Here is a 144,179-nt window from a genome sequence, read left to right as displayed (position 1 = left end):
CAATTTGATAACATGCTTTGAAAAACGTATTCAAATAAGTTTATGAAAATGCAGTTTGAATGATACGCCAAGCCTCGGTGCATGCAAGACAAATGAATGATGCAAACATGCAAGCATAAGGTATGCTAATCAAAACGTGTCCTTAATCTAACCATCGAAAGCGATTAACTAAAAGGGAGAAAGATGTGGGGTTGGAAGACATGCACACACATACGCACACTTATTACAACATTGTGCCTTTGCAAAGGAGGGTCCAAATAAATAAGCTAAACTATACTAAGCTAAGCTAATTATTACAAAACGGAACTAATTAACTATTCTAATTAACTAATTATTACAACATAATTGAATAACTAGCTATGCTAAGCTAATTAAAACATTACAAAATGAATTAAGCTAATTAATTATAACACATGTATGAATGAATTAGCTAGCTTATTCTAAGCTAACAAAGAGATTAAATGGCCTCAGGGGCGAGGGACGTATGCATGCTCGGTTGCTCCACCCGAAAATGCCCTTGCCTTGCCATCGAATGTCTCTATTTGTGTGACGTCCCAAAAATCGGGAACATCAGATAATATATTAACCATTAAATACAGGGTTTATCTAAGGTTACAAGAGTAGGAAACGTCACTAATGAGTCATTTGGCTAATAACCAAGCAAGATCCCAGGAAGGTCGGAGGAGTCAAAATAGCCTCACTTCTAAGTCCAACCACCTTAGATAGCAAAGCTTCCTTTTGACAGATCTTGACAAGATATTAACACAAAGCCTACATGAGTTGACGAAGTATAAGGATAGGTTACAAATGTTATATATATACAAATTACAAATCATGTCTTAAATACAATATGGGATCTATCACTTACAATCTCAAAACACGTTTACCATAACTAGTTCCTAACTCTCATAGGATAGCCATATGTCCTCAAATACTTCAGCTTTGACTTCGACCAGCCTAATAGTCTTCAATACCTGGCATGAAACGCCGTGAGCTTTGAATGCCCAGTAAACGCATACACACCCCGCCCTTTTTTCCCAATCCAATACACCATCATATTTATAGTAAGCAAATAATGAAGCATGATATTCAAGTCAATAATAGCAATTTCAATAATAGAGGAAAGAAACATGTCATTCAAATAGATAACAAGGTTATAATGTTAGTGGTTAGTATTCTAGAAATCCCCCAAAGAGATTTCATCCTCCCAACCACAAGAATTGGACACCGAACTATTCAGAACTCCCCCTTTTGTTGCTTTGTTGCAGAACTAACCTCGAATGCCTACCAACGGTTATATACCGCGTAGCACCAACCGCAGGGCCTCAAAAGGGACAGTGAAAAGAAAAAGGTTTTATCTCCTGAATCCAACCTTATCCTTCCAAAATGTTTTATCCGCCTGAATGTCCCATCCAGACCCAACCTTATCTCACCAATCAAACCATCGTAAAGAGTCTGAATACGTCCGTTCTATTCTAGGGTTTACGCGACAACAGCTTGAGCAAGACTTAACCTTCAATTAGGGAGCACGTCCCATCAATCCATACATAACACATAATCATCTCTTCATTATTCAAGTGATCCAAAACCTAATACCATCCCAATTAAGTTTTCTGTTTGGATCAATATTTTTTAGAACAAACTCAACAAGATAGTAATATCCACATAAGCATAAGCATCATTAAAATGAAGAAGATAAGGAACATAACCATAACACATGCAATATCATACAAAGACATGATCATAAACTAATAAGCATATTCATGAACACAAGAGCATAAAACACTCATGCAAAACTAAATTTTTAGATTCAGTACCATTTAAAGATTAAAATCAAAAGGGCTATTTTAGATTTTTACCGAACTCGGCCTTCTTATGGTTCGTAGAGAATTTAATCTAGTTTTCAGAACATGTTTCGGAAATGTGATAACTTTTCTAGATTTTTAGTTATTTAAGAAATGTTCCAGCGCTGTCCAAATTCGTCGACCGTTACGAAAATTGGGGTTTCTCACAAATCGCTCACTCGTTTTTAATGAAACCAATTTTAGTTGGAAGATAAATCCTTAAGGAATATGTTAATAGAAAAATGAGGTCTAGAAGATTTTTCTAAATTTTCCTAGAATTTTCGAAAGTTGGATGTAAAATAGATTTTTCTGGCACAGTTCTTGCAACAAGAAAGTTGGTGAGAAAAGAAGTCAACTAGGGGAAATTTTTACACTTATATTGTGATGAAAACTTGCTAAATAATATGTATTAAACTCAAAAATTTAAGGTGAAGGTGTGCCTTGGAAATTTTGAGAGTTTGATATGGAAAAAGGTAGTCTTATATCGATTAAGAGAAATACAAGAAGGGTAGAATCAAGGCTCAACTTCTTTCATTTTTAACATGAGAATACTATCAAAACACATCTGAAATGAATGTTTAAAACTTCTAAGAGCATGTATCTAGAAAAGGAAAATAAAAGAGAGAGTTGTGTTATGGCTTACTCAAATGTTTATGGAACTAGTTTTGCAAGACTTGCTCACTTTCTCTTCTTTCTCCCACAAGCTCACTCTCCACTCCTCTCCCTCTCTCTATGACATGTGAGTGTGTGGGTGTGGTGTTTGATGTTCAAATAGATGGAGGATGGTGGTGTATTTATAGGAAAAATGGTGTGAATTGTCTAAAATGTCCTTTGGTTGAAATGTAATAGAATTGAGTTGTATTTAGTTCAAATGAAATGGAAAAGTGGATAATTAGAACCTTAATTATGTATTTAATTATGATCTAGTTAGGCTTAAGTCTAACTTAATCCATTCTAGTTACAAGTACATTAGATATATACATGTATATATATAGAATTAGTACCAAGGTCATAATTATTTCCATGATTCAAGGGATTTGTCTTTAAAGTACAATGATTATAGCCTAGGAGGTATGATGGCGGCCATGCGCTCAAGATTTTGGGGGATTTTCCTATTTATTTTGTGTACAAATTACATAGATATTGTGTACAAAAAGATTTGATGAATAAGAGGTACAAATATATATATATACAATGGTACTAACTTGGGGTCAATTTGTGATTTAAGTAAAATATAAGGGCTAAGGCCTTAATTTATGAATTGGAACATTTATTTTAGAGTAGAATTTAACTAAGTTAGGGTTAGAGAATCTAATTCGGTTTGAATTTCTTGTTTCGAATAAAAAGGCTATCAATCGACGAGCGTGATAAAAATCAAAAAAATCTAGGGTTTTCAAGTGGTAATTCTACGTTTATGGAGTTAATTAATTAGTATTAGGGTATTAGAATAATTTCTAAGTTATCAAAATCGATCAGGGTTTGCGAGTTTTCAGTTGGTGCATGTATTTTGATCCTAGGGTTAAAATTGCAATTAATTAAGAAATTGAGCGATTTCAAAGAAATAATTTAAAAGTAAGGGACTTAATAGGGTTTACAAAAGTTAAGGGTCTCACAGTTTGCACTCATTTGATTACTGAAAATTGTACCAACTTCCAAATTGCCTCTGCTCTAACACAGGAACACATTTGTGCAAAAATTCACTGGTGGCTGGTCGACTACAAAACGTGGTTGTCGGCTACCCTAACTGGCCGGTCGGCCACCTCAAGTGGCCGGTCGGCCACCCACCCACTTTTCTAGATTTCTTCTTTTGCTGCAACAGAGAGCAAACAGAGGCAAAGCAATGCATTTTCAAGAAATGTATGTACTGTTACCCTTCTTATCATCTCTCAAGCTCAAAGGAGTGTAGCTCTTGGCTCTCAAGCCATCAACTAAGCATTTTCAATGCATAATGGCTAAGGAACCAAGCTTGTACAAGGTTAATGAATGCACAAACAAGACCAAATAACCACCACCCTATCATGCATGATCAAGGGTGACAATGACCAAGAAAAGTGGCACGTTTCATCACTTTGAGTATGAAACATCCCATTTTTCTTGTGTTCAGATTAACGTCTGATCCGAACACATGCAATGCAACACAAAGATGCTCAATCTTGCTTTGTTTTTTACTTTTTTCATTTTGTTTACTCATTTTAACTTACCAATCCATTCTTTAATTGATTAGTCCAAAAGTGAGTGTCCTCTAATAGAAAGAGGGATTAAACCACAAATACGATGAGCATGAAAGAGGCCTCATGTTGTTGGTAATGAACTCCCAAAGGAATTAAACCATTAGGCATAAGGGTCCCAATTCCACACTCAAGCCAACAAAGGGTTTGAAATCACTTTCAAAACAAATGAAAGAGTGAAAATTAGAGGGAGATTGCAGAGATTTCAGTGCTGAAATGAAGTGCAAAAAGACACTAAAACATGCAAGCAACTCATGCAATACATGCTAAAAGGCCTAACTTGCTAAGCTAGGGAAAGAGATTGCACTACAACCATACAATACAAGCCTCAAAGAGCCAAACCAACTCAAAACATAGTTAAAACCAGTCAAAACAGTGACTAAATCATGCTGAGATTGAGGTACAAAATGCTAGAAAAACATGCTCATATGTTAGCTTGCAAACAAGACTCAAGACATAACTCTCAAAAGCAATGAAAGAGTGAAACAAATGAGCATGTGACAGAGCTATATACACTGAAATGACATGTTAAAAGACACTACAACATGCAATCATTCCAAGCAAAACATGTTTAAAGGCCTAAAATGCCAAGCTAATGAAGCCATTTTCACTACAACTATGCAAAACAAAGCTCACAAGACCAAAGCAGCCCAAAACAGAGTTAAAGCATGCCAAATCAGAGGTAAACACATGCTGGAAATAAGCTAAGTTAAGCCACAAAAACATGCTACCATGTGATGTTAACTAGGCATGGAAGTGAGACACAAGGAGGGGAGGCTAACCCCTCCATTTTTGGACTTCAAAACATGCTTTTTACCACTGAAATAACTCTAAGTTTCAGTGGTTTAAAGGCCCAAAAATTTTGATTTTAATATGCTAAAAGATGGTGCAAAGGCTCACACAAATAAGCAACAAGAAGGGTAGACAACTCCTTAGCACAAAATGGCTTCAAACCAACATGTTAAGGCTAAAAAATCAAAGCTTTTTGTAGTTGAAAAGTAGGCCCAAAACAGTATTAAAAGATAGCCAAGCAAGTGATTAAAACTAAGCCTACAAGGGATCTTAGTGTCACGACCCAAACCTGGCCCTATGGGTTTAGCACCGTAACCGGCCAGTAATCCGAGATTACCAAAGGCCTGCTTAACAGTAGCACAGTAAAACAGAGTATAGGGCCTGGCGGAAGCCAAAATAGTAAAGAAACAATGTCCAATGAGCTGTGACAGTCTGTATGCAAAAAGACTTTTCATACATATATACATGAACGGTACAGAACAGTATGCACAATATATACAATCATTCAAACTAGGGACTCAACCCTTCGCATCACAGTACAATAAGCATTCGGTCTATACAAAACAGTAAGGCAGTACAGAAGGGGGAATTGTAAAACACCCCTAAGCCTTAACATGATAAGCTCGGAACCTCACAGTGAGGCACGGTAGTTGGCTTGACAAAACTGGAGTAACCCTGACGCTCCTAGCCGCGGTCTGGTGCCTGAACACCTACATATATATATGAGCAGTGAGCTAAAGCCCAGTGAATAACATAATGCGTAAAGAGGTTAAGAATGAATGTCCTTACAGTAATGAAAACAGTTCATTAAATCAGTATTTCAGTCGTTCAGTCAGTACAATCATATGTGGTACATCCATTAGCATAACAGTACAGTAAACAGTAGGTCTTAAAAGACCGAACAGTAATGATGGCCATCAGTCAGTAAACAGTAGTGGTTCCAACAAGGGAACCGACAGAGAATTCTGTCACAGTAACAGTAAACAGTAAGTGCTAAGGATGCCACAATACAGTTCAGAATATAGGACATACATTCATTCAATTAACAGCATTCAATTCAGAAACAATACAGTTCAGTTGTTCAGAAACAGTACAGTTCAGTTGTTCAGAAAATAATCATTTTTGAACATATCTTTACACAATCGTTACTCACAGAGTTCTGGGCTACAGTAAGCTAGAGTGTGCCTCCCCAGTCGCCAACCCTACACAGTTAACAGATTGAACACACTAAGCTACACAGCTAGGAAAGATAATAACTTAATCCCTAATTTGCCTCGGTGTGTTCTACATCTATATTCTCAATAAGATGTCTTAAACTAGGCCTAAGAATGCCTAGGATGAGATGAGGATGCAAAGATGTGATCAGAAAACAGTTTCAGGAGTTTTCAGAAAAACAGAGTCCCGCTCGAGCGCGGTTTTCCCCGCTCGAGCGGTCATGTAACAAAGGTACACGCTCGAGCGTCAACTTTCCCGCTCGAGCGTACTGTAAAAGTACTGGATGGGTGAAATCTCCGCTCGACGGACGCTCGACGCCCGCTAGATCGTGAGACACATGCATCCGCTCGAGCGCCCAATCCTCCGCTCGAGCGGACTGTAAAACAGTGCAGAGAAAATACTGGATGCTCGGATTCCACGCTCGAGCGCCACTTTCCACGCTCGAGCGAATGTGCTAAATCTGGAAAACCCAGATTGCACCTTCAAGCCAAAAACCAAGTTTAAATGCATCCAAACCGATCCTCTTGGGCTGAATTTCGAGAAAACACTTGTAAACATATAGAATGACATTTTCAAAACTCAATTTGAGAAATCAAAGCCCAAGGGTGTTTAATTCAAACTCAATTTCAAACCAATTTTCATGAACAAGATGAACATGTAATATGCATGAATTCAAACCATCTCAAAGCTTCAATTTCATGCTCTAGTGAGCCAAATCTTTCAAAAACATGATGAGTTCATGGTCTCTTGTAAAAATATGAGCATGCATGTACAATTTTTATGAAAGACAACTTCAAAACTTCGAAATGAAGGCATGCATGCATGAACTAGGCTCCAATTCAACATACAAGGACCAATTCAAGGCTCAAATCACTAGAGGCTCAAGAACTAAGCATGAACAAGTTTAAATACATTACTAGAAGGTTAAATTCTCTTACCTAAGTCTTGAATTATAGGCAAGGAAGCTCAATTATGCAAATTTATACTTCAATCCTCTTAATTTCCAAGCAAGACCAAGCAAAGTGAGATGAAATCTAACTCTCTCCCTTATCTCTCTCTCTCTGGTCGGCAAAGGCAAGGAATGAGCTGAGCAAATGTTTTGTAATGCATAAGAATGAGTCCTCAAAGTATTAAGTAAGTGACCTACTAGGATGGCAATTTGGTAATTAAGCCTAACTCTTAATTGGCTTGTTTTAAACTAATTTAATCATACCAGATCAATTTTTGGATAACTATACCATAAAATCACATAAATTACAATAATCATAAAACACTAATCGGTTTCCGGTTCAGCCGCCGATAAGACCTTCAATTTGCAGTTTAAACATAAAACGTGAACAGATCCAGTAAACAATCAAACAGATAGAATACAGATTAACACACATACTCAGTCAATTCAGTTCCAGTTTTCAGTCAGTCAGTTCAGTACTTTAATCAGTTCAATTATCAGTCATAATCAGTTCAGTTTGACGATAATCAATGTTTATCGGTAAGCAGTGATGAGGGTTATTACACTCAGCTCCAAGGTGGTCCAATTCGGTTAAGGGCTAGTGTGCAAAGTGTAGAGAAAATCAACTATCAAGCATAAAACAAGAGGAAAGAGAGAGAGAGAGAGAGAGAGAATTCTAGAGAGAGAGAGAGAGAATTTTAATCCAAAGTTTTCTAACCTCTCCAAATAGGGGAGAGCCTCCCCTATACATAGAAAATCAAACTAAAGGCTTGTATTCATCCCTCTATACACGTGTATGGAGATGGCCTTCAATGAACAACAGTTGGCACATCTGGCAAACAAATATCTGAAAAAGGGAACAAATGGCCGTCGGTCACTTTAGATAGCCGACCGGCCACTTCAACTGGTCAACAGGAACAAAAGATGGCTGACAAGGCCAAAAAGTGGCCGACAAGGCCCCTCCCCCTTCCAGGAAAGAGGCACCAAGATTGGGTCCAAAAACAAGCACAAAACAAAAAAGGTTTAGAGGCTCAAAGACAAGGCGTTCCACCGAGAACTTCGGACCCTCAAAACAAGCACAAACAAGCACAATCATCGAGTGCACAAACGATGACGTCTAAGTCTTGAGGCCGGTCAAAAATGTGGTGTCTACACCACCTTTCACCATTTTACTGTGCATGACCATTGAGGTGGGACCTATCAGATAACCAACCAAACGTCCAACTGAATGTCCCCTCGGTCATCCTCTTTCTTGAACAATTCCCACAAAAATAGGCAACACAGAGTGTTAAAAATGGTTTGTGCAACCACGACTTTTGGTTAACTTTGAGCCTAAATTGAGATGGGCTCTAGACATCAATTGAGGTGCGTCTAGGTGGAAACGCATTCTTTGTCGGGTGGTGATTCACTTCGTATATTTGGTTGTTCAAACCATTTTTCGAGTGAATGCAAAATTGACTCCGAAAGAGGGTTCGATAACACGGTAGTTAATCGAATTCAAATTGAATTTGTCTCTGGTTTCTTCATCAACAACGAGTTCACAAGCACCCAAATCTTCAAGGTCAATCTTCATCAATAATGAACTCACACTCTCAAATTCAATCTTCACAACCCCCCTACCCTCATTTCTAATTCTTCATCAACAAAAAAATCAAACAACAATGAGTTCAAAATCACCCAAATCTTTAAGATCTTCAAAAACCCAAAACCAACCTTCAAGATCACTTTCCTCTTCATGGTTGAGCTGAAGTAAAGAATCCTCACTTCTCTCTCTAAGCTCTCTATCAGAGACACCCACCAGATTGCCATTGAAGACTTCGAAAATATCATCAAAAACATCTCTCCTTATGGCGTTTCGATGCTCTTCAATTGCCTTTACGAATCCATCAATGACCGAAAACTCGTTGTGAAGAAAGAGTCGATTTGCCTCATCACCGTCCTCTGCGCTTCCCATGGTGATTCTACGATGACCCATTTGACGAAAATCATTGCCACATTGTGAAGAGGCTCAAGGAATCTAATTCGGGAGTTAGGGATTCATGTCGCGATACGATTGGGGCGCTTTCGTCGCAACATTTGAAGGATGAGGGAAAGAATGAGGGGGTCTTAGGTCAGTGGTTTTTGTCATGACCCAAACCCGCCCCTGTAGGTTTAGCACCGTAATCTCCCAGTAATTCGTAGATTACCAAAGGCCTCTAAAGACATTAGCAAATAATAAGGGGCTGCGGAAGCAATAATACAAAATAGACAAGGTCCAATGAGCTGTGATAACGTACATAGGACAGAACATTTCAAAAGTTATTTATATATGCAGAAACATGCTAGTCCAGATACACAATATTCACAAGGTATTTACAGAATGTACTTCCCAAGACCTGACTTTACAAAGTGTACATAAAGACTAGAATGATTACAAAAAAAACAGTCATGGCTTTAAACTTCATTCGGAACCTCCTCGGGAGGAACAACAGTTGGCCGACAAAAACAAAACAGAAGGTCGTCAACTGTGGCCCTGGTCACATGCCGGCTCATCTACATACATAACATATACTGTGAGCGAAGCCCAGTGAATAATAATAGAGTAAAGGGTTTCAATGAATGAGTTCATACAAATTCAGAAATCATAATTTAGATTTGTATCAAATTCATCATTTGCCCAGATCATATACAAACAGAAATCATAAGTCATGATTAAGTTTACGTGATACAGCCATTAGCGTTAACAGAATAGAACAGAATAGAACGTATACATGTGAGGTTACGACTAACCAGTTCCATAATGAAACCTCCAGATCCGAGTAACAGAACAGAACAAAAGCTGAGCCCCCGTGACAGGGCCTCCGATACGGGTAACAGAGTGCGGACAGAAATAAGTTCCACAAAGGAACCTCCGATACCGGGCAACAGCTAACAGATATCACATGATGCTAAGGACGTCACGAATACATATCAGAAATTAAACAATCATTCATTGTACAGAACATATCATTTCGGAAAACAGATCTTGTTTTATCACACAGAAAATAGATACAGTTGAACATAACTTTACTATGTTATTACTCACAGTTGGTCTTGAAACAGACAGAAGGAGCAGATTGATCACACGATACGCGGCACGTGACCTACATAACACATAACGGACACACACTTGAAACACACATTCTAATTGCACAAAACTTACGTCGTTGGTTCTTAGTGTGTTTCTAACCTTAAATCCGCACTATAGAGTCTTAAACATGGCCTAGGAATGCCTAGGATGGAATGAGGATGCAAAGATACCTTGGAAAATATTTTTCAAAACTTGCTGAAAACAGGGGTCTCGCTCGAGCGTAGCTTCCTTCACTCGAGCGAGCTTGTCAAAATAGAGGGGTCGCTCGAACGTAGACTCCTTCGCTCAAGCGGTCTGTAAAAATGCAAAAGTACTGGTTGTTGAAATTTTACGCTCAATGCCTGCTCGATGCTCGCTCGAGCATGAGACACAGCTCTTCGCTCAAGCATAGGTCTCGTCGCTCGAGCGTGCATCTGCGCGCACCAAAAACCTGACAGCTTGCAATTTACGCTCGAGCTACCATTCCTTTGCTCGAGCGAAGCCCTGAACAAATGATGGTCGCTCGAGCATGGAATCCTTAGCTCGAGCGAGGAAGCCAAATTCTGAAATTTCCAGATTTGCCTCCCAAGCTCAAACCAAGCATTCAACACCTCAAAACTCGGCCTCTTGGCCCCATTTTCTGGAAAACACTTGTAAACTCATAGTATAAGATGTTTCAAAGATCAATTTGTAAAATCAAAGCCCAAAGGTGAGTCAATTAAACACAATTTCAAATAAAACTTCAAGAACAAAACAAGAGCTTAACATGCAAGTGTTCCTTTTAAATCCAATGCTCTAAAACATGACCAAATGTAAGATTGAGCTCAAAATCATGATGAATTCATGGACTAAGGCTAGAATATGGGCTTGCATGCAAGAACTTCCATGAAAACACTTCAAAATGCTAAGATATGAACATGCATGCATGATTTCACTCTCAAATCCAACTCTTTAAACCAATTCTAGACTTTAAACTCTAATCTTCCATGAACCATGTAAGAATTAAACTTAAATGCATAATTGAAAGGGGAATCTCCTACCTTAAGTCTTGAGTTCAAGGTGTGCTAGCTCAATTGTGTATTTCTTCTACAAATCCTCAAATTTCCAAGCCAAATCTCTTGTTGAACTCAAATTCCTACCTCACTCTCTCTCTCTCACGATTTTGGCAAGGAAAAAGGCTGGAAATGGTGTATGAATCAATCTCAAGGTTGCCTTAGGTAATGGGCCACTCAATGGCAATTTGGTAATAAACTTAACTAATGTAATTTAATGTTATTTAATATAATTTAATCATACCAAATCAAATTTTAATTAAACCTACCATAAAATCACATATATTCTAACTAGTCTAAAACACTAATCAATTTCGAATTCGGCCGCCGATAAGGCCTTCAATCCGCAGTTTAAAACATAAAACATGAACAGATCATTTTATGACAAATAGACAAAAACACAAAGATAATGCAATACATATGCAATTTAATTTCGAATTCCTTCTAAATTACTGTTAGGCATAAATAATCATGGTTTAGCATTAATCGGAGGTCGGGGTTATTACAGTCTTCCCCCCTTAAAAGAGTTTGGTCCTCCAAACTCAGATTACCTGCATTCGAAATCAACATTGGGTCCAATGGGAACAAATCTGGATATCTCTTCATCATGTCTTCCTTAGTTTCCCAAGTTGCATAGGTTCCTCCGTGATTTTGTCAATCAACTTTTACCAACGGTATTTCTTTATTCCTCAACTTTTTGATCCGATGATTCACAATCTGGATGGGTCTTTCCTCATAAGTGTAGTCATCTTTCAGAAGCACATGTGTCGGTTCGATGACGTGGAGTGGATCCCTCAAATATTCTCGTAGCTTCGATACATAAAAGACATTATGCATGTGTTCCATTACTGGAGGTAAGGCTACCTGATACGATACCGGATTGATCTTTTCGAGGACTTCATAAGGCCCAACATATCTTGACGCCAATTTTCCCTTAACACCAAACCGAGTTTGACCCTTCATCGGGGTCACCTTTATGAACACGTGGTCCCCAACTTCATATTCCCTCTCTCTTCTTCAAACATCGACATAGCTCTTCTACCGACTATGTGCAGTTTTCAGACGCTGCTGTATCAATTTCACTTTCTCGGTTGTTTCTTGCACAAGTTCCGGTCCCAACAAAGGTCTATCACCTACTTCAGCCCAACATATCAGAGAACGACATTTTCTTTCATACAAAGCTTCATAAGGAGCCATTCCAATGCTTGAATGGTAACTATTGTTATACACAAATTTAGCTAATGGTAGATAGGTCTCCCAATTTCCCTAGAAGTCTAATACACACATTCTGAGCATATCCTCTAAAGTTTGGTTAGTTCGTTCAGTTTGTCCATCTGTCTGTGGGTGATAAGCACTACTCAACCTCAGTTCAGTCCCCAAAGCTTATTGTAAACTCTGCCAAAATCTTGATATAAACTTTTAGTCCCTGTCAAACACAATAGATACTGGCACTCCATGCAATCTCACAATTTCAATCATATAGATATCGGCCAATTTATCAGTGTTATAAATAGTTTTGACAAGCAGAAAATGGGTAGACTTAGTTAAATGGTCAATTATAACCCAGATAGAGTCCATACCTCGAGAAGAACAAGGCAATCCCAAAATGAAGTCCATGGTGATGTGCTCCAATTTCCATTCCGGTATTGGGAGTGGTTATAGCAAACCAACGGGTCGTTGATGTTCAGCCTTAACCTGTTGACAATGTAGGCACCTAGCCACAAAATCAGTAATACTCTTCTTCATTCCAGGCCACCAAAAACTCTGTTTCAAATTATGATACATTTTTGTGTTCCCTGGATGCATAGCAAATTTACTACTGTGAGCTTCGGTCATAACATGTTTCCTCAAATCATAACAATCGGGCACACAAAAACGGTTCTAAAATTTCAGCACATCATTCTCAAACACAAATCCTGGCCTCGGTTTTGAATCAAATTCCTCCGTGATCTTTTTCAAGTATTCATTCTCGCACTGTTTTTGTTTGATCTCGTCAAGAATTGTAGGTTGAGCGGCAACAGCAGTAAATAGCCCATCTTGTTCTAGGTCAATCAACAATTCTTTTCGGTTGGATAGCAAACATGACAAATTCGCGCTGGATTTTCAACTCAAGGCATCTGCTACGGTATTAGCCTTTCCTGGATGATACAAGATTTGCAAATCATAGTCCTTGATTAGTTCTAACCATCGTCTCTGTCTCATGTTCAATTCCTTTTGGGTGAAGAAATTTTTCAAACTTTTATGGTCTGTATACACCTCACAAGTTATCCCATACAAATAGTGACGCCATATTTTCAAAGCAAACACCACAACCGCTAATTCAAGATCATGTGTTGGGTAATTCTTTTCATGAGGTCGAAGTTGTCTAGAAGCATAGGCAATCACCCTTCTGTTTTGCATTAGTACACACCCTAAGCCTTTGTGAGAAGCATCACTGTAGACTTGAAACCCATCAGTACCATTAGGCAAGGTTAAGATTGGTGCAGTCACTAACTTGGTTTTCAACTCTTGAAAAACTGCCTCTCTTTGTTCATTCCAGGCAAATGGCACATTTTTCTGAGTTAACTGAGTCAATGGCATGGCAAGCTTAGAAAAGTCTTTTGCAAATCTCCTATAGTAACCTGCAAGTCCCAGAAAGCTTCAGACTTCTGTCACATTTGTTAGTTTAGGCCAATCCACGATAGCTTCAATTTTCTGAGGGTCAACAGAAACTCCATCCTTGTTGATTACATGACCCAAAAATGTCACACTGTCAAGCCAGAATTCACACTTGGACAATTTAGCATACAATTTCTTTTCTCTCAAAATCTGCAAGGTGGTTCTCAGATGATTCTCATGTTCTTCCTTGTCTTCAAAATAAATCAAAATGTCATCAATAAATACAACAATGAAGTCATCCAGATATGATTTAAACACCCTATTCATAAGATCCATGAAAGCTGCAGGTGCATTGGTCATCCCAAACTTCATTACCAAAAATTCATAATGTCCATATCTAGTTCGGAATGCAGTTTTCTCTATGTCCTCAGCTCTAACCTTTAATTGATGATACCCGGACCTGAGGTCAATTTTGGAAAACACCTGGGCACCCTAAAGTTGGTCAAACAAGTCATCTATTTGAGGCAGAGGGTATTTATTCTTGATAGTCACTTTGTTTAGTTCCCGGTAGTCTATACACAATTTTAAAGATCCATCCTTCTTTTTAACAAACAAAACTGGAGCACCCCAAGGTAAAGTACTCGGACGGATAAATTTCTTATTTGGCATTGGTTTTGGCCACAGAAGCAGATCCCGTTGAACTTGCTGCAGGACGGCTAGTAGTCTCAAACTTGAGCGGGCAATGTTTCACTACATGACCTAGCTGGCTACACCAGAAACAAGCACCGGACACCCAGTAGCACACACCCTTGTGCCTCTTACAACAATCAGAACAGACCATAATAGACCCACTATTCTGACTCGAGCTGCTCGAAGTCCCTGTGTTTTGCTTCTTACTAACAAAGGACTGACCTTTTTTAAAACCAAACCCGGATCTTTTTCCTCACCACTCAGTTGTTGTAATTACTGGGGCTTTACCTTGTTTCATGGCGGCTAGGGTGGCCTCTGCCATTAAGGCTCTGTCTAGAACTTCCACATAAGTAGGTAATTTCAGGATGCCTACCCGATCAAACACCTCTAAATCCAGTTGTAGACACCCCATTTTTGACTGACCTTAAGACTTAAACGTCATCGATTGAGCGCTCGGTGATTGCGCATGTTGTGCTCGTTCTGAGGTTACAGAGTCTCGGCTGAGAGCAAACTTCGGGACTCTTTTGTGCTTTGCCTCGGTTTACAAACCAGGTCTTGTTTTCTCTTCCCGATGGGAGGGAGAGGTCTCGTAGACCATCTCTCAGTGGCCGTAGGCTACTTTTCGTGACCAGTTTCCGATTTTCGAAGCCGTCGGTCGTGCGCCTCAGTTCGGGACCGCTTAACTTTCTTCGTTTGCTCCGGTTTTTGGCACACACCTTGTTTCCTCTCTCTAGAGGGACACTGTGGCCCGGGAGACCACCTTCGTGGTCGCACGCCACTTTTGATGCTTAACACTCAGTTTTCGGGGCACCCGGCTGCGCGTTTTGGCCCTCGAACCCTCGTTTTGCATCGGTGTGGGTTCATTTTTGGCATGGACCTATTTTCTTTGTTGGAAGGTGGTACAAGGGTGGGAGACCACCTTTTCTTCTTGGAGACCACCTTTCTCCTCGCCGATCGATTTTCTTGACAAGAAGCTGGTCTCATTGGTCTTTGGGCCACATTTACTGGTCTCCCACCATACCACTAGCTTGCATTCAGTTGGGAGACCACCAAATGGGGCCGCCGACCACTTTTTATTGAGTTGACCCTTTTGGACTGGCTGGCTGACCACCTAATTTGGCTGGCCGACCACCTGAACTGGTCGGCCCCTTTCCTCCTGTTTTGTCTCTGTGAGTTGTTGCCAGCTGTGCCAGCTAGAAAGCATAGACTGCATCCTCCATACACGTGTATGGAGGATCTTTGGCCTTGGTTTTTAGCTTCTTGGAGAAACTTTGGCCTCCTTGATCTATAAGAGAGGCTCTCTTCTTCCTTAGGGAGGGTTCTGAATTTGGCTGAAGCATACACACATATACCTCCCTCTCTATCTCTATTTTGGCTCCAAAATGCATAGTTCTTGGCCTTTTTACACTACACCTCCTAGCCTAACACTTCCACCATCAACCTAAGCTCCTTGGAGGTCATTCTCAGAGGTTAAAGGTTGAGTTTTGGTCCAGAGGTGTGCTGTTTTGTTGAAGCTACAAGGGTAACACCCTATTCCCTCTTTTGAGCTTTTTTTTTCTTCATCTTTTAGCCATACTTGCAAGCATTTTTGAGCTTTGGTGTAAACTGAAATAAAGTTTTATTTTGAGGTCCTTAACATGTTTGTTTAAGATCATTTTTCTGTTGGGGGTCATATACCCCCTTGCATGCTTCATTTTGCCTTATTTTGAGCCATGCATTAGGGCCCTTGCATTGACCTTTGTTTGGCCTTCTAGCCACTGAAATCCAATGGATTTTCAGTGGCTAGCATGCTGTTTTGAGTGCCAAAATGAGAGAGGGGTGACCCTCTCTCCCCTTGTTTTTTTTCCTAGCATATTTAGCCTAACAAAGGAGCCCTTATTTGCATGCTTTCGAGCCATGTTTCAGGCCATTTTTGGTGAGTTTTAGGACCTGCATAGGCTCTTTCCAGAGCTTGTTTTTCCATATTGGGTGTCCATCTTGCATGTGCAGAATAACCCTCTTCATAGCTTATCAAAGGAGCATGTCATTCTTGCATGCATTGACCATGTTTCAGTGGGTTTTGGGGATTTATTTGGCATTTCATACCTCTGTATTATGCTGGTTTAGTGGCCTCTTGAATGCTTCACATGCTTGTAGTGTAAATCCTCTTCACTAGCTTGTAATGCATGTTGTTTTGGCCTTTGATTCTAGCATATTTTGGCCATACTCCAAACTGATTTTGTGCATGTTTCGGACTTTCTTAGCTCTTTTTGTAGGCATCTTGGTCGAATGAGTCTTGCTATGCATGCTTGTAGTGAAATGCCCATGCCTAGCTTTGAGTTTTGAAGCTTCTTGCATGCTTGAATAGTGGTGTTTTCATGTTTTGGGGTCATTGAGCATGTCATTTTAGAGTCTATATTTGTGCCATATTCCCATGTTTTCCACTCTTTAAATGTGTTTGAGAGTCGTGCTTAAATACCTCATTTATGGGCCATTACATGAGCTTCATTTCCATGCCTTTCGAGCCATCATTTTAGTCCATTTTCCTACTGTTTTAGGCCTTCATAGGGACTGTTTGGGTCAGGTTTGGTCATTTGTGCATTGCTTTGCATACCTCTAGTGTAAGGCACTTCACTAGTTTCGGTATCCGGGCCATCTAGTATGCATTGTGTGAGGTGTTTGCATGATTTGGAGCCACTTTGTATGACATTTCAGAGCTAGAAAATATGTGATTGTATACCATATTTCATGCTTACCATGCTTTGGTGGAGTTGCACTTTGTGCCTTAGGTTTGGTCCCTTGCATTTGTGCATGTTTGCATGTGTGTTGTTGCTTCATTTTCATCATGTTTGGCCACTGATTTGGGTGTGGCTAAGGCTCACCTATCTTGGTTTAAGTCCATCTTGCATTGTATATGCCATTTAGTCCATGTTGTTGCATGATTGACCATTGCATTGTGTATGCCTTGATCATTTCATTGTTAGTCTCCATGTGTGCATTGCGTATGCCATATAGTTTTCATGTGCATTGAGTATGCCATTGATTATTTCATAGCATTGTGTATGCTAGTAGCATGTTTGCATATCATCATTTGCATGTTTGCATCATTTAGTGGCATTATGTTTAGGTTACATGTTAGAGTTGCATTCATGCATGCCATGTATATTGCATTATGTTAGGAATAGGGTTTAGTCCAAACACGGGAAATGAGGGACGTTTCGTACTCCAAGTGACGAAACGTGCCTCGATTCTCGGTCGCCGACATTCTGGATTACCCATGATGGAGTTTAGGCCTTGTTGTGTTCATTTGGGCATCCATTTCACATTGAGTCATGCAATTCGACTCCTCGGCCATCATGCATCGAGATGCGTGATTGGTGGCACGAGGATCGAGGACTACACTCCCTAGAGCTTACGCAATGACGAGGAGAGTGGTCGTGCATACATATGTTGAAAATACTTTGCCATGCTCCTTTCTTGCTCTCTGTTGCAGCAAACCGGAAACCAGCAGCAAAAATTGGTCGATAGTATCCCTACAGCATGGTGGAGTTTTAGCCTTCTGGAGTTTTGTACAGTGTTCAGGGACTAGTTGCAAACAGAGGCAAATCGGGGCATTGCAATGGATTTTCCGGCAAGGCGACTCAAGCATGCATACACTCCTTATCATTCAAGACCGAGCTGAGGCAGTCCATTTCCTATGTTTTGCATGCTAGCTTATTTATTTTAGTTAATTTGTTAATTAATTAGGGTTGTGTAATAATTAGCTATAATTCGTTATTCATTCGGTTTTGTATTATTTATTTGGACCCTCCGAAGAGGGCAATGTTGTAATAAGTGTGTGTGTGTGTGATGTATGTTTTCCAACCCCACGTATTTCTTTATTTTATTTACCAGCTTATGATGGTTAGATTAGGGCATATTTTAATTAGCATCCTTCGTGTTCGCATGTTTGCATCCATTCATCTGTTTTGTATGCACCGGGCTCGGCGCATCATACTAATTGCATCGTATTTCAATTCCAAGTTGAATACATGATTTTTGTAGCATTTCATATGCCATTTTAGAATAGCCGAGCCTATCTTAGTTGCATACCTGTATGTGTTGTATTAAGCATCTCAGTATAGCTAGGATTCATGCATGATTTCTAATTAGCTTCTTTCTTTGGCTCGGAGTACTCGGTAAGTGTTTATGCTTCAGCATCCTTGCATGTGTGTGAGTGACTACCATGATAGCATGCTTACCATGAGGCTAAGTGCTTATGTGATATAACTGTCTGATTGTGGGTGAAGGTTGGATTATCTGAATTGGAACAATTCATTGATTGCGAGTTTTAAGCCCACTTGAGAGTAGCAAATCACCATGTTTTCTAAGCCCACTTGAGGGTGGCAAAATCCGCATTTTAGCCTACTTGCGAGTAGAAAACCGTTTTCAAAAACGAATATGAAATGTTTTGTTCCAACTCAGGCGATCCAGTCTATACTTGTATGTTGCGCGCATCACATAGTAATTCTAGGCTAATAACTGAAATAAGAGCACATAATGTTTTCAAAACTCGATATCATGGTTAGTAGAGGCCGATCTTTGATCGGGTGAGCGGGGGTGCTCACGAAGTGGCCTTCCCCAATCGTACCCAAGTTTCCGAGCCGAGGCAATTTTGGTGATGACGGACACGTGGCCTTAGGCACGAGTCAGGGTTTCCTAAATTCCCCCAAAATAAAATATTTAGGTGGCGACTTTGTATGTGGCAAAGCAGTCCATGTTTGGCACTTCTTTCTAAAAAATCAGTTTTTCAAAACGATTTGTTGGATTTGGAATCTTTGATGATTCATCGGTCTTGCATTGCACTCTGCGAGATTAGATACAGGACCGTGACATTAAGTCCGAACTGTAGTAAGCCCTAATAAACAAAATGGGATTCCCTCCCAGGACGTTCGGAGACGTCCACACCAGTCCACCTTCAAACTTTCGTGCTTTCTTGTAATCAGTGTCCACCATGTGTGGAGCAAACCGTGCCAGTTCGATGAATTTAGCTTCATATTCCGCCACAGAAATTCTTCCCTGTTTGAGTTCTTGAAATTCAGACACTTTCCGATCCTTGAAACATTGGGGAAAATACTTGTCGTAGAAGATAGCATTAAACTGTGCCCATGTCATATTTCCATTGCCACTTCGGATCAGTAACCACCACCTACGAGCTTCATCTTTCAGAGTGTAGGTGGCTAGGAGGACTTTCTGAGTTTCAGAACAAGGAAATACTTCATACAATTTTTCTATCACTAGCAACCATGTCTCAACTTTCAGAGGTTCAATTCCACCATAGAACGTTGGTGGTTTCATTTTCATGAATTTCTGTGTCAGATTGATGATGTCATTATTATTTGCCTCGGCTTGTGCCGGTGGAGGTGGGGGGGCAAAGGTTGTTGTCTATGTTATTGTGTCAAGGTTTCAGTCAATGCTGCTAACATTTGTTCCATTCGGTCCATGCGAGCCTCTGAAGATTCACTTTCACCACTTCCCCTTACATTCTCCATCTTACTATACAGACATCAAATGATAATAAACACAGGCATAATCTTTTTCATTTCCTTCAATTCATTGGATTCAAATGTACATTCAGTTTTCATATTCAGTTGCATTACCACACATTCACACATGCAGATGGAATGCCCCTAACTCTTACTAGGACATCCTAAGCTCATACGGACCTGTGTGTGCGGTAGAACACGTGCTCTGATACCACTCTGTCACGACCCAAACCCGCCCCTGTAGGTTTAGCACCATAACCGGCCAGTAATCCGTGGATTACCAAAGGTCTCTGAAGAGATTAGCAAATAATAAGGGGTTGCAGAAGCAATAATACAAAATAGACAAGGTCCAATGAGCTGTGATAACGTACATGGGATAGAAAATTTCAAAAGTTATTTATATATACAGAAACATGCCAATCCAGATACACAATATTCACAAGGTATTTACAGAATGTACTTCCCAAGACCTGACTTTACAGAGTGTACATAAAGACTAGCATGATTACAAAAAAAACAGTCATGGCTTTAAACTTCGTTCGGAACCTCCTCAGGAGGCACAACAGTTGGCTGACAAAAACAAAACAGAAGGCCGTCAACTCTGGCCCTAGTCACATGCCGACTCACCTACATACATAATATAAACTGTGAGCGAAGCCCAGTGAATAATAATAGAGTAAAGGGTTTCAATGAATGAGTTCATACAGATTCAGAAATCATAATTCAGATTTGTATCAAATTCATCATTTGTCCAGATCATATACAAACAGAACTCATAAGTCATGATTAAGTTTACGTGATACATCCATTAGCATTAACAGAATAGAACAGAACAGAACGTATACACGTGAGATTACGAATAACCAGTTCCATAAAGGAACCTCCGGATCCAAGTAACAAAATAGAACAGAAGCTGAGCCCCCGTGACAGGGCCTCCGATACGGGTAACAAAGTACAGACAGAAATAAGTTCCATAAAGGAACCTCCGATACCAGGTAACAGCTAACAGATATCACATGATGCTAAAGATGTCACGAATACATTTCAGAAACTGAACAATCATTCATTGTACAGAACATATCATTTCGAAAAACAGATCTTGTTTTATCACACAAAAAATAGATACAGTTGAACATAACTTTACTAAGTTATTACTCACAGTTGGCCTTGAAACAGACAGACGGAGCAGATTGATCACACGATACGCGACACGTGACCTACATAACACATAACGGACACACACTTGAAACACACATTTTAATTGCATAAAACTTATGTCGTTGGTTCTTAGTGTGTTTCTAACATTAAATCCTCCCTATAGAGTCTTAAACATGGCCTAGGAATGCCTATGATGGAATAAGGATGCAAAGATGCCTTGGAAAACATTTTTCAAAACTTGCTGAAAACAGGGGTCTCACTCGAGCGTAGCTTCCTTTGCTTGAGCGAGTTTGTCAAAACAGAGGGGTCGCTCGAGTGTAGACTCCTTCGCTCAAGCGTAGACTCCTTCGCTCGAGCGTAGACTCCTTCGCTCGAGCGGTCTGTAAAAATGCAAAAGTACTAGTTGTTGAAATTTTACGCTCGATACCCGCTCAATGCTCGCTCGAGCGTGAGACACAGCTCTTCGCTCAAGCATAGGTCTCGTCGCTCGAGCGTGCGTCTGCGTGCACCAAAAACCTGAGAGCTTGCAATTTATGCTCGAGCTACCATTCCTTCGCGCGAGCGAAGCTCTGAACAAACGATAGTCACTCGAGCGTGGAATCCTTAGCTTGAGCGAGGAAGCCAAATTCTGGAATTTCCATATTTGCCTCCCAAGCTCAAACAAAGCATTCAACACCTCAAAACTCGACCTCCTAGGCCCATTTTCTGAAAAACACTTGTAAACTCATAGTATAAGATGTTTCAAAGATCAATTTGTAAAATCAAAGCCCAAAGGTGAGTCAATTAAACACAATTTCAAATAAAGCTTCAAGAACAAAACAAGAGCTTAACATGCAAGTGTTCCTTTTAAATCCAATGCTCTAAAACATGACCAAATGTAAGATTGAGCTCAAAATCATGATGAATTCATGGACTAAGGCTAGAATATGGGCTTGCATGCAAGAGCTTCCATGAAAACACTTCAAAATGCTAAGATATGAACATGCATGCATGATTTCACTCTCAAATCCAACTCTTTAAACCAATTCTAGACTTTAAACTCTAATCTTCCATGAACCATGTAAGAATTAAGCTTAAATGCACAATTAAAAGGGGAATCTCCTACCTTAAGTCTTGAGTTCAAGGTGTGCTAGCTCAATTGTGTAGTTCTTCTACAAATCCTCAAATTTCCAAGCCAAATCTCTTGTTGAACTCAAATTCCTACCTCGCTCTCTCTCTCGCTCTCACGGTTTTGGCAAGGAAAAAGGCTGAAAATGGTGTATGAATCAATCTTAAGGTTGCCTTAGGTAATAGGCCACTCAATGGCAATTTGGTAATAAACTTAACTAATGTAATTTAACATTATTTAATCTAAGTTAATCATGCAAATCAAATTTTGATTAAACCTACCATAAAATCACATATATTCTAACTAGTCTAAAACACTAATCAATTTCGGATTCAGCCGCCGATAAGGCCTTCAATCCACAATTTAAAACATAAAACATGAACAGATCATTTCATGACAAACAGATAAAAACACAAAGATAATGCAATACATATGCAATTTAATTCTAGATTCCTTCTAAATTACTATTAGGCATAAATAATCATAATTTAGCATTAATCGGAGGTCGGGGTTATTACAGTTTTGCTGTTTCTGAAGCCATTGTTTGAGGCTATGAATGAGCAAATAAAAAAGATAGATTTTCCGAATTACCTTGCCGATCGACCGGCCGATCATCCTCCCAGTCGACCGGCATTTTGCTAATAGCCAAAAATACACCGTTGGAGAGCTGGATATTAGATAGAGAAATTCCTCAAATTTTTACTCAGATTTAGTGAAATATTTTATACACCATTGGAGTTGCCCTTACATTAGATTGTTACATTTGGAATTATATTGATTGGAGTGTTATGTTTGAAAAAAATACACTAAAGAGTTTTTTTTTTAGTGTTACGTAATTACGTTTGAGAAAAGTATACCATGGAGTTTTGTAGTTTGTTACATTAAAGTATTACGTTATTTGAGTGTTACATTAGAGTGTTACATTTTTGTTCGTAATGTGAGATTTGATCCAAAATGAGAAAAAATCCAAAACTTCTATAGCGGCCTCGTTTGGGAAGTGGCTATTTTAGTAGGCTATTTGGCTTTTTGACTATTTTAGTAGGCTATTTTAGTTTTGTGCTTGGGAAGATGAGATGAATTTTTAGTTGAGTTCTTGTATTGGAAAGTGTGTTGAAATGATGTTTAAATTTAAAATGACAAATTTGTCCCTAACTTTTTATTTTTTAAATTGATATAAAGGGGCAAAATGGTAATTTTGCCGTTGATGTACCAATTTCCGACTGTGACACTGTCCAGCGCAGAGCCTATTTTCTTTTTTTTTTGAAAAAACTGTGAACAGTGCCGCTTTTTTGCTTATTTCTCATTTTAGGCTATATTAGCCTCACCCACCTCTTCCCAAACGGCGCCAGTATGGATTGCCCAAATATATAATTTTACATTTTGAGAAACTCACTTTTATTCCTAAAAAATTAAATCTAAACATGTAAGTGACTACCCTTTTATGTAATTTTCACTTTAATGGGACTTTTGGGTGCATAAGAAAAAATAAAAGATTAAATAGTTCACAAGATCACATTTTGGGATTTATTGATGTTTCATCCAATAAAAAAATAAGGGAAATGTTTCGTAGCTCGAAACATTTTGCCCCAAATGGCTCGAGGGAGAAGACGCAGAGAGAAGCAGAGGGAGAGAAAGAGAGAAGCAGAGGGAGAGGGAGAGAAAGAGAGAAGCAGAGGGGAAGAGAGAGAGAGAAGACGATCGTCGCCCCGGCCAGCCGCTGATCTGCCGATCATCGCCCAGCCCAGCCCCGCCGCAGCCTCCGACCGCCGTCGCCCCGCCGCAGCCTCCTCCTCTCCCGAATATTATGCCCCCTCCAGTCCTCCTCCTCCTCTCCCTCCTTCCTCCTCTTCCTCCTCCTCCTCCTCCTCCTCCTCCTCCTCCTTTCTTCCTTCTTCTTCTGGTCTTTGTTCTTCTTCTGCAAAAAAAAAAAAAAAAATTGAGCCATTCGGGCTCCCCGTTTTCGAGCTACGTAGCATGATCGAAAAAATAAAAAATAGTTTAAGGTAATTTTATGGTAATAAATTAGGGAGTTTGGTTTAATTCATGATTTAATTTGTCAAATATATGATTAAGATAGAAAATTATATGTATTAGAGAAGAGAGAAATAGAATATCACATAGGGGTGTTTGGTTTAACAGAGTTAGTTTTACACTTTAGTCCAAAATCATAAAGAGGTTTTCTGTCTATATTTGAATTATAAGAGGGTAAAATGCTCCAAAAACAAACCATAAGGGTGTAAAGTGATTTTGCCCATAAATATAATACATTGTAGGGGAGAGCAGCGGATATACAGATCCGTTCAAATCAGTCGGACCGAACCGAACCGAATCGATCCGTTGCATTTTGGACAGATACGTGATGACGAGTGGACAGTTGCGGATTGATTTTTTTCAATTCGTCTAGTTTGGACGGATAGCGGATTTGAGATTTCTTTAGCCGCAACCGAACCATCAAACCACGAGCACTTCTAATAATTTGTAAGACTTTGTATTTTTAATTTGTTTAGACATTCTGTTTGTGTTTTCAATTGAAAAATAGTTTAAATATTTTGTTGAATATATTCTGTTGAAAAGGAATTTTCACCTTGAATATATTTTTTGAATTGAAAAAATAAATAAATGTATTATTTATCAATATATTTTGGTTTTTAAATCTAACTCTAAAAATAATAAATAAAAAATATAATATATGTTGGTTGGTTTTTGTTTTCAAAAACAAATATAGATGCAACAATGCAGAGGCATACAATCTCTACTACTGCTCTGTTCATGGTTTAGGTGGTTTGAATTATTTTTATATTTTAAGAATCACAGATTAATTGTAATACTTTATGTAGATGAGGCATGCAGTGATTGTAATATTCTAAAATCTCAAACTTTCTTTCTTTGGATGAGGCATGCAGTGATTGTAATACTTTTTTAAGTCATTGACTATAATATTTTTTATTTATTTTTTATTTTTTAGAAAGTGCACATGTTGGATTATGTTGAAAATTTATAAAATTTTAAACCGCCAAATCGATTCGCATCCATCTGTCAATCTGTCAATTCGCTCAATCCACATCTGCCGGATTGGCAGGCGAATGCAGATTGATTTTCTCCAATCCGCCAATCTAACAGACAAATGGCGGATTAGAGGTTTCGTGGCTGCAACCGACCCGCGTCCACCCCTAATACATTGATTTTAAAAGTTATCGTTAATAGCCTCAAATTTACTATCAATCTAAATTGAAAATATTTATAAAAAAATTATCAATATTTTAAAATTATGATTTTATGACTAATTTAATTAATGAATTATATTGATTTCTGGTTTAATGAACAAGTCCGCGTGTATTATTGCCAATCAAATATGGATTTGTTAAAATTAAAATCGCAACTTCACATTAAAATTGACAAATTATGACACTAATTCGGATCATGATAATTTAACCTATTATTTTTTGTAAGAATAATATTTTGACAAGTCTTATAATATTAACAGATCAAATCATCATTAAGATATGAATTTTGTACTGAGTCCAAACAACACCTTCAGTCAGCAAACCTTTCCCAAAATTTGTTATTTTATATAGGTGCCGTTTGATAACACTTACGTTTTCAATTTTCTATTTATATTTATAAAAATATAAAAAACTCAAATAAAAACTTATTTCGTAAAATTTTTGATTTATAAATCAGTGGTCTCGGTTTATAAATTTGGTCAAAAAATAAAAATACAAAAAATGTGTTTCCATTTTGAGTTTTGAATTTTTTTTTTTTTACCACCGAACACTAGTTACCACCCGCCACCATTTTTCACCACCGTCTTCCGCCACCACCCCCCACCACCACCTGCCACCACCACTCATCACCCACCTGCCACCATCACCCACCACCCACCACCCACTCGCCACCACCACCCACCTCTCGCCACCACCACCCACTACCCACCTGCCATCCACCGGCCAACGGCCACTACCATCTACCGCCCGCCACCACCACCCGCCACCTACTTGCCACCACCACTCACCACCCACTTGCCACCACCATCCACCACCAGCCACTTGCCACCCACCCGCCACCACCACCCACTACCACCACCACCATCACCCGCCACCCACCTACCACCACTACCACCACCCACTCACTACCACCCGCCACCCGCCACCGTCACCCACCCACCCACCACCACCACCACCACCACCTGCCACCACCACCCACCCGCCACTACCCACCACCACCCACCATCCGCCACCCACCCGCCACCACCACCACTACCACCCACTCGCTACCACCCACCACCCGCCACCGTCACCCATCCACCCACTACCACCACCACCACCACCCACCCGCCACCACCAGCTACCCACCGTCACCACTTTCCACCACCGTCTTCCGCCACCACTTGTCATTTTTCACCATTTTTTATATTTTTAAAATTTTTTAAACATTTTTTCAATTACCAAACGCGTTTGTAGTTTATGTTTTTTTAAAAATAAATAAAAGATAAACAAAAATCAATTTATAAAATTTTTATAAATATAAACTAAAAATGTAAATGTTACCAAACACACCCATAGTATTTTGTTTAATGAAATGGTGTTAGACAGACACAAGTGGAATGATTTTATTTAACTTTGCAATGAATTAATCATTCCTATATCTAATAGATACAATTTTTAGACAAGAAGTAATTATTAGTTTGAGATGGAACGAATTGAATAAATTATTATTGAGGATCTACGTAAAGGTCATATTAAATAGATTTATTGTTTAATAAGTTCTATGGTAATTAATGATATTTTTTTATTAAATCTTATTAAAAATATTATTAATTGTTAATTTTTAGTGACAGTTTAAAAATTTTATCACAAAAAATTTCACTAATTATAAGTTTTAGCAATAATTTAAAAAGAATCACTTAAAAAAGAGTCACTAATTTTTAACTTTTAGCGATAATTTAAAAAATTCGTCACAAAAAAATTTATTAATTATAAATTTTAGTGACAATTTATAAAAATCGTAATAAAAAAATATTATTAATTTTTAATTTTTAACCACATATATAAAAAATCGAAAATGCTTCCGACCTCTAAAACGTGATCACTAAATCGTCACTAATGACGTGGCTGCCAACGTGGAAAGCTGAGATAAACTCGCCCGTTTCTCCCTCTTTCTTATTCATTTCAAATTTCAAATTCATTTGCACAAAACATTTGAAGACTCTATCTCTCTCTATTCTTCATTCTCTTCTCTTTTCTGCTGTGCCTCTTTGTCGACGAGCTCCCGACGAATGCAGCTTCTACAACCCCGACGAGCGCAGCTTCTCACGAGAACGACAAGCGCAGCTTCTGAAGACGACCGACGACGACCGAGTCTCTCTCCGTCTTCACAGATCTGTCTGCACAGGTCAGCTCTCTCTCTCTCTATATATATATATATATATTTATATATCTATATCTATACGCCCTGATTTGTTGAGATTTTTGACTTTATTTCATACCCTGATTTATATCTATGTATATATCTATATCTATATGCCCTGATTTGTGTCTTTCACTTTGATTTCATCTGTTTAGGACGAATTTGATTTTGATTTTGGACAGATTTTGGACTGGTTTTGGAGTGATTTTGTACAGAAAAAAAATAATTTTAACTTTAATTTTAATTTTTCTTGAATGCTTCAATGAAAAAGAACAGTGAACCTGATTTTCAACTTTAATTTTTTTCCAACATACGCCCTGATTTTTTCAAGATTGGTAAACGAGTTCTTTCAACATACGCCCTGATTTTCAACTTTAATTTTTTTTTGTTTTTTTTGTGCAACTTATTGAGAGAACAGTGACCCTAAGGTTTGTCAAATTCAAAAAAATTTGTGTGGAGGAAAAGAAACATTTCTACACATTTCAACTTTAATTGAAAAAAAAATTCACAACACATTTCAATTGAAGTCAGTTTGTTTAGAGGAAAAAGAACAGTCCAAAGTTTGTTTGTAATGGGTTACCTCGTTTTTTGGATTGATGGGTTACAGTCATTATGTGTTGTATTGAAATCTTTGGGCAATTTAGTTTATTGGAGAGACTGTAATCACAAATCACAAATATTGACTAGTCAGTGATCTTGCAAGATATTGACAAACCACATAATTTCTCCAATTTTTTTACTCTTGGTTTGTGTTTTCTTCCACCTATGTTCAGGAGTTCAAATTTCCAACAAAAACCACGCTCCTTAATTTTACTTTTACATTGTCGTCTTTCATACTTGTTATTTTTAAATTCAATTTTGTAAACATTTCTTAGAATGAGCCAAACTCTTGTTTACCAATCTTGAAGTAGTGGGTTAGAATCAAAGGGACTTGGTGCAATAATGTCAAAGCTAGATCCATACCCAATCTATCATTCTATGGTGACTAAACTAAGCGTGCATTTTTGTTGTTAATTCGCAACTCCGAGATGAAAAAATTGTTTTTAAAAGTCTGCCAAACACCGTCAACTTGGGTATTGTTATTGAAAACTGATTTTTGTTCTAAAAAACAGAGAAAATAAAGAAAACCCATTTGCCAAATTGCTAAAAAAAAAATCTTGAACACATACCTATGTTTAGGTAACCATTTTAATAAGTTTCTAAAGTCTTTGATTCCTTACAAAATGAAGGAATATGATTATGATGAAAATTATAACAAACAAGTCAAATGTCCCAAAGAAAACAAGATTCTATAGAGCATCTGTGTAGTTGTAAATTTCTAATCATGCTTAGCCAAACATATATAATTCAATAAACAATAACTACAAAATTATATTATATTTGTGATTTGTGATTGCTGGAAATGCAAGATCACTGACTATTCATTATGTGTAGTAGCTGAGGAAGAGTGGAAGTGAAGGAGACAAAGAGGAGAGATTATAGAGAGAACCAAGTTGGCTTGGTTCGATGATTGGTTTTACTATTTTCTACTAGTTAATATTTAGAATGCCATAATTAGAACAGTTACTAAAGCTAGACACAGCTTAGTTGGGCCAATTGTAGAAGACTTGCATATTGCTTATCCAGGCCTATTGAATTGAGGAATAAAGACTATTTGCCATGAATGATGCAAGACAACAATGCTGCTATCCTCTTCAAGTCTTTTTTTGGACTTGGTTGGATTCTGTTCCACATATTTTAAAGAAGCTCTTACTTCTGTATAGATTGTACCTTCTTTACTTGAGTAAGATATATGTGTGTGTATATGTACCAAGGCCATAGCTTTGAATGCACTTAAGTTCTCCATTTTCTGAGTTCCCATTTGGGAACATATCAGCTGCATGCTATTTTTCTTTCCGCATTGGACAGTTGAACCTCACCTAATATAAACATTTATTTTCATTTGATTAAGTGTCTAGATAATTTCAACAATTCTCAATATTCTCAAATTATTTATCCCATGCATATGAGATTTTTTTAGATTTGCAAGCATATGGGATTAATGGTTACAATCAAGTAAGTACTTCCTATAATAAACTAAACACCAAATTGATAAAAATCTCATGGATTATAAATCCAATTCCACCCAAATTTATTCAGCAAGCATGAGCCAAGTGTTTGTTTTATTCTTTATCATATATATTAATTAAAAATATGTGTGGGTGAAGAATAAGGTTCTTGGAAATAGTAATATTACAATAATGGTTTTTTCTCTTTTTATAAAAGGGATGAAGGAATTATCATGCATAACTAGTAAACAGAAAATAATAATAAAAGCCATGTATTGTTAATTGTTTCGAGCTTTTAGTATTTAATTTTTTTTTTATTTTGGCAAGATGCTATGCCTTAAACAAGTCTTTAATGTACAAACCAGAGGGACATGCCAACCTATAAACTACTGGAGTCAATAGTCAACATTATTAGTCACATGTACACTTAACCATTAACTTAAAATCCTATTAATCTATTAGAAGGTTTAGCCATACTTCTGTATAGATTGTACCTTCTTTACTTGAGTAAGATATATGTGTGTGTATATGTATATTCAGTTTGGTTTGGGACCTCGAGTAAGCTGACCCTGCAATACATAGCCAAACAGCCTTTTTTTTTTTTTTTTGAAGTCTAAAACTTTGAACTGGGAGCAAAATAGAAGCATTGATGAACAGAACCAAAACAAGCCAATCAGGGTTTGGTTCATATTCTAGGTTTCACCAAGAATATGTAGAATGTGGACCTTGTAGAGGTCAGTACTCTGATTTCTTTGGGTGAACTAACACTTCAACTAATAACTGATATCACATATGACATATCAAGGCCATAGCTTTGAATGCACTTCAGTTGTCCACTTTTTAAAAGTATAGTTAAGTATACCAGTTATGAAAAAACTACTAAACCGTTCTAATAAAATTTTGCTTATTAAAAAAGTATGAGAACAGCAAGAATAGAAGACACTAAACTTAAGAATTTGTAGCATAAACATGATTGTGTTGATTGAATTATTTACATGATTTAAAATTTTCCACAAGTTCTGGAATAAATTCCAACTTACAGCAATAAATTCCATGTCTCTCTGGTTACCTATTTATAGAGTTCTAGTTAACTTTATTGGTAGATGAGGAATAATAATATCTACTAAACCCAACTTCAAGGGAATTTGAGACATATTCCAATAGCTCATCTCACAACCACTACACACAAGACCAATTGCACTTAAAAGAGCATGCCCAGCATGATGTTATAATCATGCTGATTGGCCATAACCTATGGCCCAAACAGTGGCCACCCCTAGCCTTCAAGGAATCACCTTTGTTTCTAGCAAGTTAAATAGTCCTAAGACTAATACACTAACTGATTGAGATTTTGATTCATATTTTTGCAGATGTCAACTTCAAGTGTTAACGCCAGTACATCAGATCAATTGACATTTTGCAACAGAAATTGTCCTCAATGTCGGAAAAAAGAAATTATTCTAATTTCGGAGACGGAATGAAACAAGAACAAGCTTTTTTATTGTTGTCCGGATTGCAGTGGGTTTATTGGATGGTGCTTGCCTACAAATTCACAACGTAGGGAGGAAGGGCAAGTGCGAATGGACAATACACCAACTGTCACCGAACAACTTCAAAGTATGGGCGAACATCTTCGATTTCAAAGCGAACAACTTCAATTTCAGAACGCGCAAATGCAAAACTTGCAAAGAGGCATAAATAGAAATTCGTGTTGTATTAATGGGATCTTCATCTTACTTGTAATTGGTGTTACATTAATTATGAAGATGTAATAATTTTTATAGAAGTTAGAACATGTAATTGGTGTTGTAGTAATTATGAAGATGATATGTATGAAGATTTATGATATATTACAATTATGGATTGAGAAGTATGAATATGTAATCATGTCGATTGTTTGTTATCTGATTGGAACTTTGGAAGTTATTTGTTTGTCTGTTTGAACACATATTATGAACAGATTTTGGACTGATTTTGGGTTGATTTTGGACTGATTTTGGACACTTTTTGTGCTGATTTTGGACACTTTTTGGACAGATTTTGGGTTGATTTTGGACTGATTTTGTACTGATTTTGGACTGCTTTTGGACACATTTTCTGCTGATTTTGGACACATTTTAGACAGTTTTTGGGTTGATTTTGGACTGATTTTGTGCTGATTTTTGACAGATTTTGGACACATTTTGTGCTGATTTTGGACACATTTTGGACAGATTTTGGGTTGATTTTGGACTGATTTTTGACAGATTTTGTGCTGATTTTGGACAGATTTTGGGTTGATTTTGGACAGATTTTGTGCTGATTTTGGACAGATTTTGGACTGCTTTTGGACACATTTTCTGCTGATTTTGGACACATTTTGGACAGATTTTGGGTTGATTTTGGAAAGTTATTTGTTTGTGTGTTTGAACACATATTTTTGACAGATTTTTGACAGATTTTGGGCAGATTTTGGACTGATTGTGGACAGATTTTGGACTGTTTGTCTGTTTTTGAACACATTATGTATGAAGATGTATTTGTCTATTTGAACACAGGTGCTTCACAGATTTGCACACTGGTTTTTGACACAGTTTGAACACTGGTTTTCAACACAGATTTGAACACTGGTTTGAAGACAGATTTTCAACATAGATTTGAACACTGGTTTTTGACACAATTTTAAAGACATTTTTTTCTCACACAGGTTTTTCAAGACAGATTCAAAGACAGGTTTTTTTCACACAGTTTTGAAGACAGATTTTTCCACTCAGGTTTTTCAAGACAGTTTTTTTGAACACTGGTTTTTCACACAGTTTTGAAGACATTTTTTCACACTGATTTTTCAAGACAGATTCGAAGACAGGTTTTTTCCACACATTTTTGAAGATAGATTTTACCACACAGGTTTTTGAAGACAGATATGCAGACATAATTTTAGAACAGATTTGTAACAGATTTTTCACACAGATTTGGAACACATTTATGGGACAGATTTTTTCGAACACAGATTTTGGAACACATTAAATCTGTAACAAACAGAGCACAAATATAACATCAATTGGGAACATTAACTATAACAACAAAGTAGGGAACAACATCAATTTGTTCTTAACCAAAAATACATTAAATAAACTATTCAAAACAAAATAAACTCCAAGTTTAGTCACATAAAAGGCATTACAATTACAACTTTCCAACTAACGAAAACTACCACCATGGTCATTGCGGTCCATTTGTACATTCAAGTCAACAAATGAAGACGGTACGGCTCCATAAATTTGATGCGTAGCAATCATGGATTGTTGAGTTGTCATAAATCCCGGTGTGCCTCCAATACAGTCTGACAGGGTCGGAGATGTGCCAACTCCATAAATTTGAGTTGGGGCATTCATGAAACTTTGTCCTCTCATAATGTCCACACTTGCCGGGGTGAGAGATATGCCTCCAATAGCATTGACCATGTGTCCCTATTCAATTAAAATGAAATGTTAAAACCAGTTTGCTAAACATTATTGAAAAATAGTTTGCTCGATATACACGTACCGGCACACATATACTATTTTCCATGCCAACCATATAAGGATAAAGCTCTCTACGTGCACCACGTTCAGGTTGAGATTGACATTGACCTTCACCTTCACCTTCACCTCCAATCACCTTAGTACCCTATATTGACAAAGGTTAATGAATGGCTCAAATGTATGACATGATTACAATAAAATATGAGTTGAATAGAGAGTAATGATACAAAACGGATGGATATGTATGAAAACAATCAATTTACCTTTGATTTGTTATGTTTTCTTTTGCTTGCCTTTAACCGATTGACTATTTGATCTACTTTGGCGACCTTTCTTTTAGTAACTGGACGACCTTTTCGGCGAGCAACCAAAGGACTAAGCAACTTGGTATGACTGATTGCCTTTCCATTAATACTGCCAATCGGGAAAGATGAGACATTACTAGTAATAGGTGGTACATTACTAGTCGAAGGTGCTACATTACTCCCACCACCTTCATCATCTTTCATCACTTTCGCCTTGATTTCATCCAACCCACAGTCAATAAGTTTTATTTTCCCTTCAAAGTTTCCAGCAAATTGTACAATGCCAATCAATTTTCTATTCATCTTATCATACACCTTTGCATTGAAATCATCCCCAAAGCCAGTGTATGTGGCTTTTATGCATGTGTACCCTCTATCCAAATTTTTTCTCCATCGTGGTAGAATATATTTATTTGGAACCTCATTTATGCATCTTGCAATGAGCACAACGAGTGAGTGAGCACACATGATGCCCCTAAATTCAAACAACCGGCACATACATTGCACATCAAATTCTGTCGAATTAGAATAGACAACAAAGTCCACATGTTTCATCTTCCCAAAAACTACCATGGCTTCCTTCACAAAATATGTACAAATTGAACCCTCTTCTTTGATAAGAAACGGTTGACAATAAACTAGCCTCTTCATCTCAGCTTGAACTTCTTTGAATTTTGCATTGGTGTACGCATCTTGAAATTGTTTCTCAAAACCATACACAGTTAGGCAATCAAAGACTTTGTGCCGAGACTTGAAGTCAGCTTTCTTCTCTTTCTCTACCTTACTTCTCAAGGCATTGTCATATTGTTCAACAAATTATTTTAATGTAGTCTTTGGGTTGACATATCCATCAAAAAAAGCATTCATGCTCTCACTTCGTTGTGTCGTTGACATGCCAGCCCAAAAAATATCTTTGACATAGACAGGAACCCATCGATGTCGCTCATCATATAACACCCCCAACCACTGATTCTCATAAAGATTGAATTTTGCAATCATCTCTTTCCATTTCATCTCAAATTCATCTTTTGTGAAAGTGTCATAGACTACATTTTGCAAATCCATCTTCATGGATTCATATTGGGAATACTCTTTCAACTTCTCTGGAATCTTCTTCATGATATGCCATAAACACAATCGATGTCGAGTATTGGGGAAGACTATTTCTATAGCCTTTTGCATAGCTTTGCACTGATCCGTTATTATAGCTTTTGGAGGATGATCTGACATGCAATTTAACCATGATTTGAATAGCCAAACAAATGTATCAGTGTCTTCACTAGATAATAGACCACAACCAAGCAAAATCGACTGTCCATGGTGGTTAACTCCTACAAACGGAGCAAATGGCATATCATATTTATTAGTGAGGTAAGTTGTGTCAAATGAAACAACATCTCCAAATTCTTCATAAGCCGCCCGACTCATTGCATCGGCCCAAAACAAGTTTCTTATGCGAAAGTCAATATCAACATCAATCATATAATAGAAACTCGAATTTTGTGCTTGCATTCTCAAAAAATACTTTTGAAGTGCATCGGAATTTCCTTCTCCAAGCCTCAATTTTCTAGCTCTCTCAATGTAATTCCTTGCATCTCGCTCATCAAATGTTAAAGACTCATAACCCCCAGCTTCAACAACCATTGAGTTATAATTCCTAGACACCCCAATCCCTGCTTGATCATTAATTTCTAATCTTCTCTTCATAGGACTAAGGATTTTCTTATTCATTGCAAAATGGCGTGAGTCGGTGGGGATCAAGTCATGATTATGTTCAAGGTTAACTGTGGTTAACATAAATCTCCCATCCTTTTGTAGGCTTGCTCGTACCCTTGCTTTGCAATCAATTTTTGTGGACAGAGATGGCTTTAAAGGGTTTACTTCTGATTTTTTAATTCTCTTCCCCAATCGAGAACATTCAACCCCAAAGTATCTTAATTCCCCATCATCGTCGATAACTTGTGTTTTACAAGCTATAGAAAACCCAACATGTTTAGCATATTTGGCATAAAATGTGTACGCTTCTTGTTTTGAGGTGAAACACATACCCCTCTTAGGTTCCTCAACTTCTTCACTCTCATTTAATAAAGGATTCTCAACAGTATTTGAATCAATCTCCATTTCTGCTCATTCAAAAATTAAATTCAAGAATTAATAACAGATTATTTTCAAAAATTAATAACAGATTATTCTGTTTTAATAACAGATTAAAATTTCAATAATGGACTTGAAGTATAAACCAAAATTGAAGTATAACAGCTGAATTATGGACTTCAAGTATAAACCAATGTTTGGACCAAAACTAAAGTATAAACCAAAATTAATAACAGTTGAATAATAGACCTGAAGTATAAACCAATGTTTAGACCAAAACTGATTAACAGATTTATGTTTGGACCTGAAGTATAACAGATTAAACCAAAACTGAATTGTTGTGTTGTGTTGTGTTGTGTTTTTTTTTTTTTTTCATATCTATCTGACCAAATGGAAATGCCATGGTGGTAGTTTGCTTCTACTGATTGGTGGTGGTGTATGTATTCAGTGGTGTGAATGGTACCTAATAGTTAATCAAGTGGTGGGTCTAATAGTTAATCAAGTAAATCAGTGTCAAATGGAAGCAAACAGGATTGAAATCAGTCCCATGGTTGTCTTCAAGGAACCATCATTGGTTTCATTAACTCAAATGTTTCACAAACTTATAAACATCTATCTTCAACTGTTTTTTTAACTGTTATAAACATTTGACTGAGTTCAAACCTGTTTTTTAAACATGGTTATAAACATCGTTCTTGAATTGTTTTTTAAACATCTATCTTGAACTTATAAACAGGGGATTTCTGAACTCTGTTTTTTTTTTTATTTCATATCTATCTTGCTATGTCCAACTCTGTTTGGACCAAACCTATCTTGCTATGTTTGGACCAAAGCTGTTTTTTTTTTTTTTCCATATTTATAAACAAGAGATAGAACTGACCAGATGGAATTCCAACTCCGACAAGGACGTCGGACGGTGGAGGAGGGAGAAGACGTCGGACGGTGGAGGAGACGAATGGTAGAGGACAGATCTACAAATGCCGAATGAGACAGCAAACGCCAAACGGTGGAGGAGAGGGACGACAGAGGAGAGGGTTGACGCCGGACGGTGGAGGAGAGGGCAAACGCCGGACGGTGGAGGCGACGAAACGGTGGAAGACAAGCTCAGATCAAATGTGCAGGAAATTTTTTTTTTCTTCTATATACATGAGCTCGATGGATCAACATTTGCGCGGGATTTAATTTTCTTTTTTTTTTTTTTTTTTTACAGTGCGTGAAACACACGCACTTAATATGCAAATAGCCTTCAGTTTCATGCCTCACATGCCACCTGGTTAGAGCTCGTTTTAGAGCTCGTCTTCTAGTGGTCCGTAGCAGGACTGATAAAAAATTATCATAAAAATTATTTTCAATAACGATTTTATTAAAATTTATTTTTAATAAGATTTGATAAAAATTAAATCTAATTATTTATTATTATATTATCGTTTTTGGGTAAATCAGCACAGCATTAGGAATTTCCATGCTCTAAAAATGGGGGGACTTGCAAAGGGCTTGACTGATGACCGGGAAAGAGTTGAATGTGAAGGCGTGTGTGACCAGAAGAAACGGGGGATGTCCGTATAAACGAAGTGGGAAGGAAATTGGGGGGGAGAGAGAGAGAGAGAGCGCGTGGAAAATCAAATCCCTTTACTCTCTCGCACCTTTCCTTCTGCAGAAACCAGATCTTCATCTTCCTCCGCGACAAAGTAACAGTGCATGTGCCCTCTCTCTACAGGACAAAGGGGAGAGAGAGAGAGACAAAAGAAACAGAGCGTTTGAAAACAATCTTTTCATCGTCAAAATTGTCCTGGATCGTCTTCTCCTTCTTCTTCTTCTTCTTCACAATTCGATAATCATATCTGCTACCGTCGGGCATACGCGCTCTCTCTCTCTCTCTCTCTCTCTCAGATCCCCTTCCTTTGAATGGTGTAATTACATTACAAGTATCAGATTTGAAGTGTCTGTCAGCCGGGTGCCAGTGAGAGAAGATTAAACGACAAGGGAAGGGAAGACAAAAATGGAGGAGGGGAAGAAACCTTCAGCGATATCCGACGTGGGTGCGTGGGCAATGAACGTAATAAGTTCAGTTGGAATCATCATGGCCAACAAGCAGCTCATGTCCCTCAATGGTTATGCTTTCACATTTGGTCGGTATCTCTCTCTCCCTCTCTTCTCCCTCCCTTTCTTCCTTGGATCTGAGAAAAAAAAAAAAAACTTCTCTCATCTCCTTTTTCTTGAACCAAAAATAGATCCCAGCTCGCTCCAACTTAACCTGTTTGTTCTTGGTTTCATGCGGATCTTCCATCTTATTCGCGTTCTCATGTTTTTTTCTTTATTTATTTATTTATTTTTTTGGTCATGCACTCACTTATTTAGGCCTTGCACTTATTAATTAATTAATTAATTTTGTCGCATCGCTTAGCGTATCTCCAAACCTTACTCTCTCTCTTTTTTTCATTAATTTGAGTAAAGATTTGAGTTAAAAAGGATACCGCATTCCAACTTTAAATTTTTAATTTTTATCAAACAACCAGTCGAGAGATGTCCGGCGGTCATCCGACTAGTGTAAATTTTCTTTAAATCTTTTCCAATCTGGTGGTCCACCCTGTTGATCAGCTGGTCATCATCCGGTTGTGCACCAATGGTCACCTGCAGGTTTGATGAAAGGTTAAACCCTAAAAAAAATAGGGCTCCCGAGGAGAAAACTTCCTATACGTTTCTAGGGTATTACTCATCTACACCTATCCCAATGAGCCGTTTATCGAATCGTTGCAATTGATGTTCCATCCCGAAGAGAAGGAAGAGATCTTCGGAAAGGCCCCGTTGAGTTCTTAATAATAATCAGAAATTTTCTCCCCCTGTATAAATGACAAAAAGAAATTTCAAAAAATGGGCTTTCTAGAAAGCCCCCATGACCAATCTTCACATGAATTGATAAGGATCCAATAAGTCCAACATTAATTCCTTGAGATGTATCAATTGGGCAAATACATCTGTAGTGACTAGGATGGATATCGGATACATACCAATTTGTTGAAACGGATTATAGACATGTTTGTTTATAAGGATCCAAAAAAAAACACCGCTGTCAAGAGGTTATGGAAAATGGTGTTTTTTTTGCATCCTTATCAATTGATGATAGACATGCTTATAAATTTGAGCTTATGGCTATTGCAGGGCATTGCTGGGGTTTAAGTTATGGACTTACAGTGGGTTTTTTTTCAAAAAAATTTTTAATTTAATTTATTTATTTTTTAATCCTTTTCGATTTCCATAGAGAGAAGCGGAAAGAGTCCCCTGTCAAGAGGCTTGGGATGTTTTTTGGGTGTGTTGGAATGGGAGGGGGAGTTGAACTCATGATCTCCTAGCGAGTTACATGAGTTCTGGCCACTGTACTAAACTCAGTGATTAGGAAACTTGGGAAATTAAGGGCAAACCCATCCTTTTTGACCGGTTGTTGCTACAACTTGGGAGCTGCCCCAAGAGTGCTTTGGATCAAGGCACTTGGTTTGTTGGTGCATTTACGGAATGAAGGCATTTTTTAAGAGTTAAAGGTGATGAGGCAATGAGGTTCAGGAGTTAGTTTCTATGGGCTAGACTGTTCGTGCTATGCTTTGGCAACAAGATTCTTGCTTTGGTTTCAATTAGAATGGGTTCTTGGAGGTTCGAAGCTTCAATTTGTGTCAAATCAGGGCCTCACATTGAAAACCAATCATTTTCAAGGACATAACGGTGATTGGAGGCAAGAAAGATGATGGGAGACTATAAGCATTTGGTGTTTGCACAGCGGGAGAGCTGGGATGGGAACCAAAGGTTTCATAAGGGGTGGGCCAGTTGGTGTGCTAGAAGAATCTGGAAGCAGGAATTTAATTTTTGAAAATGGTGATTTAGGGAAGGAAGCAAAGTACAAAAGTGGAAATTTGAAATTCCTGTGTTCCTATAGAAACATACCAAAACACTAAAACACTACAAAACATTTTGAAAAATGACTTGTTTTGACGTGTACTAGGAATATGTCGAGAACAAATAAGAATCTTATAGTTATTAGAAAATCTGATGAAGTAGAAAGGAGAGGAGGACATATGGAAAGATGAATGGAAAATGGCCGTGGTTAAGACACTCTTTCTTTGTTGGTGTAGGTACTTTTTTTTTAATAAATATTATCAGTTGTATGTAGTTTTCTTGAATACCTAGTACTTCTAAAAACTAGCTCTTTTTTTATGATCTCTTTTCCTAACTAATCACTGAAAACCTTTTGTTCTCATTGACCTTTATCGAACCTTATGATTGCTTTTGTTATATATATATAATATAAACGCTAAATATGTTTTTGTAAATGACCTCCCACATATTGGGAACTTATTGACCTTTGTTTACCACTAATGTCCTAAGGGTGCTTCTATTAACACCACAAAATTACCTTATTGCTCCCCTACATTAAAATTACCTAAAAGGACATAGCCCCAAAATTTCAATACCCTAATTTCTCTAGCCACCCATCTTCTCCCACCACCTACTACCATCACTTAGCTCCAACGTCAACGTCTACCCCACTTATTGTCATCCCATATCCCTCTTCTTCTTCTTGTTGCTGTCTCTCCTTACCACCCCCAATCCCCTTCCTCTCTTCTTACCCATCCCCCCAGGTCCTTTATCCCATGCACATCCTTTTCTCTTCCTTCCCTCCCTTCCCTTCCCCAATAACCTCCACTTCCTTCTCTCACTTCCCTGATACCTAGCTTTGCCTCGCCTCCCCAACCCCTCCCTCTCCTACAGTTCTCTCTCCCACTCTCAAAACCCTAGCCCCTTTCCAAATCTCCCCTCTCCTACCCTTTAAACCCTAGCCCCTTGTTTGATCTACCCTCCCCTAGCCCTCTCCCCTCTTTCTACCACCCTCAGTTGCCCCTCCTCTCTCCACCTCTGGAAAACCCTATCCCCTATCATTTGAAACCCTAGATTTGGGATAGATAGGGGAACAAGTGAGAGAAAGAGAAGCCGCCCCAGCAACCATTGAACTACCGTCGAACTTCTATCAACGAAGAGAGAGAGAAAGAGAGAGAGGTTAGGAGAGAGGAGAGAGGAAGACGCACAGACACTTCTAAGAAGGTGGTGTATCGTGTTGTTCGTTGGACACTCCTTAACACGTGTTCGACACTCTTCAAAACGTGTCCTATTGTTTGAAAAGATTTTTAGATTCGGACACTCTTCCGACACTGATGTTCATTGCTTAAACATACGTGTCCACCAATTAGATATACATGAAACTAATTATAAGTTTGAACTAAATAATTTAGGATACAATAATAACAAAAAAAATAATGTAAATTTATAAAATGAGTGTTATATTTATTATATATCATATATAAATATATAAATTATTGTTAAAATCCACCTACTCTCCACCTACTTCACCCACTTAAACCTACTCCACTAAACCTAACCCACTACACCACTACCACCTCACCTACTCCACTAAACCTTCACCCACTTAAACCTACTCCACTAAACCTAACCCACTACACCACTACCACCTCACCTACTCCACTAAACCTAACCCACTACACCACTACCACCTCCACTTCACCTACTCCTTACCTACTACACACTCACCCTCTTCTATATATAGGAATCATGAATCATTGTAATAGATATCAATATAAATCAATCAATAATACAATTCTCTATTTCTCTTTATACATTAAATTTCTACATGGTATCAGAGCAAGGTTAAGCACTTAGTATTTTTCGTTTCACCGGCGGGCGGCAACCTCGCCTTGGCCGCCCGCCGGACCTCAACCTATTCCGCTTATTTTCTACACATACCTTCCCATCACTACCTAAATCCTCTCTCTTGAGGCCAATGTGAATTCCTCTTCTTCATAATCTGCACTAACTGTGGCATCTTTTCCTGGAGCAAACTCTGCAACCCAACACTCAATCTATGCTTCTCCTCCATGCTCATTTGCCTCTTGTTAGGATCCTTCGCCTTCGGCTTTGGTTTGGGCTTCGCCACAGCCTTGAGCTTCACTGCAGCTTTCAGCTTCACGGCAGCCTTCGGTTTCACAGCAGCTTTTGGCTTCGCAGCTGGCTTGGCCTTTGCCGCTGGCTTGGGCTTCACAGCGGCTTTAGCTTTTGGCGCAGCAGCTTTTGTCTTAGCCGGAGCCTTCTTTTTCCTTTTTCGCTTTTACAGCCTTCGGCTTTGCAGCAGCCTTCGGCTTTGCTTCCCTCTGGTGGCTCCCCAGGTTCCACCTGAGCTGCATGATTCATTTATAGCTGAAATTGATAAGGGAAGTATTAGAACAATGCCCAATAGAAGTATGCCAGCTGCTCCTTACCCTACTCCTGGAGCACTATTAATAGGTGATGCTTTCAACATGCGTCATCCTTTAACTGGTGGAGGAATGACTGGAGCCCTGTATAAGGTGTTTTGTGCATCTCCTGATCAAGCAAGAAAGGAAATGCGTGAAGCATGTTTTGATTATTTGAGCCTTGGAGGTGTGTGTTCAACAGGACCAGTGGCTTTACTCTCTGGTCTAAATCCTAGCCCATTGAGCTTGATACTCCATTTCTTTGCTATAGCCATATATGGTGTTGGCCGTCTCTTGCTACCATTTCCTTCCCCTAAGCGCCTGTGGATAGCAGCTAGATTATTTTTGGGTGCATCGGCTATCATTTTTCCCCTCTTTCTCTCACATGGGCTTGTCCCCTCTCTCTCCTCCGTTTGATTTCAAAATCCATTATTTTTATTTATTTTCTCCAAACCACTTTCCTTATTTCCCCCATCTTTCATTTTGATTTCAAATATATTTTTATTATTTCTTTCTTTATTTTTCTTGCACATTATTTTTTAATCTTTTTCAAATTCCATTCATACCATATAGCTTTGCACACCAAACCATCTTTTATTCATCTCAGGGATCAACCCCGATCACAATTTTAACCAAAAAAAAAAAAAAAAAAACCAACCACAACAACACAAACCACAAGATTTGTTTTCTTTTCTGCAGACGGCCACCCACCGACCTCACTTTTTCGCCTATTCCGCCGGTCTTTTCTTCTTGCCTCCGTCCTGGGCGGTCCTTGAAGGTGTTGCCTCCGTGTTTCCCACTCCACTAGGCACGATCACTCCTCCCTGCTCCTCCACTACAACATATGGTGGCCCTCCAAATCGGAACATCACAGTGGCCTTCCGCTTCAGCTCCTTGTTTTCCGCCTTTAGCACACTTATCTCTGCTCGCGCATCCTTATACATGCGTTGGAGCAGAGCCAGCTGGGAGTTTAACTGTTGCACCTCATTTGTCCTGCTCTGCAGCCGGTGCGACAAGTTTGTGACCGCAGTCATGGTTTCCACACATGACTTCAGAGTATACTGATTGGCCTCAATATCAGTTTGCACCGCCATTTTTTGCTCCACCGACCGCATCGGAAAGTTCAACGGAGCAAACACAGAGATGTTTGGTTGAGGTTCACTGGCCACCGCACCAGTTCTCTCTCTTGTTGACTCATTGAGGTCTGGAAAGAGAGTGAGCAGACTACGGGACGAAGAGGCCATTTTCTGGGCAACCGAGTATTACAGAGTGTTTCAAGATTTGCAGCTCTTAGAGACACTCTCTCAGCAAAAGGAACTATCTCTCTCAGCAACACGAAGAGTTTTTTTCAGAGTTTTTTAGCGGGTTTTCTGCCTCAGCCTCAGCCTCCGCTTCGATTTATAAAGACCTTGATGAAGAGGCAGACACGCGCATCATGAGCCGCTCGGCGCTCGCCGACAACTTGGCACGCCTTTTGATGGCACGTCTTTTTATGGATTGGGCACGCCTTTTGATGGCACGCCTTTTTATGGATTGGGCACGCCTTTTGATGGCACGCCTTTTGAACAATTGGGCACACCTTTTGAGGGTGCGACTTTTTAAGGGTCTGACAAAACTCTGTAAACTGTCCCGACATTGATTCCGGTTAGCTCCTTCATGGGTCCGACAAGACTCTGTAAACTGTCCCGACATTGATTCCGGTTAGATCCTGTATGGGTCCGACAAGACTCTGTAAACTGTCCCGACATTGATTCCGGTTAGTTTCTACAAGGGTCCGACAAGACTCTGTAAACTGTCCCGAAATTGATTCCGGTTAGTTTCTACAAGGGTCCAGCAAGACTCCGTAAACTGTCACCACAACTGTCACAACATTGTCTGCTACAACGGTCCGACATGACACCGCCATCCAGTGTCCTCTACACCGTTATGACACCACCATACAGTGTCCTCTAATTGGTTCTGACACCCCCATACAGTGTCCTCTACAACGTTATGACACCACCATCCAGTGTCTTCACCAATGGTCTGACACGACCATACAGTGTCTCTTATCCTCTTTTATTTTTATGTATTTTCTTGTTTTGTTACTCTCTCCAAACTCAAGTTGGTTAGTTCCTATCCCCCTTGAGTTTGCGGGGGGCTATTAAAATCCACCTACTCTCCACCTACTTCACCCACTTAAACCTACTCCACTAAACCTAACCCACTACACCACTACCACCTCACCTACTCCACTAAACCTTCACCCACTTAAACCTACTCCACTAAACCTAACCCACTACACCACTACCACCTCACCTACTCCACTAAACCTAACCCACTACACCACTACCACCTCCACTTCACCTACTCCTTACCTACTACACACTCACCCTCTTCTATATATAGGAATCATGAATCATTGTAATAGATATCAATATAAATCAATCAATAATACAATTCTTTATTTCTCTTTATACATTAAATTTCTACAATTATATATCATATACAATGTGTGTGTCCCTTACGTGTCATGTCTTGTATTTTTTGAAAATTGGCATGTGAGCAATTCCGTGTCTTATTTGTGTCGTGTTGCATGTCCATGCTTCTTAGGTTGGGTGTAAGGATGGGATATTGAAGTGTGTAAAAAGATAAAATATTTTTTTCAAACCATTTAGATTGGTGTAATGAGAAAGGGGGTCTAGTGAGTTAAATCAGTGGTGTAAATAGAAACTCCCATGTCACACTTATTATTTTTTTTGATATTTTGATAAATTGGTTGGATATACACATCTAGAATTGTATATTGCCTGCTTGATAAGATAGATTTGTTTGACTCAAATTTAGTGCTTCTTGGTTCTCATGGAATTCACTTCGAAATTGTTCATTTGTGCCTTTTTATGTAAAGAGATCTGTATACTTAAATTATGTCAATTATTTAATTATTGAATTTTTATAAACATTTTATATGTTTTAAACTTTTTGGTTCCAAGCTAACCAAAACAATACATTGAAATGAAATTTTGCTCTTTCGATGGAAGAACCTTTTGGTCCAAAATTTATGGTTTCTAAGTATTTCCAGGGATCTAATGTTGTGTTTTCCTTTTGCTGTTAAACCTCTTAAAACACGTTGAGAATGCATTTGCTTGCATGTTATTTTTAAAGCTGAAGTTACATTTTCAAGCTTGATGGTTGTCAAATCTATTATGTTTTACATGAAATTTTTTACTGATAATCTATTAAGTGTGTTTTATTTGTTTTCTGTTTCATTCCACCTAAATTTGCTTTAAACTGATCACAGTTTGACCAGATCTTCATGCTTTGCTTTCTCCAGCTACAACCTTAACTGGATTCCACTTTGCTGTAACTGCACTGGTGGGTCTGGTGTCCAATGCTACTGGTTACTCAGCGTCAAAACATGTTCCTCTGTGGGAGCTTCTCTGGTTCTCAGTTGTTGCCAATATGTCTATCACTGGGATGAATTTAAGTCTCATGCTGAACTCAGTTGGATTTTACCAAGTATGGACTTCTAAAGCGCTATATACAAATATATTTTTTACCATTACCAGATACTAGTTCTATAATGTAGTCAGTATGTGTTCTCTCTGTGTGTGATTCTAATTACTCAAGTAATATTTTGACTAGGCTAGTTTATGTAGAAGAATATACTCGATATAGTTTTTCCCTTTGATGTAAGAGAAGTTGCTTCTTTAGTTTTTTACGTTTTGTATTTAGAAGTTATCATAGACATGTATATGCAATGGTAGGATACCTTTGTATTATTTCATTTATGCTTACTGTTTACTGCAATATTATAGAAAACTTCTTATTAATACGAAATCCTATGAATCACACACACTTCTAGTTAGACCCCATCTCTCTTTGGACACTTAGGGACACGTGTTAATCACTTTGACACACGTAAAACTAATTATAAATTTGAACAAAAATACTAATGATACAAAATCAAAAAATAATGTAGATTTATGAAAATTAATGTTATTTTACATCTTTTTCGTTATCTTTGAATGATATTATTTATACATATGACCCATAATAAATGTATAAAACTATTTTGTGCATGTTCCCACGTTTCGTGTCTTACTGTGTTGATGTATCCATGTTCATGCTTCGTAGACGAAACCATATCCAATAAAATTCAATCCATATTTGAGAAAATGATACCAAACCAAACTAAGCCTTGTGTCCCAATCAAGTGAGATTAACAACGTGAATTTGATTTCACCATTCCACTATGTTAAGGGCTATATACTCAGTTAAATTAAATAATTTTTTTGTTCCTTTTTATTAATGCATCCCATGTTAGTTTAAGTTGTCTCCTTCCCCTAATATTTCCATTACTGTGATCATATCACTCTTTCTTGGCATTGCATCTATGGGGGCTTCATTGTATATGACTAAACTATCTTAGCTTGTTCTCCCTCAACTTCTTTTAATGGGCGCTTCTCCTACCATTTCACAAATAATTTATTTGTAATTCTATCTTTTCTAGTCATACGGCATATCTATTTAAGCATCTTCATTTAAGCTACACTCATTTTATACACATGTCATTTCTTAGTTGCCCAACATTTTGTCTCATAAAGCATGTGCTGACCTTATAGTAGTTCTACAAAAAAATGTTTCTTTTAATTTTGTTGGTATTCATAAATCACCTAATATGCTAGAAGCATTCTTCCACTTGAAATCAAAAAAATAAAATAAAAAATTCTACTTGAGCCAACCTATTTGATTCTATGGATATGCCATCATACTAATAATTTACATGTAGCAACGTGGTTTCTTTTTTCCTGGTAAGTAAAATACATATATATGAAGGATATGAAAATATGTAAACAACTTAGAGGGGCATACCCCAGGATATACAAGATATCTTTGTGTAGCAAGCCTATACTCTAGAAGGCTATACGAGGATTTATTTATCCTAACCCATCAGTATGCCTATCTTGCAATCGCATACAGAATCTCAGTAGACAACCATTCATAAGCTTCTAGATTAACAATAAAGATTACAAAAGAATTACAGCATCTAACAGAAGAATACAACTACCTCCACCTGTTATGGCACATCCATCAATGCATCACCTTCTACTGCACATAGTTCCTTAGCAGCAGAATCATGTAAATGCAGCAATAGAAGTATATAGCTCATTTAGCAACATAGGATATAAGTGTCGTCAAAATAGCTATAACCTTACAACGCAGCAACCAAGCTCACATGCAACATTGAGATCATTCAAAATAAGCCAAGATTCAAGGCAGCTAATCAATGTCAACAAATTGCAGCAGGACAACACCACTTGGAAGAAGAAACAGCCTCCAAAATGCAATGGCTTTATCAGATGCAGGGAGCCATAGCATTAGATGCTATCACAGTAATCAACTTCTACCGCCAAACTCTAATGCAGGAAGATGTTGACCTCAGACTTGAACCCATGCTTTTTACTTATAGCTAGAGCTTTCATCACTGTATATGACCCATGGTTCCTGTGATATGGCTCAATATGCTTGTCAGATCTATATATCTTCTCAGTCAGTCACTGTCACTGTCACAATCATGATCATCTTCTTGTATCATTCAACGTAAAGCACGTGACCTTGAAATCAGCTGTGCTTTTGCAACTGATTAAGTGTGATTTCTGGTTGGAGAAGACAAACTAGAATAGAAAATTGACACCAACATGCAACATCTATGCAATGATGACACTATTAATTATGCATTTGTTAGAACCATTAAGTGAAGTGATAATTGAATGCCTAATTTTGATTTTCTTCTCCTGTTTAGGCTTGATGCACAAAAGAGTTCCACACATTTTTTTTATTTAATTATGTACTTTTTTACTTGATCCTTTTTTTTGCCCATGCACTCATGAAGATAACATTGTCCTTTTGGTGTAGATCTCAAAACTGAGCATGATTCCAGTGGTCTGCTTAATGGAGTGGATCCTTCATAACAAGAACTACTCGAGGGAAGTTAAAATGTCTGTTGTGGTTGTGGTCATTGGTGTCGGGGTTTGCACTGTAACTGATGTCAAAGTTAATGCCAAAGGTTTTCTATGTGCATGTGTAGCAGTATTGTCTACGTCATTGCAGCAAATTGTAAGTACTTCTTTAATTCCTCTCTTATGTATTTGCTAGTTATGCTGACTAAAATGCTTTGGAAAGCAGGAAGGAGATTGGCTTATTAGACAGTGGTTCAACTGTATTGGTAGCCCAGAATTGATTTTAATGCATTTCAATGATACAGGACTATTTTTATGGAACTTAAACTAGTAGGTAGATTGAGAGTTGAGAACTTGAAGGTTTATTAAAATGGTATGGCCGTGCAACGTTCACCAATTGATGCACTAGCTAAGAAGCACAAATATTCCTATGAAGGTGTTGTGTCTGTGTCACACACTGACACTTGTTGCTCACTTCTTTACATGTGTCGGACACACCATAAAATGTATTTTGGGTAGTTTGTATTTACCATAGGGGTATTTTAGTCTTTAGGGTTAATTAGAGTTTTGATTTTTATGTATTTTGTGTAAATTGTGTAATTGGGTCTTTTGGAGATTAGGTTAATGCAATAATAGGTTGTTCTATTCTCCCTGTCTGTATTGTATTTTGTCACATGTGATATGGTATGGGTAAAGTTAAACACCAAAAGCTAGCTTCTGAAGTGAAGGTGCCCTCTTTAATAATTATGATGTTCACCCATTCCTAGAGTAAAACAAAAATTTAAAACCTATCTTCAGTAGTGTCAAAAGTTCGCGACTCGTAAGTCTTAACTACTACATCACTTCGCTGAAATTAAGGGGAAATTTCACCTACAAGTGTGATCCTGACTTTTTATGATGTACTCTGTTTCTTGCATTCACTGCGTAATTTCAGTCGCCCCGTTACATTGTCTATGGCATAATGATTTTATTTTGTGGTCTTGATTCTATGGTTGAGCAAACTTCCTTTGCATACAGTCGATAGGATCCTTGCAGAAGAAATATTCAATTGGATCTTTTGAATTGTTGAGTAAGACAGCTCCAATTCAGGCGCTCTCCCTTCTTTTGTTTGGTCCTTTCATTGACTACTATCTTAGTGGAAAATTTATAGCGACCTACAAGCTGTCTTCTGGTGCCATTGTAAGTTTTTGTCTCTTATTCAATCTTACTCTTAGCATGTAAGATTTTGTTGCATCTATGGAATCTTCTGTACATGAGATTTTTTTTTTGGGTCAAATATATCTAACACCTGGTTTTAATATGGGCAGTTATTCATTCTACTATCATGCTCCCTAGCGGTGTTCTGCAACGTGAGCCAGTACCTCTGCATTGGACGCTTCTCAGCAGTTTCTTTCCAGGTTTTAGGTCACATGAAAACAGTATGCGTCCTCACCTTGGGGTGGCTTCTGTTTGATTCAGAGTTGACCTTTAAGAACATAATGGGGATGGTTATTGCAGTTATTGGCATGATAATTTATAGTTGGGCCATGGAGGTTGAAAAGCAGTCTAATAACAAGATCACACCCCACGCAAAGAACAGCCTTACAGAAGAGGAAATTAAGCTATTCAAGGAGGGAGTTGAAAACACTCATGTGAAGGATGTTGAACTTGGTGAGTCCAAGGGGTAGATGTTGACATCCATTTTGTTAGGAAAATCACTTGTTCTTTAGTTCCCCTGATTTATGTGGTCACGTCAAGGCCTTGGTGCACATCACCTGACCCTCACATCCGTTTAGAATTTAGATTTAGAATTGTGACCCCCTGTTGCCCATACTTTGCACTTTCCCTACTTTTTTTCTTGTTAATTTAATTTTTATTTAATTTAATTTTATATTTTCTTCGTGTTCAGATAATGAAGCCATGAGTATGGAACATGTTAAATCTATCTGTTCTTACAATACTATAACAATTGATTTATTCATTGCTAAACCAAGGGTTTTTATCATCATTATTGGTTCTCTTCTTTTTATTTTTTACATTTCCCATTTCTCCTATTCTACCTGGTCCTAACTTGTGACCAGCTGTGAATTTTGTGGGCTTGCCCGTGATTCCGGGAAAAGTGAATCGCATAGCTGCTAAGGCTAGCAATGTTAGAGATTCTAAAAATTTTAATAAAATTTTTATCAAATGTCTCACATGAGTGTGTGACTCACACAATGTGGGTCTTACATACATGTGAAACATTTGATAGAATTTTTGAAATTTTTAATATTTTTGCTGCTAAGGCTGCTGTATGATTTGTGGATTTTAGAGTGGTGGTCTCTCACTGTTAAATGATGTTTAGGATTCTGGGGTGTGCAGTGTGATTCCAGTGGTTTAAGAGTAAAATTATAAATCGAATAGCAAATTGACAAATTGTAGTTTGAGTAATTTTTGGTGAATTGAAGAATATTCTAATTAATTATCAAACGTTTGCATAATATATAACACAAATTGATTTTATATAATATTTTTTATATATATAACACAAGTTAATCTTACATAATATTTTTTATGTATATAATTACTAATTTTTAATAAATTTTACATATTAAATTTCTTTCACACTTATTTTACTTTGATATTCCGTTATAGGTTGAAAAATATATGCATTAATTATGAATTTTAAAGTTTAAACTGTAGTTAGCAGTGTTGTTTTAGTGGATTAGACGGTATTTTGCACAATCTTATTTAGGATTATTAGGGGTGGGACCACTTATGCCAACTTCTGAAGCCAAATTACATTGGATAATATAATTTTTTTTAGATAAATTACATTGATAGTCTTGATATTTAGGATATGTTTGATTAACATGATTAAAATATGAAATTAAAATTATTAGTCGCTAGACCTAATAATCTTGCTTTCGTTTTCTATTTTTGTTCCGGATTATGTATGTGTTGGATAATTAATCAAACAAAAAAAAGTAGGATTATTAACACTGGGAAGGGGATGGAATTATAAGTTCACATGCTGAGGAAATAGAGTGAAGACACTTTAGTAGCATTTGATAGAGTTTCTTAAATATAATTCAGAATAGGAGTTATATTTTGAGTTTATGAATTTTGGAATTATGATTTGAGTGTAGAAAATTTGTTTGATGGATGAGTTTTAAAAAGAGTTTTGAATTGAGTGGAGAATTCTTGATGTGACATATGATATCTGATACAAAAACTTACAGCTCATAATCAAACACATAACTCAAAAATTTATTAAAAGCTCATAAAAAATTTTAAATATTGTTTTATTAAAAATATATTTATAAAAAAAAAGTGCCAATTGCAAAAATAAAATAAAATCTCACTGTTTAGGTCAACCGGCCGGACGTCCGATAGGCCAAATTTCAAAATTTAAAAGCCCGCCTGGAACTAGGAATGGCAATGGGGCGGGGCGGGGCCGGGGATCGCACTCCCCGTCCCTGATTCCCGAAGCTACAAAACTCCCCGTCCCCATCCCCGATCCCCGACGGGGAACCCATCACCCTCCCACCCCCGCCCCCAACGGGGATCGGGTTTCCCCGACCCCGGAAAATCCCCGTAGCTCCCTCAACATCATTTTCATCAACGGCAACATCATCAACCACAAAAAAAAAAAAAAAAAATTAATAATAATATGGAGACAGACAGATTACACACAGTGACAATACAAACACACATATATGTATATACATAAATGGCGGAATCTGATCTTCTCAGATCTGAGATGTGAGATGTAAGGGCTGCAGTGGTGTGGAGGAGATGGGATCTACTCAGATCTGTCCAGATCTGTCGTGGTGGTGGGGACCGAAGCCGGAGGAGGAGGAGGCGGCGACGGAGGAGGGTGTGCGTACTGTCGCGAAGGAGGAGATACACCGTCGCAACTGGAGAGAGACAGGAGATCGCACTCTTTGTCGCCACTGGAGAGAAGAGGAAATAAGAGAAGACAAGAAAGAGAGAGAGAGAGAGAGAGAGAGAGAGAGAGAGAGTGTAAGAGATAAGAGAGAGTGAGTGTAAACATATATATATATATATAAAATATTTAAAGAGTGTTGTGTTCAACCAAACCACACTCTAAACATATATATATATATATAATATATAATTCGGGGCTGGCCGGGGCAGGGGGCCGGGCCGGGCCGGGGATGAAATATGTATCACCGTCCCCGGCCCAAATGTCACCGGGGATTTATTTTTAAATACCATCCCCGGCCCGTAGGGGATATTTTTCGGGGAAAAACCATTCTTATCGGGAACAGGGGGTCCGGTCCCCGTCGGGTCGGGTTCAAATTGCCATCCCTACCTGGAACGAGTTTTCAAAAGGAGGGGTGAAATTAATTTTCCAAAATTCAAACCAAACATCATACTAGAATGTAGGGGTAGAACTATGATTCCAAAACCCTTCTCCAAACACAATTTTTTTTTTTTTTCTTCTTTCTTTCTTTCTTTCTTTCCCATGGGCATAATAATATTACTCTTTTTTTTATAATTATTTTTATTTTTTTTACGTACTGTGGATTGAAAAGACATTTTTTTTTCTCCATGGGCCTAATAATATTCACTCTGTTTGTTTTCAGTTTTCAGAATTCATTTTTTAGAAAATTTTATTTGTTTATTTTCTGTATTTTTTTTTTGTTTTCACTGAATTTTTTTAATATTTTAAGAATTTTTTTTTTTATTTTTAAACATACCTAACATAAATACACTTAGAAAGTATGATTTTTCTGAAAAAAACTTTAAAAAATTCACTAAATACCAAAAATACAAAAAATAAAAAAATCAGTATATTTTTCAAATTTTTGTGTATTTATTAGTTTTTTAAAATATTTTTTCACAAATAATTTACTATTTAGATACATCTAAGTAAGGTACATCTAAAAAAGTAAAAAAAAATGCTTAAAATTTTAAAAAAATTCATTAAAAACAAAAAGACACGAAAAATAAAAAACTCAGTTTTCTAAAAACTGAAACGAAACACACTGATTATTCTCTCTCTCTCTCCGTGTGTGTGTGTGTGTTGGATTTGTAAATTATAAAAATTTGAGTGAATTGCACTAATGATCTCTATAGTTTGGGCCTTATGTCACTTTAGTCATTGACTTTTCAATTGTGACGCATTTGACCCTAGATTTTGAATCTTGTTCCAGATAAGAATAATTGAATATACCATCGCTCAATTTCAAGGGAAAAAAATGTCAATTTGATAAAATATAAATTGATTTGATAAAAATAAATGTCAAAAAAATATTTTTAAAATTTTAAAATTATTTCTACCCATTAAAGATAAAATTATGTAAAATTGATAAAATTTTCTGACATTTATTTATTTATTTTTACCGAATTAATTTTATTATGTGTTTGGATGATGATCATGTAATAGGTGGCTGTTTTTATTTTCATTAAATTAGTTTCTATTTTTTTCAAAAGCCAAATATGGCAATAACTTTGATATCATTATTAAACTAATCCATTAAATCAAAAAATCCAAAACTAAAAATATTTCATATATTAAATATATTGATTACACATTAAAAGCCTAACAACCACCCATTACATGATCATTATCCAAATACATAATAAAAAATAATTTAGTAAAATAAATAAATAAATAAATGTCTAAAAAATTTATTAATTTTACATAATTTTATCTTTGATGTGTAGAAATTATTTTAAAATTTTGAAAAATATTTTTTTGACATTTATTTTTGTCAAATTAGTTTAAATTTTATCAAATTGACGACTTTACTCTTGAAATTAAGTAATGGTATCTTTAATTGTCCTTATTTGGAACAAGATTCAAAATTTATTATCAAATGTGTTACAATTAAAAAGTTAAAGATCAAAGTGACACGAGCCCCAAACTATAGGGATCGTTAGTGTAATTCGCCCTAAAAATTTTGTATCTTGGCCATGTTTGGTTTGGTTTTCATAAATTTGTTTAAGAATTTTTTTTCTAAAACTCATCATTTTTATATAATTTTATCTTTTGGGAGGTTAAAAATAATTTTTAAAATTTAAAGATATTTTATTGATATTTATTTTTATTAAATTAGTTTTTCTTTTTTGAAAAACAAAACTGAAAAACAATTGTTTGGCCTTTTTATTTTGTATTTTTTTTCTTTTATTTATTTGGATATTTTTTTTTTCAAAATCACTACCATGAACAAAGTTTTTGAAAAAATATTGATAAAGTAAGGGTTGTGGAGAAATATTGTAACAACCCTGATCCCTGATTAACGTTAATCCGCAGTTAATTATGCTTGATTGGTAATTAGGGTGAAATTCTGGATTAAATTACTTGTGTGTGTTGCATGAATTATGTCTATATTTGTTCAACGTAGGAAAATCTGCTTATGTTTTTCTTTCGGTTTATGAATTGAAGGTCCTATCGGCATCCGATTTAGAAATTAACTTGATTTATGTGTTAAGTAGGATTTATGAGATTTTATGGTAATTTTAATTAAATGTTGATTTGGAATGATTAAATTAGAATAACTAATGTTAATTAGTTTAGCTTAAGTTATTTACAAGTGTGCCATTGAGTGGGCTTTTACAAGATTGTTTCACACCTAATACATATTTTGACTCTATTATCTTCCATCTTCAACACCAAACGTGAGAGAGAGTGAGAGAAGGGAGAATTGGTTCAAGACTTGAGGAATTGAGCTTAAACTAAGGGAGGTGCTAGGAAATGTTGTTAATTGAAGAAAATTTGTAGAGCCTCAACATCAATTTTTGTAGATTGAAGCCTCTAGGTAAGAGACTAAACTCTTAATTGAGTAATTGAATTAGATTCTACAAGATCATTAGTGAATTAAATGAATTCACATAAGAATTGCACTAGAAGTGGAAAGAATTGGGCCATGCTATGCATGTATGTACATTTTCTCACAAATTGAGCATGAGTTCAAAGATTGCTTTCATGCATGTGTTCATCTCACTTACATTTTGGGAGTTCATCATGTTTTCCATTAGATTGTCAAATTTGATCATGTTTTGAAAAGGTTGGATTCAAGAAAAAATCATGCATGTTGTGTTCTTCAAACATTTATAAAGTTTAAGTTGAATTTTGTACAATTGGCAAACTCTTGGACCATAATTTTGTGAAATGATCCTCAATTCTTCATGCTTTATAAGTTTGCTTTGTTGTCTCAAGTTTTGGGGCCCAAGAGGTGTGTTTTGAAGATTTGGAATCATGTTTTGAAGCTTGGGAGCAAATATGGAAAACCCAGAATTTTGCTTCCACGCTCGAGCGAGGAATCCTACGCTCGAGCGACCATGTTTGTTTTCATTCTTCCGCTCGAGCGACAGAAGGCTGGCTTGAGCAGAAATTGCAAGCTCTCAGAATTTTGAAAGTGTAAAAGCACGCTCGAGCGACAAGACTTGCGCTCGAGCGAGGACCTGTGTCTCACACTTGAGCGAGTATCGAGCGGAGATTTTCAGCAACCAGTACTTTTCACATTTTTGCAGATCGCTCGAGCGAAGGAGTCTATGCCCAAGTGACCAATCACATTTGACATGTACGCTCGAGCGAGACCCCTATTTTAGCAAAATTTTGGCTAAGTGTTTCAAGTACATTTTTGCATCCTCATTTCATCCTAGGCATTCCTAGGCCATGATTAAGACTCCATAATGAGGTTAATGGCTAAAAACACACTAAGAACAAACGAAGTAAGTTATGTATAATTCGAGCTTGTGTTTCAAGTGTGTATTTGTATGTGTGTTTGTGTAGGTCACGCGCCTCAGGATAAGTGAAGTGCCATTTTGCCATCTAGTTGGGGCGACCAATTATTTGTGAGTAATAACTTTGTAAAGTTATGTTCAATATTAAGTATTTTTCTAAATAATATGATACGAAGTAATTAGTTTTCTGAAATGCTATGCTATATTTGAAACGAATGAATGATTGTCCAAGATTCTGAAAATTATTCGTGGCATCCTTAGCATCATATAATATGCGTCCCTTTATGGGTCATCAGGTCCTTTTATGGGTCATCAGAAACGTCTCTGTGCACATGAGTCATCAGAAAGCCTTCATGGCAGTCCCTATGGGTCATTAGATTTGTAATGCTAATGGATGTGTCACGTGTTATAATGATGCATGTAGAAGCTTTGAATACGAACGTAAGTATGCCTATGAATCTACTCTGTTATGATAACCGATTATGTACAAGGCTTTGTTTCTGTATGGATATCATTCTGTAAAATCTTTACTTTGTTTTTATTCACTGGGCTTTAGCTCACTATTTATATTATGTATGTAGGTGAGCAAGCACGTGATCAGGCCCAGAGTTGATGGCCTACACTTCGGTTTTGTCAGCCAACCCTTGTGCTTCCCGAGGAGGTTCCGATTGAAGTCAAGTTTCACGGCTGTTTTTGTAAACACTTTAGACTATGTTTATACTATGTTGTGTTTGGTGAAGATGTTTGTTGGCATATACTTGGTATGTGCGTAAATATTGTATCTTGTTATAAAGAAGTTTTAAGCTATCTGCCTCATGTATGTCAGTACAGCTTAATGGACTATTCGTATTTTGCATGATGCTTCCGCAACCCCTTGTTATATGCTATTATGTCATGAGGCCTTTGGTAATCCGAGGATTACTGGCCGATTACGACGCTAAACCTATGGGGGCGGGTTTGGGTCGTAACAAATATTATGGAAGGTAAGATTGAAAAAGATAAATGTAGTTTTAATCCTATTTATTCAATGCAAAACAAACAATGGACGTAATAATTTATCTCAATAATTTAATTGGATAACTAATACTATATTAATTTTATGGATTATTAATACTTTCACTATTAGTCATTTGCATCAAATAGGGCCTTTGACTCTTATGTCATTTTGGTCTCTGCACTTTTAATTAGTTCAATTTTGACATTTAATTTTAGATTTTGTATCAATTTAGTCAAATTGATAACTTTGATTAGGGTTTTTGAAGGAAAATTGTTAATGAGCTAATTGTGATTAAGTCACTGAGTTGAACAAATTTACAATTTTATCTATAAAAACATAACATGTCACTTATGTGCTCATTTTTTATAATATATATATATATATAATTGTAATCAATTGGATCAAATTGAGATAAATTTATAAATTTAGAATTAAAATTAAGTCAACTAAAATTACAATAACTAAAATGACACAAGACCGAAAATATAGAGACTCAAGATATAATTTGCCTTTCCCCTCCTCCATTATATACATTAAAAAGACCTAATCACAGAGGGGTGACCTCTGGGGTTAGGCCCTAAGAAGTCGAGGTCTCAGAGGTCATCCTTAGATAGTGCTACACAACAGTCATTTAATCATATAGCAGTAAGTTGCGAACTCGCACACAGGCGGGCATTCAAACCCACATTCTTGATACTAGATACCGTTTGCTCAGACTTACAAAATTTGTCCTTTCGACTATATTTGTTATCGTCCCAATAATTAATTTTGGAAGAGTTGAATCTAGGATCTTGAGATTTGTATCCCTAAATGATTGTTAAGTGATAAAAAAGGGAGGGGAAGGGGTAGGGGTAGGGGCAGGGGTAGGGGTGCATAGATAATTAAGAAGTTTGCCTAGAAGTATAAAGTAGCCACTATTGATCGAGCGCTAAGACCTTATCAATCGGCCACCCCCCTTGGGGATTCTATTTACACCTAAAAAATTATTAAGTATTCCCAATTTTTAAGTACACCCTATCTAATTATATAAATTTTATTTTATTCTTATTACACCTTATTATTTTTCCCAAATTACCCTTAAGATAAACCCAAATAATAAATAATAAACAAACTAAAAAAATTAAATTATTTCAAAAACTTTTTAATATAGAAAATAATTCTCAAATATAGGGAAAAAACAAAAACCGAACTTATAAACATATAAGCATTATAAATATAGAAAAAACAAAACTTTTACATAAACGTTATAAAATATTTCAATATAGGGAAAAAAACTTTTACATTATAAATTATCCACAAGAATATTCGTGGAAAAGTAAAAAATCAAATTTATAAGCACATAAGCATCAGAAACTAACAAGAAATAGTAGTTCTTAAATAATATATTATTTAAGTGATAAAATAAGAATAACTCCAATAATATGTTATTGTTAATTTAACTAGTAGACTCTTTAATTTTTGTCAAAAAAAGATATAGAAAATAATTGATGGTACTCTACAAAAATTGCGAAACTTCTTTATATGAATACTTACCTCATTTTTGACGAGTTGATTCAAAAAAATATTTTGATTATTACTCTCATCTATTATTTGATTTTGTTCAAACTTTCTTTTAGGGTTTAGGGTTTCAAAATAATAAAAAACAATAATTTTGATGATGATGATGGTGAGTTTTGATAGGATGGATTGGAATTTTAGAGGGAGGATGAAAAAGAAGAATAAATAATTTTGATCTTTTAAGGAAGAAGATACAAAAATTTAAATAAGAACAAAATGAGAAAAAAAAAATTTATTTTAGATTTTAATATATATTATTCTTATTAGTAAATATAATAGAAATTAAAATTATGAATTTAAATTAGGCGCACTGAAACATATTTTGCGTTCAAATAAAATCCCCTTCGGTTCCATCGTAGAAAACTGTGGCCCAAAATGAAGCCCAATTACAATTTGACAAATGCAATCAAAGGCCCAATAACCCAAAGCATCTCATCGAGTCCACAACCCCACTCTGTTTGTGTAGAAAGCGACAGAAGAGGATAGGAGAGGAGGAACAGAGAAGAAACGAAACCCTAGAGGAAGGCAAACCAGGAAATCAAGCATGGTGTGTATACGCAAGGCTACCGTTGACGACCTCCTAGCAATGCAAGCCTGCAACCTGTTTTGCCTGCCGGAAAACTACCAGATGAAGTACTACCTGTACCACATCCTGTCGTGGCCACAGCTCCTCTACGTAGCGGAGGACTACGGCGGCAAGATCGTTGGCTACGTGCTGGCCAAGATGGAGGAGGAGAGCTCGGAGTGCCACGGCCACATCACCTCCCTCGCTGTGCTCCGTACCCACCGCAAACTGGGTCTCGCCACCAAGCTCATGACGGCGGCTCAGAACGCCATGGAACAGGTGTATGGCGCCGAGTATGTGTCCTTGCATGTGAGGAAGAGCAATCGAGCGGCATTTAATCTGTACACGGAGACGCTGGGTTACAAGATTCATGATGTGGAGGCCAAGTACTATGCTGATGGCGAGGACGCATACGATATGAGGAAGCTACTCAAAGGTAAGCAGCACCACCACCAGCACCACCCTCACCCTCATCACCATCACCATCATGGTGGTGGGTGTTGCTCCGGTGAGGCAGTGAAGAGTGGGGACACAAATTCGGAATCCAAGGCCGGGTCCTCTGAGTGATGCCTCACCTCAGAGAGGTAAATTGAGATTTGGAACAATATATTTAAGTTATGGAAATTATTATTATGTTTATTTGAACTATGTTGTGATTTTGTTCACTGCAAGTTTTATGGGTATGTGTTAATGGTTGTGGAAATGGTTCTCCATGTTAGTCACATCACTTTTTTTTACGTAATAATTCCTATAAAATTGCTTTGGCAAGTTATGTATTCAAGTGGTTCTCTACCTGTATATACTTTTGTGATATTATTAGGATTATTTTAGTGATGAAGGCTTTGTGCCTTTCATTTGTGTTGATCGATATCCCTCAAGTTTGGGACAGTCACCCGAAACAAGTGAAGGGGTAATAAACCAGTCTCTCCTATGACTGATACTGATTCTATGATTATTTCTATGAATCCTAAAGGCTACTTACAACCATACCTAACAGGGGTAAAGCTTTTTACAAGTGAAAAACTATTGTATTTAGGGCTTATTTTGTACCACCATGACCTTAATTTAAGGTATTGGTATTCCTAAGAGGAGACACCGCTCCAGCAGTGAGGGCTTCCTCACTAGCTTTGATTTGCCGTGTGGGTTCTTAGGTGTATCCCCGCTCTAGGTCTATTTAGAAGCTTCCATATGGAGAGTTCTGACTTTCTTTAGAGGGTTGAATCCCCTTAGGGACAAGCAACAAGCAATGCAGAGCTACTTATGAGAGTGTGTTTAGCCAAAGAGAATCCTTGCCTCTTCTTATTGAACTCTACCCCTTGTTTTGAGTCCATGAAATTAGTTAAGTGACTGATCAGTATAGGTCACGGATGAGCTACCAACAGAGAGAGAACACGTTGCACTTTTAGCTTCATTTTCTTGTCTTTATGGCGAAGAACCCAATTAGTCTCACATTTGGATTTATGGACTTCAAATGAATAGATTTAACATTACTCAATCAAGGAGCATAATTTGTAATTCAATATAATATTTTGTATCTAGTCATCTAGATTCCAAAAATGGAGTTTGCTTAGATTCATGTGTTTGAAATAATTTCGTAAGTATATTTATTTAAAATCCATGAGTAATTTACTTGTACGAGTATTTTAAGAAAATACATGTTTTCTATCTCTACTCAATCATTCACTTTAAAATTATAAATATACCTCCAATCAGTGTTTTTAAAGGCGAAAGCGCAAGGCGAGGCGTTTTACCCTTATTGAGGCGAGGCGTTGAGGCGTAAGCCTTTTAAATTTTGATTTATTAAATTTTTATAAAATACAAAATTAATTAAATATAGCATAAAAAGAGTACAAAAAATAAGAATTACCAAATAAAATTCTTAAAGGCCATTCTAAGCATATAACCAAAATTAATTAATAATTTCAAGTATTATAAGTGCTTTCTAAGTCATTCTCATTAATACGATAATAAAAAAATAACTTAAGTGATAGTCAAAATAACTTAAATTTCAATTGTTCAATAAACAAAATTACTTAAAACTCTAATACTCTATAAACAAAGCAATAAATAAATAATAGGTCACTCTAAGTCATCCTCATTAATATTGTCATCATCTTCGTCTGCTATATCTATAATGGGATAGGTTCCATCATCTATTCCACCAACTTCTTCAAACTCCATATCTTCATCCACAAGGGTGCATCTTGCTGCCTTGCCTTTTCCTCTATCATTTCCTACACAAGAAATATGATTTCAAATTAATTAAATAGGCACATACAATAATATGTATGCAACTAGTCCATAATTGTTTAACAACTTACTTGAACCTTCACCAACTTTTCTTTTCTTTGCATTCGAAGATGAGTCAACATTAATTGTAGTCGTAGTTGATCGATTCTCCACACTTCTATCATATGTAGTGATAGGCACAGTCCTAATTGCTTCAGCATCGAACAATTCTTCTTCATCAAGCCAAGAAGCATCAAGGGAGAGGACAGGATCTTCTTTTTCAGCAATCCATTCATCATCCGAATCAATTTCATCAATTAGTATTGGATCAATGTTTTGTCTTCTTCTGATACTCCTCTCTCTTAGTTTAGTGTTGTACTTCACATAGACCAAAGCATTCAAACGTTTGTGCTCAAGCCTATTCCTCTTTTTTGTATGAATCTAATATAATAATATAAGAAACGAAATAAGAAACATGAATATTTTATTTCATGCATACGAAAGTTTAGGAAAGAAAGATATATTACCGACTCAAAGGTGCTCCAATTCCTCTCACATCCCGAAGCACTACAAGTTAGACTAAGTACTCGAATAGCAAATTTTGTTAACTTTGGTGTTTTGCTCCCAAAACGAATCCACCAATCAGCTACATAATTTGAAAAATGCACAAATAATTTCAATCTCGTATTTTAATTTTATAGAATGTAATTGGAAAATTATTTTCATATTAGTTTCTTACCGGGAGAGCGTATCGCTCTGGAATCAATTGCAACACGACTTCCGAATTCCCCTTTTGCTTGATCATAATAGTCCAATTGGATATCAGCCTTGAGACGCTCATCATAACTCAACATTCTATCCATGCACTGATACAATCCTAGCCTTACCTCCTCAACATTGGAGAAGGAATCTCGATAGCGCAACTGAGGGTTTAGATAATAACCAGCAGCATGTAAAGGTCTATGAAGTTGTGGTGTCCACCTTGCATCTATCTTATTCCAAATTGGTCCGTACTTCCTAACATTTCCTCCACAATTGAAAGCAATCTTTTCTTTAGCCACATCCATCAACTCATAAATGTAACCCATAGCAGCCCTCTCCTCTGAATCAACTTCTCGCAAAACACTAACCAAAGGTATTGTGCTTTTGATACAAAAAGCAACATTAGGCCAAAATTTTGGATCAAACAACACAGTTGCACGAGCCTGTACCCCTTCAACCTTTCTTGCCCAACTACTAGAAGCCCACTTTTCTGAAGAAAACATAGCTTGGAGTGGTTGCTTTTGTTTGTAAAGACTTTGGAGAGTAAGATAAGCAGTGGCAAACCGTGTTACTGCTGGACGGAGTAGTTCACTGTTCTTTGTAAATGATCTCATCATTGAAAGAACCCAACAATGTCCATATATAAACTTGACCACTTGCCTAGCTAACGAGAGAGTTTGGTCACAGATTTTTAATTTTCCAATGTCCTCCAACATTAAATCAATACAATGTGCAGCACATGGAGTCCAATACAACTTCTTCCTCTTCTCCATAAGTCTTGACCCGGCATTGACATAGTTTGAAGCATTATCAGTAATAACTTGAACAACATTATCTTCCCCAATTTCATCTACGACACTATCAAGATAGTTAAACATCAACTCCCCATTTTTTATAGTATCAGATGCATCAATTGATTTTAAAAACCAAGTTCCAGCAGGGCTATTCACAAGAAAATTAATAAGAACTCTACTTTTCCCATCTGTCCAGCCATCAGACATAATTGAGCATCCATATTGTTTCCATGCTTTCTTATGTTCCTCCATCATGACATTTATATCCTCTACTTCTGCTTTAAGAATCCAAGTCCTCAATTCATGCATAGAAGGGGGTTTCAAACTAGGTCCATAATTTGCAATTCCATCAACTGCAGCTACCCAATACGGATCATTCACTAAATTAAATGGAAGAGCTTTACAATATATAAAACGCCCAATCTTTCGACATACATCTTTTCTTTCTTCTTGTTTCCATTTGGAGTTCAGTGTAGATTGTCGTGCTTGAGAACTAGCAAATTTATCCATTGGACCCCTCGGTTTTGGTGGTTGTGTCATACTACCAGTATCGCCTTCAATAGATTGAGAAGCACCACTCTCGCCCTTTGCTCCAGCACCCATCCCAATTTCATATAGCATCTCATTACGGGCACTTTTTTGCTCAAAGAAATTTTTTAATGCTTGTTGGCATTCCAACTTTACATCTTCAGGAACTTTTGAACACGGTTTAATGCCTTTATGCGTACCGGCTAGATAATTTTTAAATCGACTTACAGTACCACTACAAGTTTGATCACAAAATTTGCATCTAAAATATTTTTCCCCATCAACTTCTTTTATATACTTCCAGACAAAATCTTTTCTTTGGCCTTTGGGTTCAGTCATCCTTTTTTTTTTGTTATCCCCACCAACTTATCAACTATAAAAATAAACAAATAAAAAAATTAAAAACAAAAAATATGAGAAGAGAAGCTCAATTAAAAAAATTAAAAATTAAAATAATAATAATAATAATAAATTAAACGAGAATATATTAGAATTACATTGATAATAAATTAATGAGGGAGGACTCAGTTATATAATAATAATATATTAATAAATTAATGATGGATGACTCAGTTATATAAATTAAACAAGAATAATATATTAATAAATTAATGATGGAGGACTCAGTTATATAAATTAAACAAGAAGAAGCTTAATAATAATATTAAATAATAATATATTAGAATTACACTGATAATAAATTAATGAGGGTAGACTCAGTTATATAATAATAATATATTAATAAATCAATGACGGAGGACTCAGTTATACTTATACAATAATAATATATTAGATAAGTGGAGTGGAGATATTTGTGTGGACAAATACAGAGAAGAGAAGCATCGGCCATTGAAAAAAAAAAAGCAAAGCAGAGAGATAGAGACGATGCAGACAAAAATGAGAGAGTGACGATGCAGACAGAAGAACGAGAGAAAGACGATGCACAGGGAGACGATGCAGACAGAGCTGAACGAGAGAGAGAGACTCAACTCAATTCGAGAGAAAGAGAGAGACAGACTTCGTACCTGGAAAACCCTAATTCGTTGAAGAAGACTGATTCGAACTTGTTGGACTCCGATTTGAAGAATATGGACTTCCAAGGTATTTATATTATCTTCTTGAGCAATTTCTGTTTGAATCGAAGTCTTTTTCGAATTTTGATTTTTGAAATCGAAATCCTCAAAAGGCTTGCGCCTCACTGTCCAAAGCGTGAAAATCGTATAAAGCGTTTCAGATGCTTACGCCTCTGTCTTTGATACGTACGCATAGCTGGTGTGTCGCCCAAAAGATAACGCATCTGTGCGTTTTCCGTACGCCTCGCCTCAAGTCGCGTCTCAAGTCGCGCATCATATACGCCTTTGAAAACATTGCCTCCAATAGTTAACTTTCTTACAATTTTATAAAGTCTGAACGTAAACCCCTTCATTTCAAACCCACTCATGTTAATGGATCTCAACCCAAATTCTTGAAGTTTTTCGGGTACAAATTAATGTGGAACGGTCGCATGGTGCTTTCTTTTTGGGTGCTTTGGTGTATTTGGTGAAAAAAGAACATTGACAATGAGCTTCTATGCACTTGGGTTTTTGTCACTTCACTAATACAAGCTTTAGTCATATAGGCAGAAAGAAGAACGGATAATTTATATGATTAGAAACTTCTTTGGCATTCAGTCGGGAAAATGTAGTTTTGAAGCAAGCTAGTTGAATTCACTAGTTGTGTAGTCAGATGTGATGTTGAAGCAAATAGTACAAGTAATTGAAGATTTACATTGTCAAGGATGTTGAATTGCACCAAGATAGATTGCTTAAGATGACTCTAAATTCTGTTAAAGATGTTGTGACTAAATAGGTTGCTTTAGATGCTCAAGCTAATTGATGCACTTGCTGGGAGTTGTGCACTCAAATGTAATATTGAAAGTAAATAGTACAAGTAATTGAAGGTTTACATTGTCATAGATCTCAAGTTGTGCTAAGATGGGTTGCTTTCGATCACTTCGTAAATTCTATTAAAGATGTTGTGAATTCTTAACTAAGGTAGGATGCTTTAGGTGCTTTTGCACTAATAAGTGCATATTTGGTGTGTCATCAAACATAATATTAGGATTTCTTGTCGGCTCAGAACAGATGAGAAAATGTCAATTTTAACTTGCTACTTTGTTGCACGCACCTTTGTAAGTTTAGTTGAATATATATCTTTGTTCTAAGTTTCATGAACTTATCTCCATTCAAATTTGATTATCATGCTTTTCAATAGGTACCTTGTGAGGAAAAATGGTGAGATTTCCTAATAATCTTTCTTGATTCGAAAATAGGTTGAGTCTATTGGCAAAGCAATCTGGATTCACTAAAGCAAATCAAAACTGTCCCGTATTGCTGTGCTTAAATTGCTAAACTTACACTACTTTTATAGAAATTTGGGTGCCAGTTAGTTTTTACTTATTAGTAGTCTTGGAAACAACAAGTTATGCTTTTCAGCTATATTGCACGCTATCATTTTGTGTGATTTTAAGTTGCCTGATATGGAAAGATCATTTGTATTTAGAATAGAACACCTGAGGGCTCATGTCAATTATTCATGAATACTTGAGCATATGTTGTTGTCGGTGTGGGGGAGTGGTTCTGGAAATACTCTTTGGATCCAACGGGGCACTCGAGATCCTTAGCTAGTAACCTGAAAAAGAATGAACACTTCGGTCCGGGGTGCCGGAATTAGCACTCTGACGGATAAGTCAGTATATACTTTCTCGATTGCTTGTATCTTAAGTTAAGCGTACTAGTTCTCACATACCTCTTTTGTGGCTGTTCTTCTTGTATTTATACTTGCCTCGGGGTCTGGCCCACTTTTAATCCACCTTGTGAATGCTCACTAGGTTTTTTCTGTTATAAATCAATTCTCGCTCAGCTTCCCGCTTAACTGGTTCAGGGGCCGATTAGGGCGTTCGTCTTCCGAAAGATGCAAGGTGGGGCCGAATAGGGATGTTCATTCAATAAGCTTCCAAGCATGTACACGGCCCCCTCTGCAGTCCTTGAAACTCGGCTCCCACAATTGCCCCCCAAACATTCCACTAACAACTTAGTTGGCGTGTTTGGTTTCGGACTTGAAAGGTCAAAAATATAGGTTCGGCGGCTACCCTCATTCTAACGTAAATGTCAGAATGCACACAATTTTCGGTCATTATTACACTCTCCCGCCCCCTTGTACATTTCCCTAATTTATTGTGATTTGAAACTTCATTGTCTCTTCGAATGCATGTTTTTTGAATACTCGAAGCTCCTGGACTGCCAGTCGATATACATCCTCCATTTCGCATCCTCTGCAACTCCTTTCCGTATGTCGTTGTCTCCTTTGCTCCTTGTAAGTTCTCTTCCCCTTTTTTTCGAATCCCATTTCCTTGCTTATTTGTATTTAAGCACTCTCCTTAAACTTGCTAGTATGGCCAAACATTTGAAAGATCTACTTTTTGCGGACCGTATTTCTGGGTTCCAATGCCATTTTTCCATCCCCGATGATGTCTATTTGTCACTCGTAACAGACAGCACTCTTGATATGAAGAGGGATGATGAAAGTACAATAATCTTTCCTCACTTATTTATCGCTGAGGGCGGAGTCCGTTTTCCCCTTCACCCATTTCTTAGGGCTGTCCTTCGCCATTGGGGTCTAATTCCTTCGCAACCCAACGTAAACTTTTTCCGCATCGTAATGGGGATTATAGAGTTGAACCGGCGTCTTAGGATCAACCTTGGCATACCTGCCATTCGGCACTGTTATGTTTTGGCCAAATCATCTGGTCGGCTAGGGCGTTATTTTCTCAGGGCCAGGGACACTGACCATCAGTTGGTAACTATGCTTGCCAGCTCTGGCAATTGAGTCGACGATGTCATGGTTGTCCACGGTAACTGGGAATTTTGCGAAGGCGAGGATCGCCTAGACCCTATACATAGATAGAAAGGTGAGCCAGGTTACTTTGTAGCTCCTTACGCTTATCTATTTTATATTTACTCGGCCTTCTCTCGAAGTACTAATAATTTTATATTCGTGCAGGCAACAATTTGAAAAAAGTTCTGGTTTCGGCCGACAACGCAGTTCTTGTGGACATCAAAACCGCACTCCAGTTTTTTGGCCGTCCAAATATCCAGAAGCACGGGAGAGCCGCCCATATACTTCTGAGGTACGAGCCGACTTACACAACATTTTCGGCTGCGGAAAACATTCCGATTCCACGCGGCGAACAACGTCTCACGGCTGTTATCTTCCCCCGCTTCAAAAGCCTTAGGCAAATCGGTTTCAAAACCTCCGATTCAGAGCAGGCTGCAGAGCCAGTAGCCAAGGATATAGTCGAACAACCGAGCCAATCTGATTTGAAAGCCGAAGTCGACGAGGCTCTTCACTCGGCGTTTGAAGCAGCCGGCCTTAATCAATCCGATCCTCCCTCCACTTCAGGTCAGGAGGAAATCCCTTTCGAAGATATCTTACTGATTTAGGAGATCTCCTCGGCTCTTATCCTGAGAACATGGCGGGGGAATTGCTCACGCAATTTGGCATGAAGGAAAAATGCCGAACAGATGGCCGCCCGGCGCAGAGTCGAGACCATCCGTTCCGAACCTGCCACGGCTCAATCCTCCGAGCCTGTTGTCATAGAAGAAACGACACAGGTTGAGACGGCCGAGACTGAACTGGTAGTCAAACGGCTGAGCCCAGAGGCTGATCAGAGGGGGGAGAAGCGTGCCGCCGAGAGCGAAGCTGGCTTTGAAGAAAACCCTACCGACAAACGGCCGCGCTTAGAGGAGTCGGATTTGGCTGAGCCTTTTGTTGTTCAACCAAGGATAAAAAATGTGCCGATTTCCTTTAATTCCTCGGCTTTAAAAGACCCAGCCGTGGCGTTGAGCGTGGCTTCCTCGATCTCCCTGCCGGTTGACAAGGCAGTTTTTCGGGGCGGAGTCAGACTTGCTGGCGATAGCATTAGCCGATCAGTCGGCCCTTCTGGTATATGACTAGATCTTGTATGTAGTTTTCTGCCTATGTTTTTGTTCTAATTCCCTGTTTTGCAGACGGTCGAAAGGATAGCCGAGATAGGCCGCCGTCAGCATGACGCTATTGAACAAATTGGCCTTTTTAAAACGGAAGTTGAAAGTGAGAAGAGCAGAGCCGAGTTAGAGGCGGCGAGAGCGGCGATGGAAAGTGCAAAAGCGGACGCCAAAGTGGAAAAGGCGCGGAGTTCTGACTAGCTCAGATTGGCGGCCAAGGAGAGGGCAAACGCGAGCGAAGACGTGCTCAAGTTAGCCAAGGAGGTGATTGCCAAGCTGGAGGCCGACTTGGAAGAATCGAAGTAGGCGAAGGAAAAAGCTGACTCCGAGACATCCAAAGCGTTCGAGGCTGGGAAGGATGCCGCCCTTCAAAATTATGTGAAAGAAGTCCCCAAGTTCGAGAATCGGGGATTCAAACACGGCTGGCTCAAAGCCCTTGCTGCCGCTGATGTGACATTGGCCATGCTGATTCCATACGCGCAGGTGGACGTTGGGCCGCTGGAGTCTAACCCCGAAGATTGACTAGGGCGACATTCTGATTTTGTTAGGCATCTTTTGTGAACAATTGTAATTGTTTAATTGTTTCTTTGTTTTTTGTTTGTTAGGTTTCTGTTAGTTTAAGGTAATTTTCATGTATAAAATGGCGACTATCTGCGCTCAATTTATCAATGAAAATTTCCTTTTCATTTCACTATTAGCTGTACTTAATTTTTGATATTAATGGAGAGTTTTGCTTTTCACTACTTTGGATAAAATGATTACTGTTTATTGTGCATGCTAACTATCGATCTGATAAGATGTATGATCATGAGATGAGTAAATTAAACATCCCAAAGAATGGATGTCGACTAAATAACAGTGCAACTTGGCAATTTAGTGATTTAGCCGAACAAGTAAATCGGCTCAGGGCCTTGTCGTCTAGCCGAGCCTATGCGCACGAGCAGTAGGGTGACAAGGGAGCGGGAGAGACGCCAGCCCCCTCGTCGTCAAAGCAGGTCTCCTAGAAGGGAAAAACAACAGCGGGGCAAATCCCCTCAACCACGCTCCAGAGGAGAACTCGGTGCGACACCGCGCCCGTTGAGTTTTGCGGTCTTTGTGGGGAACAAACCGATGACGGAGGCGGATTCAATCGTTTATGACCCAAATGTGGCGGTTGAGTTTGCTCGACAGATTTTCCCACTAGAAGCCCAGCAGTCGATGGCCGGTCGATAGGATTTTGAAGTATTTCGGGAGGGCATCCATGGGGCGGTGAAGGGGTTGTACACCGCCTATGAAATCGGCATGCGTCTACGTGCTGCCCGGCGGGATATAAAGCAGAGAGATGAATGCATTCAAAGCTTAGATGCTCGCGCGGAGAAGGCCGAGCGCGAGCTAAGAGAGGCCAAGGCTGTCGAGGCTCAATCGGCCGGCAAAGCGAACCTGATCGTGGGGGAGAGAGTGACCCAACGACTAATAAGTCATGCGATTGCCGATCGAGACACGGCTAGTATGTTTGCGATTGAGACTGCTAAGGCTAGGGCTTATGAAAAAGGCTTCCATGATGGTTGAAAGGTCGGGATAGATAAGACCAAGGAAAAACTCGCCGAGAAAGTCTGCTGATGAGAATCGTGGATTCAAACACGGATGGATCAAGGCACTACAGGCCTTGGATGCTCTCCGGGCGGTAGGCGTTGATTCAGCGTCGCCGTTATATCAGAGTCGTCAATTTCCCTTCTCGGCCTTCGAAGTTGAGAAGAGTGATGATGAGGGAGACACCGACTTAGACTAGATATTGTAAATACTCCCAACACAGATTGGGAGCAAATTATGTATTGATTGGTTAATTTAATGAAAAGCTCTATTTTAAATATTTGCATATTTCGATTTATACATTTTGAGCTAGTCGGCAGGTGTAATGAAACATTTCGTTTTTAGTGCGTGCATGTTTCAACTTTCGCCTACTACGTCTGCTTTTTAATCGTAGTAATAATGAGAAGCGCGCTGAATCCACAGCTTTTAATCGGCCCAAAAGGGTCATGCACTGATGGGGTTCCGAATTCGGAGACTTGGCCAATCGTGATATCTACGAACGACGCTCCGAATTCGGAGGCTTAATCGGCCTAAAAGTGTCCTGCACTGATGGGGCTCCGAATTCGGAGACTTGGCCAATTGTGAGATCCACGAAGGGCGCTCCGAATCCAGAGGCTTAATCGGCCCAAAAGTGTCCTGCACTGATGGGGCTTCGGATTCGGAGGCTTTTTTTGTCTTGGCCAATCGTGATATCCATGAGGGGCGCTCCGAATCTGGTGTCTTATTCGGCCCAAATGTGACATGCGCAGATGGGGCTTCAAATTTGGAGACTTAAATCTTGGCCAATCGTGATACACGAAGGGCGCTCCGAATCCGGAGTCTTTATTCGGCCCAAACGTGACCTGTATGGATGGGGCTCCGAATTTGGAGGCTTTTGTTGTCTTGGCCAATTGTGATATCCGCGAAGGGCGCTCCGAATCCGGAGTCTTATTCGGCCCAAATATGACCTGTATGGATGGGGCTTCGAATTCGGAGACTTATCTTGCCCAATCGTGATATACAAAGGGCACTTCGTATTCGGAATCTTTATTCGGCCCAAACGTGACCTGCATGGATGGGGTTCCGAATTTGGAGGCTTTTTTTTTGTCTTGGCCAGTCGTGATATCCACGAAGGGCGCTCCGAATCCGGGGTCTTATTCGGCCTAAACGTGACCTGCACGGATGGGGCTTCGAATTCAGAGGTTTTTTTGGCCAATCGTGATACACGAAGGGCGTTCCGAATCCGGAGGCTTAATCGGCCCAAAAGTGTCATGCACTAATGGGACTCCGAATTCGGAGGCTTTTTTTGTCTTGGCCAATCGTGATATCTACGAATGGCTATGAATTCGGAGTCTTATTCGGCCCAAACGTGACCTGCACGGATGGGGCTCCGAATTCGGAGTTTTTTTTGACTAATCGTGATATCCACGAAGGGCGCTCCAAATTCGAAGTCTTATTCCGCCCAAACGTGACCTGCACGGATGGGGTTCTGAATTCGGAGGCTTTTTTGGCCAATCGTGATACATGAAGGGCGCTCTGAATCTGGAGGCTTAATCAGCCTAAAAGTGTCATGTACTAATGGGGCTCTAAATTCGGAGACTTATCTTGGCCAATCGTGATATATAAAGGGCGCTTCGAATCTGGAGTCTTTATTCGGCCCAAACGTGGTCTGCACGGATGGAGCTCTGAATTCGGAAGCTTTTTTGTCTTGGCCAATCGTGAGATTCACGAAGGGCGCTCCGAATCCAGAGGCTTAAATCGGAAGACTTTTGAACTGAATTTCGCAATGAGAAAACATGAAACTTTGCATTGCAAAAGTGAAATATGTACATGGTAAACCATTCAAAACGAGTATTATGCCCCACAGGTCGGGTTTAATGATAGAATTTACGCAAGTGCGTTGAATTCCAAGGCCGTGGCAGACTCCTCCCAGACATGTCTTTGAGCCGATATGCCCCTACTCCCGCGATTGAGTCGATCTGATAGGGGCCATTCCAGTTAGGACCCAATTTTTCATCAGTCGGATTCCTGGCGGCTGGAAGCATTTTCTTCAGGACCAACTCTCCTGGTGGATAGCAGTGTAGTTGAACACGTTGATTATACGACTTAGCAAGCTGCTGTTGGTACCGTGCCATGGATGCAAGGGCACGGTCTCTTTGTTCTTCAATCAGAATCAAATCCAAGGCTAGCATCTTGTCGTTTCGGCCCATATCAAAAACTTTTGATTTCAAGGTTGGGAGTCCGATCTCCAAAGGGATGATTGCCTGCATTCCGAAGCACAAAGCGAACAGAGTCTCCCTAGTGGACCGCCTCGGAGTAGTGCGATGAGCCCATAACACACTCGGCAATTCGCCGACCCATCTGCCTTTAGCTTTCTCCAGTCTCTTCTTGATGCCGTCCAAAATAGATTTGTTGGAGGCTTCAGCTTGGCCGTTACTCTGAGGATAGGCCGGGGTGGAAAAATAGGGCCGAATACCATACTTGCTGCACAGTTCTCGGTAGACACCGCAATCGAACTGGGAGCCGTTGTCTGAAATAAGTGCTCTCGGAATGTCGAATCGTGTTATGACATTACTCCATACAAAACGCTTCACATTAGTATCTCGAATGTGCATTAGTGCCTCCGCTTCCACCCATTTCGTGAAATAATCTGTTGCAACAATCAAAAATCGCTTGTTGCCCGGGGTGCGAGGCAATGGTCCGACGATGTCAAGTCCTCATTGGGCGAATGGCCAAGGACTGGTTATAGAGCTTAACTTTTCAGCAGACAAATGGGTTAAGGAAGAAAACTTCTGGCATTGTTCACATTTTTTCACATAACATTCGGCATCAGCTCATTGTCGGCCAATAATACTCCTGTGTCATAGCTTGATGGGCCAAAGAGCGCTTGCCAGAATGGGCACCACAGCTACCTTCATGTATTTCAGTTAGGAGTTCTTCGACTTTATCCGGATGAACGCATTCTAGGTATGGGCTGGAAAGGGATTTTTTGTAAAGCTTTCATTGCGGATCCAAGTAGTATCATAGCGCCTTGTTTTGTAGCTTATGTGCTTCTTTCTTATCCTACGGGAGCTGTTCGGAAGATAGGAATGCAGCAATGGAGTCCATCCAACTCGGACTTGACTCTATGACATTGATCTGGACTTCTTTTGAAGGACCAATCCTCGGCTTAGGGATGAAACTCACTTCAATTGTTCGTTTAACCTCTGAGTTAATGGTAGAGGCTAGGCAAACCAGGGCGTCTGCATGTGTGTTTTGATCACGGGTTATTTGGTTCAATTCATGATGATCAAATTTTGCTAGCAAGGAATTTGCCGTTTTCATGTAAGTGGCCATACGGTCGTTTTTGGCTGCGTACTCCCCCTTTAGTTGATTGATCACAAGTTTTGAATCACAAAATATAAGTAAACGCCGAGCACCCAGGAGATGTGCATTCCGCAAGTCGGTTAGCAGGGCTTCGTATTCGGCCTCATTGTTCGATGCGTCGAAGCCGAGCTTGACAGCCTGCTCAATTATTGCTCTGTCGGGAGCCATGATCACTACTCCGGCTCCGCTGTCGCATTGATTGGACGATCCATCACAGTACAACCGCCAAATGTCCCCAACATAAATTCTCCAGTTCGGCTTAGGTTGAATTTGATCAGACTTCAAGTCGGCAAGACCCCCAGTGAATTCGGCCACAAAGTCGGCAAGCACTTGCCCCTTGATTGAGGTTCTAGGCAGGAATAGAATATCGTACTGGCCGAGTTCAAGAGCCCACTTTGAAATGCGCCCTGAGGCTTCTGCACTGCGGAGTACTGCCCGGAGGGGGTAGTCCGTTAGTACCTCGATGGATGCCCCTGAAAGTAATGCATCAGTTTTCTTGCTGCCATGATGAAGGCTAGGATGAGTTTTTCCAACGGAAGGTAACGTGTTTCGGCGTCAACCATTGCCTTGCTCACATAATACACTGGCCGTTGCTCCCCAAGCTCTTCCTTTAACAGTACGGCGCTGACGGCCCGGTCGGAGACTGCCAGATATAAAATGAGCGGGTCACCTGCCGAAGGTGTTGTCAAGAGTGAAACTGATTGGAGGTAGGTCTTTAGACCGTTGAAAGCGGCTTCGCACTTAGAGGTCCATTCAAAAGCCACCCTGCCGTAGGGTATGAAAGAATTGTTGGCAGCGATCTGTGGAATGACTGATGAATTTGTTGAGTGCGGCGGCCATCCCCATGAACTTTTGAACCTCCTTTACCGATCGAGGGGAGTCAAGTTCCAAGATTGCTGTGATTTGCCTCGGGTTGACTTCGATTCCTCGGTGGTTGACAATATAGCCAAGGAATTTGCCGGATCCAATCCCGAATGCACACTTGGAAGCGTTCAGCTTCATTTTGTACTTTCGTAAAATGCCGAATGTCTTCTCTAGATCGGCTAGATGTGTTTGCTCTTCCTTGGACTTGATCACCATATCGTCAATGTACACTTCCATAGTACGGCCAAGTTGCTCCTTGAACATGGCGGTGACTAGTCTTTGGTAAGTTGCCCCTGCATTCTTCAGCCCAAAAGACATAACCTTATAGCAATAGGTTCCTCTTGGGGTGAGGAATGCAGTTTTGTCTTGGTCCTCCGGATGCATAGCGATTTGATGATAGGTTCTGTAGGCATCGAGGAAGCTCATACGTAGATAACGTGCCGGGGCATCTACAAGTTGGTCTATTCGGGGGAGAGGAAAACAATCCTTGGGACAAGTTTTATTTAAGTCCGTGAAATCCACACAAACATGCCAAGTCCTATTTTTCTTCTTAACAACCACAGTGTTCGACAACCATGTAAGGTAGGTAACTTCCCGGATTGCCCTGACATCGAGCAATCGGTCAACTTCCTTAACAACGGCAGCAGTGTGTTCTGCGGTTGATCGCCGGCTTTTTCTGAATAATTGACTTGCATTTAGGGTCGACGTTTAAACGGTGCTGCGAAACAGACGGATCCACACCCGGCATCTCATATGGTGTCCACGCAAATACATCAAGGTTGCCGAGTAAGAAGGAAACTAGACGCTGCCTGTCGGCTTCATTCAGGGAGGCGCCGACCATGAAGAACTTGTCTGGATTTCCGTCAATTTCAACTCGATCCAGGGCTTCCGTGGCTTTTTCACTTGGGAGCCGCCCAACATCGTCAAGGCTCTCTCGATCTGGCACCTCAATAGAATTAACTTCCAACTCTTTTGGTGTCTTTGCAGCAAGGAGATAACATGCTTGTGCCGATTTCTGGGAGTCACGGATTTGCTCAATGCCGCGTTCTGTCGGGAAGCGGAGCAGTTGACGATAGGCGCTTGGCATGGCCTGCATGGTATGCAACCAAGTTCACCCCATGATGAAATTATACGGCGAAGGAGCTTGACGACCAAGAATTTCACATCCACTGTTCGGGAGCCCGCTCGAATTGGTAGTGTGATTTTGCCCAATGGATATTCTGGATTAGCGTTGAAGCCGAATAATGGATAAAGAGCCGGAGATAGGTCTGACTCGGCGAACTCGAGTTTGATGAAAGTCTTGTAATACATAACCTCCGAAGTACTCCCTTGGTCTATGAGAACGCGTTAAACAGTGAATCAGTTTACGCGTAATTCGATGACTAATGGATCAATGTGGGGGAGCGTCACGCCGATCAAATCAGAATCGTCGAAGGTAATATTCGGAGCTTCATGGGGCCGTTTGGCTGGTGTGATTTGTTTTTGGGGGCTTGGATGCGACTAAATTGCATGCACGGTTGGGGCTGTTGGCAGGCTGTATATCATATGGATGACACCGAGCGGAGGTGAATCCTGCCGTAGGGCAACTGTTTTGGTTGAGTTGTTCTTTTGGACGTGTTGCTGGAGCCGACCGTCTTGTACCAACTCCTCAAGGCGGTCTTTCAAAGCATAGCAACTGTCGGTATCATGATTGTGATCTTTGTGATATTCGCACCGCCTATCTCGTCTCCTTGTGTCGGGAGGTCCCACCATTTTTTATGGCCATTTGAAGAACGGAAGGTGTTGAACTTTAGCCATAACCACACTGATAGGCTTCGATAACTCCGTGTATTTCTTGTCGGCACGCCTTGCGCGCCTGCTATCCACTTGAAGCTGCTCATTAGCTCGGTGTAGACATTGGTCATTTGATCGGCGTGAATCCCGTCTTTTATCTCGCTTAGCCCGATTCCGTGATTCAGGGCTCCGTGGTGGTACAGCGTTTATCGGCTGCACGACTTCAGGCGGGGCAGACTTAGTGGCTTTATGTCTTTGACCCGAAGGGTATCATCTTCTACTTTGCAGTATTCCTTAACTTTTTTCATCAACGACCAGACTGTTTTTGGGGGCCGTCTGGTCAAAGAGCTGCGGAGGGCACTGTCTGGATGTAACCCCATCTTGAAGGCGGTAATGGCCATGGAGTCATTGCATGCATCATCTACTAGATTAAAACATTCCCAATACCGCGCCGAATATGCACGACGGGTTTCCCCCGGTTGAATTTGCATTGCCCACAGAGAATCAGCTTGCTTTGGCTGGACCTCATTAGTGATGAACCTTGCCCTGAAGGATTTTTGGAGTTGGTGGAAGCTCTTGATTGAAGCCGGCTCCAGTTTATAATACCACCTGACAGCCAGTGGTCCCAAACTGCTCGGAAATATTCGACACATGAGGGCCTCGTCGTTTGCATGGAGCGTCATGGCTTGCTTGTAATGGCGAATGTGATCGGTGGGGTCTGATTTACCATCATACAAGGTGAATGATGGTGCTTCGAACTTTTTGGGTAGCACTGCCCTTGCAATCCACCGTACAAAGGGGTCATGCTGATCCTCTTCATCTGAATCATTTCTTCTTCGCTTCTTCCGTGCACGCGGACTTCCCTCAGAAGAACTAGAGATGTTGACTCGTCCCTTCTTTGTAGATTCTGGGGATGATGAGTCAGAGCCACTGCCACTATCATGTCTCCGAATTTGAGATCGTCAACCATCCCTTCTCAGAGGTCGTCTCGGGTCTTGGTGTGCGGCTTGTTGGGATTTTGCCACTTCCAAGGCCAAATCTTGTCGAAGGCACTCATTCTCGGCCATCATGTTTTCCAACCGCTATTCGTTTTGCTTCGCTTGCTCCATAATCGCTTGCATCGTCTCTTATGCTGATGTTGAGGGTGAATCGAAGTTCAAGACCTTTCTTTCGGTAATATTCTCTGGCCCAAGCATGTTGCTTGGAGTGGTTTTGTCTTGTGGCATAGGGTCGCCAGCGACTACCGGAGAATCTTCCGTCACGCCCGCCATGGATGTGCTTGAGTATTCCCACAAACAGCCCCAATTGTGGGGGAGTGGTTCTGGAAATACTCTTTGGATCCAACGGGGCACTCGAGATCCTCAGCTAGTAACCTGAAAAAGAATGAACACTCCGATCGAGAGTGCCGGAATTAGCACTCCGACAGATAAGTCATTATATACTCTCTTGATTGCTTGTATCTTAAGTTAAGCATACTAGTTCTCACATACCTCTTTTGTGGCTGTTCTTCCTGTATTTATACTTGCCCCCTGGGCCTTAGGGTCTGGCCCACTTTTAATCCACCCTGTGAATGCTCACTCGGCTTTTTCCGTTATAAATCAATTCTCGCTTAGCTTCCCACTTAACTGGTTCAGGGGCCGATTAGGGCATTCGTCTTCCGAAAGATGCAAGGTGGGGCCGAATAGGGATGTTCATTCAATAAGCTTCCAAGTATGTACACGGCCCCCTCTGCAGTCCTCGAAACTCGGCTCCCACAATCGGTATTTTGGTTAATACTGGTACAATCTATATTTCAATTAATCAAATATTTAATTCATATATTTGTTCATTACATATTTTCTAGATAGGGGGTTTCTAGTGGCCTTTACAAGGCTTGGATGACGCATATAGGCTAATCTAGATATATTATTAACGAAATCTCCAATTAACTAGAGGCTTAGGAGTGCTAACAACTCTCTTCGGAACAATAAAAAATATTTGAGCACCTGACCACACTACTACATTATTCTAGAAATTTTCTAATTATCCCCAACACCCCCGTAATTTAAATTTTCTTGTTTATTCAGAATCTTGAAAACATGTTCATTAACTTCACAAACTCCAATTTCATTTTTTTTATGGTACTTGATGAAGTGTTTAAGATTCTCTAGGCCATCCAAAAGTTGTCTCGCTTCATATCTTGTAAAACTCCATATTTTCTTGGAAAATAATTTCCACCGTGCATGTTTTTGACTTTATTTGAGTTTGCACATTTCATGAGTTTTTCCTTCTATTCTCATCACATGGCAGTGACACTTCATATGTGAAGAATGCCATTCCACAAGTTTTCATATTCTTAGTTTCCACTGATGTCACCGAACTTGAAACATCATGCTTTGACGATTTTGGACTTAAACTTGCAAGGTTTTATTAAATCCTTCTTGGTTATTCAATTGGTACGACAAGAGGGTAAAGTCTTACCTGCTGCCATTTTTATTTTTGCCATTGTTGCGTTCTTCTTTTTGCTAATGATAACAAATTCATCATTATCAAAAATCACCAAGTAACCTTTTTGCAATAACTATCCAACATTAAGCAAAATTTGGGTTAGTCTAAGAACATACAGAATATCATGAATGAACTTCTTACCTTCTCTTCCATGAACAACAATAATTCCCCTAACATCTTTTATTTTTCCATTTTCATGCTTCACTTGTGAGTGAAAATTATCATTGAGATGCACAACAAATTTCTGGTTTCCCGTCGTATGATTACTACACCACTATCTAAATGCCATGCATTATTTTTGTTTTTGTGAGGCAAATTGTCACACATAAAACCAACTTGCTTCTCCTTCTCCTTCTCTTTCAGCCTTCTTTTTTGAAAAAATTGCTTGGTCATTGTTCTTCTGAATTGGCAATTCTTCTTAATATGTCCAAATTTCTTACTATTATGTCATTGCGGCTTTCCAAGGGACCAACAATCAGATGTATCATGATTTGATTTTTTGCTTACTTTGCATGAAAAAGTAGAGTTTTCAAATTGATACCTTTTGGAAAATTTCTTTCTTGTCCTTTTGGGTTCATGTGTGGCTCTCCAATACTTGAATTTCTTTTTTCAATGCGATTTTTGTCATACCTTAACTTCCTTTGTTCATGTGCAAGCTATGCAGCATGGACACGCCAAAATGGAAGTCGTGGCGGTGTCGGATACGGGGACACGCCAAGGATACGTACGGGACACGGCATCTGGCGTTGTTGGCACATAAATTTCAACTAAATTTATGACGCGTATAGAGCCTATGATACGAAGGTTGTAGATAATCACTTCCTAAAAAGATCAATATGATCCGTTGAAGTGCATAAATAAAACGACATTGTATCTCAACGACGTTATTCAAGATGCTCAAGTGACACGTGGAGTGTACGAAAGATGACACCTGTAGAGCCTACAACAAGGACACTACACAGGATGAAACCCCAAGGATTAATTCGATTAATCAGATATACGATTCAAAATTCAAATGGCGCTATCATTCAATTTGAAATTCAAATTGAGGGTGAGGCATTCTTATCACCTGGATGGCCCTCTATAAATATGAGGACCATCACACAAGACCGAGGATCAGAAATCAGAAGTGTGAATATCAGAGAGAGAGAGAAAGAAAGAAATCAAAAGCTAAAGAAGTCGTTACAAGAAAGAAGAAAAGAAGCCTAAAAAACTCAAGAACCTACACTACAAACACAGAATGACGATGAATAGGTAAAGGGTTCCAAACCCAATAATTGTACTTTGTTTTCAAGGGTTTAAAACCCATAAAAGTTTCAATAAAATAATTATTTTTCTTAAATTGTCTTTTGTTATTTATTTTGTTCTTCATTAATCGGAGGTTTCATTTATATAAAATGTGTAATTAACGATCTGGAATACAGATTGGAAATAGGAACCTGCTATTCAAATAATCAACACTGTTTAGTTCAAAAACTAAACAGTGGATATTTGTAACATAAAATTTTGAAATGTGTTGAAACATTTCATGTTTCAAAATTTGTGTCTACAAATTTTGGCACGCCCAGTGGGACTTATTTCTCCTCCCATCTTTTGAAGAACAGAATATATATTTATATACATAGTTGAAACTGACGTATTCTTTTGTTATAGGAATGCTGAAGCACCTGTCAAGAGACAAACTTACACTCTAGTGGTTCTGAAATCACCAAGGGTGGAGATGGCACCCATCACCCAAGGGGCTCCAGAGCGAATGCTCTTAGTTGTCCCAAAGGTAGAACCAGCGAAATCCTGGAAAGATGCACTTCTTTCCCCTATCGCCCAAGGCGCTCTGGAGCGAAAGCTCTTGGCTGTCCCGAAGGTAACTGGTGTGACGAAGAAAGTCACACTTCTCTAGAAAGTTGAAAGTTTGAGAAAGAATATTGAAGATTATGTGAAAGCGTCGAAGTAGTATGCAACTGTGAGGGCTACAGCCTGAACGAAGAGCTTTCTAATGCAGGCAAAAGATTTTAATCAGGTTACAACTATGGCCTTTGTTGCAGCTTCAACGAGCGCCACAAAAATTGTTGCGGCCCAGCTATTCACAAGGGTAGAAGACTTCATTAAAGTGGCAGTCTGCCCAGAAGAAAGGCTCTGTTGAAAACATTGCCATCATTAGGGCCATTGGGAGGAGGGTAATGACCCAAACTCCTGTTGATGGAAAAAAGGCCCCTGTTGTTGAAAAAATAGTTGTGCCCTACTAACCGACAGTTCTGTTTAGAGTACAAAATCGGTCAAACCAAATCTCAGTCAACTCTCAGGAGCCAAAGGAACACTCGTTGGCTCGATAGGGTTTGAATAAGGAACACCCGTTGGCCCGATAGGGTTCGAATAAAGAACACCCGTTGGCCTGACAAGGTTCGAATAAGGAACACCTGTTGGCCTAACAGGATTTGAATCAACATCAATTGGTCCGCTCTAAAAATGTAGGGACTGTTTTGAAAATTCATGAGGAATTTGCAAAAATGTAAATGGTTCCTTCTATGCCCCTAGGGGCTTGACTTGATATGTCATCAGGTCTAGTTTCGAAAAGACAAAGGCGAAGAAGAAACAAGGCCTTAAAGAAACTGGAACCAAGAACAGTGGCAACAAATGTGATAGAAGCTATTGAAAGGGCTCTCTCGAAAGATAAACGCCAAAAACAAATTGGAAGTCCTGTCTTTGTTGGAAAGTCAAAAGTGGAGGAGGGTAAGCAACCCTTGGCAAATATTTCTACTTTGATTAAACTATCTATGGAGGGAATAAGAAAAAGGCTTGTAACAAGGTCCATAACCCGTGAGGCTCAAAACGAAGCATCGCCGTTAGATGCTTCAAATATGAGTAATGTTGTGGGGGTTGATAATCCTTTGTACAAACAAGATGATTCTATCTCGTTTATTGGAAACAATGAATTGAGAGATATCAATAAAGTCGCAGTTATGATGACTGAGGTTGAGAAAGAAGGTGAAAATTCATAGGTCCAACAAGACCAAGGTCTCAAGGAAAAAGTGGTGGCCCTACAAGAACAACTTGAGATAAGAGAACAGGAAATGGCTGCTATGTTGGAGCAAATGCAACAGTTGCAGGCCCAAATGACAGGAACAGGAAGTGCACCCAAACAGATGGCATAACCTGTTGTGGGGACATCTGTAGGCATACAAAGCACACTAGCCCCAAGGGGCAATGGTCCTTGTTACTCTGATCTAACCAGTGGTGGTATGAATCCAATGCTCATGGCTATGATTGATGATATGGTGAGGAGACAAGTAAAGAAAGTCAAAGAAAAAGATGATGAGAACTTTCCAATAATTACAAAACCTTACCCAGCATGGGTAGATGCTGTTCTATTCCCTTCTGGTTTTTCCCAATCAGATTTCAAAATGTTTGATGGAATAGGAGATCCAAGACAACATGTGGCTCATTTTCTTTCAAGATGCGGGCCAATAGCCCAGAATGAGGCCCTGTGCTTGCAGTTATTTGTCAAATCACTTGAAAGTTCTGCATTTACTTGGCTTGGTATGCTAATCTTCTTGAGGGATCAATCCCAAATTGGGATTTCGTGGTGTAGGAGTTCCTTAAACAATTCTGTAACACACAAAGGCGAGTTGAAGTACCGGAACTAATTGAGACCAAGCAACGTGACAATGAGTCTGTTACAGATTTCCTTGCAAGATGGCAAGCTTTGACGTTTGCTTGTCCTCAAAAGTTTACGCAATTAGAGTTAATTTGGATGTGCCTTAACAACTTTCGGCATGAGCTCTCTACGGCTCTTATGGCTCAAATTTTTGAAGGATTCAACGATCTATGCACTAAAGCTCATGATATGGAGCTGCATCTAGCTAAACGAAGGAGGCCTAGGGCCGTTGAAAGGGTTGAGTCCTCGACTGCAGCTATAATTGAAACCAGAAAGAAGGGTCTTGTTGTAGTAGGGGCTAAAAAGCCCAAGGAATTTAAAAAGGTTACTATGAAAGAGAGGTTGGAGAAGAAATACTCTTTCACGGATGATCTGGTCGAAGACCTATTTGAAGACCTGTTGGAGCAAAAGTTGATTGCTCTCCCTGAGGTGAAAAGACCACATGAGGTAGGAAAGACCAAAGATCCAAAGTATTGCCCCTACCATCATTTGATTAGCCATCCGATAAAAGAGTGCTTTGTTCTGAAAGATAAGATTCAGGAACTTTTGGACTCTAAGATTATCGAGCTCTCTTCTCAAGAGAAAGCACCTGCTAACCCACTTAGAAAATATGAGGAAGAAGAACTCCGAAAATATGAGGAAGAAGGAATATATTTCTGTTATATTCAAAACTTCTTATCTTACAAGACCAAATGACACTCCTTATATAGGAGATATTACAAACATCATTATAACCCATTATATGCCACTTACATATTATATATTACCATTATCTACCACTATCATATTCTATACATGCCACCAACACCACTATCATATTATATACATGCCACCAACACCACTATCATATGCCACTATTTTATTATATACATTAACACAAATTTCCAGCACTCCCCCTCAAGTTGGTTTGAAGATATCTTCCATAGCCAGCTTGCTAGTCAGCTTATCAAATTGCTTCTTGTGTAGTCCCTTCGTTAGCACATCAGCTAATTGTTCACCTGTTGGAAGGCAAGGTTGTTAAAATCGGGATCCTACGTTGGATCGTTGGAGGTGTTGATAGGATCGGATCGTAGAATCGGATCGAGGATCGTAAGATCCTACCGAAAAGGACAAATTACATAATAATTTAATTTAAATAAATATTTCTTATAAAGTATACACGAAATGAGCCTATATTCTATTAAAAAAAAGTGAAGATATTATGAAAAATATAATACTCTATGTAAAATGTACATGTAATATTATACAATAGAAGACTCGATGGCAAAAGTATTGTATTTCATCAAAAAAGAAGGTGAAGAAGAAGAAAAATTCTATAACAAAATACTTTACAATCTACAATAATGCATAAAAAGTGAAGAAAAAATATTTAACAAAGTTGGATATGAAAATATATTAAAATTCAAAAGAATAACTTAACCGAATGATAAGGTTTGTCGTTAACATCCCTGGTGGAGCGGATTCAAGTTACAAAAATAATCTCTCCAAATTTTTTTTTTAAATTACCGCAATATTTGAATGTTTGTTTTCTAGTTTGTTTTTCTTAGTCTATTTGATTCAATACTACTTAATTTTTATTATTTATTTTGACCACATAAATTGGTATTTAGACAACAAACATAAAATTTACAATAAAATATGTCATACAATACAAAATAAGGCTTGTAAATTGGATCGGGATTCTACGATCCTATAAGATCCCACTACCAGGATCGAAAGATCCTACCTATAAGGAGTTTTTTCCACGATCCGGATCGATTGTACTTAAATAGATCGTAAGATCGTAGGATCGTAAGATCCGGATCGGGATTCTGATAACTATGTTGGAAGGTAGGTCATACAGATTATGCCAGCATTGATTTTCTCCTTGATGAAATGTTTATCCACTTCTATATGTTTTGTGCGATCATGTAGAACTGGATTATGAGCTATAGATATAGCTGCTTTGTTGTCACAATAGACCTTCATAGGTGTCGGGTGAGAAAGCTTTAATTCTTCAAGAATTCTTTTAATCCACATTACTTCACAGATTCCATGGGCAACAGCTCTGAACTCTGCTTCTGCACTACTTCTAGCTACCACATTCTGTTTTTTACTCCGCCATGTAACTAGGTTCCCACCTACAAAGGAGCAGTATCCGGATGTTGATCTCCTGTCTGTAACACTTCCTGTCCAGTCTGCATCTGTGTATACTTCAACTTGAAGATGTCCATGTTTCTTGAACAGTAAGCCTCTTCCTGGAGTTCCTTTCAAATATCTTAAGATCTTATAAACGGCCTCAAAGTGCTCTGCCCCTGGTGAGTGCATGAACTGACTTACCATGCTGACTGCAAAGGCAATATCAGGCCGCGTATGAGACAAGTAAATCAATTTCCTTACAAGTCGCTGATATTGTTCCCTCTCTTTGACTTCTTCAGCCTTAGCAGCTTGTAACTTCAAGTTAGGCTCGATCGGAGTCTCCACCATCTTACAACCAAGCATACCTGTTTCTCCAAGGAGATCAAGAACATATTTTCTCTGATTAACGAATATACCTTCCTTGGATCTTGCAAATTCCATTCCGAGGAAATACTTGAGGGCTCCCAGATCCTTAGTGTGAAATTCTTTTGCGAGTTTCTCTTTGAGGGCTGCTAACACTGCTTCATCATTACCAGTTAAAATGATGTCATCAACATAAACAATCAAAATTGCAATTTTAATGTTTTTTGAATGTTTATAAAATATTGTGTGATCTGCTTGACTCTGCGAGAAGCCACAACTGATAACTGCCTTTCCAAAGCGTTCAAACCACGCTCTTGGTGATTGTTTGAGTCCGTATAATGACTTGTTCAATCGGCATACTCTGTCGCTTCCAAGTCTCTGCTCAAATCCCGGCGGTAGGCTCATGAACACCTCTTCTTCAAGATCACCATTGAGAAATGCATTTTTAATGTCAAGTTGATGTAGAGGCCAATCTGAATTTACTGCTAGAGATAACAGTACTTGGATGGAATTTATTTTAGCAACAGGAGCAAACGTCTCCTGATAGTCGATCCCATAAGTTTGAGTGAAGCCTTTAGCCACCAGTGTCGCCTTGTATCTCTCAACGCTTCCATCTGCGTTACATTTTATCGTAAACACCCATTTACACCCAACTGTTTTCTTGTCTTTGGGTAGATCAACTATCTCCCAAGTACCACTTCTCCTTAAAGCATTCATCTCCTCCATGACTGCTAATTTCCAATTCGGATCATCCAATGCTTCCTGTATATTCCTTGGAACAAACAAGTGTGAAATCCTAGATGTGAAAGCTCTATGGGTTTTAGACAGTCTTTGATAGGAGAGGTAATTTGCAATAGGATGTTTAATGCAATTTCGGACACCTTTCCTAATTGCTATAGGAACATCAAGGTCGGAAATAGAAGGAATAGGATTACCTAAAATTTCGATGCCAGAACTCGGGTGGACATTCGGGTCATTAGGATGGACATTCGGGTCATTATTCCTCAGATGAAATCGCTTCCTAGTATAAACCTGAAGCTCAGGATTTACATCATTTTGTAGTACTTCTCCCCCTAAACAAGAATCTTTTTGACTAGGCACCATAGAACTTGGTTCTCCTAAGTGATCATTATCAGACAGATGTGGTGTTTGTGTAGGATAAATGACATTGGGGAGCGGGATAGAAATATCTCAAAAACGGTCTTCTACTCCACTTGTCTCCCCCTGAAGAGAAGTGTTGGGGAAATAGGATTTTGTTTCCACAAATGACACATCCATACTCACATGAAATTTCTTGGTTTGAGGATCGAAACACTTATACCCCTTTTTGTTTGAGGAATAACCCAAAAAAACACATTTTATAGCACGGGGGTCAAGTTTTGAACGAAATTGACTGGGAACATGAACATAGGCAGTACATTCAAAAACTTTGGCAGGTAAATCAGAAAACAACCTCGTGTCAGGAAAAAAAGTTTTGAGACAATCAAAAGGTGTTTTGTATGTTAACACCTTTGTAGGTATCCTGTTTATCAAATAAGAGGCTGTTAAAATTGCTTCACCCCATAAATATTTAGGAACATGCATGTAAAACATTATAGCACGTGCTACTTCAAGTAGATGTTTATTTTTTCGTTTTGCAATGCCATTTTGTTGAGGGGTATCCCGACATGTAGATTGATGAAAAATCCCATTTTTTTCCAAAAACTCACCCAACTGCTCATTGAAATATTCTGTTCCATTATCAGAATGTAAAATACCAATTTTGGTTTGAAATTGGTTTTCAATCATATTGTAAAAATTTGTGAATAAATTTTTCACGTCAGATTTTTTATTCATCAAATAAATCCAACATAAGCGGGTATGGTCATCAATAAATGTAACAAACCATCTTTTACCAGAAAGAGTAGTGATTTTAGAAGGGCCCCAAACATCACTATGAGTTAAATAAAAAGGTTTGGAAGCCTGGTAAGGTTTTGGCAAATAAGTAGAGCGATGAAATTTTGCAAAAATGCAACTTTCACAATGAAAAGAAGAACAATTAATCCCTTGAAATAATTCTGGAAATAAATGTTTCAGATAAAGAAAACTAGGATGTCCTAGCCTATAGTGCCATAGCATTATTTTTTCTCGAACAGAGATTGAACTAGTACTATTAAAGCTCTGAGCTTTTTTATTACTAACAGGTACTTCATCAAAGTAGTAAAGACCTTCAAGCATCCTAGCACGCCCAATCATCATCCCTGAGTTCTGGTCCTGAAATTCACAATGGGATTCAAAAAATGTAACACGACAATTAGAATCCTTAGATAGTTTACTGACAGACAAAAGGTTACAGGCTAAGTTGGGGACGTGAAGAACAGCATTGAGATTAATTTTCTCAGTTAGTTTAATAAATCCTTTCCCTGCAATAGGTGAAAAACTACCATCGGCTATTCTGATTTTGTCATGACCAGAACAAGGGAAATAGGTACTAAATAAATGGGAAAAACTAGTCATGTGATCGGAGGCACCGGAATCTATGATCCACGGAGAGAAGTTTAGGCAAGAGAAGGCTTTAGGATTTCTACCTGTTTGTGCCAACAAAACACTAGGAGTACCGGATGAGGAGTTGGATTTTATCAGCTTTAAGAGTTGATCAATCTGCTCTTTGTTGAAGGGACCTGAATCGGTTTCATTAGCGGTAGGAAAGCCACGATTCTTCTCTCCTTGTTTGCTGCTTTTCCAGTTGACAGGTTTGCCATGGATCTTCCAACACGTTTCGCGTGTATGGCGAGGCTTGTTGCAAAAATCACACCAGACCCGTGGCTTATCATCAAACCTGCGCTGGTAATTTGCAGCCTTGTTGGCCGCAGCATCGTTAATTAAAGCAGAAATTTGAATTGATTCACCAGTACCTTTTTTCTTAAGCATGACGCTCCTTCGGCTCTCTTCCCTTCTGACTTCGGCAAATACTTCCCCAATGGATGGTAGAGGAGGTCTGCCAATAATTCTTCCTCGCACTTCATCGAACTCAATGTTGAGGCCGGCAAGAAACTTTTAAATACGGCTGTCTTCCACAGTTTTCTTGTGGTGGTTGCAGTCGTCAACCGATTTCCATTCGTATGTGTTGAAGATGTCAAGATCCTGCCACAACCTTTTCAACGAATTGAAATATTTGGTGACGGAATCATCTCCTTGACGAATTTCTCCCAACTTCAAAGTTAATTCGAAAACTTGAGATTGATTTCCTAGGTCAGAATACATCTGACTAACATTATCCCACAATTCTTGTGCAGTAGTATAGCACATGTAATTAGAGCTTATATCCTCCTCCATGGAATTGACCAACCATGTCATAACCATGGAGTTTTTAGCGTCCCAACTGTCGAACAGCGGATCATTAACAGCAGGAGCCTTCTTGTCACCAGTGATGTAACCAATCTTTCCTTGCCCACGGATATACATCCGGACAGATTGTGACCAGCGGAGAAAATTATCACCATTTAGGCGGATGGTGGTGATTTGGACAGAGTGAGAGTTGGGCGTTTTCACCTGAATGACAGCGGCAGGGGTTGAAGTGGTTTCGGACGTGACTTCCGACATGGCTATGACGGTTTTAGGGCTGCTGTGTTTTTTGTTGCTCTGATACCAACTTAGAAAATATGAGGAAGAAGAACTCCGAAAATATGAGGAAGAAGGAATATATTTCTGTTATATTCAAAACTTCTTATCTTACAAGACCAAATGACACTCCTTATATAGGAGATATTACAAACATCATTATAACCCATTATATGCCACTTACATATTATATATTACCACTATCTACCACTATCATATTCTATACATGCCACCAACACCACTATCATATTATATACATGCCACCAACACCACTATCATATTATATACATGCCACCAACACCACTATCATATGCCACTATCTTATTATATACATTAACACAAATTTCCAGCAAACCCAATCACTATCGACAATGATAATGAAGGTGAATGGGTTGTTTATCAGTCAAAAAGCATGAAGAAAAAATAAAATGCCACAGTGAAAGCTAGAAATGTGGTTGCTTCAACAACACAAGGGCCAAAAGTTTCCAAAAAGCAAAAACCAAAAGTTTTCAGGAAACAGAAAAAAGCCAAAGTAAGTAAGAGAAAAGGAAAGAAGAACCCAAAGAAGGAAAAAGGGGAGAAATTGGTCCCTGATGAGCAGTTAGAGTAATGTCCCCTTGTCCCAGTCACATTGGTGGAATTTCTACCTGCAAAATTTCAATCTGTGGAGTTACAAACATACTTTGATAAAAGGAGGGAAGAAAAGTTTACTTTGGCCGCTTGCCTAACCATCATTGTTTTGAGTGATGATGAGGAAGATGAGGGTGAAGTTGGTTCAAAAGTTAGGGAAGGAGATTGCATTACATCTCCTATCTGTATACCTACTCTCCAGAGTATACACTAGCTTCTCCATAATACATACCAGAAGCCTTTTCTCCAGAGTATTCGCCAGTACCACCAATGTACTATCAAAGCACTCCAGGAGACACTGGGTGTGGTCCGATTCTGAGCTTGTGAAAAAGGCGAAAAAACGACTACACTTCAAGGATGATGAGGTGAATGGCAGGTGTAAGTCAGATGATGAAGTATGGAAGCATTCAAATAAACAAAGTCATCTCAAATTGAGGATCCTAATGAAGATTGGGAACTTGACTTTTCTCCTGATAGTTCACCATACACATCTCCAGCCAGGACATACGATGGAGAAAGTGTATCAAGTGACCACTTTGACTTTCCTTGTAATGTCATCACTGTGGATGTAAATTTTGAAGAGCGAGAAATACATATCATTCGCAATCCAGGTGATGATGAGAAAGCAAAAATTGAAGCTAGAAGGGAAGCAGAACATCAGGCAAAAGTAACAGTCTCTTTAAAAGATGAGGGTTTTGAAGCCCATCAAAATTTGATTATTGAAATAAATCAAATTTCTGAACACCCTTTCCCTAATTGGGTCGAATGGGTTCAGTTCCCACGAGGATATACAGTATCTCGTTTTCCCTTATATAATGGGACAAGTTGTCCAAGGCACCATTTGGTTCGTTTCCTTGCACAATGTAGAAACACAGTAAAAAGCCAGGCGATACTTCTACGGCAGTTCGTTCTTTCTTTGGAGGGGTGGGCAACAGGTTGGTACTTCAACCTGCTCTCTAATTCAATCCCAGATTGGGACACGATGGCTAATCGATTCTATAGGACATTTTATAAACCATAGCCAATAGAAATCGAGATGTCAGAACATTTGGAGGACGAGAGTACATCTTTTCAAACATATGATTTCATAGAAGGCACAATTGAGGAGAAGATTGAAACTGCCCTTGATCTTCGAGAGATGGGCACTTATCGCCCAAGGGATTTGTTTCCTTTATGGGTAGAGCAAACACCATTTCCCGAAGGATACGAACTTTCAAATTTTGTCCTATATGAACGGTATGGAGATTCTCAAAAACATATTAGGCGTTTTTTGAAACAGTGTGGGGAAACGGCTCAGAATCAAGCACTTTGCCTAAAACAATTCCCCCTTTCTTTGAAGGGGATTGCCTTTAACTGGTATTGCTCCATCGAAGGGGTTGTGGTGCCTAGTTGGGAGGCCATGAAGAACGGTTTTCTAGAATCCCAATGCTTTTATAAGCGTGACTCGCAGTACCTAAGAAATGGGAGAAGAATGCAGCTCCAAGAAGATGGAGAAGTGACTGATGATGATGATCACCCTGCAGCTGAACCAGTTAACATGGTCCAAATAGGTGAGGGAACAAAAGAAGTTGAGGCCAACGAAAAGGTGCTTGCTGAAGTATGGCAGACTGACTTGACCTATCGGAGGAAATCATGAAATCCTCAGGACCCTCAAACGTCAGAAGTTCCACAGGTTTTGTTGGAGGAAGAGCAAGTGAAATATGATGTATTAGCTCATCTGAAGAAAATTCCAGCATTGTTGAGTGTATATGATGCACTGAAAATGTCTCCAGAGCTTTGAAAGTCTTTAATATATGGCTTGTCCAAGCCTGAGGATTTCCTCAAAGAAATCGAGGGTAAAAATCAAGAGAAGACATCCACATGCATGGCTATGGTAACCTTTGGTGACAAAGACATGTGCGCTGAAATGACAGACCATAATCGGCCTTTGCTTATCATTGGGCTTATCCATGATGTGAAAATTTCTCGAATTCTAGTTGATGGAGGATTTGCGGTAAACCTCCTGCCTCGGAGGGCCTTAAACTTATTAGGGGTTCGAATTTCACAACTTCGCCTAAGTTGTTTGGCCATTCAAGGATTTAATCAGAATGAACAACGCCCAATGGGGAAGATTGAATTGCGGACCAAGTTTGGGGATATTGAAGAAAGCACTGAGTTCTTGGTCATTGATGTAGACACCTACAATGCTTTGCTTGAGAGACCATGGATGCATAATCATCATGCAGTTCCATCAACTTATCACGAATGTATCAAGTATCTGTTGCCTTCACCCAAAAAAGAGGGGACAATTGTGGCTGACAATGATCCATTTGGAGAAGTAGAGGCTTGTTATGCTGATGCTCGCTTCTATACAAAGACTTCACAAAGAAAGGGAAAAGATGTGAAGAAGTCTGAAGATACTCCAAATGTCAAAGATGCTCTAGAGTCTACTCTAGTTTCAACAAAAAGAACTTTTCGATATGTGCCAAAATCTGAAAGAAAACCGGGGGCAAAGGCTCTAGCCCTAATAAATGCAATTTTGGATCTCAAGGGTGAGTTCGCGTTGCCATTAAGGAGGACAGAATGCACCTATGTGGAGAAATATAATGAGATTGTGGTCCCTCCTAAAGGAAAAGGGTCGAAACCCATCATATTCCACTCACTTGGAGATGTTGAACAGAAAGTGGAAGTTGAACAAGTGCCAGAAGAAAACATCTCGCGTTTTGAGAAGCCTACCTTCAGTGCAGAAATTACACAGATGTTGGTAAAAGTTGGTTTAGATCCTGAAAAAATACCGGGGACAATGACACCCTTTGACTTTGCATTAACACCTTCGCAGAGGTAGGCTATCCAGCAAGGCGGTATTATCACCGCCAGGACAAAAGGGTTAGGCTATCAGGGGGATGAGGAAAAATTTCTAGTAAACATGACTATCACTCAAGATGTGTTAGAAGATGTTGACCAAGATGAAGCTCAACCTGCACCAACAGAATTTGAAGCAGGAGGCCAAGCCACCGTAGATGAAACAAACCAACCTTCGTTAGTGCAAATTTAAAGGAAGAAGAAGCTCAGCAATATATTTCCTTCTTAAGGGAGTGTCGTGACATATTCGCATGGAACTACAGTGAGATGCCTGGTCTTAATCCAGAGATTGCTGTCCATAAGCTTGCAATTCACCTTGTGAAACAGCCAGTTAAACAGCCTCAGAGGCGAACTCGACTAGAGCTTACAACCCAAATTGAAGCTGAAGTCGACAAGCTTATCAATGCAGGATTCATCAGGGAAGTCAAATATCCAACCTGGCTAGCAAATATAGTGCCGGTCAAGAAAAGAATGGTCAAATCAGGGTTTGCATTGATTTTCGTGATCTCAATGAGGCTTGTCCTAAAGATGACTTACCCTTGCCCATCACTGAACTTCTTGTAGATGCAACTACTGGATATGAAACCTTGTCTTTTATGGATGGATATTCAGGATACAATCAAATCCGAATGGCACCAGAAGATGAGGAAATGACTGCATTCAGGACTCCGAGAGGAGTCTTTTGCTATAAGGTAATGCCCTTTGGCCTGAAAAATGCTGGGGCCACGTATCAAAGGGCGATGACTGTAGTTTTTGGTGATATGCTCCATGACACTATGCATGTGGACAATAGATAACAGCCCTGGATGGTTTGTTAGGGGCACTGTTGGCATAACATGATGAGCATGAGAAAGAAAATGCCTTGTATTATTTGAGTTGTACTCTGGTTGTCGTACTCTGGGGCAGAAGTCAATTATTCTCCTATCGAAAAGACATGTCTTGCCTTGGTGTTCGCCTTGCAAAAACTAAAGCACTATGTCTTGGAATACGAAGTCAAGTTAATATCAAGAGCAGACCCTTTGAAATATATACTTTCACGGCCCATACTTTCATGGAAAATTGCAAAGTGGGCTGTAATTCTCCAACAATTCGCAATTGAAAATGTTCCTCAAAGAGCTGTAAAGGGGCAGGCTCTAGTAGATTTTTTGGCAGCACATCCTATACCTGATGACTCACCTCTAGTAACTGATTTACCAGATGAAGAGGTTATCCAAGTAGAAATTCAAAAAGGATGGGAGATGTATTTCGATGGAGCTTCAAGGAGTCCAGATGGCAAGAAGTAAGAAAATCCTAAAAACAATAAAGCTAGAATTGGAATTGTGCTTGTGACTCCTGACAATGCTATAATCACTCATTCTTTCGCCTTAAGTGAAGGATGGTCCAATAATGAGGCGTAATATGAAACTGTAATTGCTGGATTAGAATTGGCATTACAAATTCCTATTGAAGAACTCTCAATTTATGGAGATTCAGAACTGGTGGTAAAGCAACTCCGTGGAGAGTACATTGTTAAGAAAACAAGTCTCATCCCTTATCAGGAAAAGGCTGATGAATTGATTTCACAATTCAGGAAAACACATTTTCCACGTGTAGAGAAGAACAAATAGTGGAGCGGATTCACTAGCAAGTTTGGTTGCATCACTAACCCTACCAGATAGCAAAACAATTACTACCACAGTAGGCGAAAGAAGGGTGTTACAACCTTTAAAAGAGGTTTCTGACTTGGTTTCAATCTTGGTCGTTACCAGGAAAGGAGAAAGCGAGGAAGATTGGCGGGAACCATTCATAGCTTACCTTCAACATGGTAGGCTACTTGAAGATAAAGTAAAAAGAATTGAAGTGAGACGTAGGGTTACCAAATTCGTCCTGTGGAAAGATGGGTTATACAAAAGGTCTTTGGATGGAATGTACATGCGGTGTATAGCCAAGGAGCGTATTCAAGAGGTAATCGCAGAAATACACGCAGGTGTTTGTGGGGCACACCAAAGTGGTCCTAAATTACATATGTAGCTAAAACGGTTGGGATATTATAGGCCGACTATGATTGCAGATTGCGTAGATTATACTCGAAGATTCCAAGTCTGCCAATTCCATGGAAATTTTCTCCACCAACCCCCAGAGTCTTTACATTTAACAACTTGTTCTTGGCCATTTGTAGCATGGGGTATGGACATTATTGGTCCTTTTGTACCTCCATCTTCAGCAGGATATTGATACATCCTAGCTGCTACTGACTATTTCTCAAAATGGGCAGAGGCCGTGGCTTTAAGGATATAAAAAGCACAGTTGTCTCTGAGTTCATCCGAACCCATATCATTTACAGGTTCGGGATTCCAGAAAGTATCATCATGGATAATGGACAGCCGTTCAGGAGTGATGCTTTGAACAAGTTATTTGCCAAGTACAAAATCAAAAACAACCATTCATTAAGATATCATGCACCTGCCAATGGTTTGGCAGAAGCTTTCAACAAGACATTATGCAAAATTCTCAAGAAAATGGTGGATAAGAACAAAAGAGCTTGGCATGAAAAGTTACAAGAAGCTTTGTGGGCTTATCGGACTTCGCGCAGAACTCCTACTCAAGCAACCCCTTATTCGTTGGTTTTTGGAGGAGAAGCAGTGTTACCACTTGAGGTTCAAATATTATCATTGCGAGTGTCAATACAAGAGTCCTTAACAGAAGATGATAGTGCAAGAGTGAGGTTGGTTGAGCTCGAGACCCTAGATGAAAGAAGGTTGTATGCTCAATAGAATTTGGAGATCTACCAACAAAAGATGGCAAATGTGTTCAATAAAAGAGTGAGGCTCCGCTCCTTTAAAAAAGGAGACATGGTCCTAATGGTTAGAATACCTATAGTAGTCTCAGGAAGAACCAAAGGAAAGCTTGACCCCAAATGGGAAGGACCTTATGTGATTGAGAAGGTTTATTCTAATGGAGTCTATTTGTTGATAACGATGGTGACAGAATCATGCCCCCAACCAATGCAAGGTTTTTGAAGAGATATTACCCTTAAGGATGTGCACTAGGTTGAAAACCCGAAAGGGCGGCCTAGACAAAAGTTAGGGCGAAAAAAAAAAAAAAAAAAAAACCACCAACGGTATTGCATGTGGTTAAACTGCTAAAATTCCCCACCGAAATCTAAGGTGGTAAAACATTGGATACTCCTGGCACACAAGAGTATAAACTGTGTACGACCAAACATAAGTTGAAGACCACCAACAGTACTGTATATGGTTAAACTGCTAAAATACCCCACCAAAATCTAAGGTGATAAAACATTAGATACTCCTGACCCGCAAGAGTATAAATTGTGAACAGCTAAAAGAAGACAAATCAATGTATTGTATTGAGAAATTTCATATAACAAATAAATCTATCACTGAGCGAAATTTCATAAATACATTATGTTCGGATGAATAACAAAATAAAAGTGCATTAATTCATTAAGAGAAGCCTTAGCCCTTTCAAAAGCACGTTCCACAACACTGTGTTGTCCATTCTTCTTCTTGTGCTGGCTCAAAACATTCAAAGCAATTTGCACGTCTTCTTCTAATTTAGAAACACTCTCGGAAGCTTGTGCAAAATCATACATAAATGATGCATGTTCCGCTTGGGTGGATGACAATTCCTCTTCAAGTTATTTGAGTAACTCTTTGGTTTGAATGAATCTTTTGATTAAGACCCGCAATGTGCTCAGTCGATTTGATAATTGAAGCAGACAACTGTTCATGTTCGCCAGAAACTTTGTCGAAATGAAGCTTGTTCTCATAGTATTGGGCATCAAATTATGAGGTAGAAAAGTTTGAAGAATCTGCAAGTTGGGTTTTCAAAGCAAAGCATCCAAGGAATATCTTCACCTTCTCGTAAAAGGAGGTGAAGTCTACACCTAAACTCTGAGTGTCTTTTCCATGGTGCCTAAAAAAAAAAAAAACAAAGAGTTCAGTGAAGGCAAAATGTCATAATATAATGAAATTGACGAAAGCCCCTTGCCAAGGAATTAAGCCGTTGGGGTGACAGACACATTCACTGCCAAGGAATCAAGCCGTTGGGTTGAAGGACACATTCACCGCCAAGGAATCAAGCCGTTGGGGTGACGGACACATTCACTGCCAAGGAATCAAGCCGTTGGGTGACAGACATATTCACTGCCAAGGAATCAAGCCCTTGGGGTGAAGAACACATTCACTACCAAGGAATTAAGCCATTGGGGTGAAGGACACAATCACTGCCAACGAATCAAGCCATTGGGGTGAAATGACACAATCATTGCCAAGGATTCAAGCTATTCATTGCCATTAGACTGGAAGGGGAAATGATACCTGCAAACAAACTCTGACACCTTGCGTGTTGCCTGCAAAGGGGAAAAAGACATGAAACAATTAGTCATCATGATTCATACAATTAAAATTCACTTGCACGAATCACGAGGGGGCAAGGCTGATTCGATTTTCAAAAAAAGAAAAAGAAAAAAGTTTTGTTCAATTGGGCCAATTGTACAAGGGGCTGCTACTAATACAAAATAAAATAAAAGACAGCAGACTTTTAAAAAAAAAAAGAAAAAAAGTATGTTCTTATTTTTTTTTAGCAAAATCTGCTAAATAAAGAAATATATGCTGTTACACAAAAGGGTATAGCTGGTTTTTTCATTTTAAACATGAAAGGTCTTTGTTTGGGCTCATGGTTAGCACAACAAAAAAAAAAAAAGGGGCAGCAGCCAAAAAAAAAAATAGTAATAATTTAAAAATCTGCTTACTTGATTCTACTGTGAGTCAAAAAAAAAAGACCAAACAGGTTGCTGCTTAAAATCCTGCTAAAGTGAGTTGAAAAAAAAACCAAACAGATTGCTGCATTAAAAAAAATATATGGCAACAGCAGCAGAGAAGAAAAAAGATGCTATGGATAAAAGGCATATTGCATAGCTTCAAAAAAGAACTTGTTCTTTCTTGAAGAAAAGGAATCTTATGCCTTAAAAAATGTAGAGATAGAAGTCTTGTTAGGTCAAGGGATGCCACTGCATGCAAAATTTATGAGCGTGACATCCGTGAGGTTGGTATGGGTGTTAAAACTTTCTTCTGGCAGTAGCAAAAAAAAAAAAACTGACAGCAGGTTCTACACAGGTTCACGTGGGCTACAAAAAAGGTTCATGGAGAAGAAAATTTTTGTTGGAAGGTAAAAAAGAGAGGAGGTTTCAGATTCTAAAACAACAAAAAATAAAACAGAGGCTGATGCTGTAAAAAAAAAAAGAACCTGCTTGTATCATTCTCTTAGGTTTGTTGTCTAGCGAAAATGGGCTCTCTTTATTCATATCTAGGCCATATCTGCTAATGACAGCAGGTTATACACATGGGTTTCTATGTGCTATAAAAAGGGTTCATGGAGAAGAAAATTTCTGCTGGAAGGTAAAAAAAAGAGGAGGTTTCAGATTCTAAAAAAACAAAACAGAGGCTGATGCTGTTAAAAAAAAAGAACCTGCTTGTATCATTCTCTTAGGTTTGTTGTCTAGCAAAAATGGGCTCTCTTTATTCATATCTAGGCCATATCTGCTAATGACAGCAGGTTATACACATGGGTTCATATGGGCTATAAAAAAAGGTTCATGGAGAAGAAAATTTCTGCTGGAAGGTAAAAAAAGAGGAGGTTTCAGATTCTAAAACAATAACAAAAAAAAAAACAGAGGCTGATGCTGTTAAAAAAAAAAATGAAAAAAGAAGAAGAAGAAGAAGAAGAAGAAGAAGAAGAAGAAGAAGAAGAAGAAGAAAGACAAACAAAAGAAGGAAAGCATACCTGATATGAAGGGACAAATTCTGCTTGAAATATGCTGGAAAGATAAAGGGTTCGTTTGGTTTGTATTTCTGAAAAATTTTTGGGAAATTTTCTCTACAAATAAGTTTTTAAAAGTAATCAAACCAAACAAATTTTCCCAAAAAAATTTCTCAAAACTTATAAACCAAACAAGTTTTCCAAACAAATCTCTCTCTCACACATATCAAATGAATCACTTTTTCCAAAACTCTCTCTCAAAATAATTTTCCAAAACATCTTTTGAAAAAAACCAAACCAAACAACTTTTCGTACTTTTTATCTCTAAAACACATCTCTCAAACACAAACCAAACATACCCAAAGATTTTCTGCAAACAAAAATCTGCTGGAGGAAGAAAGCTGCAGGAAAAATATATATATATATGTTGTATGCATGAATAGGTGTTATATAAAGCAAAAAGTCTTGCTTAAGAAAAGAGATAGTGGTCTCTTAAAACACTCCAAAGAAGCAAGAGTTCATATAGGATTAGAAATCCTAGTCAATGCCAATCCATCCTATTTCATTTAGACAAACTCCTAAAATATATTGTTAGAATTTCCCATCTTTACCTTCACCTACTCCACTACACACTCCACTTCACCTACCTCCACTTCACCAGACACTCCACTTCACCTAACCCACTATCACCTCCACTACACCTACTACCACATTTTCTTCTATATATAGATTGTATAGGAATTGTAATTAATCAATCTTGTAATACTACATCAAGACAATCAATCAATAATACATACATTTTAACATGGTATCAGAGCTATAAGATTTAGGCCTATACTCCTTTCTTTCCGGCGGGCAGCCGGCCGACAACCTTGCCTTCGCTGCCCGCGGGAGTTTTTCAACACATCACAAACACATACCAGAATCGAAGTCCGATCTCCTTTGCCGGTCGATTTTTCGAGTTCAGAATCGAAGCTCGCTGCTTGATCGCACGCCGCTGCGGTCTGATCAAGATCCTCGCCTGAGATCCATGAGCCGGTCGATGTGCCGAGCCACTGCGACGTCCTTGCAGTCGGCTTTGGCGAGGTCTAGACAGAAGTCTCCCAAATCTCTCTCTCTCCACGTCGATGCCTTCATACCTGAAGGATGCCACAAGTTCCTCGTTGTCATGCTTACTTCTGCTGTCGTTGCCAAGACTGTTGGAATCCGGCGGTTTGGCCCTTATGAGGCCTTGCCTACTGTGGCTTCTGCTGCTGCCGCCGACTCCAATCACCTCCAGATGGATCTCTCTCCTTTTTTTCTGTCTCTCATCAAAGTGTGCTTGCTGCCGAGACCGACCTCTCGGACAAATGTGCAACGCACTGTAAAGTAGACACAATAATAATGAGCTAAGCCGTTTCTTTCCACCACCCACCTTTCTTTTTATTATTTTATTTCATCTTTCCATTCACACGGTTTCACCCCATGTGCCCCATGTGCACCATTCACAGCCCCATGTGCACCATTCATCTTCTTTATTTATTTTCTTTATTTATTTATTTATTTTTTTTTCATTCAAAACAAAAAAAAATAAAAAAAAATAATCATACTAATAAAAAAAAAAACAATAAAAAAAAAAATAAATAAATAAAATAAATCACACACCTTTGCAGGTTTTCAAAACCGTGGGCCCAACGCTCCACTTTCTTTCTTTTCTTTTATTTTCTTTATTTATTTATTTATTTTATTATTAAAAAAAAAAAAAAAAAAACAAAAAACAAACAAACAAACAAACAAACAAACAAACAAACACGGAGGAAGAAGACGAACTGCAAACTCATTTTATTCATATCGGGCCTCACCCCGATCACCATTTTACACACAAAAAAAAAAAAAAAAAAAAAAAAAAAAAAAAAAAATACAAACAAAACAACCACACCCACAGTGGGATTTTTTTTTCCCTTCTCTATTCTACTGCAGGTCTCTTCTTCTTACTTTTATCTTGGGTGTCCCGTGCCAGTCCGGTCTCCGTGTTTTCTTGTCCACCGAGCACGTTCACTCCCCCAAACTCCTCCACTGCAGCATATGGAGGACCTCCAAATCGGAACATCACGGTGGCCTTCCGCTTCAGCTCCTTATTTTCCGCCTTCAGCACACTTATCTCTGCTCGCGCATCCTTATACATGTGTTGGAGCAGAGCCAGTTGGGAGTTTAAATGCTGCACCTCATTTGTCCTACTCTGCAGCCGGTTCGACAGGTTTGTGACCGCCGTCATGCTTTCCACACATGCCTTCAGAGTATACTGATTAGCCTCAATATCAGTTTGCATCGCCATTTTTTGCTCCACCGACCGCATCGGAAAGTTCAATGGAGCAAAACCAGAGGTGTTTGGTTGCGGTTCACGGGACACCGCACCAGTTATCTCTCTTGTGGACTCGTTGAGGTCGGGAAAGAGAGTAAGCAGAGGGCGGGACGAAGAGGCCATTTTCTCAGACAACAGAGTGTTACAGAATATCTCTCAGAAATCTCTCTCAGAAACTCTCAGAATATCTCTCGCAAGTTTTTTGTCTCCGCCTCTGCCTCAGCCTCAGCCTTCGTCTTATAGCCGAGGCAGCCACGCGCATTGCGCGCCTCTTGCCACCAGCCGACAAACGGGCACGCAAGCCAAGGCGCCCACGTGCCTCGCCATCATGTCCGGCACACCTTTTGATGAATTGGGCACGCCTTTTGATGGCACGCCTTTTTATGGATTGGGCACGCCTTTTGATGGCACGCCTTTTTGAAAAATTGGGCGCACCTTTTGAGGATGCGATTTTTTAAGGAGTCCGACAAGACTCTGTAAACTGTCCCGACATTGATTCCGGTTAGCTCCTTTATGGGTCCGACAAGACTCTGTAAACTGTCCCGACATTGATTCCGGTTAGCTCCTTTATGGGTCCGACAAGACTCTGTAAACTGTCCCGACATAGATTCCGGTTAGTTTCTACAAGGGTCCAGCAAGACTCCGTAAACTGTCACAACATTGTCTTCTACAACGGTCCGACATGACCCCATAAACTGTCTTCTACATCGGTCTGACACCACCATACAGTGTCCTCTACAACGTTATGACACCCCATACAGTGTCTTCACCAACGGTCTGACACGACCATACAGTGTCTCCTATCCTTTTTTATTTTTATGTATTTTCTTGTTTTGTTACTCTCTCCAAACTCAAGTTGGTTAGTTTCTCTCCTCCTTGAGTTTGCGGGGGGCTGTTAGAATTTCCCATCTTTACCTTCACCTACTCCACTACACACTCCACTTCACCTACCTCCACTTCACCACACACTCCACTTCACCTAACCCACTATCACCTCCACTACACCTACTACCACATTTTCTTCTATATATAGATTGTATAGGAATTGTAATTAATCAATCTTGTAATACTACATCAAGACAATCAATCAATAATACATACATTTTAACATATATATATATATATATCTGCTGTAAAAAAAAAATCTGATCCTTAAAAAAGTGTGGCAAGTTGGAGGCCCACAAGAGAAAAAGCCCAATTAAATCTTTGCCCTTACCCATCAATATCCATGATGGCCTAGAAAAAAAATATGCTTAAAAAAAAAAAAAAAAGGCAAGTTGGAGGCCCACAAACGAAAAAGCCCATTTAAATCTTGGCCCTTACCCATCAATATCCATGATGGCCTAAAAAAAATCTGCTGTAAAAACGAAGTGGTGGCAAGCAAGAGGCCCACCAAAGGAAAGGTCCAATTAAATCTTGGACCTTACTCGTGACCCTTAAAAAAAAAGGAAAAAAAAAAATCAAATCCACAAAATGGACCCATGCAACAAAAGTATAAGGGCCCATGAAAAAAAAAGGAACCCATGGACTATAAAAGGCAATTAACCCTTTATTATTATTATTATTATTATTTTTTTTTTAAAAAAGGGATCAAGTCCACAAAAAGGACCCATGCAACAAAAGTAAAAGGGCCCATAAAAAAAAAAAATAAAAAAATAAAAAAAGGAGCCCATGGACTATAAGGAGCAGTCAACCCCCCCCCCCCCCCAAAAAAAAAAAAGGCTGGGGACCAAAGCAAAGAAATAATTCCATCCACGACCTAAAGATTATCCAGATAAAAGTACCAATTGTTGTGACTCGCACAGTTAAGAAAATTCACTTGTGCAAGTCACGAGGGGCATTTTTTGGTACATAAATTTCAACTAAATTTATGACACGTATAGAGCCTATGATAGGAAGGTTGTAGGTAATCACTTCCTAAAAAGATCAATATGATCCATTGAAGTGCATAAATAAAACGACGTATCTCACGACGTTATTCAAGATGCTCAAGTGACACGTGGAGCCTACGAAAGATGGCACCTATAGAGCCTACAACAAGGACACCACACAGGATGAAACCCTAAGGATCAATTCGATTAATCAGATGTATGATTCAAAATTCAAATGGCGCTATTATTCAATTTTAAATTCAAATTGAGGGTGAGGCATTCTTATCACTTGGATGGCCCTTTATAAATATGAGGACCATCACATAAGACCGAGGATTAGAAAATCAGAAGTGTGAATTTTAGAGAGAGAGAGAAAGAAATCAGGAGCTAAAGAAGTCGTTACAAGAAAGAAGAAAAGAAGCCTAGAGAACTCAAGAACCTACACTACAAACACAGAATGGCGATGAATAGGTAAAGGGTTCCAAACCTAAGAATTGTACTTTGTTTTCAAGGGTTCAAAATCCATAACAATTTCAATAAAGTATTTATTTGTCTTAAATTGTTTTCTGTTAGTTATTTAGTTCTTCATTAATCGGAGGTTTCATTTATATAAAATGTGTAATTAACGATCTGAAATACAGATTGGAAATAGGAACCTGATATTCAAATAATCAACACTGTTTAGTCCAAAAACTAAACAGTGAACATTTGTATCATAAAATTTTGAAATGTGTTGAAACATTTCATGTTTCAAAATTTGTGTCTATAGGCCTGTCCCTTTAATTTAATTTATTTTTTTGCAGGGGACACACGTGTCCAAATCTGAACTCGCCATGGACACGGTGAGAAGAGTAAATGAAAGGGAAACGAGTACAAACCTGGTCGGTGACGATCCAAAGCCCTTCAACCTCGACTTCGACGATTCGGAGCTCCATTCGACTTCGACGATCTAGAGCCCCCTTCGACTTTAACGAGCTCTCTCTCGCCTTTGCCTTCTCAAAGCTCTCTCTCTCTCGCCTTCTCTCTCCCTCGCGATCACGATCGAGATCGTCTTCCTCTCTCTTGCTTCTGATTGCGATCGTCTCCCTCTCTCTCGCTTCTGTCTTGCTTCTGTCTCCCACTCTCTCGGTTTTCTTCCGTCTTTGTCTTCTTGTCTTGATTCATATATAATATATATAACTATTATATAATAACTATTGAATATATAATATATATAACTAATAACTATTATTATTATATATTATATAACATAAATATACTTATAAGATAATGTATAATACATATTATAAGATAACATATACTTATACATATTAATAAACAAAAAAATAAATACATGTATGTAAAATAAAATAAAAAAAATTAATTGGGACAAATTATTTAAAAAATATAATAAATAAATAAAATAATTAATATGTATTAAAATAAAAATATTTATAAAAAAAATTAAAAAATTTGCCGTGTCTCCTGCCGTGTCCGTGTCTCCATTTTTTAGAAATTACTGTGTCCCGTGTCCGTGTCCGTGTTCGTGTCCGTGCTTCATTGTGTGCAAGCAATGAACTCATCAATTCCTAAACCGTTGATGTTGTGATATCTTTTAATTTCTTAATTGCAGTGACAACATTTTCATACATCTCATTCTTGGGCAAAACTATTAACTAATAAGAAATTTCTCAATGATCTTTTGACTAGAATTTTCTGCGCTAGATGATTTCATTTGGTTAACAATTTTCGTAATTCTTGTAAAAAAAATTTCATATCTTCTGATTCCTTCATTCATAGATTCTCCAGTTCTTTTCTCAGTGATTGAAGCAGTCACCTTGGTACCCCCTTCAAATTCTTTCTGTAAAATCTCCAAAGCTTCCTTCGCTTTGGTGGCATTTATGGTTATTGGAAAAATTGCATCTAATACTCTTTGTTGAATGTAGAGTAATTTTATTCTTGGAAAGATTGCTATTTTTCTTTAGTTAGGTAGTTCTCATGACTGCATGACCCTTTATGAGTGAGGGGAATCGAAGGCCAGGGAAAGTTTTTTGGCAACAGGGGATCGTTTCTCACCCTGATCTACCTACCCTATGTATTTGAGGGGGAGGCTGGAACTGAAAAAGACTTGATTTGCATTGTCATGCGATTCTCATTCAACATTGTCTTTCGATTATTTGAGATATGCTTCATTCTTGGCTTGATGTAGCCAACCTAAACAATATTTCATAAATTTTGAGACAACAAAGTCTCTGAAAACACTTGGTGTCTAGTGCTTTGCTTGTCACCACAAACGAGATGATGTTATTTGGTGCATTTAACTATAGAATTGGATACCATCATGATTTGGATAAGAATTTTGTCAGCCTTTAAGATTTTGTTATTGTACTCCCACTAGTAGTAAGAGTAAAAATGTCTTTGCTTTTGGTAAGATTATGAACTTTGTCCATCCATATATGAACCTGATTAAAAGTTACTTCTTCTCGGTCTTTGGTGAATTACTGGTGTTATGAAAGAAAAAGATCAAATCCTACTTCAAACTTGTGGATGCAATTGGCTTTGCTCCTCTCTTGGTGCCTGTGTTTCATGTTTTGTGTTGGTTTTTGCTTGTATTGTAACTTTAGACGATGTGGGGCAACTTTAAAAAAGAGATTGGGCATCTATGATGATTAGTACATATTGGGAGTTTCAACCAATTGGTCTGAATTATTTTAAGAATTTACGTGATGATCTCAAGAATGTGTGTTGGCTTGCTCAATCTGATCAGCAACAGGGGTTAGTTTAGTTTAGTATAATGTTATCATCATATCTATAAAATAATCAATTGTGAAAGGATATTGCTAAATTCTTGTCCTTTTTATGTATAACTCTCTATCCATATAGCCAACTTGCTGATTCAGTACACAGGTGATGGGCAAGGCTCACATTTTATGAGAGAGGACTGTTTGTATTCAACTGAAAAATAATGAATTTTGGATGGATACAATATATTTAAATTACAGCCACACCACAAAAAAGGCCGATATATTGAATTTTTGGTGATATTTATTCTCGTCCGATATGGCCAATAATTTCAATATAAAAGATGTTGCTTACATGACATTTTATGCTCAAAGCCATATGTTTATTAGTTTTGAAGAGTGGATTGCTAGAGATGATTTTATGTGCCAAAAATTTATTCTACATGATAATTTGAAAATAAACATATTCACTTCTTTCCCAAGCTTTTCATTTCAGTTATGAAAAAGTGGGGTTGTAAAATGAATCATGTTACTTGACCTCGACTGTTGTTTTAATACATTTTGAAGTTAATTATTTTTTCAAGCTTGCTTGAACTCAACTCATAAGTTTATACTTCATACTCACTAGAAATCAAACCAAACCAAACCAAGCCTTAAGTTCCATCAAATGGGGTCGGCTCACACTTACTAGAAATATATAAAAATAAATAAATAAATAAAGCTGCTTGAGTTCTGCTCTATTGAAACTTGTTTGAGATCAATTTGAAAGATAAATAAATTAAGCTTAGACGCCTTTTGAAACTTACTGCCTTAGATGTAAGTACGTGTCAAAATTAGACAAAAGGGATTGTATGTATAGCCGATTGTCTTAATTTTTCTATCATTACAAAGTAGATCCTCCTCTCCTTCATGAATTCATGTGGAAGAGTAAACTTGTTACAAGTTTGTAGAATTTGTTCTATTTGATTGTGCTTTTTGCTTGTATTTTTTTATTCCCCAGAAAACACAGTGCAGGAATGATATCATTCCCCGACATAGTTGGAAAATATTAGTTTGTGTTTACTACCTGGAGGTTGGGGAATTCTTTCTTATCGTGGGATTCTTTGTTGCATTGAGTTGTTTATTTCTTCTTGTTAATGAGCTATTTTTTGTGATTATTGTTGGATTGCTAGCCATGTATTGTTGAACTATAATTGTTTTGTGTACTTTTTTGTATATTCGATCATCAGCAGGAACGATTTTATAATTCTTGCCAATCTTTCTGGCTAGCATCAATTATAGTCGAGTCTGGAATGATCCGTAATTGAATATTCTCACTTGGATATTAATACTACTACCCACAAAGTTTTCTCACCTTCAAAATTATTCATGGTTAGGAAATGAGTTGATGCATCACCATACATGATGATGAAGATGCATTGTGATCTTCTATAAGCATTTTGCTATTGATCCTAACCAATAGCCTTTTGCGATGTGGGGTGACAACAGAAAAGAAAAGAAAAGAAAAAATATATTAGCTTCACTATTTCTTAACTTCACCAACATCCCTCTGTGCATTGTATGCTTCTCAGCAGTTTCTTTCAAGGTTTTAGGTCTCACATGAAAACAGTATGCGTCCTCACCTTGGGGTGGTGGCTTCTGTTTGATTCAGAGTTGACATTTAAGTACATAAATGAGGATGATGGTTATTATTGCAGTTATTGGCATGATAATTTATAGTTTGAGCCATGGAGGTTGAAAAGCACTCTGACAATGGTTTCTCACTGTTAATGACACATTGATGATGATGATTTGGGCTGTTTGAACTCAGAAGTACTTCACAAAAGAGACCATCTGTGCCAACTTCGAACTGTATTTTCTCTTTCACACTTTTTTTTTTTTTGGTTTGGGATTTCTGTTACTTATCAAAATCGATTGTGTTTGAATATCATGTGCTGAATTGATTTTTATTCGATAGCTGATGTTCAAACAAACCTTGTGGAATGAAAGCTCCCTTGTTAGACAGATGAAGGTATCATATACACAAGCTAGCACATGTTATAATCTACGACCAACAACCTTCAAGATGATTTGGGATACCTATTGGGATCTTTGGTTCCGGAGAGGCCCTAGTTTGTTTTTTTTTTTTTGTTTTGACACAATGTGTTATGCAATAATTTTTCATGTAAAATGTTTTAGGTAGATATCTAATCTAATATATAATGTTCCTAAAAGCTTTTGCAATAAAATGTTCACTTTTAGGGACGAAAATATGTCTTTGATAAAACGGTAGTATTTGTTAATAAAGCATGCACAAAGAGGCAAATATTGGTGCTTTGTTTTGCATAGTTTAGTGGTACGACAAAATTTGTAGTTTAGTAAATTAAAAAAAAAATAAGAAAGATCTAGCAAATTTCACTTTTCATCGTAGGACTTTGTAACAATTGAATCCTAATATTTTATTGCGGTTCTCTTGTCATTTCTATTTAAATTTTGAACAAAAAGTGTTCACGTACGGATGATGTGAGCATATTTAAGGGGTACTAGAAAAAAAATTATTAAGTGAGTGATTAAAGTAAATTTGAATAGATCTAGGTTGTAGTCGAAGTGGTCATGAATAGAATAGGGTACTTAGGTATTATGGTGAGATTTCAAATTTGAGTATATGAAAAGACATTAACTTGTGTTGTAATTTAATTACTAATATAAATTTGAATGAGAAGCGTATTTGCTCATTCTAATTTTGAACTCATTCTAATTTTGAACGAGGGACGGGAGGATTGTATTGAATTATGGAATGGTCTGATGAGTCAATTGTTGCAGTTAAAAGGTGATGGTTCAATGGATTGATCCGATGACTCAATTGTTGCATTTAAAAGGTGATGGTTCAAAGATAGGTAAGAGTGAAATATTGAGCTTAAAAAGTGCAATTTATCTAAAAACAAAAAGAAAATAAAAGAGTATAAAGCGCAAATATGATGATGACTATTTGACATTTTTAGTGTTTGAGTTTTCGGTAGCATGTTGAAGATTATAATGGTTAAATTTGTGACATCAAAAGTTGATATGTAATATGTCATTGTTTGTACCCAAAACGGCACGGTTAATGGGAGGCCGCCGTGTAGCATTACTTTCCAGCATAGAGGGAAGCCATAAAGCCCAAGTTGCTGTGCAAGGTTATGTATGTAACAATTATAAAATAAATTTGAATAAGATGAAGATAACTCACCTATGTGATCCTACAAAGGGAGGAGTTAGATATTGGATGGTAATGTTTTCCTGCCCCGCTCTCGTTGCACCTTACACCGGTCTTTTGCTCCCCCTATATCATTCTATCCCTCCCCACCCCAATTTTATGTATTAAATGTATTTATATATATAATTAATTTTTTTAATATAATAAGATTAAATCATTAAAATATTACACTTAACATTCATTTTTATTTATTTATTGTTTTATGTCTTTTAACTCTTATTAATTATAAATCATTATCCATAATATATTATATTATTTTTAATTTTTATTAATTTTCTTAATTTTAAAATAGGATTTAGGGTCCAGCAACTTTACATTTTCTTTATCTCAAACAAATATTTTCTGTAACTTATCTTCCGTAGCTTTGTTCCAAATAACTTCTTATTTTTATTTTTATTTTTTTATCATCAAAGGTAATGTTTATTTGTTTTTTTTTAAGTTTTATCATTTTTTATTCCAGCTGTATGAGGACAGTCTAGCACTCTAACATGTAGGAAATAGATAAGTTTTCATTTGGTTTAAAAAGTTAAATTGGAACATTTTGCTCTCATTCATATACAAAAACTATCTTCATTCTTTAATTGTCGATTTTTTTTTCCCATCAATAATGATATCATTGTAAATTAAATTAAAAGAAACATTTTAAGAGTTTTGTAACATTTGTTTTGGGATTTTTTTTAGGATCCTTGTATTAAGATTTTATAGCATAAAAGATATTAAATATTTTCATTATGTCTAAAGTTTCTCAATATCGATTCAGAGAAATTTCGATCTTAGAGAATTTTTCTGGACTTTTCAAAGAATTTCTCTAAGTTCAAACCAAAGAAAATTGAAATTTCTCTAAGTTCAAACCAAAAGAAAATTGAATGTAGCATTTGGTAGAGTTTTTTAAATATGATTTCAGAATATGAGCTATATTTTGAGTTTGTGAGTTTTGAAATTATGATTTGAGTGCGGAGAATATGTTTGGTGAATGAGTTTTCAAGAGTGTTTTGGATTGAATAGGAAATTTTTGATGTGACATATGATATTTGATACAAAAATTTACAACTCATAACCAAACACATAACTCAAAATTTTATTTCAAACTCATAAAAAAAATTTAAAAATTTTGAATTTTTTATTTATTAAAAATATAAAAAATAACAGGTGTCAATTGTAAAAAAATAAAAATAAAAAAAATAAATAAAAAATTGCACTGTATCAGTCAATCGGCCAGACATTCGGGAGGACGACCGGTTAGCCCAAATTTTCTCGGCTTCGACCGAGTTTTCAAAAGTAGATGTGAAATTAATTTTTGAAAACGGTAACCAAAAATCACGCGCAAATTAAGAGGTAGAAATACATTTTGAAAACTCTTCCAAATAGAGTAAATTTCTCTAGCTTTGTTCACAGAGAATTGAAATTTCTCTAGCTCTGTTCACAGAGAATTTCTATGGTTTTGTTCACAAATTTCTCTGTGTTTGTTCACAATTTTAAACCAGAGAAAATTATTTTAACCAAATCAAAGAAATTTTAGCACAATGATTTTAAATCAGAGAAATTGTTTTAACCAACCTAGAGAAAATTTGATTCATAAAATTTTTCTGGGTTCAAACCAGAAAATTTTTCTACCTTCCCAATCACGATATGCAATACATAAATTGGTGATCACAGCCAAAGAAAATTCATACTGTCAGAAAAAATTAAAATTTTTCTGAATTCAAACTAGAGAAAATAAAAATTTCTCTGGATTTGTTCATAGAAAATTGAAATTTTTTTGGCATTGTTCACATACATACGATAATTATTGAATTCTTAATCAATTTCGAATTTTTTTTTACTTGCCAGATCCAGAGCTAGGCAAGACTCCATATTCATTCGTATCAAATGAATGAGGGTTGAAGACAATCAAACAACATTAAAAGTTTAAATTAAACAACAGTATCCACATTGTAATCAAACTATATTATCCCTAGAACATAATTATAAAAACAAAAATTTAAAACACTATAAACATAATAGAACCATAATTTAGAGAATAAAAAAAAAGACAAAATGGTTGAATCAAGGCTATTGCTGAGCAGCAGCCACAAACCCAGCATCAACAAGCACTTTCTCTCTCTTAGCCAATTCAATATCCTCATCAGCCATCAACCATCATCTTCGGCAGCATCTTAAACCCAACTTTAGGCTTCCAACCCAGAACCTTCTTGGCCTTGCTCGCATCGCCCTTCAAATTATCAACCTCAGTGGCCCGAAAATACCTCTTATCAATCACAACGTGGTCTCTCCAATTCAACCCAACAGACCCAAATGCCACTTCCAAAAACTCCTAAACAGTATGCGACTCCTCTATGGCCACCACATAATTATCTGGCTTCTCCTATTGAAGCATCATTCACACCACCTTCACATAATCTCCAGCAAAACCCCAATCCCTCGAAGCTAAGAAATTCCCCAAAAACAGCTTACTCTGAAGCCCGATCTTGATTCTCCCCACATCCCTTGTGATCTTCCTTGTCACAAAATTCTCTCCCATTCTGGGCAATTCATGGTTGAACAAAATCCCATTACAAGCAAAGATCCCATAGGCTTCACGGTAATTCACAGTGTACCAATGAGCAGTGTATCAATGATCCAGAGAATTTCTTTGTGTAACGTGATTTACTTTATGGCAAGATCGTATAATAAGGAAGACAAAGGCTCATTATCTGTGTAGGGAGAGAGAGAGAGAGAGAGAGAATGGGGAGAGACAGAGAGAGAGAGAGAGAATGAGAAAATAGGTATTAGGTGGGTAAGATATATAAGGGGTGAGTAAGTAACCTTATACACCATAAAATTATAAAATAATATTGTAGACCTCTCTCATTATTAAAGGTGGGGAAAGGACGTTAGACTAATTTTTTATTTTGTTTTTTCCTAATTTTCAATTTGAACAATGTTATCCTTGTCAAAGTTTTTTTCTTGATATTTAAACCTATTTTGAGAAGTTGAAAAAAAAAAAAATTAATTTTTTTAAAAAATATATTAAAAAATTAAAAAGATAATATTATTTAAATAAACTAATAAATCAATCAATTAATTTTTCTCATAATTGTCAAAATAGACAGGATTTGGGGTGGCTGTTGTGCCCCTTGCACAGTAGCCACTGCTATGCAGTCAAATGGGTTCATTTCAGGACCCATTTGGATTATCTGAATCATTCACATTTTAAAGTATATAAAGTAAAACGTACCTATAAAAAATAAAATTAATCGAATATCGTTAATTCTTTTATCTACTTATATTTGTGTATACAAAAATAAATGATAATAGTGATTTAAATTATTAAAATTAATATAAATGTGAATGGAAGAAAGAGTTAACGATATCCGATTAATTTAATTTTTTTTGAATATGTTTTATTCAATATATTTTAAAATATGAATAATTTAAATTATTAAAATAAAATCTTAATAAATCTTAAAATAAGCTCATTTAACTAACAGTATAGCAGTGGCTGCTGTAGCAGCCCCCAAATTGAAACAGACGTTAGAGCCTACGGTGTACCTAAAAATGCGCCAAATAAAAATGCGCACGCAATAGAGGTGACATGCGAACACGTTACATTTATGTGAGCCAGAAAAATAAATAAATAGAAGTAAGAAAAAGGAAAAAGGAAAAAGGAAAAAGGAAAAAGGAAAAAGAGAAAACGATTTGAAGAACGATAAGCATGAGTATGAGTTTTCTCGCACTATCTTCAACCGGCGGTCACCGCGGCGTGGTGTCGTTTTCTCCGTACGCAGGTGCAATTACAATTCCAAGGCCGAACAAACGAAGATTGGCACCGCCGCCGCGAGCAGCGGTTGTGGAGGCGACACCCTCCCAATCCCAATCCCAATCCCAATCCCAATCCCAATCAGTGCCTGCAATTAGCGGCAATAATGCCGTGTCAGTCTCCTCCTCCTCCTCCTCCTACCGCTATGTTCTTTCTTCCAGGGACCGAACGGACGATATGCAAGCCGAGGCTAGAGCCATGGCCCGTGCCGCCAATGCTTCGGTCTACAGCCCCGAACTTCTTTCCAACAACTACGGCTCTCGTCCCATCAAGGTATAATCATCATATTCATTATTCAGCACAACAACAGCCGATTGATTATTATGCTTTTTTTTAAAAAAAAATAAAAAAATCTCCGGCTTTATATTTTATATGTTTGTAGGTAGTGCGGAGGACTCTGGAAATATTTATTGGCCTGGGTTCATTTGCGTTCAAGCTATGGATGGACCAGTTGAATGGCCAGCTCGATCAATATCAGTACAGAAGATTGCGGGCCGTTCAGCTGAGGAAGATTTTCACTAGATTGGGGCCTACTTTTGTCAAAATTGGGCAGGGCTTGTCCACTCGACCTGATCTCTGTCCACCCGAGTATCTCGAGGAGCTCTCTGAACTCCAGGTAGGTAGGTATGTATGCATGTATGTATGTATGTATGTATGTATGTATGTGTGCCCCTTTCTACTTTCTACCTTTGTAGTCAGTCAAGCTCAAGCTCAAGCCAGCTAACCACCCTCCCCATTCTAGCCGATTCTAATTCAGAAACTAAGATGAATTGACAACTATGAATACAGACAGACCAAGGAATGCCCTAATTTTCCCTAATTCTAAGCCCCTTTTTTTGACCTTTGGAGATTTTGTCCCATCAATGGGGTTCTTCATCAGCGATCTGGTTTCTCTTTGACTCAGTCTAGTGGCTCTCCCAGCCGTATGCCTCATCATTCCCTCTTTTCCATTGGCATCCTAATGCTCAAAAGTAGGGCCTAGGAACCTAGTTGAAGCTGGTGCATTGCTCATGGTGGGTTGTGTTGGGGAATTTTCAAAATGGGTTTCAAAATTTAAGTTTAGTTTTTGGGTGTTTTCAAAATTTTCTTTGTTTTTCTTTGGAAAGTTTGAAATAAGCTTGGGAACTTTGTTCCACATTGGAAAGAGAGCAAAATATGGAGTACTTAATAAAGTGCTACATGGAATATTCTTTTAAATATAGTATTGTGGGATGGATGCTAGTGTGCATGTACTCACACCGCAAGAATGGTGCTTTGCACCATCCGTGCACGCACGCACACGGGGCGTGGGCTGTATGGCATTTGATAGCACACTTTGCACACGTTGCATGGGCGCAAGGCGCCATGAGGGCACTTTCCTATTTGCATCAAACAGGTTGGAGCGATGACGTGGATCCAACGTGGCATAGGTGACGTGGAATACAATCAGCTCCATGTGGCAGTGATGTGGTGTCTGTTGGCGATGAGTCAACCAACCGATCGAACGGTTGTGTGTTCGATCTGTAGTGGTTTGATCATAACTGTTGATTAGAGATGCGTGCAATCGAATGGATGAGATGACACCCGATCGTGATTAGGTATGATCAGTCAAGGCATCTATTTGGTGTGAGAATGATCTGCACTATAGATTGTCGATCCAACGATTAGATCTGATTGGATGCGATCAAGGGACATGACCATTCGATCAGATGCATCAAGGCCTATACATAGGCTGCGAAATTAGCCATTTCAATCATCCAAAATTCAGAAAGCATTCTTGCAATTCTTTCTCTCTCTCTCTCTCCCTCTTGATTTAGAGTTTTCGATCAAAATTTTTTTAAGCAAGCTTATGCTTTTCTTACTGGTAATCAAATTCTGCAGACTTGATTGTCAGTGTCTTGGTTTTCTTGATTATATCAAGAGTATTCTAATCTGCTGTCGTCAGTGCAGACGCCGGTAGACTTGATCTTTAGATCAAGCTTTATCGTATTCTTGAGGCAAATTTGCTGTAACCCCTTGCACACCTTTTGGTGGGTGCAAATATTGTCTTTAGGAAAACAATTAAGTAATGTGACTTGAAGCACCAAATTTCTGTTCTACATAGACAAGATCATCGCCAAGTTTTAAAGACCAGAAGACCACCAACTGAAGAATTCAAGATGAATTGTTCTAACAATCTAAAGACAGTATTTAGATATGGCGATGTCTATTCATAAAAAATGACTCAAGATTTCATGAAGCTTGACTGATTTGATGGCGGAAATTTCCGATGCTGGCAAAAAAAGATGCACTTTTTGCTCACCACTCTCAAAGTGGTCTATGTGCTGACTAACCTCTATCCGGTGGAACAAGAAGACGAGACTATGGAGCAAACCCGTACCAGAACCAAATGGAAGAATGACGACTACATCTGCCAAGGACACATTCTAAATACGCTGTCAGACTCTCTGTTCGATGTGTATCAACATCTGGAAACGGCAAAGCAACTCTGAGACATATTACAATCAAAGTACCTCACTGAGGATGCCACTAGTAAGAAATTTCTTATTAGTAATTTTATGCGTTTTACTATGATTGATACAAAGCCTATTATGGAACAATTTCGTGAGATCCAACATATTCTGAGTCAGTTTTGACAGAAAAATATGAACGTGGATGAATCTATTGTAGTTTCGTTTATAATAGAGAAACTTCCATCTTCTTAGAAGGATTTTAAGAAAAACTCTGAAACACAAAAAAGAATATCTAACTTTAGAGGAATTGGCTCAACACCTCCAAGTTGAGGAAGAGTCAAGACTCCTTGAAAGTAAAGAAAACTAATTGGCTCAGACTTCCAAGATTCACACGGTGGATGATGGCAAGAGGTTCAACAAAAAGAAGCGTAAGCGCAACCCCCAACTTGAGAAAGATGCTAAGAAGTTGATAGGCACTTGCTGGCACTGTGGCAAGGTAGGGCACTTCAGAAATGAATGCCGGTCATACAAAAAGAAGCCAGAAGCATCAAATGCCAAGAACAAGTTTGTGGCTGTTGTATCCGAGGTGAACATGCTCGAAGATGCTGGTGACTGGTGGGTTGACTTATGAGCAACCAGGCACGTCTGCAACGACAAGAGCCGTTTCACTACTTATGAACAAGTGAGTGATGGAATAGTTCTCTACACGGGCAACTCTTCAACTGCTGCTATCAAAGGCAAATGGATGATGGATCTAGAGTTCACATATGGAAAATTCTGAAGTCTTAATGAAGTTTATCATGTAACTGATGTAAGGAAAAATCTTGTATCTAGAAGCTTGCTTAATAAGCATGGTTTCAAGTTAGTATTTGAGTCGGACAAATTTGTCCTGTCTAAGGGTGAGATTTTTGTTGAGAAGGGCTACATATATCAAGGAATATTCAAACTTAATGTTATCAATAATACATATGTTTCTGCTTATATTGTTGATTCTTTTTCTTTATGGCATGTTCGTTTAGGTCATGTTAATACTAGGAAAATGAATGATATGATTAATTTAGATTTAATTCCTAAGTATGATATTGATATGTTTGAAAAATGAAAATTTTGTGTGCAATCTAAAATTACTCGCATTCCATTTCTTGAAGTAGATAAATCCACATCTCTACTTGAACTTGTGCATAGTGATGTATGTGACATGCATAGTGCCCCCACTAGAGGTGGTAAGAAATATTTTGTAACATTCATTGATGATTTTTATAAGTACTGTCATAACTATCTTTTGCATTCAAAAGATGAGGTGCGTGATAAATTCAAGATTTTTAAGATAGAAGTAGAAAATCAGTGTAATGTCAAAATAAAGGGACTTAGGTCTGATAGAGGCGGTGAATACCATTTTCAGAATATTATGAAAATATTGGTATTATTCATGAGAAGTCTGCACCCTATACATCACAACAAAATGGAGTAGTTGAAAGAAAGAATAGGACATTAACAAAAATGATTAATGCTATGCTTTCTTACTCCAGTTTAAGTTTTGATTTTTGGGGTGAAGCCTTGTTCACTGCCAGTCACATAGTCAATAGAATTCCTCTCAAGGGAAGAAATGTTACTCCTTATGAACTTTGGAAAAACAAGAAACCTAATCTAGGTTACTTGAAAACGTGGGGTTGTAGAGCAATAGTCAGATTGCCTAAACCTAAAAGGAAGAAATTAGGTGAAAAATGAATTGAATGCATATTCCTTGGCTATGCTATACATAGCAAAGCATATAGGTTTCTGGTAGTAGAGCCAAATGTTTCAGTGGAAACAAATATCATCATTGAATCACATAATGCGGTATTTTATGAGAATTGTTTCACAACCATTCCAAGGTTGGATTCTAATCAAGGAAATGATCAACTTCTTTGATGTCTACAGAGGAAAGTGAACGACATGAACCCATTGAGCCTAATGAGCCTAATGAGCTAAGGAGGGGTAAGAGGGCTAGGACTGAGAAGTCATTTGGCCCTAATTTCATTGATTACCTTGTAGAAGGAACTAGGAAAGCTTATTGTAAGCAAACAATGATTTCTTTGAATATAGACTCAAATCCATTAACCTTTGAGGAGGCTATGAAGTCTCAAGACGTTGCTTTCTGGAAAGAAGTAATAAACGATGAGATGGATTCTATCATGGGTAACCTATGAAGCATGGACACGCGACACGCGACACGACACAGACACAGGGACATGTAAATTTTCAAAAAATGGGGGACACGACACGCTGAGGACACATTCAATATATATAATTAAATTTATTTATTATGTCATAAAATTATAAAAAAAATCATTAAAAGATAATAAAAAATACAAAATAACACTACTAAAATTATAAAAAATAAACATTTAAAAATACAAATAATATAAAATTGCATTTCATCAATATAAAAAAAAAATTAAAAAAGTTCAAAATATAAGAGAGAGACAACTGATGATTTACACTGACCATATAAAAGGGAAAAAAAAAGAAAAAACAAAATAAAAGCTCAAATCAGAGGAGAGAGAGAGAGAGAGAGAGAGAGAGAGAGAGAAGATCGGAGAAGAAGAAGAAGAAGAAGAAGAAGAAGAAGAAGAAGAAGAAGAAGAAGAAGTGTACCTTAGATAACTGCAACAGTAGCGAGCAACGACCACCGACGAGCGACGAAAGACCACCGACGACCAAGTTTCTCTCTGTTCTCTATCTCTTCTGTTCTCTCTATCGATTTAGGGTTAGATATTGTTTGGTTTGTGTTTTTTACAAATTGACCCCATAGAAGTTTCATAAATTATGAAATTAACCCCCGAACATGTCCCAATTGTGTTCGCTACGTGTCCACTACGTGTTCGACTACCAAAAAATCAAAAAAAAATTCGGACACTCTCTGCTGCGTGTCGGACACGTGTCCACCGCGTGTCGGATGCATGTCCGTGTCCGACATGTGTTTGACACTGATACGCAGTCCTCATACAGGTGTCCGTGCTTCATAGTGGGTAACAATACCTGGATACTTGCTGATTTGCCACCTGGATCCAAACCAATTGGTTGTAAATGGATTTTCAAAAGAAAAATGAAAGTTGATGGCATAATTGACAAGTTCAAAGCAAGATTAGTTGCTAAGAGTTTTACTCAAAAGGAGGGTATCGATTATTTTGATACATATGCTCTGGTGGCTAGAATTGCCACCATTCAAGTGTTAATTGCCTTAGCCTCAATCTACAAGCTTGAAATCCATCAAATGGATGTTAAGACTGTTTTCCTGAATGGAGAGTTAGATGAGGAAATCTACATGCAACAACCGGAATGATTTGTTGTACATGGTCAAGAACACAGAGTGTGAAAACTCATGAAGTCACAATATGGACTGAAACAAGCTCCAAAACGGTGGCATGAAAAATTTGACAAAGTAATAGTGTCAAATGGTTTTAGGATACATGAATCTGATAAGTGTGTGTACAATAAGTTTATTGACAATAGAGGTGTAATCATATGCCCATATGTAGATGACATGCTTATTTTTGGTACTGACAATGATGTCATTGAAAGTACTAAAAGTTTATTGTCATCTAGCTTTAGTATGAAAGACATGGGCTTGGCTGATATAATTCTAGGTATCAAGATCAAGCGAGAGGACAATAATTTGATTCTTATCCAGTTGCACTATATTGAGAAAATTTTAAGAAATTTAATCAATATAATTGTACACCTATGTCTAAACTTTTTTATTCAAATTTGAAATTGTATCCTAATGTTGGAAGAGCTGTTGATCAGCTAGAATACTCAAGAGTGATAGGTAGCCTGATGTATGCCATGACTTGCACTAGACCTGATATTGCATTTGCAGTGAGAAAACTTAATAGATACACTAGTAATCCCAGTAGTGTGCACTAGCATGCTGTTAACCGTATACTTAGGTATTTGAGAAAAACGATAGACTAGGGAATAATCTATAATGGCTGTCTAGCAGTGCTGAAAGGATTCACGAATGCTAGTTGGATAACTGACTGTGAAGATCACTCGTCCACGAGTGGTTGAATTTTTACTCTTGGAGGAGGAGCTATCTCTTTTGGTTCTAAGAAGCAAACATGCATAACAGACTCAACCATGGCCTCAAGGTTTGTAGCATTGGCTTCTTGCAGCAAATAGGTAGAGTGGCTAAGGAATCTCTTGTTAGAGGTTAAGATATGGCCAAAACCTATGCCACCATTATCTTTGCATTGTGATAGTGAAACAACTCTATCACGGGCCTATAGCCATGTATATAATGGAAAGTCCACGTATATAGGACTGAGACATAACTATGTCAGGTAGTTAATCACAGAAGGTATGATTACCATTAGTTATGTAAAGTCAAGTGAAAACTTGGCTGACCCCTTAACAAAGGGACTTGCAAGGGATTTGGTATGGAAAACATCAAAGGAGATGGGTCTTAAGCCCACTTAACATAATCACTCCCGGTGGAAACTCGACTCAACGCTTGAAGAAACATTAAGTCTTGAGTTCAATATGCCCAAGTACACCATATGTCGTGATTGCAAGCACTTAGTTTTATTTTATTTTCATCCCAAGGTTGAAGTGCTTGGTACCTGTAATATGAAAAGAAAAGGATGACTTACCAAACTCTTAATAAGCTTATAACTGGGTTGTTAGGGTACTCTCAATAAGCTTACCTATGTGAGTGTAGGAGGTGGTGCCGCTTCCTATGAGTCCAAGGGCTTGAGTCTAGAGCGCTTATGAAACAGGATATAGACACAAGGCCAATCCACGTGTCGGTTTGTTTGAATACTTGAGGTAACATGTACTGTGCGTGAGACATGTCTGGTTAGTCATATAAGATCGCTAGTTCAAAGACAAGTCTACTATGCCATCTTGACTAACTTTAAGGTGTCTTCACCAAGTGAATTATTCAAATCGTAAGATATCTTCACCTATGCATAAGGTTGCCAAGTGAACCAAGAGTCATCATCTGGTATTTTGAAAACGGTGGGGGAATGTTGGGGAATTTTCAAAATGGGTTTCAAAATTTAAGTTTAGTTTTTGGGTGTTTTCAAAACCTTCTTTGTTTTTCCTTGGAAAGTTTGAAATAAACTTGGAGACTTTGTCCCACATTGGAAAGAGAGCAAAACATGGAGCACTTAATAAAGTGCTACATGGAATATTCTTTTGAATATGGTATTGTGGGATGGATGCTAGTGTACATGCACACACACCGCAAGCACCATCTTCACACGCACACCTACACGCGCGTGGGCAGTGTGGGCTGTGTGGCGTTTGATGGCGCACTTTGCACTTAGCACTTAGCACTTAGCGCGGACGCATCGGTGAAAGGCGCCATGAGGGTGCTTTCCTATTTGCATCGGACAGGTTGGAGCAATGACGTGGATCCAACGTGGCATAGGTGATATGGAATACAGTCAGCTCCACGTGACAGTGATGTGGTGTCTGTTGGCGATGAGGCAACCAACCGATCAAACGGTTGCGTGTCCAATCTGGAGTGGTTTGATCATAGCCGTTGATTGAAGATGCTTGTGATCGTACAGATGAGATGGCACCCAATCGTGATCAGGTATGATCAGTCAAGGCATCTATTCGGTGTGAGAATGATCTGCACCATAAATCGTCGATCCCATGGTCAAATCTGATCGGATGTGATCAAGGGACATGACCATTCGATCAGATGCATCAAGGCCTATAAATAGGTTGCGAAATCAGCCATTTCAATCATCCAAAATTCAAAAAGCATTCCTACAATTCTCTCTCTCTCTCTCTCTCTCTTTCTTGATTTAGAGTTTTCGATCGAGAGTTTCGTAAGCAAGTTTCTGTTTTTTTTACCGGTAATCAAATTTTGCGGACTTGATTATTAGTGTATTGGTTTTCTTGATTATATCAAGAGTATTTTGATCTATTGTCGTCAGTGCAGACGCCGGTAGATTTGATCTTTAGATCATGCATTCATTGTATTCTGGAGGCGAATTTGCTATAACCTCCTGTACACTTTTTGGTGGGTGCAAATATTATCTTTAGGAAAGTGGCTGAGTAATGTAACTTGAAGCACCAAATTTCTGTTCTACATAGACTAGATCATCGCTAAGTTTTGAAGACCCGAAGACCACCAACTGAAGAATTCAAGACGAATTGTTCCAACAGGTTGCCTATGCACTACCTTTGATTGCTTATCCAACTCTTCTTGTGGGTCTTGAGCTTCATCGAAATGGAATAGAATGAAATCATGGATGCAATAGATGAATTATGAAATCCAGATAAACAATACCCCTCCCATTTCCCACATTGAAGTGAATTAAAGAACTAAACTGAGACAACCCTTGACAAATGAATTTCGAAGGAGATCTAGAATTCCCCAATGTTATCTATTTCGGGCACTATTACATGGACTCTTCTATTTGTCCACAATACCCATGTCAACGAGATATGACATGGGTGAAGGTGTGTCTGACACCCATACTCAATTTAGACATTTGGATCCTTTCATTTTATTTGATGTTTGAAGAAAAGCAGCTCATATTTGCTAGTAACATGAATGTGAGAGAGAAATTATATATTTCTTGCAAATCTTATTTGATTTTAAGTACATTTTTAAATAATTTACTTATCTAGGAATATTATATAATGTACAATATATAACTGTGCAAGACAGGTCCCCATACCCATACCTAATTTGTGGATACGTATCCCAATGATCCTAAAATTTAAGTTTAGGAAAGTAAGACTGTTGACACGTACTTGCACCTGTTAAAATTTACCATCACCTACCACCAATTTACCATCACCTACCACCACCTACTCCTCACCTACTCCTCACCTACTACACTCACCCTCTCCTATATAATGAGCCACTCACCATTTGTAATAAATACAACAACATATATCAAACAATAATACAATTCTCTATTTCTTTTTATACATTGAATTTTTACATGGTATCAGAGCTATAGGTTAAAGATCTTGGCGTTCTTCGCCTTCCGGTGGGCGGCAACCTTGCCTTGACCGCCCGCCGGGTCTCAACCAATTCAAACCTCTCTCTGTTTTCAAATCTCTGCTTTTACACATTCTAGATATGGATAGTTTCCTCTTCACCTCGGAATCTGTCAATGAAGGCCACCCTGACAAGCTCTGTGATCAAGTCTCCGATGCCATCTTGGATGCTTGCCTTGAACAAGATCCGGAAAGTAAAGTTGCTTGTGAAACCTGCACAAAAGTCAATTATGAGAAGATAGTTCGCGATACTTGCAGAGGTATTGGTTTTACCTCTCCTGATGTTGGCCTCGATGCTGATCACTACAAGGTCCTTGTCAACATTGAACAACAGAGCCCCGACATTGCACAGGGTGTTCATGGTCACCTAACCAAGAAGCCCGAGGAAATTGGAGCCGGTGACCAAGGCCACATGCTTGGCTATGCCACTGATGAAACACCTGAACTCATGCCTCTGACTCATGTCCTAGCAAACAAGCTCGGTGCCAAGCTCACAGAGGTGAGGAAGAACAAGACGTGCCCTTGGCTAAGGCCAGATGGTAAGACCCAAGTGACTGTTGAGTACCGGAATGATGGTGGAGCCATGGTCCCCATTAGAGTTCATACTGTTCTCATCTCAACCCAACATGATGAGACCGTCACAAATGACCAAATTGCGAAAGATTTGAAAGAGCACATAATCAAACCCGTCATCCCTGCCCAGTATCTGGATGATAAGGCCATCTTCCACCTCAACCAGATGCTATGGTATTCATGGCGCCACCAGATGCTCTCTCTCTCCTCTTCCGGCTACAGAGCAATCGCCCCCGATCTCTGCGGCTACGGAGACACCGATGCTACTCCTTCCGCCAACAGCACCAACGTCGATCTTTCGGCGAAGTCGGAGAGCAAGTCGGCCTCCGATCTGGACCAGAAGTCGGCCAGATCTCGGTTCTCGCCGGGCTGCTTCACAGAAGAGAAGGCCAGGCAGCTCCGGCTGATGACCAAGGAAACGTCGTCGTTCCACGACGTCATGTACCACTCCGCGATCGCCTCCCGGCTCGCTTCCGACTTCCCGAACTCGTTCGATCGGTGATTTTATTTTCGACTGCCGGCGATCCTCTCTGTCACTCTCTCGGCCCCCCCCCCCCGTTCCTCTGTCCTTTTCCATTCCAACACCGCTCTCTCTTTAGTTGAAAGAGAAGAACCACAAAACAAAACAGGGGGCTGCTTTTTCAGTTGCCCACAGATTCCTCTTCGTCCCAAATTTTTTTTATTATAAAACTTAATTGGTGCCCTATTTTTCTTCATTATTATATATTCATCATCACCATGCTTATCATTTCATCACTATCTCCATATTTTTTTTATTATTCGATTCCCTTACTTTTTCAAAAAAAAAAAAAAAAATAAAAAAATTCATCATTCCACAAACTCATTTTATTCATGTCGGGGCTCACCCCGATCACCATTTTACACCATTTTACACCAAAAAAAAAAAAACAAAAACAAAAAAAAAAACAAAAAAAAAAAACACAACAACGGCTTTGTTTTCTTTTTTGCAGACGGCCACACACCAACATCCCTTCTCTACTCTGCCGCCGGTCTCCTCTTCTTGCCTCCGTCCTGGGCAGCCCTTGACGGTGCTGCCTCTGTGTTTCCCGCTCCACTGGGCACAATCACTACTCCCTGCTCCTCCACTGCAGCATATGGTGTCCCTCCAAATCGGAACATCACGGTGGCCTTCCGCTTCAGCTCCTTGTTTTCTGTCTTTAGCACACTTATCTCTGCTCGCGCATCCTTATACATGCGTTGGAGCAAAGCCAGCTGGGAGTTTAACTGTTGCACTTTATTTGTCCTGCTCTGCAGCCGGTGCGACAAGTTTGTGACCGCAGCCATGGTTTCCACACATGACTTCAGAGTATACTGATTGGCCTCAATATCAGTTTGCACCGCCATTTTTTGCTCCACCGACCGCATCGGAAAGTTCAACGGAGCAAAACCAGAGGTGTTTGGTTGAGGTTCACTGGCCACCGCACAAGTTATTTCTCTTGTGGACTCGTTCAGTTCTGGAAAGAGCGTGAGCAGACCACGGGACGAGGAGGCCATGTTCTGGGTAGCTGGACGGGAAGAAGAGACCATGTTGCTGAGTGTTTCAGAGACGGGTTGGTTACAGAGTATTACAGAGTTTCTCTCTCAGCAAAGGAAGAGTTTTTTCAGAGGATTTGCAGAAGTTTTTTGTCTGCCTCAGCCTCAGCATCAACCTTGGTTAAATAGCCAAGGCAGCCACGCGCATCATGCGCCGCTCGGCGCTCGACGCCAACCTGGACACACCTTTTGATGGCACGCCTTTTGATGGCACGCCTTTTGATGGCACGCCTTTTGATGAATTGGGCACGCCTTTTGATGGCACGCCTTTTGATAGATTGGGCACACCTTTTGAGGGTGCGACTTTTTAAGGGTCCGACAAGACTCTGTAAACTGTCCCGACATTGATTCCGGTTAGCTCCTTTATGGGTCCGACAAGACTCAGTAAACTGTCCCGACATTGATTCCGGTTAGTTCCTTCATGGGTCCGACAAGACTCTGTAAACTGTCCCGACATTGATTCCGGTTAGTTTCTACAAGGGTCCAGCAAGACTCTGTAAACTGTCACAACAATTGTCACCACATTGTCTGCTACAACGGTCCGACATGACCCCATAAACTGTCTTCTACATCGGTCTGACACCGCCATCCAGTGTCCTCTACAACGTTATGACACCACCATACAGTGTCCTCTACAACGTTATGACACCACCATCCAGTGTCTTCACCAATGGTCTGACACGACCATACAGTGTCTCCTATCCTCTTTTATTTTTATGTATTTTCTTGTTTTGTTACTCTCTCCAAACTCAAGTTGGTTAGTTTCTATCCTCCTTGAGTTTGCAGGGGGCTGTTAAAATTTACCATCACCTACCACCAATTTACCATCACCTACCACCACCTACTCCTCACCTACTACACTCACCCTCTCCTATATAATGAGCCACTCACCATTTGTAATAAATACAACAACATATATCAATCAATAATACAATTCTCTATTTCTTTTTATACATTGAATTTTTACTGATACTCATATCTGAGTCCATATAACATAGATCTCGGGTGATTTATTTTTCGTTTTTTTTTTTTTTTTTCCTGCAAAATGAGAGTGTTGTGAAATATAGCCTAGGCTTTGCACTATGCATGTTATAAATAGAGGTTTAGATGTAAAGAGTCTAACAACCCTCACTGCCATCTTATGATTGAGCAGGATGCTTTGCCAACATTTCCAGATGCAGAGGCATTTTCTTGCATTGAGAGAGAGTTGGGAATCTCACTTGACTCCATCTACTCATCGATATCTCCTTCTCCAATTGCTGCAGCCAGTCTAGGCCAAGTTTACAAAGCTCAGCTGAAGTATTCTGATCAGATTGTTGCTGTGAAGGTGCAACGACCTGGTATTGAAGAAGCTATAGGACTTGACTTTTATCTGATAAGAGGTCTAGGATTCCTCATAAACAAATATGTTGACATAATATCCAGTGATGTTGTTGCCCTTATTGATGAATTTGCTCGCAGAGTTTATCAAGAGCTCAATTATGTGCAGGTTAGTTTTGCCATTAGTGTTTATACACTACCATCTCAACTCTCAAGCATGCATGTCGGCCTCTGATTTTATCCAGGTGTAATATTTCTGTGACTTGAGTGAAGGAGAAAAAATACAGTTTTGGTAATTTATAAAATATTCTTCTAGGTTTGAATGTTAATTTTGACAGGTCTATGCAGGAGGGGCAGAATGCAAGGAGGTTTAAAAAGTTGTATGCTGATAAAGAAGAAGTCCTTGTCCCAGATATTTTCTGGGACTACACCAGTGGGAAAGTATTGACAATGGAGTGGGTGGAAGGTGTCAAATTAAATGAGCAAGATGCCATTGAGAGACAAGGGTTGAATGTTTTGGATCTGGTGAACACAGGTATTCAGTGTAGTCTGAGACAGCTGCTTGAGTATGGATATTTTCATGCAGATCCTCATCCTGGAAACCTTTTGGCAACACCCGAGGGAAAGCTTGCTTTTCTTGATTTTGGAATGATGAGTGAAACCCCAGAAGAAGCAAGATCTGCTATCATTGGTCATGTTGTTCACATGGTTAATCGGGATTATGAAGCTATGGCTCGTGATTACTACGCTCTAGATTTCTTGTCCCCAGATGTAGATGTTTCCCCAATTGTACCAGCACTTCAAAACTTCTTTGATGATGCACTTAATTCAACTGTGAGCGAACTCAACTTTAAAACACTAGTGGATGGTCTGGGTGCTGTTCTGTACCAATATCCATTCAATGGTAAGCTCCCAGTGTCTTATTTTATCAATGACTTTCACATTCTTCTCACCTGATTTGTGCTGTCTTAGTCTGCAAGTGGCTATGGCAAACTCAGCCAACTGTATTATTTTTTGATTGCCAGTAGGAATTCACAGAGCAACTCTTTTTTTTTTTTCCTTTTTTTTTTTTTTGTCTTTCTTTCTTTCTTTTTCTTTTATAATTGAGGCAAATGTAGTAGATAACTACAGTTTTCACAGTACTAATGGTCACTCCTTTGGCTGATCAAATGCCTGCAGTCCCAGCTTATTATGCATTGATATTGAGGTCGCTTACCGTTCTAGAAGGTTTAGCCCTATATGCTGACCCTAATTTTAAAGTACTGGCTGCTTCATATCCTTATTTTGCGAAAAGGCTTCTCACAGATCCAAATCCATATCTGAGAGATGCTCTTATTGAGTTGCTTTTTAAAGATGGCAAGTTCAGGCATGTGTTTACTGCTGTCCTAATTTTATATTTCTTCCATTTGGATTGAGGAATTTGATTCTGTTTAGTGCTATAGCTCTTACTATTGCTCTGGTACAGGTGGAATAGACTTGAAAATCTACTTGTTCAAGGGAAAAAGGATAGGGATTTCTCTGCAAAAGATGCTTTACAACCTGTCCTGAAGCTATTGTTGGGTCCAAATGGCAAAGAACTCAGGGCTTTAGTCATCAAAGAAGCTGTCCGTGTTACTGAAGCTGTTATTTTAGGCTCTGTGATTGATACTTACAATTCTGTTCCCAGTCCTATGAGGACTCTTATGTTCAATGCCAATTCCACTGGGCCTCTTATAATGAGTGATGCTGAACAAAGCAACATTATGGAGCTTAGGGCACAAGTGTTTAGGATATGGGGGCTTCTGCGATCCTCAGAGAATTTTGATCCTACTGTTTTGCAGCCTATTTTGCAGGTGAGAACTACTTTTCAATATTTCCCCTTTTCTCTTTGTTTTATATTATTTTTAGTTTTGAGTGGACATGACATGATTATTTTATTCTGTAAGTTAAAACCATTGTGCTTGTACTACTCTAGTAACAAGAGTTGATATTATCAGCGTTAAAAGCGTAAAAGAAAATTTTCTGTGGTTCTAGGAGTGAGAAAATGACCTCAGTTTAGTTTCTAAAAAAATCCAGTAAGGCCATCGAATTTGTTTTGGGATTATTGCTGAAAAAGTGCATCTTTAATATTGTGAACAAGGTTGTTAAAGTTGGGATCCTAGGTAGGATCGTTGGGAAGGACTTGTGGATCGGATCGTAGAATCGGATCGAGGATTATAAGATTCTACTTTCAATGTAAAATAAAACGAAAAAAATATCCATAATGATAATGTATCTTAAATAATTTGAAATTCATTAAAGAAAAATGATAAATTTGATGTAATGCATCTTTTATGTCAACATAAATTAGAGGAGATGTTTGGAGAAATAGTTTATAGTCAAATTTCTTATATAAATATACAAATATACATGCATATATAAGAAATAAATAACAAGAATTTTTTTTTAGTAGGATTGGGATAGTAATAGAATCGGGATCGTAGTGCAATTCTATACGATTTTATGACTAGGATCATAGTTACTTTAAGCTCCTACTGAATTTAAGAACCTATTGCGATCCAGATTGTTTACCCCAACTATAATCGTAGGATCTTAAGATCCTACGATCCGGATCAAGATTCTGATAACCATGATTGTGAATTGATATTAAACTATATTTTACTATTGTTTGTTATTTCTATGCTTCTAAATCTATAACAAAAATAAGTAAAGGCCTCTTTGCTACAACTATAAGCTTGTGTTATCCCTTGTCTTGTGCCTTTTGTCATGCCTCACCTTTCACTTTTCTCATAGAAAATACTTTAGTATCGATCTCTATATAAATTGATGAGGAATTCAAATTGCCAAAATCCGATTGGAGATTTAAAATTTTAATCTACTAGGGGTTGAGATTTAACAAGTACCATTGCTTTTCCTCTTCTCAATGATGTATTGTGTTTGGTTATAGTGGTCTTCCATCTTATTCATGAAAGTCTCTTCAAACTTGTGCTCTAGCTAAATGTTATATGTTCATCACTAGTTTGATCCCACTATTCCTTCTCCTAATGCTAGGTATCTTTTGGACATTTTCTCATTTTTTTCCTTCTAGTCTTGTCTTTGTTAGTAGAGTAACTAATTTATTTATTATATTATGCTTGTGGGACGGGTGTTCTATAAGGTGTTGAAATTTGTTGATGCCATTTAAGATCAATGAGGGGATGGAGTGTGCAAAATGATTAGCTGGAGTTTTTATATGTTAATGCCTCTCAAAAAGAGGAATCTATTGATCATTTATTCTTGCATTGTCCAAATACTTAGCTGGAGTTTCTAATATTTTGCTTTATAAAAGGACACATCATATAACACTATTTATTGCATGAAATTTAAATAGAATATATATATATATAAATTTGTGTTAATACTTGCAAAAGCATACTCAACTTGAGAGAAAGAGATGAGGTAGAATTTTAATTGCCATGAGATTGAACCAATAGGGTCAAATTGAACTAGACTCCAAGCTTTGTCGAGTCTTTCACATGGGACTTTCGTGAACAGTTTGTCTCAACCCAACAGATTGTTCTCTCCACCCAAAGACTCCATCACCTACCACCCGTCACAGCCAACTACCACCTATTATCACTGCCCTTATTGCAGCCAATCACCACCCATTATGACGGCCACCCATCGCAGTCAACCACCACCAATTATCTTGGATTGATCTGGCGATGCAGCAGAAGGGCTTCGCCAAGGAAATCATACTGTGAGACCCATTGCTTGCAGATGATGAAGATGCCACTGATCTGTTTGGACAGAGGGACTAGGGATTTGATTTTGATATTGGGGGCCTTTCATTTCATAAAGACGCCACGAGAATGCGCTGTGGGAGGTCATGAACACAAGAATTCAAGCACTCCATCTAGATTGTGGTGTATATTTTTTGGAGTCCGTTGTGGGTATTGGTGGTCGGATTAGGAGTTGGTTAATTGGGGAAATTATTACTCTCCTTGGAAATTCATTTCTCAATGCCTTTTTCAGTTTTCTCGACATGTTTGTCTCATTGTGGGTGGTGGGCGAATGCTTGTTTTGCGAGTTTATGGGTGTTACGATTGAAGAGGAATGCAAGAATTTTTTGAAGAAAAGTTAGTAGATTGTGGGAGTTTATGGCATAAAATATGTTATTTGAGTTCTTTTTGGGTTTCAACATCATCTTCCTATTAAGTCACCAATTTTTCCAAAAGTCTAAGCTGTTAGGAAACGGGCCCAACAAAACTATATAACACCCTCCCTCACGTGCAATCCCGTTTTGCATGTGGAGATACAAATAGAGAACCCAATAGAAGGAGAAGCAAACAACCAAAAAGAGAGAAATAAACCAAACGAAGACCGAATACCAAATGCCCATGGAAAGATTTGAACCCAAGATCTCTCTTAATTTGAGCTTTGATACCATATTAAGTCACCATTTTTTCCAAAAGCCTAAACTGTTAGGAAATAGGCCCAACAATTTATATCAAGCCATCTAACACTTCCTTCGAGGGAATTCCTTTATTTTTAGGTAGTAGTGATTTTATATGTGGGATGTAGCTTTGGTTTTTTTCTTTTCTTTTTTCTTTTGCTAGTGGACTCCTTGTCCCCTGATTTCTCATTGTACTCTTTCTGTATTTTATCTTTCTTAGGGGTTGCTTGGGATAATCTAAATAAGTGTACTTTTTGACTTTTTATGAAATATGGGTTGGGTTTGGGTTAGGTTTGAAGTGATGTGTTAGAGAGGTGATGTGACGTAAATAAGATGATGTGACTTAAATAGGATAGTGACTTTTTGACTTTTTGTCTTTTTCAAGACATGCCAAACTTGGCTTTAATATTGTCTTTGTTGCTGTTCTAAAAAATAAAATAAAATTAGTGGTGTACAAAAACAGCAACGCACTTTTCATTGAAGTAAAAACAAACACTGAATTTGCATTGAAGGCAAAATTCATTTTACCTCCTGTCGTATGACTTGATAGCACTTTACCTCCGTATCGTTTAAAGATAGCCATATGCCCCCAATATGGTTTTGGACTAAAATGCAACCACTAATACCATTAACTATAGGTATAAAATGACTATAATACCCTTAAACCTTATATTTTTTGTTATTTTCTTACTCTCTCATCTTTCGTACACATAATTTATAATGTTTAGTGTTAATTCAATTAAATCACAATTAATTATAAATTCTTAATTATTTATTGTAATTCTTAAATTTTTATTCTAAGTTTAATTTAATTATATTTTAGATCACAATTAGTCCTAAATATTTAACTATTTATTGTAATTACTAACTTTTTAATCTAATTTTAATTTAATTATATTTTAGATCACAATTAATCCTAAATTCTTAATTATTTATTATAATTTCTAACATGTTAATCTAATTTTAATTTAATTACATTTTAGATCAATTCTTAATTATTGTTTATTTTATATTTTATTTAATTAAGTTTTAAATCAATTCTTCATTATATTTTAATTTTATTTATTTTATTTTATTTTAATTAACATATTAATTTAATTTTAGGTTTGGAGAAAATGGGGGTAAAATTGTTATTTTGTTGTATTAATTGCATTCTAATTTTTCAGAAAACAAAACCCACTCTAAAAAAAGGTGTGTAATATATATTCTGTTAATTTGGATGAAAAAACTAACGGTAGCACTTTAGTCCAAAATCACATGAGGACTTTCTGGTTATATTTGAACGATAAGGGGATAAAGTGCTCCAGTCCCAAACCACAAGGGGTTAAAATGAATTTAGCCCTTATATTTATTTATCAAGCTAACTGGAGAAACATACATGAGCAGGTCCTTCAAGAACCGGAGGCACGCAGTCTTGGGGGCCGTGTTATCGGTGGAATCACTCAACGTCTGGCAGCACGCTTACTGCAACAAGTTCTTCGAGTTCCAACAACACCTACTTCAACTTCATGAGCATTGTTAACAGCTTTTGAGTATGCTAATACACATGATATATTTAGAAAGATACTGAACATAAAAAGATACAAAAAGAAAAAAATTGGGTGGGGGGGCGCGTTCAGTCATCTGTGGAAGTTGAGCATGCAACACTCTTTTCCATAGCTTTGAAATGATTCAATCTTCTTGGTCTTCACAGCATTAAATTATGCAATCAAGTCCTTTTATTTCCATAGGATATCTGGAAGAGTGGAATTCAGGAAGTTTTTATCAGAAATTTCTATCCCATGGGTCATTGGCTCATTGCTCATTGCTCATTACCTTTCAATGAACCTCTTTAACTCATTTTATACAGTCAGCTAACAACGCAGCAATATGTTTTTACAATTTATTAAATGTGATATGTAGCATGGAACTGAGCCATGCTTGATGATGCCTTCCTATTTATTACCGACCTGGAAGAAACCATACATGGAAATTGGCCTAGTTAAGAATGGGAATCAAACTGTAGCCTCTGGTTTAGGATGCATTTGTCTGAATGGGTTTTAAGCAGGTAACATTTCCACCTTCAAATGCCTTCTAAATGTTGCTTATGTTTGGGGAGTTGGTTGAATTCCTATCAACCTAATTAGCAGTAATATGAAGGGAGCATGTTAAGTGATTATATCTTTGCACTTTGATGTAGTCATTTCAGAGTAGTCTTCTAGAATGCATAATCAGATTGAATATAGCATGTTTTCTTCCAAATTAATATCTTTATGTATTATAGATGTAATAATTATTGAAAGAGGAAAGTAAGAAATGGTAAATACCATGATAACATATTGGACAATGGTAGAAAGAATAAGAATCATACCCTTCAACACTTCCCTTAAGCTAGATAGGTATAGGCATAGTTGCACCCCGTATACAAATTTGTTATAGTTAATTGTATTCCGTGAGAGGGAGGGTATTAGTGGTAATTTCTCAAAATTTGTGGGAGATACAGTGTACTATAGTGCAATTTTTCAGTTTTTGGTTAGGTCCACCAATTTTATTGACGATGTCAATAGGTTGTCATAGTAATTTCTGATTTAGATTACCAATTTTATTGCTGATTATCATATCTGTATTGCTTAGCCAAAAAAGAAAAGGAAAAAAAAATGTTGTTCCTCAACATTTTTAAGTCCCGTCATGGAATATAGGGTTACTTGCAATGTACAACTCATACTCATTGTTAAACATTCTCTTGGTTGAAGTGATTAAATTGATAGGAAATGTTTGTATTTAAAACCACACTCAAAGATAGGGCATTCCCATTTCTTGATCAATCCCTTCTGAATTTGTTCATTTGGAATCTTGCTCTTCTACTTCATTGTTATTATTTGTTTAGAATAATGCTTGGGACCCCCTTTTGGGGGTCACCCCCTCACCCCCCTTTGCCACATGGCAGGGGGTGATTGGTGGAGCAGGAAAAAAAAGAAAAAGAAAAAGAAAAGGTAACCAATGAGAGAGAGAGGGGGTCAAAGGGGGTGGGGGAAAAAAGGGGGATGAATCATTACTCATTTGTTTATTGCATATTAAAAAATATTAACCCAGGTGTAAAGGGAACCATTCTACCTGTTGAGTTCGTGAGCCTATATGATGAAAACTAATTTGTGCTCCATTAATGCAATGTGTATATGTCTGTCTAGTGCCATTGGTAATGCTAACTAAAGCTGGGGTTGTTAAAGCGAACTCCACCCTGGTGGAATCATATGTTGTTCAATGTATGATTTACTAGCTCCTGTATTTATCATGGCATTTATACTAAGAGTTTTTTCTGCAAATTTAATTACACGAGATTTCAACTAAATTTAGCTTGGGTATGACAGGGTAATTAAATGGTAGATATGCGTTATCTGACTGTGCTTGGGAATATTGACTAAAGGGTTGAGAATCAACTAGGTTGACTAATTCTAAGGAGTGCATATGTTTTTCAACAAGTTTATCTTTTAAAGGATATTTAGTATGAAATTGTTCCAACTGTTGTTTAAGCTGTCTATTTTCTGATACTAAAAAAAAAGAGAAAAAGTTAGCCTTAGTTTCTATCTCACGTATTTGTAGTTTAAGTTCTCTTACCTGTATCTCTAATTCTCTAATTGTTAAGTGTAATTCTTTGTTTTCTATACTATGATCTTCTCGCATCTCATTGTTATTTTCTAACGTTATCTCCTGTGTCATATTTAATTTTTCTAGACATACTATACAATAGGTTATACTGCATAATAAACATTGAGCTCTCTTATTTTTAGCGGGAAATCAATTACAATAACTGCATCTAGTGATATCAAATCCTAGTCCAATCCTAAAGTTATGCTGGCATTCAGTATTTGGATTGCATTCCATCATGGGAAGAAGATATTCCTATTTCTTGGTTAAGTTGTCCTAAAAGATTGTCTATATCGGTATCGCTTTTTGAATCATTATCTGAATTTATGACTTCTATTTGGTATCCATAATCACTGACTATGCTATAGATTTCTGAATCATCACTGTTTATGCTAACTATATCTTCTTCTAAATCTTCTATAATATGTGGTCTTTCTATCTATTTATTAGTATTAGGCTTATGTCTTTTTGGGCAGTTTTTTGCAAAATGATTGGATTTTCCACATATAAAACAATTTCATTTTTTACTACTAGGTTTTCTAATATATCTTTGTTTTCTTTTATCTTTCTCTTTCTTAGGTAGTTGTTTGTAATTTATTCTATTAAAAGTTTTACTTTTTCTAATGAATTTTTGTTTTCTCCACGGTTTTCTATAGTTTCTCTTCCAATATTTTTCCTTTCTATATTTTCCATATTTTCTATATTTTTTCTTATTATATTTATTTTCATATTGCTGAGGAGTATATATTATGCTACTACAAAAACTATAGTTTCGTTTTTTCAAATCTTTCTGTATTTTGACTTCTATACATTTTTCTCTAAGCCTTTGGAATGTAAAAACTATTCTAAGTCCTATTCCTAAAGCTCCTCTTATATTTACTTCTCCTGAGGCTATTCTTGCTAGTAAGTTTGCATAATAAATTGATCATTTATTTTCTCTCTCTCTTTCTAATTCTCTTGGTAATTTCCTAAAATATTTATTTCCTATTTCTTCATCAAAATTTTTTCTAGTTCTAGCTGCTATGGCTAATTATTCTTTGCTAAAAGGTACAATATATTTCCAACTTCCTAATGTTATCTGATCTAACTCGGTTAATACTATACTTTGAGTATAATCATTTCTTCTAGAATGGTCGTATCCAATAAACAATTCTTTTCTAAAACTAGTAAAATTCCATGGGTTATCTCCTAATTCTTTAAGTTGTCTAATAGTCTCTTCATATTTTCTTTTAAAAGTTAAATATATATTGAAAGCTGAATCTCCTAAAAGTGTTTCCATATATTCCCACATATCGTTTGATTCAAAGGGATTGTTCATCCATGCCTTTGCCGCATCTTTTTCCCATTCTTCTATCACTTCTTGCCATATCTGAGGGTTGAATGTAGCTAAGTCTAAAAGGTTTTCTTGGTTGGTTGCTGGCTGTAATTGTATACTCATATCTGGTTGTCTACGCTTTCCATGAAACTTATACTTTTTATTAGGATCTACTTTACAACGTCCTGTATTGAATAGTGGTCTCCTTCCTCCTACGTCATATTGCATTGATTCTACTGGTTCTCCTACCGTGTGCTGTGGATTGCTAGTTACTGTGCTTTCTATTGCTTGAATGTTCATATAAAAAGTGTCTTCTACGTTAAACTGTTTTGGTATTTTAAATATTTTACTTGGATATATTTTATCTTCTAAAATATCATTTACATATTCGGTATGAAATTCTTGGTCTAAAAATGACACTGCCTCATCATGGGTTATCTCCTCTAGCTATATATGCATAGTATTTGGTATCTAATATTTTATTCATATCACTAAAAGTAAAATTTTCCAAATCTATCTCATCGATATTATATATTTTATTTTGTGATATTGTTTTTTCTTTTGTCATTACATAAAATTGATTTATGTCACTATGATTATCTTGATTTTCTTTTCTATCTATATTACTAAATTCATGATCTTCGGATTTTTCTAGTGCTACATATGTATATTGAGTAAATCTTACTACATAACTTCTGTTTGCTTTTTGGTATAATAAATTATCTTGAGGGGCTAACCTATTTTGTCCTAGGAAGCCTTCTAAATTCCAATCTAGTGCTGTATTATATTCATAATTATATTTTTTTAGTTGGTAGTGCCTTTTTTCCTTTTGCGCCTAATATCTTTACTATTTGATCATTTGTAAGTCTATAATGGGTATTACTTTTTGTGACTACTAAGCCTAAAAGTCCTGTGCAAACTAATAAATTCTTTTTTCCTTTTTTCATTTTATAGCCTCTACTTTTTATTATTTTTATCTTTTTATGAAAGGTCGAGGTTGGTAAAAGGAAATCTGGTCTAAAATAAACTATTCCTCCTTTTGAATTCATACCTAATTCATAGCTACCTAAAATACTTGTCCTACATCATTAAACTTATCATCATAAAGACATACAAAAACTTTAGCTCCTAAATTTTCTCTAGTTAAAGCCTTAACTCCTATCACAACTAATCTTAAGAGAGTCATTTTGAGGTGTTCATTTATTGCATATTTATAACTTTATTTATTTATTAAATTTAGCTCTATTTTTTCATCTTCTTGAGTTACACTAATCATTTGTTCACAATAGTGTTTAAAAAAATACTGCTTTTTATGAATTTTTCCTAACTTATATACATACTTAGCTGGAATTAACTATAGTTTTTCCTTTTTAAATTTTTCTATTTGCTGTTCTACATCTATAAATTCTTCTAATTTAACATCTTCATCCTTATTACGCTTTTTACTACTACTTTCTTTTACTAACTGTTTAAACATTTTTTTTTTATTTACTATAAGTTCTACAAACAGGTTTCTTTGGTAATTTAAGCTTTTCAAAATATTTAGCTATATCTTCGTCGTTTATTAGAGTCTAGGCTTTACTTGCTTGCCCTTCTACTCTTTTTCCTTTTTGAAGTACTAATCTTTCTAACAAAACTAAACGATTTTCTAAACTGTGTAGTTGTTCTAATAATTCTTCAAATTTTTCACACAACCAGATAAGAAATAAAATTTCTATATTATTTTGTCTCACAAATATTTTATTTGACTGATTTATTCATTGATAGCTACTAATTCCCTCTAGATTATTATGAAAGCCTTCTACTTGTTTTAAAATGACCTGGTAATCTCTATTAGCTTTTTTATCGCTACTCATAAATTAAGATCTTATTAGCTATTGTAAAATTTCTAATTTTTGTTTTAAATTATCTTGAATTTGGTTGATTTGTTCCATTTGTCTAACTATTTGGTCTATCTGCTTATGAATTTTTTCAATTAGTTGCTTAAATTCTAACTCTATTTGCTTCGTGCTACTAATATTTATGGCTGAAATTAGAGTTTTTATTTCTAGCTTAGTGGGGAATTTTTCTAGATTTAAATCTATTTGTTTTTGTAGTATTGAGCTACACTGGTCTTAGATATAATCTAATTTTTTATCTTGATCTTTAATTATACTGCGAATATTACGAAGATGGTCTATAGATGAAGTAAAAAGATTACTTATTTTATCTACATCCTTTTTAATATTTTCTGAAAAATTAATCTGATGATCCGTAATACTATTTAGCTGAGAATTATGTTCGCTATGGAGCTGATGTGTAAAAGTACCTTTAAAATTACAACGAAATTTATTTTTATCTATATTAAGACGATGGTTATAATTGCTGAGTTCTAAATCTAAGTATTTTACTTTTTTTATACACAAAATTAAATCCTACTTTAAAATTATTAAAAGCTACTAATATGAAACTTATAACTAAATTGTCCAATGATAACTATTCTATTACCGTAAGCAAAATGCATAAACTAACTTAAACTATCTTAAAATCGAACACTTCTCTGATACCAATTTTTGAGGGTGTGAGTTAGTGGTTTACCATTATTTTGAAGTTGGGCTGAGAATTATCTAATTAATTCTACAGTTTTGTTGATATTATATTCTCAAGCTGCTGTATGACTAGTTGTAAGGCTTCTTGTTTTATAGTTATCTGTCTATTTATTTGTGTCTCTCAAACTATGGTGTACTTGAGATCTACTGGAGGCTAATGATAACAGAAATTGATATCTTAGTTTTTTATCTTCTAATTCTTTTATATGCTGGATTTGATTTTAATTCTAAGTTCTTCTTCTAAAAGCATAAAATTTTTATTTTAAAACTCTTGTTTTGAAAATATTTTATTGATATTTCTACTCAGATTTATCTCATTATATTCTAAAATTCTTTTTCTTATTTGGTTAAACTATTTTTAAGTAATGTTTGCTTTCATTACATGTACTCCTACCTTGAAGCTAAGTCTCGCTTGACATAGTATATTTTTATTTTCTATTTCTTACCTTTTCCTTTCTGCCTACAATTTACCCTCAATGCCTAAACGCAACTCACACGGGCTCTTCAGCTAAGGTCACTCAGTAATGAAATAGAAAACAATAGACACTATGATGGTGCAAAACATGTAATATTAATGAACAAGCAAGCATTTCATAAACTTAGTTTTTCCAAAAAGAAAATAAATCTTAGAACAGAAAAGTTACCCTTTTGAAATATCTAAGGAAAAAGAGAGATTACTCACACTTCACATTAATATATATTATACTTACAAAGATTTTGTTACAAACTTTGAGATACTGAAAGACTTGAACACTTGGAATTTTTTAGACAAGGGTTTGAGAAGTTGGAGAATTTTTTAGACCAAATCTTACACCAAAGTCTAAAGACCTAGTAAAGCCTAGTCATAGGCTTTTCAAAACTTCTACATACAATGACTTTTTACATAATAAATACAAGGACTTCGTGGCTACAATTATATACACATTTTCTGACAAACTTCCTATTACTCTAGACACAGACAGAAATAAATAAAGGGTTCAGATAATGATGCTGGGTACTGCTTTGGGCCCCATCGAACATCATTCAATCTTCCTCGTTTTGATTTTTAATAAAAATTTGACGCTTCAAAACACGTGTAAGGATTCTCACAGATTTTCTTTAATAGAACATGGTAGGTGTCATCTTCTTTGTTAAAGTAGTGAGTGAAGGAGAAGCCTTATCATTGACAAACATAAATAATTATAGACACAAATAATTACAATAGTCATCGTCGTTTTTTGGCGTGAATTTTGCTGCTTGTTGAAAAGAGGCCTTATCTTCTACAGGCTTTGTCTTTTTCTTCTGATCATCTTGAAGCCAATTATTGATGTGGAGATATGGATTATTGGATGATAGAATGAATCTCCAAGGCTAATCTTCCGTAGATACAAAAAAGATACAAAAATTCAAAGAGTCAAAAAGTCTAAATCCTATAAAGCTAAAAGTCCAAAATAGTAAATGAAATATGGACTTTGTGACTATAATACTTCCAAGATCTCTAAAGAGTCTAATTATGGAGTGCATGTTTTTTTTTTTTTTTTTTCACTCATACATTCTATCTTCAAGATCTTCAAGATCTGCTGCTGAGAGTTGATCGTAAAAATCGTCCCCATTATTTGGTTCATTCTCCCATTGGTTACTTTCTTCTTCCAATATTGGTGACTCATGAAAAACACTATGCTGATAGTTGGGATATTGACTTTCATCTATAAATGTTTCTCTGCTGAAGGGAAATCCTGGAATGGCTAAGTTACAGTATATCTTATAATTTCTATCTTCACAAACTAGATGACCATAGTTTCCATTATATGCTAATAAGGATTATTAGCAAATTTCCTCCATTTATTAAGCTTATCTCTGAGTGAAAATTTTCTACATGGCCAAGGTCTTCGATTGAGAAATCCTGGGTATCCTGGGAATGTTGAAGTTCCTCTGAGGTACATTTTATGCTTGGCGAGGATGCATCTTATTCTTTTCCATTCTGGCAACTTGCTGTCAATTAATACTTCTGCAGATGGATGATGCTCTTCCATTACACAAAGTACTGAATGAGCAAGTTTATTTCCAAAATTATCTGTCTGTTCTGGATCTGAAAAAATTATTCTAGAACCAAAGTCGTAATCTAACAATTGTGAGGCTATTAGATAACAAGTTTTGCCTCTAATCTCTATCTCCAATGCTCAAAAATTGATAAATTTATCTAGCAAAGACAGATGCTAAAATCTAGATTACACTAACATTTTCCAAAATATTTTGGCCTTTTTCTACATCTTTCTTCTTGTAAACATGGTTGTTCTTCATCATCGTAGAGATAAGTCCATTGATATGCCATACCGGGGCACTAAACTCCTGCTATGAAGAGGTCCTGAAGAAACTGCTGTATAGTGACTAGCTCACTATTTCTGCTATCTTTTGCTAAGGTGTATATATATAAGGTTTAAGGTCTTCTATTTCTCGGTTTTTCTCACAAAAAGATTGAATGATAGAATGCTTGAAAAAATACATTCTAGCACTCATTTGTTCAAATTCCTCACTAGTGAGTTTTTTGATTTCTAGGTTTGGACAGGGAGTGGGTGTTTTTTCTGGATTTAGTTTTTTAAGCCGGCTGGTTAGGGTTTGAATTGTTGCTCTCAATTGTTTTTCCTCATCTTAGAGCTGGTCTAGCTCTTTTATTGACCTTTTTGCCTTCACCCATGATTTTCTTGAAATTTTTGGAAAGGCTTTCATAATGTCTGCACATTTGGAGAGGATTTTGAAAATCTGGCTGAGGATTAGTAGTACTACATCCTGTTATCTGGCTAATTGGAACTCCACTAGTAGCAAGAATAGTTGACTGTATCTTGCTCAATGTGTCTAGATAATCTTTAGCTATTTGGCTAATAAAATAAATGGTTCCTATTTGTCTACGGGTATATTTATTAGCTGACTCAAAATCATAAAATCCCTTAAACTGAGGTACATGAAAATTTTTAACTAAAGGTTCAACTTCTATCCAGTCATGATAAATACCAGACTTGGTTCCTTTAGCTACTACATAGAAAGAAAAGTTTTTAAACAAAGGTTTATTCTGGATTTTTGAAAAATATATACTAAGAGAATTTAAAGTTGACAAACGTTTGGCTGGGTGGTTAAGTTGTTCCAAAGGTTATCTAAAAGACACTGTTGAACTAAATCTAGCTCGATTCCTGTTAATGGTTTGAACTTGTTTCTGCCTTCATAGATGGGAAGAGCAAATCCCCCAAAGTTCATTGTTTTGCTGTTCTCTATTGTCTGCACAAAAATTAAACTGATTATTTTCTTTTTCTAAATAAATTTTCCTACTTAGCCAATCTGTTAACTTATTATCACTCCTTTTAATATGTTCAAATTCTACTTTATATCCTTGTCCTACTATACAATCTAAAAATTTTGCCCCTCTTCTGCTACTAAGTTTATGCTCATTAAAGTATATTATGAAATCTAACTATAGCTTCGCAATCTGTTCTAATTGTAAAGGGCTTGTGTAAAAATAATCTAAATTTGTTTATTGCATATACTATTCCTAATATTTCAAAATCTAAGCCGGTCATGGCTGTATCTTTTTCTTTAAATTTTCCAGAACTATATCTACAAATGCGCTCTTTATTTTTACTATCATATTTGCTAGGTTTAGCTAATAGTACTGTTCCCCATCCTAATTGGCTTGCATCTGTTTTTACGACTATATATTCTGATTCTAATGAAAGTTGTAAGTCAAGTAAATTTCTGCAAATGTCTTTAATTTTTCTTGCTAAGGCTATATCTTGTTGGTTAAAATATTTTTGTCTTGTAAGTGTAGTCTTGCTATATAGAGCTCCTATTATCTTTCTAAGGTTAGGAATGCACATTCATGCATAATTTAAAATCCCTAAAAATAATTGAAATTGTTTTGTATCTTCTAATTTATCTAGGTAATTTAAAATTTTCTTTACTATATGAGGTTGTAGTCTGATTTTTCCATCTCCTAACTCCATTCCTAAAAATTCTATATAAGGTTTATTCGATACCATTTTTCTTTTACTAATTATTATTCCATTGTTTATAAATTCTTTTAACAACAATGATTCATCCCACTAAAAACATCACCACTAATAGCACTAATGCATTAAAAAAGTAAAAAAAAAAAAAATACAACTCCAAGACCAAAACATCACATCATTAATGGCGGGACCCACTGCCACCTAATTAGTGGGAGCACTAATTAGTGCTCCCAAGCATTTTTCTTCTTTTAATACTTTATATAAATGATTTATATGACTTTTTTATCTGGGCTAAATACTAATATATCATTTATATATACCAATACAAAACTATATTTGTTGAATATATTATCCATTTTACATTGAAATATGGAAGGCGCATTTTTAAGTCCAAAAGGCATGACTAGCCATTCATAATGTCCTTGTGGGCAATAAAAGGTTGTCCAAGGTATGCTTTCCTTTTCCATTTTTATCTGCCAAAATCTTGATTTGCGATAAAATTTGCTAAATATTCTTGCTGTCTATATTCTATTTATGAGCTGGTCTTTATCTAGTATACTGTATTTATCATCTTTTGTATTATCATTTAATCTTTTATAATTTATAATCATTCTAGCTTTCCCTCTTTTTATTTCTGCATGATTTTTTACCATAAATGCTGTGTTTCTATGTGGACTATTACTAGGTTGAATTACTCCTAAATCTAATAATTCTTTAATCTGTATTCTAAATTCTTCTATATCTGCTGGCGTATGATCTATTTGTGCTGATGTAATCCTATAATCTTTATTTTTTATATCTAAGCTAGCTAAAACTTTATTTCTTTTCCAGCATTTCATGGGTTGTTCTCCTAAAATTTCTATTGTTTCAACTAAATCATTTTTTGTTCTTCTATATACTGGTTTTTTTCTTCAGTTTACCTATTTTTGCAAAAATTAATTCTAAGTTAATAATTTGTTGAAAATCTTCTAAACTCCAAGAGTCATATTTTTCTTCTAATTCAAAATCTTCTATGTTTTCTAATTTAAAATCTTTTATGTCTAAATTTTTTAAAGAAGTATTTGCTATCTCTTTATTTGGTATATACTTTTGGGCTAACTCAGGAAAAATATTTCTACTAGGAAATAAAAAACTAGCGAGAACGGAATCTACTCCTATGGTACCACCACGCTTCGCGTGCAACTTTGATGAATGTGTTATGGTGCTAAGGGTATATGATGTGGGTGTATGCACTGTGCGTTTGAAGAAGAAGAAGCTGACGCTGTGAGGACTGATAAACACGCCGCCTTGAAGACTAAGTATGAAATTAAGTTCTAATATGAAGGGATGGTTTTGTCTAGCATTCGCATGGTTTTGTCTAGCATCCCCATTCCCACCCTTTGCTTTATGTTGCCTTAGTTCTAAACATGATCACCTAATATTGTAATTTTTGCAGAAATATGTGCAAAGATCAAAAGTAGGCCTCTCATCTATTTGATTTCCAGTCCTAATAGCACATAAGTAAATAAATTCAGTGAGCACTTGTTGGTTTGCTGTCTTAAATATGAGACCTTACCCAAATATGCAGCCTCTTAGAATAGGAAGACAATCTTCTTCTTTCAAGATTATAGCATAGCATATTGTTTAAGGTTTCGCTTAAACTTCTTGGGACGTTTACCTCTTTTTTTTTTTTTTTTGAGAATATGGGAAACATTATATTAATAAAACAACAACAGTACATAAATAAGACCTCAAAGGGCCATCCCAATCAAACAACAAAACAAAACAAAAATATAAATCCGCCAGAAAAAAAATAGTTACGATCCAGAAAAAATTACCGATCTGTTCAAATATGTGGTCTGAAAAGTAAAATCTATCTGAAAGCTTGCCGTCCCTATCAATGTTGTTTCTATCGCTGCCCAATTTCGCCGCCACTGCCGCCACCGGCGGAGAAGAAAGTACACTCACAATGGTATTGGAGAAGGCTTGAGAGAGGAGGAAACCATTGTGGGTGTCGAAAAACCAAAAGTCTATGTTAAAATCAGAGGAGAAAACTCTCAAAAATCCTTTTTTGGACATAAAAGTCCAGATCTACTCTCTAAAACTGTAGATCTACACTTTTAGAAGTGTAAAATGGGTCGTCGGAATGTCGCCAGAGTACCGCCAGAATATCGCCGAAAATCACCTGAACCTCTGTTGATGCTAACCTGTTTGTTTCCACTTATAAATTTAATAATACACTCTTAAACAGTTGTACTTCCAAAAAAAAAAAAAAAAAAGCTACGTTTTAAGTTAGTTTTTTTTTTTATTTAATTATTAATTTTTTTTAAAGCTTAATATCAATTTATTTTTAAGTGAAAACAAACAAATGGCAATGAGAAGGGGATGGAAGGCATAAGTGAAAGGGTGGGCCAAGTGGCTGGCGGGGGTAGATATTGGTTGGTGCGGGCTGGAGCCAGTGTCACTGCTGTGCGTGAAGCACTGCAGTGACTGTTGTGCGGCCCGTGAAACTCATTTCGAGTCATATTTTGATGATTCGAACCGTTGAAAATTTAGAAAATATCAAGAACAATATACCTGTAAAAAATTGAGTTGATCGGATATCAATAACATGTTCATCAAATAACATCTTTATATAAAAAAATGAAAATGTATGTATCAAACTAAATACGAATATTATTTGATGAACAGGTTATTGATATCCGATCAACTTAATTTTTTACAAGTACATTGTTCTCGATATTTTTTAAATTTTCAACGGTTCAGATAATCAAAATAAGACTCGAATGAATTCAACGGACTGCACAACAGTCACTGCTGTAGTTCACGCACAGAGTGACATTGTGTCCGGTGGGGGCTAGGTGACAATTTAACAATCCATCCTTGTAAACAGCGAAGGCAGGTAGGTGCATATGTATATATAATGTATGTATGCATCTACCAAAATGCCGCCAAGTATTACTGTAGTCTGTATACAATAGGACAGACAGACGGGCATAATCTTGATGTGAGGCCGCATGGCATCAATATTAGTTGACAATCAGCTTTTAGGGAATGCAAAGAATAAGAATGTTTCATCTGTTCTATACCATACTTTGACTTTTGTCTTGTTTGTTTGTATGATTAACCAGAATGAAGAAGAAAATGGGAGTTTCAGGCCCTACTTTGTAGTTGATTGTTCAACTTTCATTTTTGGTTTCTTTCTTCTACTTGCAATGCCTAGCTTAATGGGTGCTCTCTCTCTCTCTCTCTCTCTCTCTCTCTGCTGCTGCTGGTCCCTGCCATCTCTTGCCAATATTAAAAAATGGGAAGTTTGGACAATAACAACGAAATATGGTAATCAAAATGTCTCATTTTTTAAAACTTATCTAAAAATAAAATAAATAAATAAATAGTGCAAGTGAGAGTTGTGCCCCGATGTGAGTAAAAATTGTGTTATGGAGCATAGTTTTCACCTACACCTCATAAATTTAAAATTAGTTTTCATGTTTACCATTTTAGTTTATTTTTTGAAATTCTTTCTGTGAGAGAGAAACTAGAGTCCCAAGATTTTATTTATTTATTTTTTGAAATCTTATGCCAAATTAAAAAATTGGGGCATTATCTTGCTAGCTTTTGAACATTAAGACCTTCAACAATGATACATTTTCTTGGTGGATCCTAAGCCATGATGGGTTAAGTGGCCTAATAATTGTGTTAAGTCTGCATGACATTCAACTGTTCTTAATGATCCAGCGTAACTGTGAACGCAACTTCAGTTGTATGTTCTATTTTTAAAAGGAAAACATTCCTGAAGTTGGCCCATCCAGAGGGAGTAAACACACAACTTCAGCTGTATGCTTATATATATATTTAAAAGAAAGCATTCTTAAAGTTGCCTCTCCTCATCAAGATCCAGAGAAAACCTTAGATGGCTGGCTGGCATAACTGTCTATTCGTCTGGACGATGGGCACAACTGCACAAATTTTACGTATCAAATTGGAGGAGAGAGGCCAAGAAACTGACCAAATACTTAAAAACTGTCTTATTCGTTTGCAGGAAAGAATGAAAAAACTGTTCTTGTATTTGTGTAGGCTTACTGGAATCTCTTTGTTTTTTTAAGCTCATTATTATTATTGTTATCAAAAACAAAAGCAAAGAGTCGTCCTTTGCCTCCTCGTAGTAAAATAAAAAAGGAAGGTCTTTAGCTTTACCCAATGACAGACCGACTGGATTCCTATGCGAAAGGGTCCAAACAAAATCGCACCACCACCACCATGAGTGGGTCGGCATCAAGTCAAGCCAATCACTCCAGAGATATACAAAAACCTGCCACGTGGGTAGCAAATATGAGAGGGACAGAGAGAGACCATTAATTCCATTACTCTACTACGTCTAAGTATGCTCCCAAAACCAACTAAGACTCCACCCCACCCACAGCAGAAAATAAAAAGAAGGATTTAAAAATGTTTGGAAAAAGACCCACCGCAATTT

At 37.7% G+C, this 144,179-nt stretch overlaps 7 protein-coding genes, 2 long non-coding RNA genes and 2 pseudogenes across 21 annotated transcripts in view; 7 read left to right on the top strand and 4 right to left on the bottom strand.

Moving 5' to 3' along the window:
• Positions 1–27,249: 27,249 nt before the first annotated feature.
• On the top strand, positions 27,250–31,553 carry LOC145789383 (uncharacterized). The gene is made up of 2 exons (XR_014365357.1): positions 27,250–27,617; positions 31,051–31,553. It is a non-coding gene; the product is annotated as an uncharacterized LOC145789383 (long non-coding RNA).
• Positions 31,554–34,304: 2,751 nt separating this feature from the next.
• On the bottom strand, positions 34,305–35,609 carry LOC145822285 (protein FAR-RED IMPAIRED RESPONSE 1 pseudogene; annotated as a pseudogene).
• Positions 35,610–36,712: 1,103 nt separating this feature from the next.
• On the top strand, positions 36,713–49,801 carry LOC114317505 (UDP-rhamnose/UDP-galactose transporter 2). The gene is made up of 5 exons (XM_028264246.2): positions 36,713–37,711; positions 45,186–45,370; positions 47,771–47,971; positions 48,832–48,993; positions 49,122–49,801. The coding sequence occupies exons 1-5, from the start codon at positions 37,582–37,584 to the stop codon at positions 49,479–49,481; spliced, it is 1,038 nt and encodes a 345-aa protein (XP_028120047.2). The 5' UTR covers positions 36,713–37,581; the 3' UTR covers positions 49,482–49,801.
• LOC145823154 (uncharacterized) lies at positions 37,286–44,277 on the bottom strand. Of its 2 annotated transcripts, none has more exons than XR_014365355.1 (2): positions 41,073–44,277; positions 37,286–41,042 (listed from the first exon to the last, which is right to left on the bottom strand). It is a non-coding gene; the product is annotated as an uncharacterized LOC145823154 (long non-coding RNA). The 2 variants fall into 2 exon arrangements; XR_014365356.1 differs by having other exon boundaries at positions 41,115–44,277.
• An 8,678-nt stretch (positions 49,802–58,479) lies between the features above and the next one.
• Positions 58,480–105,888, top strand: LOC114268469 (Acyl-CoA N-acyltransferases (NAT) superfamily protein). 7 transcript variants are annotated; one of them, XR_014365354.1, is made up of 3 exons: positions 58,485–59,194; positions 66,965–67,906; positions 67,972–68,690. XR_014365354.1 is itself a non-coding variant. In XM_028209649.2 (2 exons), exon 1 carries the CDS (start codon positions 58,590–58,592, stop codon positions 59,175–59,177), a length of 588 nt encoding a protein of 195 aa, XP_028065450.2. In that variant the 5' UTR covers positions 58,480–58,589; the 3' UTR covers positions 59,178–59,194; positions 101,968–105,888. The 7 variants fall into 7 exon arrangements, 6 of the variants coding, with proteins under 6 accessions (XP_028065450.2, XP_028065451.2, XP_082778599.1 ...); XM_028209649.2 differs by lacking the exons at positions 66,965–67,906; positions 67,972–68,690 and adding an exon at positions 101,968–105,888 and having other exon boundaries at positions 58,480–59,194; XM_028209650.2 differs by lacking the exons at positions 66,965–67,906; positions 67,972–68,690 and adding an exon at positions 105,582–105,888.
• Positions 60,587–64,287, bottom strand: LOC145823151 (uncharacterized). The gene is made up of 4 exons (XM_082922469.1): positions 61,579–64,287; positions 61,367–61,485; positions 60,932–61,280; positions 60,587–60,844 (listed from the first exon to the last, which is right to left on the bottom strand). The coding sequence occupies exons 1-4, from the start codon at positions 63,260–63,262 to the stop codon at positions 60,690–60,692; spliced, it is 2,307 nt and encodes a 768-aa protein (XP_082778595.1). The 5' UTR covers positions 63,263–64,287; the 3' UTR covers positions 60,587–60,689.
• On the top strand, positions 91,254–93,942 carry LOC145822284 (uncharacterized). The gene is made up of 8 exons (XM_082918909.1): positions 91,254–91,366; positions 91,453–91,612; positions 91,705–91,881; positions 91,983–91,998; positions 92,096–92,468; positions 92,938–93,133; positions 93,223–93,353; positions 93,444–93,942. Exons 1-8 carry the CDS (start codon positions 91,254–91,256, stop codon positions 93,940–93,942), a joined length of 1,665 nt encoding a protein of 554 aa, XP_082775035.1.
• Positions 105,889–108,999: 3,111 nt separating the features above from the next.
• LOC145823153 (GDP-mannose 4,6 dehydratase 1 pseudogene) lies at positions 109,000–109,727 on the bottom strand (annotated as a pseudogene).
• Positions 109,157–130,149, top strand: LOC114268467 (Protein kinase superfamily protein). Of its 6 annotated transcripts, none has more exons than XM_028209646.2 (7): positions 109,157–111,191; positions 111,301–111,534; positions 123,642–123,977; positions 124,157–124,712; positions 124,988–125,174; positions 125,274–125,640; positions 129,609–130,149. In XM_028209646.2, exons 1-7 carry the CDS (start codon positions 110,814–110,816, stop codon positions 129,732–129,734), a joined length of 2,184 nt encoding a protein of 727 aa, XP_028065447.2. In that variant the 5' UTR covers positions 109,157–110,813; the 3' UTR covers positions 129,735–130,149. The 6 variants fall into 6 exon arrangements, with proteins under 6 accessions (XP_028065447.2, XP_028065446.2, XP_082778597.1 ...); XM_028209645.2 differs by lacking the exon at positions 129,609–130,149 and adding an exon at positions 127,547–127,905 and having other exon boundaries at positions 110,008–111,191; XM_082922471.1 differs by lacking the exon at positions 123,642–123,977 and having other exon boundaries at positions 110,008–111,191.
• On the top strand, positions 120,363–121,477 carry LOC145823152 (S-adenosylmethionine synthase 3-like). Its single transcript, XM_082922472.1, has one exon. It carries the CDS (start codon positions 120,444–120,446, stop codon positions 121,434–121,436), a length of 993 nt encoding a protein of 330 aa, XP_082778598.1. The 5' UTR covers positions 120,363–120,443; the 3' UTR covers positions 121,437–121,477.
• Positions 130,150–142,974: 12,825 nt separating the features above from the next.
• The window catches only part of LOC114268466 (protein STICHEL-like 3), a 5,629-nt gene continuing 4,424 nt past the window's right edge, over positions 142,975–144,179 (top strand). Inside the window, exon 1 of the mRNA XM_028209644.2 lies at positions 142,975–144,179. This exon is cut by the window's right edge and continues 1,877 nt beyond it. The gene's annotated coding sequence lies outside the window, so the exon portion shown is untranslated.

Source organism: Camellia sinensis, chromosome 3, assembly GCF_055761805.1.
Source record: "Camellia sinensis isolate YWXY chromosome 3, ASM5576180v1, whole genome shotgun sequence".
Taxonomy (NCBI): Eukaryota; Viridiplantae; Streptophyta; class Magnoliopsida; order Ericales; family Theaceae; genus Camellia; species Camellia sinensis.
This window is presented reverse-complemented; position numbering and strand designations above follow the sequence as displayed.

What these genes read in the sequence shown, in the direction of transcription:
- LOC145822284 (XM_082918909.1), top strand. Translation starts at nt 91,254, where the DNA reads ATGACTATCACTCAAGATGTGTTAGAAGATGTTGACCAAGATGAAGCT. An exon ending in ATGCAGGATTCATCAGGGAA is followed by an intron (nt 91,613 to 91,704) that starts GTCAAATATCCA and finishes GATCTCAATGAG; the next exon opens with GCTTGTCCTAAAGATGACTT. An exon ending in TTGGCCATTTGTAGCATGGG is followed by an intron (nt 93,354 to 93,443) that starts GTATGGACATTA and finishes CAAAATGGGCAG; the next exon opens with AGGCCGTGGCTTTAAGGATA.
- LOC114268469 (XM_028209649.2), top strand. Translation starts at nt 58,590, where the DNA reads ATGGTGTGTATACGCAAGGCTACCGTTGACGACCTCCTAGCAATGCAA.
- LOC114268467 (XM_028209645.2), top strand. Translation starts at nt 110,814, where the DNA reads ATGAGTATGAGTTTTCTCGCACTATCTTCAACCGGCGGTCACCGCGGC. An exon ending in ACGGCTCTCGTCCCATCAAG is followed by an intron (nt 111,192 to 111,300) that starts GTATAATCATCA and finishes ATATGTTTGTAG; the next exon opens with GTAGTGCGGAGGACTCTGGA. An exon ending in TTTTGCAGCCTATTTTGCAG is followed by an intron (nt 125,641 to 127,546) that starts GTGAGAACTACT and finishes CATTGCTTGCAG; the next exon opens with ATGATGAAGATGCCACTGAT.
- LOC114317505 (XM_028264246.2), top strand. Translation starts at nt 37,582, where the DNA reads ATGGAGGAGGGGAAGAAACCTTCAGCGATATCCGACGTGGGTGCGTGG. An exon ending in ACTCAGTTGGATTTTACCAA is followed by an intron (nt 45,371 to 47,770) that starts GTATGGACTTCT and finishes CTTTTGGTGTAG; the next exon opens with ATCTCAAAACTGAGCATGAT. An exon ending in CTACGTCATTGCAGCAAATT is followed by an intron (nt 47,972 to 48,831) that starts GTAAGTACTTCT and finishes CTTTGCATACAG; the next exon opens with TCGATAGGATCCTTGCAGAA.
- LOC145823152 (XM_082922472.1), top strand. Translation starts at nt 120,444, where the DNA reads ATGGATAGTTTCCTCTTCACCTCGGAATCTGTCAATGAAGGCCACCCT.
- LOC145823151 (XM_082922469.1), bottom strand. Translation starts at nt 63,262, where the DNA reads ATGACTGAACCCAAAGGCCAAAGAAAAGATTTTGTCTGGAAGTATATA. An exon ending in CAGAGCGATACGCTCTCCCG is followed by an intron (nt 61,486 to 61,578) that starts GTAAGAAACTAA and finishes CAAATTATGTAG; the next exon opens with CTGATTGGTGGATTCGTTTT. An exon ending in AAAAGTTGGTGAAGGTTCAA is followed by an intron (nt 60,845 to 60,931) that starts GTAAGTTGTTAA and finishes TTTCTTGTGTAG; the next exon opens with GAAATGATAGAGGAAAAGGC.